Source organism: Cololabis saira, chromosome 17 (assembly GCF_033807715.1).
Source record: "Cololabis saira isolate AMF1-May2022 chromosome 17, fColSai1.1, whole genome shotgun sequence".
Taxonomy (NCBI): domain Eukaryota; kingdom Metazoa; phylum Chordata; class Actinopteri; order Beloniformes; family Belonidae; genus Cololabis; species Cololabis saira.
In genome coordinates this window covers 20,191,453-20,312,839 of record NC_084603.1, presented here as the reverse complement: position 1 = coordinate 20,312,839, position 121,387 = coordinate 20,191,453, and the positions used below count along the sequence as shown (strand labels likewise).

The 121,387-nt window shown below is 39.5% G+C and overlaps 4 protein-coding genes across 8 annotated transcripts; 2 read left to right on the top strand and 2 right to left on the bottom strand.

Annotated features, from left to right (window-relative positions):
• The first annotated feature begins 19,439 nt into the window (after positions 1 to 19,439).
• LOC133463269 (leucine zipper putative tumor suppressor 2 homolog) lies at positions 19,440 to 70,961 on the top strand. 2 transcript variants are annotated; one of them, XM_061744713.1, is made up of 9 exons: positions 19,440 to 19,722; positions 42,115 to 42,221; positions 59,876 to 60,526; positions 62,230 to 62,892; positions 64,119 to 64,241; positions 65,098 to 65,244; positions 65,580 to 66,095; positions 66,389 to 66,493; positions 67,076 to 70,961. In XM_061744713.1, the coding sequence occupies exons 3-9, from the start codon at positions 59,909 to 59,911 to the stop codon at positions 67,256 to 67,258; spliced, it is 2,355 nt and encodes a 784-aa protein (XP_061600697.1). In that variant the 5' UTR covers positions 19,440 to 19,722; positions 42,115 to 42,221; positions 59,876 to 59,908; the 3' UTR covers positions 67,259 to 70,961. The 2 variants fall into 2 exon arrangements, with proteins under 2 accessions (XP_061600697.1, XP_061600698.1); XM_061744714.1 differs by lacking the exons at positions 19,440 to 19,722; positions 42,115 to 42,221 and adding an exon at positions 45,950 to 46,241.
• A 612-nt stretch (positions 70,962 to 71,573) lies between these two features.
• pdzd7a (PDZ domain containing 7a) lies at positions 71,574 to 91,146 on the bottom strand. Of its 2 annotated transcripts, none has more exons than XM_061745023.1 (16): positions 90,812 to 91,146; positions 89,972 to 90,720; positions 89,170 to 89,307; positions 88,871 to 89,045; positions 87,990 to 88,166; positions 87,355 to 87,502; positions 85,302 to 85,362; positions 84,204 to 84,731; positions 82,641 to 82,802; positions 81,216 to 81,376; positions 79,955 to 80,046; positions 79,787 to 79,878; positions 79,483 to 79,551; positions 77,329 to 78,000; positions 75,674 to 75,774; positions 71,574 to 72,598 (listed from the first exon to the last, which is right to left on the bottom strand). In XM_061745023.1, the coding sequence occupies exons 2-16, from the start codon at positions 90,159 to 90,161 to the stop codon at positions 72,425 to 72,427; spliced, it is 2,940 nt and encodes a 979-aa protein (XP_061601007.1). In that variant the 5' UTR covers positions 90,162 to 90,720; positions 90,812 to 91,146; the 3' UTR covers positions 71,574 to 72,424. The 2 variants fall into 2 exon arrangements, with proteins under 2 accessions (XP_061601007.1, XP_061601008.1); XM_061745024.1 differs by having other exon boundaries at positions 89,972 to 90,717.
• Positions 91,147 to 92,834: 1,688 nt separating this feature from the next.
• On the top strand, positions 92,835 to 103,372 carry sfxn3 (sideroflexin 3). The gene is made up of 11 exons (XM_061745637.1): positions 92,835 to 92,913; positions 94,887 to 95,059; positions 95,346 to 95,516; positions 96,843 to 96,941; positions 97,532 to 97,607; positions 97,718 to 97,803; positions 97,933 to 98,060; positions 98,583 to 98,632; positions 98,833 to 98,882; positions 98,977 to 99,024; positions 99,114 to 103,372. The coding sequence occupies exons 2-11, from the start codon at positions 94,896 to 94,898 to the stop codon at positions 99,208 to 99,210; spliced, it is 969 nt and encodes a 322-aa protein (XP_061601621.1). The 5' UTR covers positions 92,835 to 92,913; positions 94,887 to 94,895; the 3' UTR covers positions 99,211 to 103,372.
• Positions 103,373 to 103,623: 251 nt separating this feature from the next.
• selenou1a (selenoprotein U 1a) lies at positions 103,624 to 110,455 on the bottom strand. Of its 3 annotated transcripts, XM_061745641.1 has the most exons (8): positions 110,413 to 110,455; positions 110,104 to 110,226; positions 107,283 to 107,532; positions 106,278 to 106,460; positions 105,880 to 105,971; positions 105,652 to 105,792; positions 104,502 to 104,666; positions 103,624 to 104,410 (listed from the first exon to the last, which is right to left on the bottom strand). In XM_061745641.1, exons 3-8 carry the CDS (start codon positions 107,476 to 107,478, stop codon positions 104,315 to 104,317), a joined length of 873 nt encoding a protein of 290 aa, XP_061601625.1. In that variant the 5' UTR covers positions 107,479 to 107,532; positions 110,104 to 110,226; positions 110,413 to 110,455; the 3' UTR covers positions 103,624 to 104,314. The 3 variants fall into 3 exon arrangements, with proteins under 3 accessions (XP_061601625.1, XP_061601623.1, XP_061601624.1); XM_061745639.1 differs by lacking the exons at positions 110,104 to 110,226; positions 110,413 to 110,455 and adding an exon at positions 107,983 to 108,002; XM_061745640.1 differs by lacking the exons at positions 107,283 to 107,532; positions 110,413 to 110,455 and having other exon boundaries at positions 110,104 to 110,195.
• Positions 110,456 to 121,387: the final 10,932 nt, after the last annotated feature.

Here is a 121,387-nt window from a genome sequence, read left to right as displayed (position 1 = left end):
ACCCCCACAAACAGTCGCATGTCCCGCGTCCTGTTACCACATCAAGTGGAAAATGTGACATTGGTTGTAGCAACTCTTTTGTGAAATAACAGCAGGTTTTTCAGTTAAATTGTCAGAGTTGATGAGTGCCACCCACAGAGTTTTGCATCATCCGTATGACTTTTTCCTCATGTTCCTGCCTGAAGAAAAGTAACTCTGGCTTTTAGGCAAAAAATCCTGGTCGTTGTATCACATTCACCATGAAAAAAATACCCGAATAAAAGGTCTGTGTCATTCGCGCAGGGTGATGTCTGCCAGCGCCAGCTACCTGCGAGCGTACAGCTTGGCATATGATTAACAAGCCGTCGCAGTTGGCCAGTTATTGATGTAATGCTTCCCTTTGTTTCAAACCAACAGGAAGGGCTTGTTCTCTGTTTCAGTTGCAGGCTGGTATATTTTGGTTTTCATTCCACACTCTGAAAATTTACAAATGGCAGGTAAAAATGTGACGATCTAGATTTAGACCAACTTTTGATGCTGACTGAATAAACAAGATGAATAGAAAATGTGAGTATCTATTTCAGGATTAGTTATATCAGGAGCCTCAACCAAAGGCTTAGTCTTTCCAGGCAGTGACGGGCTGTGGAAAAACCTTCTTTTTTTTTAATGCAATATTGCAAAATACTTGGGTCATTCAGCAGCGCATGACTGTTGACTGTGAAAATATTCCAAAAGTCTGATGAAATTTTGTTGCTGCAAACCACTTCTCAGTGCACCTTTGAACCCTCTGCAGAAGAAACTGTCATGCACGTTGGTTTTGACCTCTAACATTTGACAGGCCAAAAGAAAGACGTGAGCTGATGACTCTTCTATTCGTCTTTTTAACATTATGACACTTGAAGACATTAAATATATGAGCATTTAAAAATAACAAGTGGAGTTGAGCTGTCCTGTGCTCTCCAAAAGTAATCTTTTAGAAGGAAAAAGATTTTAAAAAAAGGCTGTCAGAAAACATATTCTGAGATTAAAACATCAATTCTGCTCCTGATCTAAAATTACTTCCCAAAGGAAAATGGTGCACCCAAACTTGATATTTGACAATCATCATGTTTGGAGAAAGACAGATAAAAGGGTTCTCAGTGGCAGATGAGGATAAAAAATAGATTTTAGCTCCATACATCAAGGTAACCCTCAGAGCAGACGATGCAGGGTATTGTTCAAATCATCTGGAGTGGTTGATCATCTCCATTTTGTTTTTCTTCCCTTTTGATCATGCTGGCTCTCTTATCTCTGCTCCTCTTTGCCTTCTTTATTAGTTGCTCTAAAATCCCACTTAGACACAAGCAGCAGTGCTTTTGTGTTTGAGGAGATTCCTGGTCAGGAAACATGGAGAAACAAGGCAAGTTTTTACATGAGTCCTCATCACTGCTCAATAAACTCACTGTTTAGTACTGAGGCTAGAATTATACAAATATAAAAAGATAATACCTGATACCTGAGTTCAATGTTGGATGTGTTCTCTTTGATTTCTACAGACAGTATCCTTTTCAGACTCTTATTTTGTGTTAAAGCCATCAACTGTACCCAGATATTCCCCAACTTTTGTTCATGTGATTCTGGAAATAATGAACAGATGGTGATACTGTCTATTGAACGAGTATTGATAGTCGGGAAGGATTACGAGGATTTGTAGCTCACGAAAAGCAAAGTACTGCTGATCCCGTTGCATACAAACAACACACACTGTCTTCTTTATAAGTCTTTCACTCTGGTCGCACATCCCCCAAAACAAGAGAAAAACAAAAACGGACTCTGATTTAATGAAAACACTGCTAGCACTCAGATTGCGCTGTTAAATCCTTGTCCAGCTAATGTACAACTAACAATAATCCACATAATTAGTCTCACAATGATGTTGGTTGTCACCATTGTAGAAAACCCGTCTAACTGAAGTGACAAAAGGAAATGTCACACTGCACTCTTTCCTTTTAAACACAATTGGATACTGTTTCTGGCTTAAAGTGTTGCCTCTGCCTCCTCCCAGACCAGTTTGACGCCAGAAAAGCCACGCGCCTCTGCTGTCACACTCAACATTGCATATCAATCACCTCTTTATCTGCTTCCTCCATTGGCCCTACTGGTTCTCTGTCTGTCTGTCTGTCTGTCTGTCTGTCTGTCTGTTAGTTTCTTCAGAGGGACTGAAGCAGACAGTAGTAAAATTATACTTTTGCTCTGAAACATGCACTACAACTAAATTCAGTGAAGTGCATAAGGTTGAAATGATCACTGAATGACCTAATTGCCTTTTAAACCAAGTTTTATTGCAGTTAAACAGCAACCAGTTTTCCGGCAAATGGAAAGTTGCCCTTCAGTTCACGGTTAACACACTTAACTTGGGAGTGGAGGGAGCAGCCGGATGCGGAAATTCAAGTTCTGTTCCAGCAAGTTGGAAACAAACGTACCTTTATGACACGTCAATTGGACGCTCAGCCTGACAGTCACACCTCATTCTCACCACACACACACACACACACACACACACACACACACACACACACACACACACACACACACACACACACACACACACACACACACACACACACACACCTGATTGTTAGTTTCCTCAAAGATTATGCTTTCACGACAGATAGATTGAGTTTCACCTTAAATCACGTGACATCAATAAAACCCACTCTTATTTGTGGCTGTGTTTGTCCCCCTCTTGCTGTATAAAATAATTAAAGAAAACATAGACTGATGTTTGGGTGTTGTGTATGCACATTTTGAAAAAACAACAAGAAAAAAAAAAAAAAAAAACCCCTGCAGCTGATGAGGCACTTGTTATGTTGAAGCTGTTGTCTAATCTGTGACCTCTGGACTTGTTGACGGTGTGTAAACCTGGTCACATGTCTAAGTCCTCTTGATTAGAACGAGACAAACATTGGAAAACATTGTGTTTGCTTTAAACTGGAGCTGCATGTCATTGTTCTGTGTTCATTGTGTGAGCTTCAGTCATCAGCGTGATCTTCTGTGAGTTTCTGAGGTTTGTGTGTCCTCTCCATAGCTATGAGCTGCCTCACCCTGCGGACAATGAGCTCATGCCCTCACAGCTCATGCTCATGCAGATAGCGCCCCCTAGTGCTTCACTTTTTCCAGTATTACCAAAAGCACCACGCACTTTCTGCCACATGAGGTCGTTGGTGATCTGCTTGTAGAAGTTTCTTACCCTATGTATCCCATATCAGCTACAAGTTGCCATTTATTTTTAATTCAGTGCATTTATCCACATACACACTTTGCTGGGAAGCTGCAAAACAACCACTGACTGAAGCAAAAATAAGTGGAATATGTTTAACCTGAATGCCACGCTATAAGTTGCTACACAGACTCTATGTGGCAGATATTTTCCATCTGAGCTGATTTCCTTTCGCTTGCTGACTTCACAGTTGTGTGAGGCAGCTCAGCGCCATCTGACAGGATCAAATGAAGCTGAAGGTTAGCAGCGTCAGTGGGAGAGCAACCTTGACCCTGGAAGCCTGGCATCAACTCTGTCTGTGAGCATCCACCCTGATAACCGCGTCACTGAGCAAGCGTGAGGCTGAACTCCTGCCAGCCCCAGAGGCGCTCTTCCATCACTGATGGTGACCTCGCCTCAAATCCCCCCAGGGCTCTCCCAAAACTGGTGGAAGGAGTGCCTTTCCTCATACCAATATGGTAATAATGCCGCAGAGTTACAGTCACACATCTCAAATGTATAAAGCTCCCTTTCCTGTCATAATACTGTATATTACCACATTAGGCTAATATTACTCAAATAAAGCAGGATCTTTCCGTTGTAGTTGTTGAAATTTGAGTTAGTTTTGTCTTCTTCTTTGCAGAAAGTAGAAGTTAATGATTATTTTCATTATGTTTACTGCATTTTTTTTTCTTTTTATCAGTGTTGGAGCTTAAAGGAACGTCCACAAAACAGACCTGAAAATGACTGATTAAATACCAGTTTATCTGAAAATGTTGACGAGCAAAGAGAACGTTGTTTCCAACTCACTGAACTTAGCGGAAGGATGAATTAAGCAAGCACGTCACCATATGTATTAGGAAAAAGTAAAGATGAACTAAATAAGCAAATACAATTCTTATAAGTTATTTATAAGTTTCATGGTAAGAACAAACAATGAAAGTTGCAATTTTCTGTTTCTCTTGGCTTTAAATGTCTGTATTAAGAATATTTGAGCAGATTTAAATACATATAAGCTAATGATGTCAGATATAAAGTATAGGTGTGTGTAGATAAGTTAAGTTCATCAACCCCAGTATGTCAGAGTTCAGACATCATAAAGATTTTTATCATTAAGAAAACATTTGAAGTCTTAAAAAGGAGAGTTGACTGAAATTATTATAAACATTAAATCTGACAACTGAAGGAAGCCTGAGTCAGTAACACATATTACAGAAATATCCGTGAAGACATAAGCCAACATCAGCTACAGGTGTCTAACTAAGCAAAAATGTGAAACCTTGCTTGTGAAATCACTTTGAACTTTTAAGAATAATATGTTATGTCTTCCCTTGAGGCCACAAAGGGTTCAGGCAGTACATAATGAGAAGAACAGAGATGGTGGCTGCAGAAAAAACAACATTGGGATAACACTTAATCATTGATTACTGTCACTGCAATGTTCCACTGTTGAACAGTAGGTACAGTCCTCCCGCAAACGTACAACAATCATACAAACAGAGTTTCAAATCTGCTTCAAACTGATGTAAGTGTAGCACAAATGACCGATAAACACACACACACACACACACACACACGCACACACAGCCTGTGATGACGTTCCAGCTCTTGCTTCACTGAGCTTGAAACACAATCAACAGCAGGAAGGAAAGGCAATTTCAGGCTCCAGCGACGAAAACACTTGTCTGTAGTTCAGTGTCATTCTCGTTTAGCGTGGATGGAGAACTCAGATGCAGTGTTTGTGTGTGTCGTGGAGCATGTGTGTCACATCTCTGCTGACTCACACCATTCACTGTACCTCTGTCCATCATTAAGAAAATCAACAAACTGTCAAAATTATTTACTGGCGAAATCTTTGATGCTGACAGTCACTACTGCTTTTGCAGGGCCTGTCGTCCTGATTGGGGTTTCATCATGATCACAACCACATTTTTAGATATTCCTTTACTCTCTGATATTGGGCATTAACAAGGAAAACACAAAGCAAATTAAAGATAAGAAAAAGCATTATTCTACCACAATGCTGCTTTGTACAGTTTATATATTGCCCTCTCCTGTCCTTGCACGACTGGTTCCAGTAGTCCATTTCTCATCAGCCTGCCCTGCTTCCCCAACAGCTGATGCAGACAATATTAAGTATTAGGTACACCTGGTATACCTAATAAAGTAGTGAGTGTAGGACAAAAATAAACTTTAATATCTCGCAAAAGGCTTCACTAGGCGTGTAGGATTAAGACGAACAGAAAACACAAAAGTAGATGGAAAACACGATTAGAAACAGATATGATGAATCTATGGAGTAGTATAAATAAAGAACTAAGTAAATGTCAGTAATGGTAAATTGAATACATAATAAAACAAGAAGAAATGGTAAGGAAGGCATGTAACACTTACCCAGACCTCATCCAGTGTCAAAAAAATAATATCAAATAATGTTTTATCCTACTCTCACCCCCCAACTAAGAGTTAAATCTGATGTTGTATTCTGCACTTTTTTTAATATGTGTTATTTTTTATTCCTCTCAAGAGGCTGTGGAAGGTCGTTGGTATGACTTTTCATTTTCACAAAGCTGCTGATCACTTTCCCTGACAGCTACAACTCTTAAGACAAGTATTAGGATTGACTCCTGCTGTTGTGGATAGCATGACGTTGCAAAACTAAGACTGATTGACAGGTTACCGGTCTGCTTGAGTGAATTAGTGGTCCTGAATTCCCATTAAATCATAATGTCATACAGTTCATCACCTGCCTGTGACAGAATAATATTGCAGGGTCATCATTTTGAGAAACTCTTTGATCTGAAGGGACTTTTGCTGATCACTTAACTTTTGGGTCACTGGCTAAACACAGACTGCCGTGGAAGAAAATTGTGCTCTGAATGAAAAAGAAGCAGAGGAAGTTAAAGAGGTCATACCGGGGTCTCTTTACCAAATAACAACATCACTGTTTTCATCTGGAGCCTGAAGCTAGTAGGGCTGAGCAGGAGGGGCGGGGGCGTCATTACAGAGCAGTAAGTCAACAGGAAACTGCCTGGCTGAAAAATGCAGGCTCATGTCTTCAGATTGTCAGAAAAAAAAAAGAAAAAAAAAGTGAATCTTACCACTTGTGTGCTTGCAGAGAAGTGTGACAGTTGACAAGTTTGCATCTAATCCAGTTCCTGCCAGGAGATTAAGGAAACTGTTGACCAAAGTCTCCAAATAGGTGACTGTAAATGTATATTAAACATCACAACAGGAGAACTGAGGCGCAGTTATAACCCAGCTAATCAGTCTGGTGAAGGTACTGACTTTTTATGACTTTCCAAGAACATGGATAACTCATAGTACAGTCACTACATCAGTATATATTTTAATACACTCTTACTTACTTTATTTATACATGCATACATATGCATACATGCCATGTTCCTTTTTTTCAACACACCTTCGTCTCATCAGCCTGCAGAATGACAACTAAACACTTTGTGGTTCAGTAAAGTTCATTTCGTGAGTTTTTCATGATTGATATCTGGTTCGTGGATGATTTTTGAAATGGCATTTTTAAGTAAATAAATAAACAGGTAGATACATTGATTAAAGTGGCTGTAATTCCCTGAATGATTAATGCTATATTTTCTTAACCTCTTAAATTAAAGCTGAAAGGCTACACTTTGATTTAATCTTGATTGTTTCAATATAAATCCATTGTGTTTGAGTCGTACAAAGGTAAAATAATAAATACTTATGGACCCCACTGTTCAGGGTATGTTACAACCTTCCTACAGTATAGGGCTGGGCGATTTTGGACAAAAATAAAATCCCGATTTTTTTCTCTGAAAACCCGATTTTCGATTTAGATTTAGATTTTTTTGGTAAAACTACAAAAGACAATGGAATAAATTGTTTCAAATATTTTATCTTTATTTTTAAAGAAAAATAGAAAACAAATTTCCCTATTGGGAATGAAGTGCAATTGAGTTTAGTAAAGTGACAACATTTACAATTTTTTTGACCAAACAAAGATGACTAAACGGGCTCTGTCTGTAATGCAGCCAGCTGCAAAAAAGGAAAATCGATTTTCCGATTTTCTTTTTTTTAACATCGATTGTGATTAATAAATCCGATTTAGATTTAAAATCGATTAATCGCACAGCCCTACTACAGTATCTTGCCATCTTTTGTGACTTTATAATGCATTTTTTTTAAAAAAGCTCTAATGCAGAACAAACATAGGCTACTGTTCAGATGAGTAGATTTGTTCTGATCCAAGTGGTTGGAGGAAATGAGAACGAATGGCATTATTGCGTGTGATGGGGCTGTCTAAATCTAAAAGTGAAAGCCGAACATGAGGTGGTGTGTGTGTGTGTGTATATGTGTGTAGATAGAAATGTTTAATTGAGTTACCGGATCCAGCTCCAATCCTGGATTAATGTCTCACTATCCGAGAGGCAGCACTGGGATTTGACCCAGTTTAATACTCACACAGATGCACGCATTCACGCAACACAACAACATAAGGACAAAAGCACGCGAAACTGCAGTCCGGGGGGGAAGAGGAATCTGTGTGGGAGTGACTGCACTGGTTGCTCTAGGACTGAAGTTGGACAGTCAGTAGGGAACAGGTAAATACCTGCAACCCCCATTATGGAGTTAGTGATGCTGCAGAATCCTGTGAGACCATCATCTCAGCAGCATACCCCCCCTCCTACACACACACACACACACACACACACACACACACACACACACACACACACACACACACACACACACACACACACACACACACACACACACACACACACACACATAACTCCACTATCATTATAAATACCTGGTTGAATCACAAATTATGCAATCAGTGAATTAGTGAGGTGGCTAATGGGAACACGGATCCGGCATAAAAATCCATCTATCTTTAGGAGGAAGCAGGCAGCCAACTTTAATCACTGAGATTCATGAAAGTCCTAGGTTACACTTTAAGCATGGAAAGGAAACGTTTAAACCAGCAGAGTGACTCTTCTTCCTTCTGACATGTGACTCTACAGGTCAGGGTACTCACCCTGTTTGTGTTCGCTCTAAAAGCGAGGGTCAGCCGGTCTCCAGGGTGGAAATTCGTGCAGCTCCTGATTCATGGCAACATCAATTTTCTTCTTCCCTTCCTCCTTGTTGTTGTGGCTGATGTAACTTTTAATGGAGCTGCAGTCTGAAGTTTTCATGAGCCCCTGGTCACCACGGGGACTCCAGTAGAAACATGAGCTCTTATTCCTTCACTCTTCCCGTGTTTCCAGTATAAAATATGAAACACTAACAAAGGTGTCACCCAGAGGAGCAGGGAGGCACCTTCTGCTGAAGAAAACAAATGAGGGATAATAGAGTTTAAGTGTTCGGTGAAGGATGTTGGAAGAGCAATACCAGCTGGTTTTCAGCATGTAGAGGAGGAAATATGCAGATTCAAGAGAGTGTAGTTCACATGACTGAAGTCAGGATGATTTTAAATAATCTCTAAATTACAGAGTAGACGTATGCCTGAGGAACCAGACCTACAATTATATCCCGAGAAGATGCTTATAAGAGACAAATTAAGTCATGAGAGTAACCCCCCTTTGTGCATCCACCCTGTGCTTCCTTTGCAAGTGCTATTCTCTTATTTAATATTGGTTGGCACATAAACACATGCTTTGAATTGTTTCTCAGGCCCTCGATGCAATAACAATACAATATCTTTATAGCCTTGAGTCATAAAAAGAGCTGCCCTGATTACCCAGATGTGTAAAAAAAATGACTGCAGCCTCGTTGGCTCCTCTCGTCTTCTTCAGGCTCCTCAGAACAGGAGCTGTTTATGGCACGCCATGGACACAATATAAAAGATGGGCTTAGAGAGCAATTGAGTTTTCTCTCTTTTATTTATTTTTTTCTTCCTCTTCAAAAAAAAAAGCAGACAGGGTGAAATAGAGGAGCAGGTCAGGAGAAGAAGAGTTTACAGACTAAAAACAGCTGCTCCCTTGACTGGGCCCGTCTCCCCAGATTAGTGCAATGTCCACTTTTCCACCTATTCCTCTACACTTTCTTTTTCACTTATCACATCTACATCTCTCTCTGATGTAAAGGGCATCTTTCAGTCCCCCTTCATTTATCTGATCCTGCTATTTTGCCATCCTGTAACCACTGTCACGCTTTGAACTTTTCTGAATATCATTTGTTCAACGTGTTAATCAGCTATTAAGACTGACTCAATCTTCAATTGATCACTCAATTTGAAATATATTGCAAAAGCACAGGAAGGACAGATATACTTTCATGTGTGCAGATGACGAGTAAGAGTCCAGGATGTAACTGAATCACATGAGTTTGTCTGTTAGAGTTATAATGAGTCTTTTGTTTGTTAGTTTTGTTTGTTTGTTTCTTTTTGCATATCCAGTTTTTTTCTTCCCTACACATCAAAAAGTTTTACTGTAGAGCTAAATAAAGTGAGTGGGAACTATGATGAAAGACACTGCATGAAAGATGTCTTTATAGGTCAGTCAAGTTGCAGAGACTCTTTGCCAATATCTGCACTTTTCAAACAACAGCTGTGGCTGAAAGTGTGGAGAGAAGGTGGAGCAAAAAAATACGCCAGAGTGTTCACAAGCAGTACAAAGTGTCCCCCGCCTCGCTCAATGGCAGCTGGAAGACTCAGACTGGCATAGAAAATGCACCGATGTGAAGAGGTTGAAACACAACTTCCATGATAACAAATGTTGGGTTTGAACTGGACTGTATAGATGAGAATCACTTTGACTGAGGGGTGACCCATGGAGTTGTGTCTTAAATATTTCAGTGTTGGTCACATCCAAAGGACTTCATTTTGAGAGCAGGGACTAGGTGGAAGAAAAACCCAGAGAAGAGGAATGAAGGTCAGTCACAGCAACACAGAATACATGTGTGATAATGAAATGAAAGCACACAGACTGGTGAAGATGCAAAGGAGTAGAGGTGAAGAAGGTTGAATGAAGAAGAAGGAAGACAAAGGCCTTTTAACAAAAGTCTCCACCCCTGGTGAACTCATGCAAGTGTGTTTACTCCAACATACAAAGGCTGTGTTGTTCAGAGTTCAAGTATCCTACATTATGAGTGTTTGTGGTTCCAGCCCTGATATACCGACGCTAAGCTGGGTCTGACAGTAAACATGGATGTGTCTGTGTGCACATGTACATATGTCTAACGTCTGGAGGCGTTCACGCTGTTTCTGTCACCACAGCCATCCAAAGATTTCCACAGATGCAGTTTTAAAGGTGGGCCTTCTGTTTTCCACAGAGCGACACACATGTGATCTTTGTTTATTTACAAGACAAAGATTTAGCATGCATGTGGCATCAATAATCTTCTTTTATTTATGCTGTTTGACTTTTACATATTTGTGTGGTGAAGCTAAGGCATTAAATTAAGTAGTTCTGCTATTCCGCCGCAAAGTCCCTGGCTCGCTTTGATATCTAGCTTATCCTTGTCACAACGACAGCAGGCAGTAAGTCAGCTGCCATCATTATGTCACTGCACAGCCTTCACAGTTTTCAATGTTGTGAGCACATGTATACACGTCATGTAACTGTAGCTTGTCACTTAACAGAAACAAAAATAAGAACATCAGACACAGGTGAACTAAGGCGTTAAAAGTGTTTTTGGTTCTTATTCAGTCGTTTTAAAGGTCAGTAAACTTTGAATCCACCAGGAAAACAATGAGGCACAACATTATTACTCATGAGGTGCTGATGGCAGTGAACAAGAAGTTATTACGAGGCTTGTAGAGTGTAAAATCACGACCGCTTGGCTGATTCTTACATGATTTAAAATTTTCCTTCCAGTGTTCTCGTTTATCATTTCTCAAAATCTCATCGTTAACTTGGTAGGATGGAGCAGATTTACGCAAAATGACAGCGAGCTGCCCCCAGCCTTTGCCTGACAAGAATAACCATCTGCATGGAGTTGTGTGGGTCACGTGCAGCCTGATTCACTGACTCTTACTACTAACACAGACACACACATGCATGCTCTAATTTAGCACTCTCGCTGTTATTTCATTGTAAGGAACTGACCACAGATATTGAAATTAGATGTGTGGGCTGGCTTTATCAGATAACAGAGTTTTATGTCACAGAGAGTGTGTGTGCACGCTCATGTGTGAGTAGTTGCGACACTGGTGACATTTATGAGCACTCCATAAGGAAAGGTTAGGCTGTTTATTTTCTACTTGGCCTCCAAGTATGTGATCTGTGAACAAACACGTCCTGAAGGCTACGGCTGCCCCAAACAGCACATGACACTATAGAGGACTGTGTAGTGGGTACGGAGCGACATTGCTTGTAGCCATGAGGACACAGTGCATGCAGAGGTGTGGCAGGAAAATAAATCTTGCATAAGCATCTGGGATTAGGATGCTGCTGTGTGCAGCAATGCAGCAACAGATAATTACGTTCTTAAAAGCTAAACTGTGTATGCAAGTGTGTGTGTGTGTGTGTGTTTTTTGTATGCATGAATGTGCACCTTCAGTATTAAAATTCCTGCCCAACCTGCAGTCTACCTACTCATAAGAAATGAAACCTCCAAATTTAAAGAGTAGTTCTTCTCACATTTTCTATCCCTAAATATGTCAGATTAAATTTACTCACAGGTTTTTTTTTCATATCAATGATGCAGGATTATAATTGCTCCCCCTTTGAAGTAGCTGTTTAAATAATCCAGGGAGGATTGCTCTTGGCATCCCATTTTCAGCTCAGCGAGAAAAATGAGCTTCTGGAGTTGAAAAAGAAAAAAATATCTAGAGGATGAAGCTGAGAAGATGAGTTAGCCACTGAAGGTGGTTAGCTTTAATCTTGCTGCCTGGATATCTGCTCTGCTGTGATTAAGGCTTACAGTGTGTCGACATCACACAGAGAGGCAGAAAGGGGAGGATTTTGACGGAGTGTTATCTGGAATAAAATGTTTGTTCATTGATCTCTGAGTTCCTGCACAATCCGGCGGGAGATCAGCAGTTACCCGTTGTTGCACTTTACTGCGGAAAGAGTTGTTCCCCTCAGCTACAGTGTTTCACAGACTGTCTTTCTTTGTCCAATATGATTCATATCTACACTGCATTGTTGTCAATCAACATCCTTCTTGACCGACTTTGATTATCTTCAAATGTAAAGAAAAAAACAACAGCACTGTTTTGATTCTGTCTGACAACACTGGCAACAAACCCATCTTGATGTTTTTTTTTCTCTTACAGAACCATTTGTACTTTAGATGCACTTGTACTCCAACACTAAGTCACATCATTTATGCTTAGCCAACCAGAAAAATGCACCAGCAGACAACAAAACAGACCTTCAAAAATCAAGGTGCATCAGTGCATCTTAGAGATGTATTTTAGTCTGCAAGACAGAAACTAATCCCTTGTTGGTCAGCTGGTTTAAAGTTACATTTTAAGCAATTTCATATCAATTATGGGTTCCCGTGAAGTTCTAAATGATTTAATTATCTCTCACTTGTAGCAAAAAACTATGATTTATATTTTCTTAAAGCATTTCTTTGTTAATAACTTGGTCGCAGATTATAGAGTTCCTGCACGGGACACGGTGGCAAACTAGATTTATGATTATAGTCTCATTCCACAAGCAACTAAAATGCTGTACAAGATACAGTATAAATAAACCCAGGATGTGAAAAGCCATACCATAAAATGAATCTAACATAAAACAGGACAAATATAGAACAAGTGCAAGTCATTGCCCTCTCATTTTGGAAATGAGGTTGTATATATGGCACTCAAAGCTGATTAACCAGCGTTTTCCTATTAGTCCAATAGGCTATAGTGTGTTGATGTAACAATAGCCTGCCTGTTTACAGAGGTTTTTGTGAGTTCAGGGTTCAGCTGCAGTGCCAGTTCAGCAGTAGATCTATGAGCATATAGAATGGCAATTAAAATGTATGAAGGCACATCAGGATGGGGAATCAAAGGAAGATCAAAGTGGGAGCTGGCGACTGCATAAATGTATCCACACAGAGTTTTTGGTGCATGGACATACTCAGAATGAGCATGTGTAGGATAGTTGTATTAAATAATCATCTTCAATGAGTGCTGAGTGAGTGTGCACTGCAAAGGACCTGACTGCAGCTGCAGCAGAGTTTTTGACAGAATTAGACAGAAACTGAACCATCAGAATCTGTTTACAACGGTGACTGCAAAGAGATGAGACTTTCTGGGCAGAGAATGAAAACAGAAATGTTGTCGTTTTCTGCCCCAATTATCTGCTTCTAAACAGCCATGCTGATTCTGCCCTGAGATTAAGAAAGAAAGAAAGAAATATTGGATGAGCTTGCAAGCTCAGACCAGTCAACTAGGGGGAATACATTTTTTTGTGCAACCATGTAGTCTCCTGATTTGACCATCTTAGCCTTCAGAATTACATGAATAAATCACTCTATAACACTGGTTGAGCAGTAAACCTCTAATTGCATGCACAACAGGCATGTGACAGTGCGTGAGGAATTTTTAAAGGGCTAAGACAAATATATTTGTATTAGTAGAAAGCCGTTCCCATATACCTTTTTTCTTTGGTCTGGCAGAAAAATCCTAGGTGCACTTTGAGATCATTGTTTATTGATCACATAAATTCATCAGCTTGACAAATGAAACATGAACAATTTATGAGCCTTTAAACCCACAACTGAAAGGGGCTTTACGTTTAAACTCTGAAACACTGTGATGCTTTGGAGGAATGCTGTCGGGTTCATTTGGGTAAATTTGAATGGGGCAGAATGAGGGTCAGGATTTGGTCAGGTGAGTAGCGGTGGATGAAGACCCTGAGGGGAAGAAGCATGTGTGAGTCATATGATACAGGCTTTTTGGTATTCACACGGACAACCGTAGACAGAGCAAAGCGGATTGGGAACAATGCCTAGCAGTGCAGCATTTCTGCTGAAGCATGACTGCGAGGAATCTGTCTCGTCTTGTTTTATGGAGCTTTAACACCAAAATGTGTAAGAGGATGTGCAAGAACCGTTGCTTGTCAGAGCCCCCCCTGTCAGAGCCCCATGTCTGTCCTCAGTGTACCAGGCTGCCTGTGTGTGTGTGTGTGTGTGTGTGTGTGTGTGTGTGTGTGTGTGTGTGTGTGTGTGTGTGTGTGTGTGTGTGTGTGTGTGTGTGTGTGTGTGTGTGTGTGTGTGTGTGTGTGTGTGTGTGTGTGTTGTACTAACACACCATGCGGCTTCTGTAGCATACAAGGAGAAGCAAACACAGTAGGAGGCAGGAAAACAATGTTTGACTCCAGCAAAGTGCTTTTATTGCATCATGGTGGTGTGCTGCCTGCACAGTTTAAACAATGTGAGATTTGTGTTTGATCATAAGACTGAAAGTATGTTTTCTGACATGGGAAAGTAAGTATGTATTTTCCGTTAACCACTTAGACTCAGTGGGCTCTGAGGAGCAAAACTTTAAACAAAGTTTGTCTTGGGATTCAGGTGAACAACTGAACCACTGAACTCTGGTGGTGGTGACGTCTTCTGCAGAGCAAAATAAGTAACAAATAAAACTTCATGGCATTCCCATGGTTGCTGAAATATTTCAGTTTTGACAGATGTGATCCCCTAACTTTGCTGAAAGTTTATAACAGAGAATAAAGATGTTTTATGTTTTATGGGTTCTGATTTTGCTACGTTTTTTTTTTATTGTTTAGACAAGGTTTTGTTCTGTCGTTGTATTTCACACTTTTTTTTAACCCTCAGTTCCATATTAAGTAATGTTAATCTCTTTTCTAGGTGACTTCATTTAAGTTTTATTTTTGCTTTGCATGTTCTTTTATTTTGAAGAACTTCTTCTTTTGTGCATTCAGTTCAGATTTGCGACTGTCTGTGTTTCACAACTGTGTCATCTGACCACCCCGCCTGCATCACATTATTCCTGACCTCTCTCAGCATTTACAGTCCGGGCTTTCTTTGATCAATCCCTATCCTTGTTGCTCTGGCCAGTTTGGTCAGCAGCCTGTGTGCTCCAGTTTTACTTTGCACTGTGTCCGTTCCCTGTTTGCATAATCCTCATTTCAACTGCTTTTCCATTCTGAGGATGAGCTCCACCTTTGGCTTTGTATTTAGTCTAGTCTAGTCTAGGAAACAATCTAGTCTAGTATAGTTTTATTTATTCCTTCTCCTCTTGCCCCCCATTTGTGAGTCTTTATCCGTGTCCTCCACTCAGCACCATGTCTAAAAGACGAGTAGGACTCGCCTCAGTGATTATGAAGTAAACAGCCTTGTCTCACACGACCCTCGCTGACTGCTGAGGATGAAGACTTGTTTTTTTGTTGTTTTTTTTTTTAAATAGAAAATACATCTGGATAAACAGAGAGCTGTACTCATTGAAACAGTAAACATTTTCTTTGAATATGGTGTAAGAAGACAAATATCCATATTTTTGTTACATGAAGCCAAATATATCTTCAACTTCAATTGAAATAGATAACAATATACAAAACTCTTCATCCATCCTTGTCAAATGAAATGGACATAAATGGAAACCCGACAGTGATAGGGAGAGGCTATAACACATTTTGCACATTTCATTTCAGCTGGAAATCATATTAGCGTTGCAGCCTGCTGAAGCCTAAATTTCCAATGAACCATGTAGATGACTTAAAGGAGAAAAGGGATTGAGACGAGACAGGCTGTGGCTGTGAATGGGTGGGGTAGAAGCTGAAATTGGCAGTGAAGGAAAGGATCACACTTAAATACAGGATGTTGGGAGAATGGGGGATAAGGAGGAAGAAAATGAGCACAGGGGGTCCGAAGGAAAAGATGAGTGGGAAGAAACCATGAGGAGGGCCGGGCAGCAGAAAGGTGAGGTTTATGGACTTGGCCTTGGTGCAAGAAATAAATTGGTTAGTTGTGTGTAGAGGAGAAAAGGTCAGCTGGAGTTCAGCGATGACAGGACTCCTGAACATACCTGTCCTGAGGCGGGAGAACCAAACAAAAGAGACAAGGTGATGCTCTGGAGGCAGCGCTGTAATCAGAAATTATGGAAATAAGATTCTACAACAGCCAACAGATGTTTTTTTGCTCACTTATTTAATTTTAGCAGGTTTACTTTCACCATAAAAGTGTAGATGGCTAGGATTCCTATTAAGATATAGTCCTGCATTGCAGACGTTTTCACATTAATAAGCTCTTTAATGTCTCACACAATCATAAAGTATTGCTTGAAAGGAGCAAAATAAATCCCCGGGAATCTGATAAAACCCTTTCCTTGAACCACGACTGCTTCAGGGCCCTTTTGTAATTGTATAATTGAAACAGCAGCAGATAGATTGCATTAAGTGAAGGTTCAAAATGAGCAACAGGTCATGGTTGGTAAAATTACCAAACAATGACATTGTGGTTCCAACAACACAAGGTGCCAATATGCTGTTGATTAAAGAAATGTAATCATTATCAACTAAACTATTCAACATGTGAAGTTTGTTTTAATTTAAAAATTGCAGGCTACTTCACCCTGTGTGAGTTCCCATTTAGTTGTAATGATTCAACAATCTAATATGTAACTAGTTATATACACTACCAACCTATTTAGATAAACAAAAACATAATGATAAAAAGAAAATACTAAAAAAAAGACACAAGATGAAGATCATCACAGGTCAGCCCGTCCCTGCTGCAGTCTGTCTGAGCTGCTCACCTTGACTGGCACAGATTAAGAAAATCAATCCATGCTCTCGTCTAGCAAATTTGATCTTTCAGGCGCTCCTGCAGATCCTCTTTCACAGATGAATCAGGCAGGTGGCGGGGTATTGTGGAGGGCAGATGGGACCCTGTATTGTGTTTCCAGGGTGTGTAGCAGGAAGGCAGTGCACAGGAGTTCAAAGAAGGAGCTGGCCAGCTGGCTGGCACGTTCACACGTTACACGGCTTGAAGTTTTGAATGCTACTCTTTGGTTAAGTTTAAAATCTGTCCTTACTTTTCAAAATGATGTACTTTGATTGAGTTCTGAGCCTTTGGACTGGGGTGCCGAAAGGGGGGGTAAAGGACACGGGTTCAAGCGGCCCATGATTTAGGGGGGCCACTAATAATGATGAAATGATAATACAGAAAAAACAATGACACCTATCATTAACTAACATATAGTCACAAATGTTTTATTTTCAATGTCATGGTAACAATAACTTTATTTGTTTTGGAAACATCAATGCCTGCATCTTTCATTTCTAGTTTAACTGTGGGTTCTGCTTAGTGTGGTCCAGTGATGGATTGGTGACCTGTCCACGTTGTACCCTGCCTTTAACCTGGAAACGGCTCATTTCTTTTCAGATTTGATGCTTTTACGTGACAATGATTACATTTTAATGTTTTTTTTTTTAAATGATGTCCAAATAGTCAAAGGTCAAGTCTAGAAAACAATAAACAATAAAACTGTTGTAAATCCAGCTGAAATCATTTAGAAAAATAAAGGTGTATCACTTGTAAATGGCATTGAGCCCTGTGATAGACTGGCGACCTGTCCAGGGTGTAACCCCTGCCTCTCACCTGTAATGAGCTGGGATAGGCTCCAGCAGACCCCCGTGACCCTGCAAAGGATAAAGCGGGTATAGATAATGGATGGATGGATGGATGGATGGACATATACCTACAATTAAGCTTACATGTTATGTCCAAATTAGGGTATTTTACAGCTCTGAAAGTCCTATGAAGCTCTAAAAGATAAAACAAAAAAAGAAAAGTCTTGTGATGTGTATTAATGTATTTCACGCTGTTGAGTTTACAGAGTTTACAGATGGATGTTCACAGTCCTGACCCATTTAAAGAGCAAAAATGACAATTATGAGGTGTTAGGGTCATTATACACTCCACTTTGTTAAACACTATAACAATGGTGATATTGCTTTAAAAACTGCCCTTATAATGTATAAAGCATGGAATAATCCAAGTGATGTTCTCAGAGAGGAAGGCTTAAGGAGGGAATTAAATTTGAAAACTCCAAGTGCCCGGACAACTTTAGAATCCTTCTGTATTTCAGTATGCGGAGTAAAACTATGGAACAGTATCAATGTGGAGATAAAACAATGCTCAAGTGTGACTACATTCAAGAAAATATATAAAGAATCCCTTTTTATGAGGTATAAGGATGATGAACTGTATTAACAATCTATATGGTCAGTATAGTATGTAGTAGTATGTATGTGTGTACTATATGGTCGGTATAGTATGTAGCAGTATGTATGTGTATGTGTGTACCGTTACGGAGGTATGCAGGTATGTGAGGATGTAAGTATATTGTATTTGTACAGTATATGTGTATGCGTAAATGTATGAATGCATGTGTATATGTGTGCATATTATGTACATGTGTACTGTATGTATGTGTGTACGTACTTAGGTATGTATATATATATATATATATATATATATATATATATATATATATATATATATATATATGTATATATATATATATATATATATATATATGTTATTGTTGTCAGGGTTTGACACTTCCCCCTAGTTTTTGAGTTTCAGTTCTGTCCCTCCTGTTTCCCATCTGCCCTGATTGTCTGCATTTGTGTCTCGTTACCCCCTTGTGTATATCTGGTCTTGCCTTTCCCTTGCTCCTTGTCGGTCCGCAGATGGGAAACAGGAGGGACAGAACTGAAACTCAAAAACTGGGGGAAGTGTCAAAACCTGACAATTGTGTATGCAATACATATATGCACAGAAGGATGAGTGATATTATAATGATAATATAGAATATATTTATTTACATAAGAATTAATACTGGAAGTACAGCAATAGCAAAATATTTACATTAATGTTAAAATACAATATTTTCCCTTTTTATTAAAGTTATTCCACATTGGGATAAGATTTTGTAAAAGTCAAGTGCTGACGATGATAATATAAATAAGGGTTAGAATTACATAAGTCTACGACTTCCTCCTAATCCTTTTGAACATGTTTTGGTTGCCTGTGAGGCTTGTTGATTTGCTTTTGTTTTTTTATTTATAAATATTTGTTTTTACTTGTATATATATATTTTTTTTTTTTTTTTTTTTTTTTAACCATGTTCAAATAAAGGATTCAAATTCAGATTCAGATTCAGATTCAAAACACTATGTCACAAACACGTGATTGTGGCATGGTCCGCAAAAGCGGCCGTCGCAGCCCCCCCTCGCAGAGCCCCTGCCCTTCCTTTCTCGGTGTTAGAGCTCTGTAGGACCAGGAGCCGCTCAGACCCCGCAGCAGCAGCAGCAGACCGGGCTGTGCCGGTGATGCTACCCAACGCCCCCGCGCTGAGCAGCAGATACACAGAGCAGAGGCTGAGCGAGGAGCGGACCGGGCTGGGGACCAGGAGCCCCACATAAGCTGCACAGAAGTGCAGAAAGAGGAGGAGGAGGAGCGGCTGTGACGTGTTGCTGCTCGAAGAAAAAAGTTGTATTTGTTCGGGAAAGACGGTCGGATACAAACATCACATTAAACGCTGGAGGAAATGCTGCTGTACGGCCGGGGCTGGGAGAACATCTTCACTTTAGGTGAGTAAGTCTTTCTCGCTCCCGTTTTCCTTCATTATCTGTCTTTTTGCAAAAAATTATAATAGTTTTTTTGTTTTTTGTTTTTCATGCCTGAGGAGCTGGATTGGTAGCCTGGGGGTTGTCAGATAAAGTTATGTCTCCGGCAGCTGACAAAGTGCGCACGCCTGCGGGACTGTTTATTGATAGTTTGATTTGGTTGAGTTGTCAAACTTGTCGACCGTAAACTGCTTGCTGATCCAGGGGGGACTGGGTTCCTTTTTAACAAGCACTTTCTTCACTTTTGGCCTGAATTTACTCGTTTTATCCCAGCAACTGTTTGAGCCGTGCATGTGCGTGCTTTTGAGAGGGAACGAGAAACCAGAGAACAAGTATTAAGGCTGATTTATGGTTCCGCGTTACACCAACGCAGAGCCTACGGCGTGGGGGACGCGGCGACACGCACCGTACTTTGCGAGTCGCCGCGTAACCTACGGCGTAGGCACTGCGTCGATTTAACGCAGAACCATAAATCAGGCTTTACCATCATCCAGTTGTTTCAGTCAATGTACACAGACACCCAGGGGCGAAAATCCCGTTTCATATAAACAGTAAAATTTTAGAGAATAAATCCAGGGGGGGATAAGGAATAAAAGTTTTAGCCTTCCTTTAATACAGCATTTTGACATTTTCAACTCTATCTCGCAAACAGGCAGAATACCTTTCTTAGAGCAATACAAAACAATGGTATTAGGTGGAAGGTGGCAATAATACAGCACATCTGACATAATACACTGCAAAAACCCAAAATCTTAACAAGAATGTCTTATTTCTAGTTAAAATGTCTCATTTTTAGTTAAAAAAAATCTCATTACACTTAAAACAAGACTCATCACTGGAAAAAACAACAATTTTCACCTGTTTCAAGTAGATTTTCACTTAAAATAAGTAGAAACATCTGCCAGTGGAACAAGATTGTTTTGCTTATAAGATAAATCTCTAAACAAGTTATTTTTCTGGTGATGACTCTTGTTTTAAGTGTAATAAGATTTTACTGTTTATTATTATTTTCGATTTCGGTTTCGGCCACAAATTTTCATTTTGGTGCATCACTACTAAATACTACTGCATTGTTCCAAAATTATTAATTCTGTCTCAAATTATTCTAGGGGGGGACAGCTTTACTAATGGGGGGGACTTGTCCCCCCTGTCCCCCCCGGGATTTTCGCCCCTGCACACACCCACACGCACTAACACACACATATACATATACACACGTACACATAAAGACGTATGCTTTTCTTGTCATGCCAGCTCGTTCTCTTGATAACTGCAGCTGTTTTTATTCTTTCTAAATGCAGAAGCAGATGCAGGGAATATGATGGAAAGGGAAGGTCGGACAATGAGAGAGAGAGAGGGGGAGAGAGAGAGAGAGAGACCTCAGAGTTATTTGTTTTATGCTTTCAAGGCCCACCGAAAATTTATGGATTGGTTTTGAGTTGAATTGGAAACAGCCAGGGTCTGATTGGACCATAAATAATTCCCACAGGAGAAGATATAAACGCTGAAGGAGCAGCATGCCGGAGATTCTCCCCATCCCTCTCTCTCATCGGTGGTGAACTCCCTCCCCGCGTCTGATTGATGGGCTGGATTTCACGCCGAAACAGCTGTGAGCTGGACGCCAAACATTAGCTCCACCACCTGCATGCACGTATGCTGCAGTCTTACATGATCACTACACTCGTGCGTCATCTTCTCCTATAATAATCTCAAGGCAGGACGTTACAAAACAATAGAACTTCTCAAGAATGCCTCGTAATTGTGTAACGAGCATGATGTCCTCACTCATTTTTATGGATTATGGAAATAGAGTCCCTGACCCAACTTACACAATTATTTCTACTTTTCTACTTTGCTATAGGGGGTAAAAAGCACGAAGGTAGAGTTAGGTAGGGTTATAGGGTGGATGTCAAGGTTAAGTGAGAGCAAGACTTCAGTTATGGTCAAAGAGCTTCAGACTGTGTTAAATCCTGAAACAGTTGTTACTTTACACATGTCGACAAATTACTTGGCACAATCATGAAGTTGATGGACATTTGACTAAACTTAGGTGCTGATATTTCCGAAGCACTTCCTGTTGAAATCTTTACAGCAGCGTTTTGGTTTAATTTGCCCATCAGATAACCTCAGTTGGTAATGAAATGCATTCGCACTCACGGGTGTATCTGTGCACTCAAATGCCCTCTTGCATAACCAGTAGAGGAAAATCCGTATGAAAGAGCTGACATTATAACCAACATTAAATTGAGGAGTCTGACACGCACCTGTGGTGCTCATATAACTGAAAAGTTTCTCCAGCCATTCAGGACTGAGACGAGAGCATGACAGCGCCCTTACGACCTTATACTGCTCTTATTAAACATTCCTGTAGTCTTGCTTTAGAAGCGTTTCCTTTCTCTTTCAAATGCTCCGTTTTCCTGTGCAAAGTGAGCAAAGGAAGTCGTGCGCTTTGTCTTCCCTGCGACCCGTTGGTGTTTTGGATCACGTGCCAGATCAAGCAGCTGTTTGATGTAACGCTAATGTTCGGACAGTCATGAGTTGTGGTTTGAAGATTCAGATTCCCCTCAGCTCTGGACGGCGGGTGTGTCATTGAAACTTGTGCCAGTTTCTCGCTGTCAGGACATTAAAACGGAACAAGAGCGAGAACACAGCAGGGAAAGAGACAAGCCGCCAGTCAGACTCACACATACGCAAACACAAAGACTGCCCTTGTGTGTGAGACTGTAATTAGTCACTGCCAGGGTTTGCAGTGACCTTCCTTCTTCTGCATTCAGAGGTGTACAGTACAGCCACATCTCTAACGGCTTTGCTTCTACATTGTGTTCACACAGTGCTCTGAGTCTCAGGTATTTTGCACCATATCCATATTTTGCACCCTTGCTGTTTTGGAAATAAAGCGTTGTGAAGCGCTGTGTTGCTCTTGGTCCTGAGCCATGCAGATCAGAGCGGGCCCATGAGAAGCGCCCGCAGAGTCAGCACTGAAATGAGTTCTCAGGTGTTGTTTTAAATCAGGCATTCAAATATGCTTAACTTGTAAATGCTTTTCATGCACTTGCATTCCAGAGATTTTACTGCAGCCAGACAGCAGACGAAGCAACGCGGACTGTTCCCGCCGTGGAAAGCAAAACGTTGTGTGCTGTTGATAATTTTCAATGATAAATCCTCTTTTTGTGTGTGTCATGCAGCTGGCTCTCAGAGTTTCAGTGCTGTACTCACGTTGTCCACGCTATGAGAAGATGGACAGACTGTTCTGTTGAAGCAGATCTGCAGAGATTAATTGCTTTTTTTTTATCAACATTATGTTACTGAAAACTAGACAGGGCTTCAGAAGTTTATGCTGTGTTCTAGGCTTAAGTCGCCTGAAGAACTTGTCACTTGTGAAGTGAGTCTTATTACTTTCAAAGTCTGGTTTTCAGTAATGAACTTTAGCCACAGAAAATCTAAGTCATCATTTCATCTCCTGGTAGATATTTAAGGGCATTTGGGTTTTTTCTATAGGTAGCACATTAAATTTGATTTCTTCAACTTTATGAAGTTATGAAATGTCATTACTGGTGTGTAAAACTCCCGTTAATATGAGGCACTGGAACTTAAAATCATGTAGTATTAACAAATGATGCTCCTCTGTGAACTTCATTCTTGCTTCTATGTTCCTCTGGAGCCAATGCAGAAATGAACTCAGCCTTTGAAGACTTAAATCAGAGTTCTTTTGCATTTTTTTAAAACCCTGTTGTTTGCAAAGAAGACCAGGTGAACTATTTCTTTGTGTCAGAATATTCATGATTTGACCAACATTTGTCAAGTCATGAATTTTTCCAGACAGCATATCCATCAAGCTACAGAAGGTCAGCTCAGATATGCAGGAGGGTTAAACAGATACTACAGTGATTTAAGTATTCTACTCCTTTGAAGCTGTGCCACCTCTTTAAAGCTACGTAATGTCCAAAGTCAAAGCAGCAGAGATTGACATATACTGTCTAGAGGCTTACCCGTGCTATCTGAGTCAGCATATCTTGCAATTTTCATCATCTGCCCCAATCTGAGATGATCCGTGCAGACACACCTGCACGATGTGCATGTGCAGCCCAAACATGTGTCATGTGTCATATATATATATACTGAGCCTGCACCAGAAAAAACAAGAGACATCCAGTTTTAGGAGAGACCGTGTGCTCCTTTGCTTTGTGTAGCTTTTGTCTTTCTATGTTCAGTACGATGGACACTGATGTTCAGAAGACAGACGCTCCCATCCTTACCTGTGGATGTGTCATCATATCTTTAATCCTTACCTGTGGATGTGTCATCATATCTTTAATACAATTCCTGGGTCAACTGTCAATTTTTTTTAGCTTAAGAAGACAAAATAATAAATAAGTATGAACATTTATGTTATTATTCCCTTTTGGACTCCCTCGAACTGTGGTGTCTCCAAACTTCTGAAGTGTTTAACTTTTCTGTTATTCTGGTTTGCCATCCAAAATTGTAATAAAATATCCATACACGTGCTACAATACTACTTGAACTGCACTGCTTCCCAGACAGATTAAGTTTAAATCCCAGCTAAGGCTTTGGTGTGTGGATTTTGCCATAACATCAATATAGATAAATATTTGTTGCTATTTGTTGTGAAGAGATTTCAGTCTTTATTACATTGTGTTGGTTTGTGGATACATAGATTATATTCTAGATCAAATTACAATCTTTTCCCAAACCTTACCAAACGGTTTCAGATAGCAAACCAAAAGGAACAGCAGCTGTCTGACACGGTCGTGAGTGGGATCATGACTTCCCAAGTGAAGCATAAGTGTATTTAGAGAGTCACACTAATATCTTCTGGTTAAATGTCTTGCAGCGTCTGTTTTTGTAACCTTTCCCAAATTCATACTTGTTTCCTTCCAGATAAGGCAAACACATGTTGCCAAAGTGTCTAGTTATCTGTGGTTTCCATCAACCTTAAATGGCAATATTTTACTGAACTGAATGGATTTATTTTCTCTTGCAGTCTGTTATTACCTCCTACAGACACCCAAAAGTAACAAGAAACTGCCTCTTGCACCAGCACGCTGCTCTTATCCATCTCTTATCATGGCCTTGCAGGACGTCTTTAAGCATGATATGAGGTTCAGAATGTGTTTGCTGTTTTCTGTTGTTGTTTTTGTGCAAGTAGATTGCAAGTCACATAAATTATGTTGTAATCGGATATTTTAGACGTCAGGTGGAGATGGGCTTTAAAAGCCCTCGCAGTCTGTAAGAAGAGACAGAATCAATTTCAGAGTGAAGTAAGTCTTGTTTTAATGGACATTAGAGGGCAGCGCTTTGGCACACGTCGCATAAAGATCAGGAGTGCCGAGGTCTGCCAAGCGCTCCAAACATCCATTAGTGGCCCAATCAAGTTATGTTTGCTCAACACTTGTGTATTTGATTAAAGCACCCGAGAGTGACTGTTGAGAAATTTTTCTTTAAAAAAAAAAAGGGGGGGGTGGAAATGTAGATGCCAACCTTAATTGCATTGGCTCTCCTGTTTGGAAAGTATGAGAGCCATCATAAGACTGAGTTTTCAGCTCTCCCTGAACCCAGAGAGAGCTGGAAACTCAGTGTTTCTCTTTTTCTCTGCCTCTTTCCGAAGAGCAGGAAAAATGGGCCTCGTATGTCACAAAGTGCCACTTCACTTCTGTCGGGAGGTTGATGTATGACAACCAAAGTGGCCGGTGCTGAAACAGCAGACCACACGCGGATACAATCAAGATTGATGGATGGCCCGAGCATCACGTCCAGAGCTGAGGCTCGTTGCCCGGTGGCAGACGAGCGTTTTGGGAAGCAATGACCTGCTGCAGCAGCTAAGTGTTTCTAATTAGCTGCAATTTGTCTCTGAGACAACTCATTCACGGGTCTTTGAATGGTTTTTATTTATTTATTTGTAACTTCACTTCAGAAACATAGAGTAGTATCTCAGTGAATAACAAACACCTGTTTCCTTAATAATGCGTGAGCGATTGATTAAGTTGTCGGCCGATTCGGCTCTATTGGAAACATGATTTGTGCCAGCGAGGGAAACAAAACATTAATTATTGATCACAGATAAAAGCCCATCAGCTGCAGATGGAGCTGCTAAGCTGTTGTTTCTTCATAAACCCTGCTCCAGTTGGACCGAATCAGAGGATTTTTTGCCCGTGACACTGTGAGCTTATAACGTGATTGGAGATCTGTTGACACCCAGTTGTTTGGACATGTGTTTTGTTCGTAAAGTAGATTTCCTGCACTCTGTGGGCCAGTTTCTTCCCCCCTGTGCGTGTTTTGCTCAGCAGAGTGAAGCCAGCTTGGAGGATGCATCTGCCAGATGACCTCGGCGCGGAGTGCGTACCACCCGGCGCCCCACCCCCTTCCTGCATCATCTGACCAGCTCGGTCTAACTGTGGTCGGTTGAAGATGAGGGCGTTGGGAAGTATTAACCATAAGAAAAGCATTTACATCCAAGCCTCAGACTGTATCTTTCGGGCGTTATCATGGGTCCAGTCCCCTCTTTAATTGGTGACAGATGTCTTTCCTGCATCGTCCATGGCTCCAGTCTCCGTTCTCATGCGCACATGCTGGGCTACGATGCTCCCAGGATTCTTCTGGGAGCATCTGGGATGCTGTCCCAGATCTTGGTAACCCAACTCCCACCACCCTCTCATCCAAGCCGGCCCTGATCCTTCAGCCAGCCTGCAGTCTGACTCCGTGCTTTTGAAAGTACTGGCAGATTTCAGACATACTTGTGGTGGAAGGAGTGATGCTGTTGGCCAGTGCCAGCTCAGACGGGCTCAGACTGACAGAAATGAATCCTGAAGGTGTTGTGTGACTGCATGTCACAACATCTTTGCCTGCTTTGCATTATCCTGCAGAGAATTGGTTCTGGGTGGGGTAGGGGGGGTAGGGGGGGGGGCGTTGTCCATCTGCTAAATGAGATTTCTTGGAAATGAGACATAGAATGAATAGAAGGAAAAAACAGGATTTGTCTTGCGGCTGATCAGCAGGAAAGTGAAATCAAGTCCTCAGCATGAGATGTACAGTGTGTGTGTGTGTGTGTGTGTGTGTGTGTGTGTGTGTGTGTGTGTGTGTGTGTGTGTGTGTGTGTGTGTGTGTGTGTGTGTGTGTGTGTGTGTGTGTGTGTGTGTGTGTGTGTGTGTGTGCAGCTGAATATAAAGTGCACTGTATGAAACAAAGAGTCCAGCCTTCCTTCTTAACACATGCATGCGTCCTCAAGCCTCCTTCAGCTTCCCTGTAAGATTTGACATTCAAAAGAAGTATTGTCCAAATAAACCTTTTGATATTCATATTATTATGAATGGGCTGGACAAGCGTGAAGCTTTCTAGTTTGGGGTCTGAATGACGCCCCCCCCTCAGCGTTCTCTGGGCCCAGACTGTGGGAGACAGAAGTAGGTCAAAGTTTAGTGAAGCGTCACGTCTGAACAGGGGAACCAGCGAGGTGGAGAGGGGGGTTAAAAGGCGTCGTTAGTACCAGGAACATCTTCCCAACAGATGGAATGGGTCTCATTTAGTTTTAATCATCTAATACTTTCATAAAGCGTTAATGAATAATTGACGGATAATCCACAGATAAGTAATAAACCGTTAATAACGCATATATATTGGTTTTACTTTCTGAAGACAGGGTAAAACAAACTCTCAGATGAATAGGGAAGAGGAATGTTTGTTTACTTTTAAAGGTTCAGTAAATACAGTTCTGCTCGCTGATATGACAGCAAACAACAGGCTGTTGGAGTAACAGAGATCCCAACCAGAGAGCAAATTGAGCAAACCCCCCCGTCGCTCCGTGTGGGTTGGACTCGCAGCGTCTCTGGTCTGTGTTGTGGCAGCTGGGCCCAAGTGTGTGCATGCTCGTGCATATGGATGCTTCCCCTGCAATCAGGAGCATTTTGCTGGAGGCAGATTTTCAAAAATTTCCTTGAGAGACAAAACAGTTGTTTTTTGACTATAAGCCTTCCCACAAACGGAGGGAGGACAGTATTTTCTGGCTCTATGACAGTTAAACTCCGTGAAATGTGCGCACGTGTTTTGCATTTCAACGATGAACCTGATGAAACAACCACAAATATGACATTACATAAATGTGTAAACTTGCTTAAGCAAAGCTGCTGCAGTTATTTCCACAGTGCAGACTCCTCCAAGTGCCAGTGATGTTTTTATTTTTTTATTTATCCTTTATTTATACAGATAAAACACTTGAGTCCGAAGACTCATTTTCAAGTGTGACCTGTTCACATCCACACAGTTGCATAAAACATAAAAATGAGTATGTATGTTAATATCTCCAAGCACAAATATATGTATAATATACATGTCCAGCTAAGGTGAGAATAGTTTTTGTTGTGAAAATACAGTAGATCTGCAGGTATTAACTTGAGACACAGCTTCGTTTTATGTTTCAAAATAATCCCACAGTCTGTGAGTTAAGTCATACTAATCATCACATCACAAGACAAGTCACCAACAAGATTCTTTGAAAGCTTTTCAATTACCTCATAAACATTCAGCCATTTTAAAAACAACATCAGAAGCAAGTAGGTTTTAACAAGTTATTGTTATCAATTACTAATACATTGACAAAACTCTCTTTATTAATAATAAATGATAATAAGATATAATAATATGTATAGATTATTGCACTTCACACTGGACCCCGGTCTGTTATTGTCTAAATATGATAAAAGGGTCTTAGGATTCTGTAGATTTACAACAGTATGATCTGAAACTAAAGCAGGAGGCGACGAGTTAACATTTGGAGGTTTTCAAATAGGGCTGTGCTTCAGTAGCGTTACTCGATAGGTTTTCGTCCTCATATGAGAATCATTACAGATAACCAGCTTGCTCGTGATATCAGTTATTAGTAAAACCCTACCAATACCAACCCTTTCCTGGAATGTTAAAGTTAGTTTACTTTTCATCTGATTTACAGTCCTGCTCTACAGTAGCGTCAACAATCTCCTTTATGAATATCTATGTTGATGTCAAAGAGTAAATAGACCAAACAAAGCAAACACATGCTGAAATGTGAGTCCAAAGCCCTAAAACATGAAGCTTCTTTTTAATCTATGCAGAGTGTTACTAATCGGTAAAGTCTTAATTACTTTTAACTTTTGCCCTTTTATTTTGCAAAGCCATCTTATGTTTTCCTGTTAGACGAATGATTTGTGGGTTACGTACTGGCACACTGATGGGTGGCCTGACATTTATAAGCACTTTCCCCAGTCACGTTGAACCTTGTGAATACTTGAGCAGATTAGGATGTCTGGGCTGACAAAAGGTCAGACCGCTGGGTTAAAGTTTAGCTCAGCAGAATTGACAGACAGGGCTTTTGTTTTACACATGATTAAAGTGTTCTATTGTATTGTTATTGTTATTAATAATTAATTTTTTGATGAGTCACGTTTTGAGCTCTTTAAAGAGACGGTATCACCTGTAATCACTGCTACTGGCTGGGCTCGGAGCTTCCTTTCCCCTCATAAGTCAAGTCGAGTGTCATCATCAATGATAAAGTTAAAAAAATGATAAAAAAAAAAAAAAAGTTAAAAAATGATAAAGTTTATTATGATGAGAAAACTATCCTGGTCATTGATCAGGATAGTTTTAATGTGGCCATGCAATGGCATGAAAGCCACTAAAAACAGAAATTCCAATACATATGCATTTTGATATAGCAGCAGATGTTCGTCTTCTTGTGTGCAGGTGTGTGTGAAAATGAAAGTGTCCTCCACCAGTCCTCCTTGGCAGTCCGATTAAATATCCATCCATCCATTTTCTATACCCGCTTTATCCTTTCCAGGGTCACAGGGGTCTGCTGGAGCCTATCCCAGCTAATTACAGGTGAGAGGCCGGGGTTCACCCTGGACAGGTCACCAGTCCATCGCAGGGCCACATATACAAACAACCAGACACACTCACACTCAAACCCACGGGCAATTTAGAATCACCAATTAACCTAATGCAGGTTTTTGGACTGGGAGAGAAAGCCGGAGTACAGACTCCAAACAGAAAGACCCCCACCAGGCTCGGGAGTCGAACAAGGAACCTTCTTGCTGTGAGGCAAGCCACCGTGCTGCCCGATTAAATATATAAATAATAAAAAACAAAAGCTAATTGAAAATGCCTAAGTACTGGTAATAATCTGCTTTTGCAGCATAATCCTAACCAAATAGGGATGGATACGGGAAACCAACAGCTTAACACAGGACAATATGTTGTTTCATACAACATAGTGGAGAAATCTTTCCATAGTTCTTACAACCGTTGGAGAAAATATCTTTTGTCCATCATCCACCCCTGGATTAACAGCTGCATTTGTAGTTCATGTAAATGTTTAGTTAGTTTCCCTGCATGAGAGGGCTGGCATCTATAACACAACTGGAAGACGACTGGTCAGCGTGACGCAGCTTCACAGCGCCGGGCCTAGACGATGCAAGTGAACATTGATTGATGGACTTGGTTGAAAATATCATCATTATGAGGAAAAAGTCATTTAAAAATGTTTTTTATTAACGTTGGCCTTTACACGTCTAAAGTAAACATTGAGGAATGGCGTGACAACGAAGCCCAGGATTTACTGAGATTATATGCAGTGGAGGAACGATAACATGATTGTCACTTGTCTGCCATCCACCAGCTGATGATTATTATCCTACCTGGGGTCAGGGAACAGTCAGGGAGCTGTTTGCTCTGAAAGTGCCATTGAGCTCAGATTTGTGGAGATGAAGTCTGTATTTCACTACCGTCCCAACTGTCTCAACAACATTACTACTGTTTATTTGCTTTCTGCTGGTCGGCCTGTGTTTGAAAATCAAATGATGATATGAGCTCAAAGTAAGAGAAAGAGGGTTGCAGTTTTTCCTGGGAGGTTCTTTGCAATAAAACCATGAATTATAAAATGGCTCATCTGCTGCGTCTCAGACTCGGGCTCATTGTCAGCGTGCAGGATTTTCTGGTGTGTGGAGTTAAACTATCACTGTAGTTTGCTGTCAAGGATCAAACAGACAGATTAAGGTGGAGACAGAGCGGTTTGCAGGGGTACTGTAGCCGCGGCAGATGCAGGGATGAACAGATGAAATGAGGCCAGTGTCGTCCTGTCTCATTTACTATGCAGGGTTGGGAGGGGATTAGCCTCACTTACATAACTCCATCTCCCCCCAGTGGAAGCCTAACCCCCTAACACATACACTCATGATTTCAGAAGATAAGTGGAAAGATGTGAAAGATTGGTGCTGGCATGTTTGTTGTTATCTTTTTTTTGTGTATAATTTAATATCTCTTCAAAACAAACTAAGTTGAAACAGAAGACAGAAGGAGGCTGAATATGGGGAGATCACAAAAAGATAGGGAGTTGATGACAAGAGAGACAAACGTCAGGAATTGAAAGACTCAGACAACAGAAGATGACTTTGATTCCCAGCTGTGGAAATAAAATGCAGATGAAGCAAAATGAAACAGAGGAAACAGGAGGAAAATGGGGGGAAGGGGTTGAGTGTTTGGGGAGGATGAGATATGCTATTTATAGTTTATCCCTGCTGTTGGGTTAGACCGCTTGGCCCAGTGCAGCACAGCTCAGCATCCATGTCAGTCCTCACGTCAGTGTTAATTAACAGTACGCATAGCCTATATACAAATACATGTTAAAACCGTGAGGGTGTCAACAGACTATGGGGCTGGAAAACATGCGATTTCATAGTTAAAAATTGTGATGGTGATATTACCAGAAATGTATTAACAAATATTTTTGTTTTTGGAGTCAGCTTCTTTATGCTTTTCATCTTAAGATCGACCCGACCGGTTTCTTTATCCAAGTTTTCTTTGCTCATCTCTTTCCCTTCTATCATCATATAGCTCATAACTCTTCATTTAAGGGTCTAAACTGGCATCTTGGGCAAACATATTATTGACATTTAGAGTGTGAATCCATGCTATTCAGAATAAAATAGCCCACCATTTACTTATTACAATGTTTTTGCGATACTGACATTGCACATGTTGATATTGCAGTAACCATGCATTTTTATATCTATTGTGCAGCCCTAAAATTAACTGCCCTATAAAAACTCAGGTATTATGAACTCTGCCACTGAAGTGTAAATAAAGGGAAATTGCACACCGTCACATCTGTGTGTGACAGAGAGATGCTGACAGGTACACTTACCAGTCCAACACCATGGAGGGAATCTGCATCACACTCAGTTTAGTGAGAAAAAACTTTTTTGTGCAGCAGTGCACTTTCAAGAGCAATGGATTGAACAGTGTCATCCACATTTTTTATTTCTACTAAATTAATTAGCACACCATCTCTGTGTCCTTCATTTTATGTATTTATTTTTTTCACTGATTAACTTTGCACGTCTGTGCTCTCCTGATGTTGGCGCTTGCTCATTTGTACAGCTGCAGGCGCATGTGCAGGTGAATGCATGTGTTTCAGGCAGAGACGGTTGTTGACTGATCTCAGTCTAACTGTGGGCATCCCCTCTGGCTGACTGATGACTCATTATTGCCCTTGTTTATTATTCTTGCTACAGGCAAATGCACACAAATGAACATGATTTAACAACATCGATGTTCCCAAATTAAGATGATAAACTTTTTAAAAAACATTTACACTTGAGGTTCACTTGAAAGTAGTTTAAAGACAACATATCAACTGTTGAAACAGAAATACTGTTGATTTGAGTCACAGGAGTGTAGGTGTGTGAAAGCATGCTGACTCTGATCTGACATTATCAATCCCAGATACAAACACATTTCTGATTGTAGAGTACAGCACATGCTCAGTTTTGAACTTGAACTTCCTGTGTACGGACACTGAGATTTTCACTGACTGATATTTATTCTCAAAGTAAGAACAACTGTTTGTTTTATGTGACCACTTCTGAGTATAATGTCTAATACATTACATTGTCCATGACATCAATTACCTTTAGACATATTCATTTGCTCCTAGATGCATTAACATCAACATTATGCTTTCAAAAGATCTGTGAATTTATCCGAGAAACTTAACTCACAGACGAGGGAAGTTTTTAAATAGTTTAGCTCTTTCCATTTATTTTCTCCTATATTCACATTAAAAAAGCTATACAAGACATTCTTTGAGCATCATTAATCCTAAACTGCTTGTTAACACGCACTTATATTTTTTCTATACATTTAAAAGGCTCGGTCTCTTCAGGATGTTTCTTTGTGTTTATAACTTAGTGCCTTTTTTTTGCATTCTACAACATTTGAAAACATTTTTCTTCAGTGTTTTCAAATCTGCTCCCGGTTTCTGACTTTTGATACATTTTAAATTTTCAACTAATTTTCAGATTTTTCTTTCTCGTTACATTTTTGGTTCATTGAATTTTTTACACACTTTTTTTAGGGGAATATGCAGAAGCAGGGGTGGTTTCTTGCTTGTTTGGAACTGTGCTCGACTGTCCACATCAAAGTTTGAAAACTGCCAAATTATATATCAATGTATTTTTGCAGGGACTATTAAATCTGAAGTTGATTTTATCATAGTAATAATAATGGATTTGATTTATATCGCCCTTTTCTGGACACTTTTCTGCTCACAATGGTTCCACTATTCATTCACTCCTCATTCATACTTGGTGGTGGTAAACTACACATGTAGCCACAGCTGCCCTGGGGAAGACTGATGGAAACGGCCTCTCCGACCACCACCAGAACATTCATACAACACTCACACACCAGCGATGCCCTCACTGGAGGCAAGGAGGGTGAGGTGTCTTGCCCAAGGACACAATGACAGATGACTGGGGGCATGGGGTTTCGAACCACCAATCCTTCGATTATTGGATAACCCATTCTACCACCTGAACCACTGTTGTATTAATGAGTCCACTATGGGAAACATTGCACAGGAAGATACTGTTGCAGTCTGGAGGCGAGGCAGTGAGTTCATGGAGCAGTCTCAGGGTTGCACAGGACTTTTTTTGTCTCTTCCGTTCCTGCCTTGGCTCACCCTCCTCCATCAACACACTTACTGTGAATGCACATTCATGAACACCCCAAAATGTGAGCATTCATTATATATACATGTGCAACCATCTGCAGTGAGACACATAGTCACTTTTAGAAGCAGAACCTGGAATAGAATGAATAACCATGAATAGAATTGAGGCAAATAACCCAATTCATTTATTCTTTAAGTTGTTATTTTTGGTCTATAGTAGTAGGTGGATGCTGTAAAACAGTAATGAGCTGTAAACTTCTCCGTTTACTGCAGCTGACGTCCTGAAAGCAGCAGCCCCTGTGTGTTGCATGTGTTCCTGGAACATAAATGCAGCTCTCTGGAGTAGTTGCCCCCTGCCTGTGCTGCAGCAGCAGCAGCAGCATGGTCCCTCTGCTTTCAGCTAAGACTGAGAAAATCTGTGCTCTGAAAAGGGTTTGAGATTGGAAAGGAAAGGCTAAAGACAGGGAGGCTAAGAGTAATAAAAGAAAAGACAAAGTGCTGGGATGAAAAGAAATGATCTACATCCTCCAGAGCAAAACAGACAAAGGCTGAGACAAAGCTTTCACCTCCAGGGTAAATCAAAATAAAATTCCTAAGTCTTTCTTTTCCATTTGTTCGTTTTCACTCCTGTGCCTCTGTATGTTCACCTTTTGCTCCTCCTGCTCATATCTCACCATTTCCCTGCAGAAGACCCTCATTATTCAACAGCTGTCAGAGAACATGCTGCCTCATCATTTGTAAGCCTTTCAGTGGTCTGCTGTGGCCAAGCTACAGCTGCTCCTCTTAAGATTAGTTTCAGAGCTGAACTTCACCCGCCGCTGCCTCGTTCCCTGATCTCATGACATCTTGTGTAATCTGGCCATGGGGAACAATTTAAGATCTTAGAGAAATGCAACAAGGTACACGGAAAGTATGTGACAAAGATGTGTCCTCAGATTATGCATTAGACGTTTAGATATTTTTAGAGATATTTAAAGCTAATTTGGTAATGTGGAAATGATCAATATAAAGTTAACACAATTAAGAATAAAACAACTTTAAATAGATAAACCTCCACCGTTGCCCTGATGCTGTCTTTCTCTGAGTTGATCTTATGGTCTCTCATTTTGCTTACAATCCTTTTAGTTTTACCTCTGCATGCTCCTTTACCCCAACCTTAAAGAGTTAATCAATACAGTTGTTTTTTCCACTTTTTTCTATTCAACGTATTGAACTATGTTCCAGGATGGAGAATAGTCAAATTGTGATGGCTCTTTGTTTCCCTGTGTGTGTGTGTGTGTGTGTGTGTGTGTGTGTGTGTGTGTGTGTGTGTGTGTGTGTGTGTGTGTGTGTGTGTGTGTGTGTGTGTGTGTGTGTGTGTGTGTGTGTGTGTGTGTGTGTGTGTGTGTGTGTGTGTGTGTGTGTGTGTGTGTGTGCGTGTGCGTGCGTGTGCATGCATAAAACTCAAAGTTGATTGTTATTTAGGGAGGATTCAAAAGTAGGCTTGAGAAAAAAGTTTTATTCTTCGTTTGTCATGTTTTCTGTTAGTTTGCTTGACTTCCTGTTTTATTTTGAAAGTGTATTAGTAGTAATCCATTCACTGTCCTGCTCATCTCATCAGCTGCTCTCCCGATACCTTATCCTAGTCTCTCTACCTGCCTTTCTGCACTTTGTTCATTTCTCCTTGTGTTAGCTGCTTTCTTTCTTTTTCTTTCTTTTAAGAATTTTGTTTATGTTTTGTTGTCATGCATCGGGGGTGTTCTCCGGTCAAAAATAAAGGATTGTATGATCGAGTACTTTCCTGAAACCTTGACAGTTGTGGAGATGAGCTAAATATTATCCTTATTATTAATATGGTTTAACTTTTCTTTTTTGGTCTTTTGTGTTGTTTTTTGCTTATACTTCCTTTAATTTCAGAGGTAATTGTAGTTGTGTGTGAGTTGTTTTACAGATTTGACATAAGCAAATGTATCATGAGGAAATAAAACGGAGCATAATGATGGTGCAAGAAAGCAGTGTGTAGTCAGGGTTCCTGGTCACTTTTCAGACGTGATCTCATTCTTTGTGTAGCAAAGGACTATGTGAAGTCACTGTACAGGGAACAGTCCTCCAAAACCCTCTGAAAGTGGAACAATGAAAGTGAAAAGCCAAGACAAAGGCTGTAAAGGAAAACCTTTTCTTACTTTCACATCTTCCTTTTATTACGTCCACTGTCTTTTCTGGACGTTACGCACAGACGTTTTTATTTTTGTGAGCAAGACTCAGAATAGCTTTATATAGTTTATATAGTTGTTATTGTTTTATTTGGCTTCATGGACTAGATCAGTTCTGGGATCTTCCTGCTGGAATGTCTGAAGCAGATAAAAGCAGATGAGAGCAACATCAGTGAGAGAGAAGACAGTGATGGAGGCTGAGGCTGCTGGAGAGGTGGTGCTGGGGGTGAGGTGGGCAGCAAAGCGGCTTTTGGAGGAGGCAGCAAAAGGTAGGTTGGCAAAAGCAGCTTAAATAGCACGCTCTATATGAATACGTGGACAGGATTCAATATGCTGATGTGGGCTGGTGTTGAGATCAGCTCACTGAAATGGAGACTTACTCGGCATCGTGGTCTAGTAGCGTTAAACCAAACACCAGGAAACAACTAGATAAGTTATTTTCCTGTAAACATGTTAGAATGAAATCTGCTCAAATGTTGATCAGTCACAATAGAACCATGGAGGAAGTCAATAAAATTGGTTATCTTGTCACAAAGAACATTTTTCTTGGAAACTAAGGCCCAGACATACACACAGAGACGTTACCTGGACATGGACCGTCCATCTATCCACCAAGCATACCTCCACTAGATCCAGAGCTTTTTCAGATGTACTGTATCCATCTTGAAGTATCCATCAAGTGGTTTTATTGTTCTGTCTGCTCAGTGTGCTTTAGATTTTTACACTTAAACAGGAACACATTTGTAAAATCTACTAACCTGTTTAGATACTAGTATTTGTCTGTCTAGTTTCTGTGCCCTGACAGTGTGGTTCGCCGTCTGGCAAGTTTGTTAGATGAGAATGAGAGCTGCAATAAGAAAAAATCAAAAGAACTATATAAAACCCTTGTTTTTACTTTAATATTCTTTATATGAAAAAACTAATAATAATTTTTCCCATCTTTTGAATGTTGAACAGTTGTTCAAATCAAGCAATTCTGTTTGATTTTTTTCATGCTAGGTCTTACCAAGTACGACTTAAGTAAAAGGACAGTGAGATATATGAGTCAGTTGTTCTTAGTGTTTCTTTCCTGTGGTACTTTTGGCTCCCTCTGCTTTTAATACCTTCAGATAATACTTTTATACTTTTGAACAGGAGTTCATATTCATGCCATTTAACATTAGTAAGGAAATAGTGAGCTATAGCAGTAAAAAAAGAATAGATTTATAGGTACTTTTTTACCAAAGTAAAAGATCATAAAATGCCTTGTGCTGAAGTTTTGTGGTCATAGTTTTTAGATATTTCTGGATAAGGTGAAACTGATTTTATTTCCTTTTTTTTCACTAAATGAAGTTTGCAGTTTGTGATGTTCTCCGTTGTTACATAAGGTCAGAGTATGAGAGGAGTCCAGTCCTCACAGCTGCCAGATTTAGACAGGCTGCCCTCTAGTGATCGATTTTGGATCAACACTGAGGTTTGCATGAGCTCCCTGATCAGAAGTGAGGAGCAAGCCAACAGCACTGGACTTGAAAATTTACAGCGGGCAGATCTGTCAGAGCAACAGGGGTGAGCACAGTTCACAATGTTCTTTTCTTAACCCATGAGATGAATATCCCTCTTAAATCAGGAGCATTTGTCTTCAGCTGTAAGTGTAGAGGTCAGTGATTAACGTTGTTCTCTGTAATATAGCCAACTCTCTCTCCTTTCCTCGCTTACTCAGAGGATCAGAGGGACAGTTGCTTTTCATCGCTGCTCTGCACTCTTTTTCATGGTTCTGATGTCTGCCACCAAATCCCAGCTGAATAAAAGTCAGAAACTGAAGCAGCAAATCATGTTTTATGTATATGTGCTTACACAATGAAAGCAGGGAGGAAAGTGGGCCAAGCATCACACAGGGCATATTATGGCAACAAAGCAGCTTTCCACTTTCTTGAAAAAAAAAAAAAAGTGACAGCGGCTGCCGACAAAGTGCCGGGCACAGACAGGAGTGTTCACTTAATGACGGTGGGGGTAGAAGGAGTAATACAAAGGTGTATTACTTTACTGTACTGTTCCTGGGATGTTTTTATTTATTCTAGCTGCTTCTGGTCTGCAATTCATCCAGATTTTTCATATATATATATATATATATATATATATATATATATACAGGACTGTGTCAGAAAATTAGAATATTGTGATACAGTTCTTTAAGATTAAGATCCCCAGAATATTCAAATTTTTTGAGATAGGATATTTGAGTTTTCTTAAGCTGTAAGCCATGATCAGCAATATTAAAATAATAAAAGGCTTGCAATATTTCAGTTGATTTGTAATGAATCCAGAATGTATGACATTTTTTAATTACAGAAAATAGGAAGGACTTTATCACAATTCTAATTTTCTGAGACAGTCCTGTATATATATAATGTATATGTATGTGTTTAAATAATATATCTTTTTTTTTCCTGCCTTGGCCATAAATTGTGAAGGATACCAAGCTTTTGCAAAACCCACGTTTTCAGAATGACTGCGTTACCTGCCCCAACAATATACATTTTCAGTGCTGAAAGAAGGAATGAAACATTTTATTTCACCCTTTGTGCTCAGTGATAAGTTGTTATACTCAATGATGCTGTGTCCTTCTGATGATGAACTTTTATTTGACCAAAGATCTTTTACATTACATTAACAGTTACAGTAAGTGTTTGCGTGTGTGATTATGTATTTAATATCATTACAAGCATGGATATCGTGTTGGATAAAGTTCAGAGCTGAGGAAATGAGCTCATTGACCATTTAGTTGGTCATTAAAAAAATAAATTGCATTGATGATCAATAAAGTTATTTTTAAAGCGTTTTTTACACGCTGTTTTATTTGGTAGGTTGACACACAAAAAACAATAAGCCTATATATAATATTGGTGTCAGTTTAGTCTTGCAGCAGTTGCAATAATAATGATAGTATTCTGGTAATAATGATAATCATACGTCAGTTATGCTTCCTTTATCCTGCAGAGGGTTTCTGTAGTCTCGCTGCCTCAAAAGTTCACAAGGCCCACGTGGACAGGCAGACAAACACACACACCTGTGGCCACTTAAGATTCAAATATAACCCAACATGCATGTGTTTGGACTGTAGGCAGGAGTCGGGGGAGCCAGCACACACAGCCCCCAGCAGACCAGCTGCCGGCTGAGAGGCAACAGCGCCGACAACATTTCATTAAAGTTTGACTCATCAAAATACTGCAAGCTCCAAAGAAATAGAAGAAAAATAAACAAACCCTGATCAGTTCCTGGAATCCAGCTTTAGGTAGGAACACTGTGTGGTAAGCACGCAATGATAGTTTTTATGTAATTGCTTTTATTGTTTAGGTTTAGCATTCCCAGGGATTGTTAGGATTGTTGTTTGCAACGTGGACTCTCTTCTTTCCTTCTTTCTTTGAGCCATTTTCAAGAGACCTGTTTTACAGAATAAAAACATCACAATCAATTAATGATAAAAATAGTATAAAAAAATATGCAATTAAGTTCCTCAAACTCAAGAATTACATAAACATTAACTATATGGTAGTAAAACAAGCAGTCATTCAATTAAAACAGGAGAAAGTCCTTATACTCTGTTTTAGAAAGAGATAGCCACATTGCATGTTTATATTCCACAAAATATTACATTTAATTGAAAGTGACATCAGAGCTTTATGTTGTATTTTCTTTGTTGTTTTCTAACATTTTATAAACTAAATAGCAAAAATCAATCTTGCAAATCATTGAAAATTTACCAAAGCAGGAAAATAGTATCAATAGTAATACTAATACTGGATGACATCATGATACTCTCATATTTCCGTCCCCACTGCCCACTGCCACATGCAGAAAATGTGTGTAATATGGAATGAACTGAACATTTATCTTGTTCTGAAAGTCACCTTGTCGCGGATTTAGCCACGCCTTTCATGTGACGCCACAACTCCCCTCCAGCCTCGGTCCTTCTTCCCACATCAGGAGAGCATATTGTGCCTCTCCAAAATGAGGAGACATCGCCGAGTCATTCAGTAAGTGTAACATAAGACGCTCACTGATGAATAAATTGAGCCTGGCCATGAACACAAGACGTATAACCTTAATGACACCCTCAATCAAACTTAATACTGCAGTAACCCCCCTGAGAGTGCAATCCTGAATCACAGCATCGTGGTCCTGACTTAAAGTGTCACCCCTGCAGTGAACACAAGCTGCTGTTGCAGTGTGATCTATCTACCGCCGATATAATGGATTATAATCTCTATCTAATCTGCTCCTATTAGTTTCTGTTGGTCCATCATAGAGAGTGAGAGCTCATATCCTGATTAGAGACGGGGCACAGAACAGAGGTTTGTGTGCATGTCTCTGCATACATGAATGTGTGCATGTGTTTTCCATCAGCAAATGTGGCAGAAATCCTTACTGCATTAAAGGTCAGGTTATGTGACCTTGCAGAAGGTTTCATTAAATAAAAACCGTATGTGTGTGTATCAACGAGGGTACACTTACTAAGTTTCTTCTTCTTCTTTCTTCTTTCATTAGAATGAAAAATAATCTGTTTAAAGATGGCAGGACATCTGTTGTGTCACTGATTCTACCCCCTAACATGACCTCTGAGTTCCTTTGGGAACACCTTGACCCCATTCCTCCCCTCTGTCAGGGTGGACTGACACCCCCACCCCATCTTTCCCCCTGCTGCTGCTTTACTTGATGTTTTCATGGTAACTACAGAAATAGACCATCAAATCAGGCTTAAAACAATCATCTAATAGCAAAATCACAGTTGCCACTTCAATCGGTTGAACCTTGGCCTGACCTGACCTGCAGTTTTATGGAAATCCCTTCATAGGATGTCGGATGTCGGATAGACAAGCACAATTTGATTTAATGCATGTTCTATGCTGAGGATTTTTTTAGTTTTGGATTTTGGTCAGTTGTGTGGTTATTTTCAGAAAAAAAGGGCTGATGAGATCAGATCAGAGGCCAAACAGTGGTGTGGTGGTTTGTGCTGTCGTCTCAAACAAAGAGGCTCCCTCCCTGAGTTATCAGGAGAAAACTGTGTCCAACCTGTATTGTGTTAGTCATCACTAACATCTAACTCCTTGTTTATTTTTTTGTCTTCTGTGCCGGATGCTCGTGGGACATCATGTCAAGATCAGCCAGATGTATTTTAAACAGTTCAGCTTTCAATTTTGCTTTTTGCTGCACATTCTTTGCAGAGTTTTGGACATGTTGTTTGGATCATCATTGGATTCTGGTTTGCTTTAGCTCAGTGGTTTTTCCCTACATGCCCCTTGCCTTTATAAGTTTAAGTCTTTGCCTTTTCGATTTTACCTGTCTGCATCTCTTACTTTATTTTTTTTATTCTGTATTATTCTTGGTTGTTAACGCTGATACTGTAATGTTAAATGTAAAATTTAACTGCTGTCCCCAGCACTGATGTGCAAATCTTATGTAACACTAACTGTATTTGCTCATGAAAACCTACTTCAACAGCAACTTTTCTCTGCCGCCAAAACAAATCAAACTGTCTTTATCCTTCCAATCTGTTTATTAAAGCTGTGAAAGAGTCCAGTCAGCATGTGTTTGTGGTGAGGTGACACAAATGACCCCGGCAACAGGAATGTGAAGGCAACGATCAATATTGTATCATTTATCAGACAGTAATAAGCTTGCTGATGACATCACTGGATAACAGAATACACAGGTAGTGGGGACGAGAGGAAAAGAAGGGCTAATACTGAAACGTTTTAATAAAAATTAATTTGTATTTTGGAAATTTTAAGAGACGGTGCTGCAGACGGGGACAGCATGATGGTTCCCAGTTTGATACCTGCAAAGAGATTGCTTATTCGATCTATTATCTTTTTTTAAATTTATTTGCCCCTTCATTTTGAATTTCCTCCTTCTTTTTTGCAGCACTGAGGTCATAGTTTTAAATAGTATGTAAACATGTGGAGCAGGGAGTACATGCGTAAAAGAGAGTGGATGTTTTGTACTTGACCTTTTTGGTTTTAATTTTCATCCAGCACCAAAGGCCAGACAGACTCGGTTTTCATCTTTCCAGTGTCGTGTTTGTGGAAAGACATCATAGCAGATACTGAAGAGATTGCAAACTTGGTGTCCTTAAAGTAAACAGATTATCATTAATACTTTTTTTTGTTTGTTTTTGTTTTATTTTTTTCTCAGGGTAAAGAAGACACCCAGAGGAGAGTGAGGTCCTGGGATGAGAGCTCTTTGCCATTCCACCATTTCTCCCAGACCTCCAGGAGGAGTACGCTGGGTGACACACTGAGGTAAAGAACCACACTAAAGAAATAAAACTCCTTCTGCAGACAAAGCCTTTCTTTGATGACGCTGACCTTCAGTATTTGCTGACTCAAGAATCCCCCACTCCTCCTACCGCTCTTATTCCTACTCCCTTTCTCACCCTCCCATTGTGAGTTTTGCTCTTTTTCCCTTGTGTCTTCTGGGGAATTGAGGACAGTGATCAATGCACTGACTTGGTGCTGGCTAACTTTAAAGTCACTCACTGTGATTATTTATCCTCACAGATGCACACTTATTTATGGACGGGGGGGCAATGGCTTGTTTGAAGAGTCTGGTTAGGGATTAAGTTTGGAGATGGATAGCAGTTGGTGGGTGACACAGGAGAGGAGGGAGTAGTGGAGGAGATGAGGGGTCAAGGGGTCAGAAATTTGCAACGGAGTCCAGGTTGCACCATATGACGGCTGTAGATACCTCACAGGAAGCAAGAAAGCCATTTGTGTGAATGTTTTGAACAAATATGCAAACAGTACCCTAAATTCCAGCTTTTTGCAAATAATAATACACAAAATACATTTTTTTTCAGCCTGATAAACTTCTTGTTTTTGCTGTTTCAGGCAAAGAGCAGTGATGCTACATTGTGTCCTGACATTAACTCCTTATCGCATCTGTCAACTCAAGGCCTGACGGCAAAGGGCAGTGTGTATAAGATTTGAGGGCGATAATAATGTGTGGTCGACACAACAGCAGCAGCTGTCTTCCTCTTGCGTTTCCACCATATCCATTACAGATCCTCTGCCTTACTCAGTGTTTTTTCCAGTCCAGCGCAGCCCGTGCCAGCCCAGCTGTCCCCTTCCTTCATTTTCTGTCCCAAAACACTTACCACCACGTGTGATGGAGGCTCACTTTCAAAATAATGTCTGTCTTTTAAGGCAAAGTTACATTGACATTGTTTTCGCATCATTGTGCTTGCAGATCTAATGTAAAAGTGCATATTGGTTATAAATAATCACCAAACTTTACAATCTATCCAAACTTTATGATGCCCACTGCATCAAAACGTGCCATTAACTCTTATGGGCTGTTTACAAATGTCTCAGTTGATTGCAGGGTTACTGACAGTGCAGCGATTAAAAATAAAAATTAAAGAGCATCTACCTTTAATCTCTCAATAATATCATTATTTCCCATAAATTGTTTCATGATTAAGTTCATAAATGCTTTAAATGTCACATTATTTCATCATAACTCATTTTCAACCAACTGGATAAGAGTGTCTTTAACATTTATGTCCTATTTCTAACATATATATCCTTTCCTATGTTTCTTTCCATTCCTCCAAGTATCCAATAATTATTGATTTAATTTTGTGCCTTCAAATCTTCCAGAAACCTGAGCAGAAATTGCAACAGTTTCTTTTCCAACTTAGTTTAAAGGTCACCTGGTGGCAGCTGAAATAGGCTCCAGTCCCAGAGACCCTGAACAGGATAAAGCAAGTATAGAAAGTGGATAGATGGAACTTCTTTTATTTATTTATATTATATTTATAGATAGACTGATGGATAGATATTGTGAAGGTTTAACGTGTCCTTCTGGGTTGATGCATGCAAAGGGAAGGTTATTATTAACTGTTCTGAGGATGAAAGAGAAGCTTTTGCCGACTCACCCAAATACACACACATAGAAACAACTCAAAACAAAAGCTTTCTGGTGTTTTTTTGTTTTGTTGTTGTTTTTCAGCCTGTTGACCTGGGTTGTGTTAATGGCAGTAAAGTGCCAAGTCAGAGTACAGACGTGGGTTCTCTTTTCTCTCCTTTTATACCACCGTGGGACTCGGCAGAGGGAGGTATCGGGAAGTTCCAGTAAACAGAAAGGGCACACACAGATGTAGAAACACACACAGCATTATTCACTCCTCCTACTGGTTTTCCATGGCCACGCTCAGCAGTACACCAAGATCGGTCAGTATTGTGAGACATAAAGGTGCAGTTATGTTGATGAATTAGTGCTGAAACTAAATGACTACCACGTGCACACCTCCACAGCTTTCATAGTGACAGTTTAAGGCACGTTTGCCATGGTGACCATCTTATTTTTATGTTGTAATTTGCATTGAAAACAAATTTAATGGAAACAGCAGACCGCATTGTGATATTAAAGGTTCGGCCATGTATTCATAGATCTATTATCAGTCCTGTCAAACCTATGGGGCTCCACTGGAACATGTTCACGCTGTCAGTGGGTGACATGCAGGGTGCACCCTGGACAGGCCTCCAGTTTATTACATGTTCTTCTGTTTCAGATGCATGGGCCAGTCATGGCCATCGAACAGGCACCGTGCAGTTCCTTGAGCACCTCCTCTTTCATCACATACAAAGTTTCATGGACACCTGGTTATTTTATTGCCAAAGTCACACTATAATGGGAGGTCACACAATTGGATTTTTCTCAAAGGAAAATTTTAAATCAACTCTGACTATTATTAGATGGTAATGAGTGTAAACTCTTGTTTGAAACCAAATGACATGAATTGAACACTGCACAAAAAAACTTTAGAATTAAGCATAATATTCCTGAATCTTGTCAAATTGTCTTATATTAAGCAAAAATCAATACTAGTGAAATAAAGGAAAGAAAAGAAAAAAAAAATTCTTGAACAGAATTCTTAAAACCAGCAAAATAATCAACCAGGAGACAAAAAGTGGGGCAAATTTGAAACAAGGCTTTTTAAAACTTTCTCAGAAGTTAGTTTTTCAGTCAAGCATTTTTTCAGTGAGAACCAAATATGCAGTCGCAGCACGGCCATAATGACCATAATTAGCCCCAAACCCCGACAGCAACCAGCTGACATACATAGATGACTATTTTAAGCCATTGACAAGATGCAAAAATGTCATTCCAGTTAAGTGATACTGTGGACAGGGTCCCTACAGACCAATTAATATAATGCTAACTTTGTGAGCATACAGAAAATATATTAAAAAAAGACTGTACTGTACTGACATATTGCTTCAGATGTAATTTTCTTTTGTCAGTATGTTCAAACAGAACTGTACTAATTGATCCTATGACTTCGACTAAAGAGTAAGTGCATCTGCTTTGTCACTTTTTTATGTATGTGGAAACCATATTGTATTTCTTAGTTAAGTTTTGAACATACGTAGCTCAGGGACATCTGTCTTACTTCATCCAGCACCAAAACTTCTAAACCCACACTCACCTTCATGTGCACAAGGAAGCACAACGAGTGTGCAACTGCAAAGACATGCAGAAACACGTTATGTAACTTACCCCATCTGAATTAATTGACACGCCCCCCTGCTCCATATGTAGTTGCTGCAGCTCTTAATCTAGTCGATTCTTATTCAGTAACTACAGAGCTGGGTGTTACGGCAACTGTTAATCATCCAAGGACTGAAAACCGGAGGAATGTGGTGTCACCTTGATGCCTGCGGGCCATTCTGCATGTATGTAAACAGAAACAAACGGTGATTTCTTTTTTTTTTTTAATCTAAATGTGGTTTGTGTTGATGGATGGAATATGTGTGAAAGAAAAAGGGATGGATGAATCTCAAAACTAAAAAAAAGAATAGGGATAGAGTAGTGTGTGTGCATGTGTATGTCTGTTAAATGAAAGCAAACTAGAGGCAGAGGGGCTGGCAGACAAAAGTGGGGGATGAGGAGGAGGAGGTGGGGCGGTGCTAAGGCAAACAGCAGGGAAGGAAAACTGAGAACAGGAACAGTGAAGTGAAGTGAGAAGAGCGAGGAGGAGGAGAGGACAGGACAGGGGAATAAGTGGGCTTCCATTGGAAAGTCCTCGTGCCAGGATTTGAAATCCTGGAGCTGTGCAGAGGCAACGGCAGGAAACTGAGATGTTGTTGTGAAGAGCTAGACTTGGGGGCATAGAGGAAGAGAAGACTTAGAGGAGGAGAATCTCAGCCAACAGAGACCGGAGTGATATTTTAAATTTTTTTTTCTTTTTTTTTTTCCTTTTTTTTTCCAAAAGCGACAAAGACGAGAGGAGACAGCAATGGAGGGCTCTCACTGGGGTGTGTATTGTTGCATGTGTCTGCGTAAGTGTGTGAAACGTGAGTGCATGTGTCTTAGAATCCACAAACTCGGGCTCTCCTTCCATTGTTTTTCTCATCCCGTTCAGCTCACACTTTTCCTGTAGGAAAAACTTTGTATTCATGAGCACCTTGAGCCAGTGTGAAACCATTTATGAGGGTGTCAACTGTGGAAATTACATTAATGGAAATTTTAATGGAAAGAAACAAAGGCTGCATGGCAAACTCATTCACACACACACACAGGACTGGAAACTAGTTTGCTAAGAAGTTGGTGATGACGCCAAAAATATGATATCTGAGTGGTCACAGAACCAGAAAGGGTCTCTTGAAGTTTTCAGGATGGAAGATTCAGAGTCACCTGACCAGCACTGGCTTCAAGTCAGTCTGACTGAAGAGTTTAGTGTAGAAACCTAGGACTTTGAATTTGTTTCAACATCATGATGAGTTTTTAGTGTTGAAATAAAAATCTGATTCTTGACCCTGAATAATCTGCTTTATAAAGATGTCTTGGCTACCAATTTTTAATTTCAGCCTTTTAAAGAAGCTGTTACACCATTTTGGACCGTTGGCCTTGCAGAAGGTTTGGGTTTGAGGGGGGGGGGGGGGGTTGTTATTCAATCCATCTGAACACACACTGGAGATAGGAAAGACCATGAGGCTGTGTGTGTGCACTTCCACCGAAGCATCTAGAAGTATGACCCGTACAGATTGTGTTTTTATCCAGTGGACTCGAAGGGAAGCTTTGTGTCTCTTCTGATGACAAATCGCTCTGTAAGACAGAGGCTGCTGCTTCTCTCATGGCTTCTCTACACGTGTAATTACAAGACTCCTTGCGTGCTCGGGCCCACATTATTGTAGTTTCTCATCAGGTTTGTTTTAGCCTTAGACTGACGTGTCAGCAGATATGTTTATAGACAGCGCTGGCAGGGCTGTCCATTCACTCAACTCTTTGTAGTATCTGCGTTTGTAGTGACTGTGTCATGCTAAGGTTTCATTTAAGGGCTCAGTGAGAGAAGGCTGTAATTACCCAGACGGGACTTTGGCAAAGCTCTCAGGAGTGACGTTTTACTATATAAATGCTCAAATGTTGACGCAAAGATTAACTTGAGCGAGCGAGGTGAAGGGGAGTGAGAGTAGGGATGTGGAAGATGGGTTACCTCATCTGCACTGAACAAAATAAATGAGGTAAATGTGTGTCACATGTTGCAGGTTACAATCTTTTCCAGGCATGTTGACTCATGCTTCCCTTGTGTGCATATTTACAGAATTTAAGGGCTCAGCAGCACCAGCTAGAAGGAAAATGAGGATGTCTTTTCTATGTTTCGCATTCTGTGTCCTCTTTTGTCCTCTTTCAGTTAGTGCAGATTATCAGCATTGTTGGCTGTTTTGAGTCACGACTGCTGAGTGAAAAACTTTGCCTCTGGCTCATCTGCATTCGAGGGGCTTGACTTACCAATAGGTCAATTCCAGTTTGGATGTTCTTCCACTTCACTTTTTTTAATTAAATCCATTTTCTTAAGCTCCGTTGCCAATAAACATCAATCTTTGGTACTGCTTTCTGACATTAAAGGCACATGTGAAGACAAAAGAAAAACGCTGATTTACATGCTAACACCTCAACGGTGTTTTTAACGAAACAAGGCAAGTTGGCTTAATGGAGATGTTTCAGAGTCGGAGGATAAACTGCTAAGTGTGATCTTTGTGGGTGGGCACTCACAACAAAAGGAGCATTTAAATTCCAGTTTGCAGGAAACATCAAGTGCTTGTAGAAGAATCAATGATTCACGTGCTTGAAATCTAATCAATGAGTGTGTAATTAATGTTATTTCCAATGTGCCGCTTTTACTCCTGCAGCTGCAGAGGCCCCGCTGGGGAGTAAATTATGTTCTTCTCTGCACCACAATAGTAGAGTTGTAGAGCCCCTATGGTGTAGGTATGATTCTGAGTGGGGAAAAAATGACCTAAAAGATTATAAAAGGGATATAATGATATAAACTCATTTCCCAGTTCTCTGTAGTCGCTGAGATTGAGACAGTAATACTAGAAGACGGAGAGACAGCTAGAGATTAGAAGTCAGCCTGGCTTGTGTTCAGTTTGCTGAATGAGTATTTTTCATGCCAGCATGTCTCCCCTCCATCTTTCTCACGCTCTCAGCAGTGTGGACAGTCTGTCTGAATACATCTGCACATGTGCCACTTTGCCATGTCAGATATTTTCTCTAAAGAGTAGATGTGAATTATACATAGAAGCTGCCATAGTTACAGCGAGGCGTTGCTGCTTATGTAATAACGGCTGTGGAGCTCATTTCCTAGCCCTTACTGTGTGTTTACGAGCAGCTCGGTGTGTGTGTGTGTGTTTTGCTCTACGTCTGCTAAAATCGGTGATTTGACGCAAAACCTGTGACAACTTTTGTGAAATGTTTAAAAAAAGCTCAGCCATTTCAGATGTTTGGTGGCCTACTTTTCCTCTGTGAAGGATGTGAGTGAGTAAACTGCTCGTCTTCCAGAACAAGTCGCTAGCCTGCCTTCGTCCTGCATCGCATTATGGGTTGTGTTGTCAGTCAGCGTGCGGTTGCTTTCAGAGCAAGATAACTGGTCCTTTCTCTCTGCTCTCTGCCTTCTCTTAAGCTGAAACAATAGCCCTCCACTATTCATGCAGCCCGAACAGCAGGGGGGAGGGGGGCAAGGAAAGTTTAGGAGGGAAAACTTTATTCTTCTCGCCGATGTTGGGACAATGAGAGGTCAGATTGGCCCTGGCGCTTGGATTTGCTCCAGCAAATTCCACGTCGAAGACAAAATGGCACACTCCTATGCTGACAATAAATCATCGCTGCCCCCAAGTGCTGTATTAAATCCAAGTAATCCTGACAAACAGTAGTCCACTGGCCAGAATAATCCCTGTGTCTCTGCCACCGGCATTCTTGATATTTCCAGTGTCTGTGGCTTTGACAACTGACCACTGCTGGATAACTTTCAATGGCTGGAAAATCTCCTGGAAAATTCAACATTTGAAGCGGAAAAGGAATGTCAGCTATAATTCCCCTTTTTCACATAACTGTAACCTCAGTTTTTGCAAGTACCAGCTGACTGCTATGCTTTGAAAGTCTGGTTATTGGGTCTCATCTGATCTTGGATACAAACTAGAATATCTTCATATGTCAGTCCAGAATTAAAAAATAAGACTCAAGACTATTAGACACAAATTATTTAGTCAGATAAATGTTGAAAGAACTGAAGGTTTTACTAGTTTAAGGTGATTTTGTAATAGGGAAGAAGTTGTGTACAGCTGGATAAAAATGCCATCACTGTGAGGATTTTAGCAAGCAGATAATGTGAGACATCACTGTGATCTGATTTGTAAAACAAACAAGATGTAACATGATGTGAGCTGTAAAGGTTCTGGTGAACTGATTAGACACAGCAAGGCTAGCTTTTCCTTATTTTAGCTTCAGAGATAATGTCTTTTATTTACCAAACAGACATGAACTCACCATTGGCCTCTTAACTCTTTGCAGCCCTTTTTGTAAAATCCATAATGTGACTTTATAGTTTGTGTTTCACAAAATACAGCAAAAGTCTGTTTTGATAACAGTATTTGGGCTCAGGTGAGATTGTTGTTGTGTGACCGTGACACCGAGTCCCAGCGCTTCAAAGGTGCAGACTGTAGGAAATCAGTGTTGTCAAAGGACTTCAAATTCAAAAATGGTTTATTAGTTCCCGAAGGGCAATTAATTATCGTTGTTACTCAGTGGAAAAACCTAGTGCAGAAATTTGCCATGCAGCTGGATACATTTACAAAGTCACAACCTTGTGAGAATCCATCAGCATTCAAAGTAGGGCAGCTATGAGCAGGTTTAAGGCACAGTAAGTCAATTATGTTGAAAGAATAGTTACTTTTCTTCAGATCACAGGAGTATTTCTTCATTCACTGTTGAGATAAGAGAAAATGACACTAATGGTTTGCTCCTGATAGCTCTTCTTGATAGCTGAAAGTCAGTTCTGCAAGCAGACAATGGAAGAAGGTTTCCGGAGGCAACATTCCAAACACATCCTCAAAAGCTTAAAGGAACTATCAAAGAATATCATGAACAACTAGGTTTCAGACTGTTGAGCAAGTTGTTCTTTACTGAGAAGGTTGGCAGTTTGATCCCAAGCCTCTCACTTTTAAAACACTAAACCCACGATGTTTCCAGAGGCATGTGAGCTCTCAACCACCGCTGGTCTGTAAGTGTTTAATTTGGTGAAAGCTTGTTTTTTTAAAGAGCCGTGTTGAATCGAGAGTGCGTTCAAAATGTGTTAGACAAAGTAGGCCATTTAAGATTCATGGCCATGGTTCAACAGGCAAACAGCCTTTTATTTTAATATTGTAATTATGCTCCTCCAGCGGTACATTTTCTGGTGGATTCGGGGGAAATAAATTGACGTATTCAAATAACAAGTTGTTGCTATTTACTTGCAATTAAGTAGAGAACTAAACTACAAAATTAAGGTAGTCTGTAATAATATTCTTCCTTTTTAACTCTTTATGTGACTCGATTAGATATCATTTGTTTTTTAAAATAAGATTTTTTTTTAAGTCAGTACAAAAGACATGGTGATTTTGAACTATTGTTTATTTTGATAACATTTTACTTTAAAGTAGAGCTAAAATTATTGCTCTAATTTCACATAATACACATAAATGGGTCCATTTGCTGCCATTTTTCTATCATTTTAGTTTCTTTACATCTATTTTCTTATGGACAAAAGCAAACACTTTGGTGGGTCTTCTAGGGTTTAGTTCTTGGGTAACTAATCATGCACCCTGACATAAATGTGCATCATTGCATGCTATGTTATGTTATAAATGTGTCATGTAAGAGTCACAGGGTACACGTCATCACAGAACATGTGAAGTATTGAGTATGTGAGTATTAGTACGGTATCGTTTTAGTGCTTTTTTTCAGTTAAGCCTCTGAATGCTTCAAAGTTGGCCCAAAAGGTCCCTTGATTGATCATGCTTCTTTTCTCTTTTTATTTGCTTTTTTTCCTTTCTTCTTTATATTTCCAATGTCTATACAGGAAGTGTATAAGTTTCTCTGGGGTTGTATATGTTTGTTGGTGACAGAAAGAGAGAGGCAGACTCAGCTTTGGTCAGTTCACTCTCACCTCCGAATTGAGGCCAGATGCTTTGAGATGTTAAAAAGCAAACCTGTCTGTTTTTAGACTGCAGAGACTCACAAAACACACTCCCTCTTTCCCTTATTCACTCTCTCCTTCCTTTCCTTCCTTTGCCCACTCTTCCTGTCTCGCTATCTCATTTCACCCCTTTGCATGAAAAAATTGTGGGCCTCTGCTGCCATGACAACCTCTCCAAACAGAGGGAGAGGCTTAAGCCTGCAAAAGCAACAATTGGTTATAAAAGAAGAGGAGGAAGAAAGAGAGAAAAAAACAGAGACCTGTTGCCAATTACCCCTGTGCAGACTTACTTTTTATGAAAGCTTATTAGTTTCACCTCAGAAAACTGCTTTGGTGAAGTCAGAGCTCCACATAAATACACAACATTGTTTTGTATATCGCTCTGGTTTGAGTGAAAAGAGATTGGATTCTAATATGAATGGTTAATCATGCACACAAATACATTGTGAGGCCTTAAAATCCAGCCATGTGGGGGCAGGTGACAATGAGCAACGACTCAGACAGACATTCATTGTGTTGGAATGGAGACATAATATAACCTCAGGTCCTTCAGTGAAACATGAAAAGACTTTTACAGTGGCTGACTTCATCACAAAACCATCCTCTTGCTTGTCTGAAGTTTTATGGTGGAGTTTCAGTTGGGAGATGGATGACAAATAAATGCGAGAGTGAGGTATGGACTAACTGCCTTCATGAGGTAATCTGTTGCTGCCTTGTCTGCACTTGCAGATTCTCTGTTGGTAGCAACTAACAATTGCTATTATGACTCATGTAGATTTTTACTCTGCCTCCGTCTCTCACCTTTATACACTGTGACCACTGGCCCCGTATTAAAGGCCACCCAGGCTCTGTGCACTTAAGTGCTGTGTTTCTCTTTCTTTGAACAGGTACTCAACTTTAAGCTTGCTTTATTTTTGAAAGGATTAACTGTCTGGCTGCTATTTTTTTTTTTTTTAAACCTTTTTTTTATTGATCACTTGTTGAAACTAAGGAAACATAACACAGAGTCCTTTTCTTTTTTCTTTTCCTGAGTGGTTCTCATTACCCTCGCCCATACAGTATCGACTCTGATGTGACAATTTTATTCTTTCCACCTGTTGCACTCAGCTCCACACTGGCTTTGCCTTTGTTAGTCACGCTGTGGTGTTGCTGTTAAATAATGGGCAGATCAAAATCTGGCAGCAGCGATGAGCCGAGGGGGGGGTTTGTATAAAAACGGCGATGAAAAAGAGAGTGATGGATAGAGGGAGAGGAATATTGCAGTAATTCAGCACAGGATACAAGGAGGAAGGATAGCAATGAAAATAATCAGGAACAGGAAAGAGGATGAAAGTGGAGGAAGAATGGGAAGACTCTTAAAACATGGAAGATGTTAAAAAGTTAAAAGGTTCATTGAGGCAGCTGAAGTTACTTTTCATCAGTCCTTGTGATGCACATCTTTGCAAATAAAACCAACTAAACAACAGATCTGGGCATACTATGGAAAAAGCTTCAAAATTAAAGAAGTTAGATGCAGCTAGCATAATAACTTTTTATACATGTATAATTTGTGTATACAAAAAAAAATCATAGCTAACAGGTTACTGTTAATTTATATGTGGACAATAGTTATCTAACTGAGCATACATAAGTGAAGATATGATTGTGACAGTTTTATTTCAAATTAAGTAACCTTGCCTTTAGGATATCATTTGTATAATTATTTAAATTTGTTTTCCTCACAAAGAATAATATTTTGATCTGCAAAAACTTGTCTTACCTATTCATTTTACTTTACATCTTATTCAGTAGTAATGAATACAGTAATCATTTAAAAAAGACAAACACTTCTATCTGTGTGTTGCAGTGTTGTTAGATTACTAATTTCTTGGTTATTTAAGCCAGTACAGTACAAATAAAAACATTAACTGCATGGACAGTAAGCACACTTTGTTTCTCGGTACATTATCAACATATAAACAGATCTCCACATAACTATTCACAACAAATATTCCTCATTTCCGCTGCTTTAGACCTCATGCTGTAGTAAGTGGAAACAACTTGTAGCCATGGCTGTTATGGTTTATTAAAAGTTCAGTTTTACTGTCTATTATCATTACAATGCTTGAGAAAGGAGCAAATGTGAAAAAAGAACGCGGCCCTCATAACTCCTTCATAGTACTGCATGTTCGGGAGTAGCAGTAGTGAAGATAAGAGATTGTGTTTATCCTCCCATTTAATTTTGGTAGAACTGTTAAGGTGCTCAGATCGCCGTACTTGCCAAATCAAACTGGATTATAGATGCTGGGTTTTCCCAAGCACTCTTTCCCCTTGGGAGCCTCTTCTTGGACTACCTGTTATTGGAAAACCCCCTTAAATCCCATCCATCACCCCCACCCGCAGCCTGCCTTTGTGTCCTCGCTTCTGAACCCTTTCTTTCCTGCTTCCTCCTCATTCTCACTTTTCCAACTCTCTCCTGGGCCCATCACAGTCTCCGGAACCGCTCAGAGGTTGTGTGTGATTGGAAGGGAAAAAAAATCTTCTGCTGCAGAATAATGGGCTTCCTCTCCTGGTATTATTAACAGACTTATCATAACAGGATTATTTCCCCGTTACAGATCCAAGTTCTGGATCTTGTTAGAGAGCTACCTGGGAACTTCTCTCCTCTGTCAGTCCTGCTCTTACTCTTCTTGGGTCAGCTTCCATGTGGAGGTTGAACTCCCACAAGTATTTGGTGTATTTCTTATCCATGTCAGAAAACAAGTGAGGCTGCCTTTGAAGTACTCAGCATCATTTGAAAGTTTTAGAGAGTGAGGATGTAGTGTAAAGTGCCCCTGGGTTGATCCCATATTAGATGCCTGCAGCATTATTGGAGTTTATTTTTAAATGCTGAATCAAATGCCTCGCTGAGAGAAACGCCTCATGAAAGAGTATCACAATGATTTCAGGTACTTGAGATGTTTTCTATATTTAGCGGCAATGACCTTTTTTTTTTTTTTCTTTTCCTTTTCTCTGGCAGCCTTGTGTTGCTGACAGCAGAGGAAGATGAGTGTTATGAGGAAGGTGGTAGGCAGGGCAGATGGAAGGATAGTGAAAGTATTTTCATAACTTCAGATGAGTGTTTTGAGAAGAAGAGCTTCAATAACTATGAGAACCAGCCAGTGGGTAACATCAGAGGGGGAAATTAGCCTTTGAGATTTGTTGCCTGAGTAGCCAGAACAAAAGCCCCCGGAGAGGTCACAGGGGTGGGGGTGTAGAATTAAACCAGCTCCCTGCCACTCATCAGGGGGTCACAGGGTAACAACTTCGGTGGGAGGGGGGTCAGAGTTGATTGTTGCAGAGGGTTGTTAATTCTCTTATCCTTGCCTGAGAAGTCTTGTTGGGGCCTGGAAGAAAGAGGGGGAGGAAGAGGCGGCAGCATAAAAGGTAAAGGGAGGTTGTGAGGCCTGACTATTTTCGCCTGGGAAATAATCACATACCACACATAGCTTGATATCCTTGACTCATGTGGATCCATGGAGTCAGTCTCCTCTCTTTCACCCCCTGTTTTTGCATACATCTTCAGAGTTTAGTCAGTATAAAGTGATCTAACTCACCCTGCTAAATAATTATTAGAAAAGGAATCACATTGACTGATTAAATACCACTGTGAGATTTTGGTCTGTACTGTAAGTCCATTTAGATCTGGACCCTCTGGTGACGAGGGAGCAGAGGTGGACAGAGTACTCGACCCCAGTACTTGAGTAAGAGTACAAATACTACTGGTCAAACTTTACTCCGTTACAAGTAAAAGTAGCTCAGTCAAAATATTACTCGAGTAAGAGTAGAAAAGTACTTGCTTTTAAAGGTACTTAAGTATCCAAAAGTAAATGCTTTTAAATTTACTTTAAGTAAGAGTAAGAGTAAGAGTAAATTTCTTATTTTCCACATCAGTAAATTACTATATTTTTTCTAAATTAATTGTTGCGGTATGTCTTGACTTGTTGCGGCTCTGTCTTGACAAACGCAGGCTACTTTGGCGGTATCGTTTTGAGGAGGCTTGACGTATTTCCGCTTTACGTACATCCCAGTGGAGAGCGTGCACTGTGATAGGTCTCCTCCTTTGACAAAAACAGCTTGTGTCCAATAGGATTTTAGGGAAGAAGAAAAAAGAGCAGACCTGAAAGTAACTAGTACTTTTCAGTCTTCCTAGAAATTTACTCGAGTAAAAGTAAAAATATTTGTCTTGGAAATGTATTCAAGTAAGAGTAATAAGTACCAAAGAAATCTAATACTCAAGTAAAGTACAAATCCTCTGGATATGTACTTAAGTACAGTACTCAAGTAAATTTACCCCGTTACTGTCCACCACTGCGAGGGAGAGACAAGGACACTGAACTATTGGATATTATGGACAATTCCAACCACCATCTGCACATTGCCATCAGCAACCAAAGGAGCCTCTTCAGTGAGAGAATGCTCCTTCTCAAGTGCAGGACTAACATACTTAGGAACTCCTTTGTCCTTCAGGCCATCAGGCTGCTCCTCACTTGGGGGTAAGAGCTAACAGGTAGCCACTATCCACCTCATCATAGTAAACAGTTGCTGTTTTTTCCTTTTCTTCAACAGCAATACTTATTTATCTCTAAAAATGGTCCTCATATGTGCATTAATCTGTCAACCACAGTGCAATAACTTAATTTTATTTAATCTTACTAAATAACTTGGTCAATTATCCGCTGTTCACTTTTATATTCTCTGAGAGCATATATTTTGTTATTTAATCTTATGTTTTTTGTATTTATTTTCTTATTTATTTACTTTGTGCGGACTCTTGTTGTATACACTGACCGGCCACTTTATTTGGTACACTTTGCTAGTTTGGTTGGACCCCCTTTTGCCTTCAGAATTGCCTTAATCCTTTGTGGCATAGATTCAACAAGGTACTGGAAACATTGGGTACTGGAGCAAACAGAGAGTTTGCTCCATATTGACATGATAGCATCACGCAGTTGCTGCAGATTTGTGGGCTGCACGTCCATGATGCAAATCTCCTGCTCCACTACATCCCCAAGGTGCTGTATTGGATTGAGATCTGGTGACTCTGGAGGCCATTTGAGTACAGAGAACTCATTGTCATGTTGAAGAAACCAGTCTGAGATGATTTATGCGCTTTATGACATGGGGCTTTATCCTGCTGGAAGTACCACCAGAAGATGGTACACTGTGGTCATAAAGGGATGGACATGATCAGTAACAATACTCAGGTAGGCTGTGGTGTTGACATGATTGGTACTAATGGGCCCAAAGTGTGCCAGGAAAATATCCCCCCCACCACTACACCACCACCACCAGCCTGAACCATTGATACAAGGCAGGATAGATCCATGCTTTTATGTTGTTGACGCCATATTCTGATCCTACCATCCAAATGTCGCAGCAGAAATTAAGACTCACCAGACTAGGCAACGTTTTCCAATCTTCTGTTGTCCAACTTTGGTGAGCCTGTGCAAATTGTAGCCTCAGTTTCCTGTTCATAGCTGACAGGAGTGGCACCCAGTGTGGTATTCTGCTGCCGTAGCCCATCCGTCTCAAGGTTTGGCGTGTTGTGCGTTCAGAAATGCTCTTCTGCATACCTTGGTTGTAATGAGTGGTTATTTTACTTACTGTTGACTTTCTATCAGCTCGAACCAGTCTGGCAATTCTCCTCTGACCTCTGGCATCAACAAGGCATTTGCGCCCACATAACTGCCGCTCACTGGATATTTTCTCTTTTTTGGACCGTTCTCTGTAAACCCTAGATATGGTTGTGGGTGAAAATCCGAGTAGATCCGCAGTTTCTGAAATACTCAGACCAGCCCGTCTGGCACCAACAACCATGCCACGTTCAAAGTCACTTAAATCACCTTTCTTCCCCATTCTGATGCTCAGTTTGAACTGCAGCAGATCGTCTTTACCATGTCTACATGCCTGAATGTAATGAGTTGCTGCCATGTGATTGGCTGATCAGAAAGTTGGGTTAAGGAGTAGTTGGTAATGTCTACCTAATAAAGTGGCCGGTGAGTGTAAGGTGCTGGAGACTAAATTTCCCAGGAGTCATCCCAAAGGGATCAATAAATATGTCTTTGTTTTTCTGCCCATGCACACGTCTATATGGTTCATTATGATAAAACAACATTTCCGAACCAAAAGTGTGCAGTTTCACTCGTCATCATCACTGCTGATGGTTTCTTTTGAGCATGTGGAGTTGCAAAAGCCTTTTCCTTAAAATCTTGATCTTTTCCTTAACCAAAATTAGTTGTGAAGGTGTGTAAACATCTTGAAAGAGTGTGTGAGAGCAAAGCTAAAAGGGAAAAGTCTCACAACAGTCAACAGTCTGCAAAACTTGCAGTAGAAACATTGATGTCCCACTGGTGTCATAATGAACAATCACAGTAGTAACTAGCGGTGTGTATTGGCAAGAACCTCATGATACGATACGTATCCCAATTCATGTGTCCCGATACAATACGTATTGTGACATTGTGATATATCAAAGTATTTTACTTTGTTAATTTAGTCAAAAACATGATTTGCTTTATATGTACAATGGAGGATGCTTATCAAGGACAAACTGAGTTAAAATGTTGTTTTTAAATAACTTCTCCACTTTATTTAACTGTGTTGCATAGGTGCTTTGTAGATTAAGTAAAAAAAAAAGCCTTTGCAAACAGTGCAAAATAAAGAACACAGACACTTAAATTTGCTAGCCAAATGTGTCAATGAACACAGAATATCTAAAATAAATTCTATTGTTACAGAAACATAAACGTAGAATATGATTTTCCTAATAAATCAATATTAGGATGATATTAAGGTGATGAAGTATCACGATATATCGCTGTATCAGTATTTTTTCACAAATTCTAGTACCAACTCTACACTGTCAAGGCATCATTGATGAAGCATATGTTGACTTTGCACGTTACACGAATTTCCTGAGAAATATCTATCATTTCGAGACACATAAAATGGTATTGCCTGAGGTTGAAGGTTGAATCCTTTTTTTTTTTATTTCAGACAACCTAATTTGACATTTTGACCCATTTAGACCTTATATTTAAATGCATCCTTGGAAAATCGATCACAGGAGACCAATGCTAATGCACGGTCAGAATACTTCTCAGAACAGATTGGATAAATCAGGTTGTATTTGAAGGTCTGGGACATTTGTATCCCCTTTTTATTTACGGTCTGAACATGAAAGCATCCTGAGATACTACAGATACTACATGCATGTTTACTTGCATGTAGATTCTGTCAGATCCCATCACTCAAGATGCATTTGGGTACAATTTTAATGCCGGGAGTGAACACGGGAGCTAAGCACTGGCAACTTTTGTCCAGATTTGTGTTGACATTTTTTAGACAAATCTAGGAAATCCAGTACAGAAAACAAAACTGTCAGCAAAACACTAGGGACATGTGAATCATGATAGGTCCACTTTGTGTGAATTGTCTAAAGCCCTGTTAGGTTTTTGTGTGACTGGCTTAGTCCTGGCAGCCTGTATGAAGCCACGTCAACAAAGGATTATTCCAATTGGCCAGGCGGCCCAGAGTTTGGCACAAAGGAGCGAAGGCATTGAACACTGATAATATTATCTGCAAATGTACTGTAGTGCTTAGTCTGCCACCACTTAATGTGTTAATAATATCTATTCATGATTTTCTTTCCAAAAATAGTGCGTCCAACTTATGCTGTTGTTGGTTTCTTCAAAGTTGTTTTGACAGCTGTGAGCACTGTGATAGTAAAACAGTGAAGGGACTGGATTTCAAAGCCTGCCAGAGGTAATACGCAGATGACAGCTCAGTTTCAGACGAGGTCATCCAGGAAAATTACCGCTGCAGATGTAATGAGTGTGTCTCGTTTCTGTCCTTCTGTCTGTGTGCCTCTCAGCTTCTAATCATTTCTCATACTTTTCTTTATCCCTTAAAGACCGTCAACTGTTCCTGTGCGAATGCAGGTTCATATATTTATAACCTGTGGTCAAATATCGCTCAAGAACTATGGCAATTATGTTTCATTCAGATTCAATTCAAATTAAAAAATGCTTTAATAATCCCTGATGAGAAACTGATTCATGTCATGTGTAAGTTAAAGCCTTATTGTAATATTTTCATTTCACTGTTGGCCTTCCAAGGCCAAAAAAGAAAAATGGCACCTGTATTGCTGGGAGGATTCTTAGCATATCTGTATGTACAATTTGCTATAGAAACCTGTTCAAATTCTATTTACATTGAGTTCAATGTGTCTTACCAGGTAGAGTCATAAACATCCTTAAAATTGGTCCCAGACAGAAGAATTGTTTTGAATATTTAATGAAATACCTTGCATGGATGAAGCCCTGTTACAGAACATGTAGAATAGGTTCCTCTTTTGCATTTAGAGTTTTTAATTGAAAAGGTGTTTTCTCTCTCTCTCTCTCTCTCTCTCATCAGAGTTCGTGGTGTGTCTGACACAGTCAGGCTGCCATGGCTCTGGTTCAGGCACTACCTGTGAGTGACCATCCCAGTCCAGGTCTTGACATCCAGCAGTGCCGGCCATTATCGTCCCACTCCCCTTCAGCTCCCTGCTCGGGCCCCTGCGGGCCGTGCAGCTCCGAGACAATCATGGGTTCAGTCAGCAGTCTCATATCAGGCCGGACATACCAGGAGAAGCACTGCAGGGCTGCCAGCGAGTTCACCACCAAGCCACGGCGCTCCACACCGGCGACCAGCTGCTTCAGGCTTCAGGATAATACCCTGCGCAGTGGCAGCTCTCTAGAACAACTGTTGGTTACCAGCAGCCACACCCAGCCTCAGGCCCAGCTTCTGCCGCCCCCACTCCCCACCAAGAAGCAGCCACGGCCTGGAAACTCTGCTGGGACTGGTGCAGGTGGAGCAGTCGCTGGAGCAGTAGGTGATTGCACTAATGGGAACTTTGGATATGTGAGTGATGAAGTGGTGGTTGGGGACTGGAACGACAACCTGGTGCTCACAGTTGCAAGCCCCTGCAGCGACTCTGAGGACCAAAGGGACAGCAGGACTTTGAACGGAAACATCAGTGGGCCTCCCCCAAAACTGGTCCCAGTGTCTGGACAGCTGGAGAAGGTGAGAAGAAGAATGTTTAAGTACAATAATGAATTAGCCAGACACACATATACATCCTACTATAGATATTCATAAATAACAAACTACAATATAGACATTATATAAGTGCTATGAAGTCCTTAAAGACAAGATAAGACAGTTAAAAGTATTATTTTTATTATACTATAATATATGGTATAATAAATATATTGTTTATTTTTGAAGCCAAAAAAAATAAATCAAACCCTTCTTTAAGATCGGGTGTGGTCTTTTTGTGCAACAATAACTACAACTAATTACTTTTAGTAATGAGGCCAAAACCATGATACTACCACCACTATTCACAGAGGCAATATGGTTCTTTTGGTGAATGTTGTTTTTTGACTTCACGACAAACTACAATTTAAAAAAATAAATAAATAAATAAATATATATATATATATATATATATATATATATATATATATATATATATATATATATATATATATATATATATATATATATATATATATATATATATATATATATATTATATTTATATATATCTTGCTGTTATCTGCCCATATGAACAGTTTTTCAGGGGGTCCCTGTGATCTTTATCAAATTGCAGATATATTGTTCATGTTGGAGAGCACTGTTTACTTACTGGTGACTTATGAAGAACAAAATCAAAGTTTATTTCTATAGCACATTTAAAACGACAAAACTACCGACCGTGTTCTTGGAGCTGGTCCACCGCTCTTGTGGTGGATGTTTTGAGTTGAGATGCAGACATAGAAAACAGGTTTACAAACTTTTCCTGAAGTCTGGAGGGGTACGGTGGAGTTTGAATATTCTTGACTTTTAAGGTAGTTGTTATCATGATCTTATTTCAAGGTTCATCTGCAAGCTTTTGGCAGAACTTTCACCGTCACATAACAGTCTTCCGAACAAAGTGTACTCACTGGTAAAGTCATTGATATGTCATCAAAAACTCATTAGAAAGACTAAAAGGTACTCTTGTGATACATAGGAAATATTTCCAAAAACTCTTAAATGTTATCTGCAAAACTTATTTGAAGGTTTATTTAATGATTTATGTTGTATTACTGTTTTCTGTGAAGCAATATAGAAAACAGATAAACTGCCTTACTGGAAATCTCTAAGTGACTGTCAGCATGACACTGAATCTTTTGCAGCTCTTTTAGGGCTATTTAGTCGTCTATGACCTCTATTATAGGACAACATTGTCTTCAGTTACAGCTCTAGATTTCATGAGGGGACATTAAATAGCACGTGAGGACATTTTTATCTACGTTCCATGGGAATTATTCTGCATCCATACAGTACGTCATTCTTCAGTTGACACGAGTATCTTTGCTGCTGCTGTGAACATTTTTCCAGGAGGTTACCTCAGCTGTCTAATTGGTTATTTATTTCTATTGATCCTGAGGGTGGCTTATTCACTTGGCTGACAGTCTCAGACAGATACTCACCTTGCAAAAACATCACGATCAGTGTCAGAGCTCCATTACATTCAGTGATGTATTTAGCGAACCCTGAGGAAGATCATTAAAAAAAAAATGCTTACTGAACAGAAGAAGAGTAATCTGACTAATAAGATGTGACCTCCCGGCTTGTAAATTGACCCTTTCTAATCAGCTTTTTTCAGCCATAGATAATTAGCACACATGAGGCTTTATAATTCCCTGGTGATAACTTTTCTAATGTTGTACTTTCAGAATATGGAGAAAGTGCTCATCCGTCCTACAGCATTCAAGCCTGTGGTTCCCAAGAATCGTCACTCTGTGCACTACCTGTCACCACGGCCAGGAGGCAGCACTCTGTCCGAAAGCCAGGCCAGCCTCAACCTCCTCCTGCCCCTCGGAGGATCTAACAGTACCAGCGGCACCAACGGGAACGGTGGAGGCTGCAATTCCGGCTCTGACGGGAAGCGTAACTCATACAGCAGTGGTCGCAATGCTCGTGGCAGCCAGTCCTGCTCCATGTCAGACTCGGGGAGAAACTCGCTCTCAAGTCTCCCAACTCACAGCAGCACGGGCTACAGTTTGGCCCCCAGTGAGGGCTCCAGCTCAGGTTCTGGATTGGGGGCCCAGTCTGAGCCTGGGCCGGGCCTCGGCCGCAACACTTCAGCTGGAAGCGGGAGTCACGGCCACAATAACTCAGACAGTGGACGTTCTTCATCGAGCAAGAGCACTGGCTCAGGGTCGTTGAGCGGGCGTGGGCAGCCCTTGTCTGACAGTGGGTCCTGTGGCCACTCGTCACCCCCTGTGGAGGGATACGAAACGGTGGTGAGAGAGCTGGAGGAAAAACTAAGGGAGCGAGACCTGGAGCTGCAGCAGCTCCGGGAAAATCTGGATGAAAATGAAGCTGCAATCTGCCAGGTGAGACACAAAGACCGTTCACGACGCAGGGAGCTTTCATTCAAGATGCCAAACAATAGGGATGGGTGATATTTTACCGTTCACGATAAACCGTCAATAAAATTCCCCACGGTAAGAATTTGCCATCTCACGGTAAAAACGATAAATTGAGGAAATGAGAAAGAAAGAAAGAAAGAAAGAAAGAAAGAAAGAAACGACTATCATTATTGGGATAAATGCCAGAAAGAAAGAAAGAAAGAAAGAAAGAAAGAAAGAAAGAAAGAAAGAAAGAAAGAAAGAAAGAAAGAAAGAAAGAAAGAAAGAAAGAAAGAAAGAAAGAAAGAAAGAAAGAAAGAAAGAAACGACTATCATTATTGGGATAAATGCCAGAAAGAAAGAAAGAAAGAAAGAAAGAAAGAAAGAAAGAAACGACTATCATTATTGGGATAAATGCCAAAAAGAAAGAAAGAAAGAAAGAAAGAAAGAAAGAAAGAAAGAAAGAAAGAAAGAAAGAAAGAAAGAAAGAAAGAAAGAAAGAAAGAAAGAAAGAAAGAAAGAAAGGACTATCGTTATTGGGATAAATGCCAAAAAGAAAGAAAGAAAGAAAGAAAGAAAGAAAGAAAGAAAGAAAGAAAGAAAGAAAGAAAGAAAGAAAGAAAGAAAGAAAGAAAGAAAGAAAGAAAGAAAGAAAGAAAGAAAGAAAGAAAGAAAGAAAGAAAGAAAGAAAGGACTATCGTTATTGGGATAAATGCCAGAAAGAAAGAAAGAAAGAAAGAAAGAAATAAAGAAAGAAAGAAAGAAAGGACTATCGTTATTGGGATAAATGCCAAAAAGAAAGAAAGAAAGAAAGAAAGAAAGAAAGAAAGAAAGAAAGAAAGAAAGAAAGAAAGAAAGAAAGAAAGAAAGAAAGGACTATCGTTATTGGGATAAATGCCAGAAAGAAAGAAAGAAAGAAAGAAAGAAAGAAAGAAAGAAAGAAAGAAAGAAAGAAAGAAAGAAAGAAAGAAAGAAAGAAAGAAAGAAAGAAAGAAAGAAAGAAAGAAAGAAAGAAAGAAAGAAAGATTCCCGTTGATGACACTTTTTGTATTGGTATTTATTTTATCGTTATTGGGATAAATGCCAGAAATTATCGTGATACATTTTTTTGTCCATACCGCCCATCCCTACCAAACAAACAAGTTGATGTGACATCAGTAGAGGTGAAGTACTAAACTCTGACCTCTCACTTTTTTCGTTTGCTGTGTAAGGTGTACGAAGAGAAGCAACGTCGCTGTGAAAGAGAAATGGAAGAGTTGAGACAGAATTGTTCAGCAAAGATGAAACAGACCTCTCAGAAGGCTCAGAGAGCACAGCAGGTGCTGCAGTTACAGGTAGGATCCGTGTTCACAGATGGTTTCATGCACTGAAAATAAAAGTAAAGTAATGGTGAAAAAGTTTTGCTAATCAGTGGGTGTACATTCCCAGAAAATATCAGTCATATTTTTCATCTAATGTTCTACCTTTGTACACGTCTAGCTTTGTAATGAACCTCTCCCAGTTGCAGATGTGTACGATGCACATTTCAGTCATTATTAAATGTAATTATTGAGTCATTAGTCTAGAGCAGGGGTCGGCAACCGCATGCGGCTCTTAAGCGCCGCCCTAGTGGCTCCTAGAGCTTTTTCAAAAATGTTTGACCTTTTTTTTTTTCCTTTTTTTCTTCTTTTTTTTCCTTTTTTTTCTTTATTCTTTTTTTTCCCTTTTTTTCTCTTTTTTTCTTCCTTTTTCCTTTTTTAATCTCGACATTTCGACTTTTTTCACGAAATTATGACTTTTTTCTCGACATTTCGACTTTTTTCTCAAGATTGTACTTCAACATTAATCTTGACATTTCGACTTTTTTCCTCGACACTGTACTTACATTGCATTACTTACAAGTACTTACATTATACTTACATTATGTACATGTACATTAATCTCGACATTTTGAATGTTTTTCTCGACATTTCGACTTTTTTCTTGACATTTCGCCTTTCGCCATTTGCCTTCATTCTAAGGCTTATACATACAAGACTTTTAATTTTTTGCGGCTCCAGACACATTTGTTTTTTGTGTTTTTGGTCCAATACGGCTCTTTCAACATTTTGGGTTGCCGACCCCTGCTCTAGAGAAATGTCTTTGGATTGGATATTTTGATTTGATCTGTTTTAGTACTGAAAGTAGTTTGAAAATATGCTTCTTTGTCAGGTATATCAACTACAGCAAGAAAAGAAGAAGCTGCAAGAGGACTTCTCCTCTCTGCTGCAGGACAGAGAAACCCTGGAGAGGAGGTGTGCCACCATTCAGAGGGAGCAGACTCAGCTGGGACCACGTCTGGAGGAAACCAAGTGGGAGGTGGGTTCCAGTCAGACACTGAGAGGATGCCATTGAATGTCAGGAGCAGTGTGATGACTAAGGACCCTAATGGGGAAAGCAATGTCTCTGTTTGAGACTAGCAGGCAACCTTTGATCTTTTCTGTCATACTGTATGTACCAAGTATAAAAGCTCCCCAGAAGAGAGATGACTCTCGGCATCTCAAATTATCCTCTTTAGTTTTAAGACGATTATATGTTTGCTTTTAGCGAAGAAGCAAATGCAAAATGTCAGGCTATAATCTGATATAACAGGTAATTTGTGTTTTCAGGGTTTTCTGCAGTTCTCTAACTCTCTAACTCTTATTGTACATCAGGTGTGTCAGAAGTCAGGAGAAATTTCCCTCCTTAAGCAGCAGCTGAAAGAGATCCAATCGGAGCTCAGCCAGAAAGCAGGAGACATTGTGGTCTTGAAGGCCCAGCTGAGAGAGGCGCGGTCTGAGCTGCAGGCAAGCCAGGCTCGATCCCAGGAGGCCCAGGCCGTCCTGCGGACAAGAACGCTGGAACTGGAAGTCTGCGAGAATGAACTCCAGAGGCGCAAGAGCGAAGCTGAGCTGCTCCGGGAAAAAGTGAGCCGTTTGGAGGAGGAGTCGGCTCGGCTACGTGACAATCTGTCCCATCACAGTGGAGCGCCTCTGCCTGGAAATGTAGCCATGAAGGGACACTGCATGAGCCTGTCCATCCCGCCAGGTAGAGGCGTGACAGGAAGGGGAGGTCCAAGCCCCTCCATGTATCGCGATGGAGAGGATACGCATGTGATGTGGGGAGGAGAGAGCGATGAGGCCAAGGCGCAGAGGCAGAATGCAGAAACACTGCTGGGACTCAGACAACAGGTACGTGTTTATATATTTAGTACTTGGTTTAAAATTATCCCTCTCTCTTTCATTTAATGTCATGCTTCATGAAATCGTCCAATGATGTTGGGTGGATGGATGAGACATTTGTTCCCATGTTTCTACACAGTCTTTTAAAAAGTAGTAACTTTTATTGAAATCTGATTGTTCAAATGTATGTATAATAAAAAAAATAATTCACAAATGGAATAAAGAGTGTTTAACAGTGGAAATAAAGGACCTAACACGAAATGCAGTTAACCATTGAAACAGTACAGTTTGTCTCTTTCCAGGTGGATAGACTGAAAGCTGAGCTTATGTACGAGAGGAGGACGAGTGAGGAGCATCTGTCTCGGTTTGAGGATGAGAGGAGGGTGTGGCATGAAGAGAAGGAAAAGGTTAAAAACAAACAAAAGAAAATTAATTTTCAATTTAGAGGAGCTGTATGTAAGAGCAATAATAAAACGAATCATAAAATGACCCCGATATGTCAACAGACATTTAAAAATCATGTTAATTTCAAATACTTATGTCACTGACAACAGCACTCAAGCCAGGATATTCCAGTTTAAAAAGAGGAGTTGCAGCCCTCAACTGATGTTTATGTTGTCATTTTTTGTTTTGGCCTGAAGCTCCACCCTCCACCTATCTCCCAATCACCAAGTCAGTATTGTTTCTGAAGCTCCACCCTCCACCTATCTCCCAATCACCAAGTCAGTATTGTTTCGGCATCCGGGTTGCCAGCTCGGCTCTAATTATCGCAGCCATGGCAGCCTACGTTCCTGCTGCATTCTGCAGCCTACCTGGCAACCTCTGGTCGGGGGGAGGAGGGGGAGGGTACACGCCGCTCAACAATATTTTGAAAGTGACTGCAGTACCAGTTTTGGACATTTCTTACAGACGGCTCCTTTAATTCTATGTTTCTATACATTAGATTTTAAATCTTAAGTGTAATACTAATGCTTTTCATCTCTTCGCAGGTAATCCGCTACCAAAAGCAACTGCAGCAGAACTACATTCATATGTACCGTCGCAACCGCGACCTTGAGCGGGTGATGCGGGAGCTGAGTCTGGAGCTGGAGAACAGGGACATGGAGGATTACGAGGTCCGCAGTGGCAGCAACGACATCCACTTTGAGGAAATCACTGCCACAGAGATCTGAACGCATACACGCACACCTACAGTAATATGTGCACAGACACATGGGAACACAACTCACTAAAGTCTCTAAAGGATGCAAACGCTGAACTCTGGGCCAAAATACTGCGCTGTCCTTGACGTGTCGTTGCCTGGAGCACATAATGAGATTTCACTAATAGTCACTTTTAAAAGGGATCTCCCAAAGGTGCATTCTTGACTTCCTGCTACCAGTGATGCACTCCAACAATCCTTACAAGGTGTCTCCTGGTGCACTTTTAATGTTTTATACCACTACAAAGCCAGCACAAAAAATGCTGCCCGTGCGGGGGGAGCAAAACCAGTGAAGAAGTCTTTCTTTATTGGACCATGTTCAAATCAGGGTATTCAAAATTGATGAAATTTCAAAAAAAAAAAATGATGCTTTACCTGCTCAACATGCTGTCACAAGCTTGTCTGGCTTGCATGCAAAGTGGAGTACACAGCCTCCAGCATGCATGTAGTCATTCATCAGTACAGCAGTCAAATCAATGATTATCCATCCAATCTATGATCACGCACAACACAAACAATCCCAAACTTGCTGTTAAGATATACTCGTACTAGTTCACACCACTGCTCATTTTACAAATCCTAAAAGTACCAGTTACTGTTTGCCTTTTTTTGGGTCATTTTCTCAACTGTTTGGGTTGAAAATCAAATGTGTTTCGGCCCATTTATTCAGAGAAATGTCAACGCTCATCACCGGTGATGTAAGAATCTGCTGACCGTGAGAAACATGATTTTATTTTGCACAACTTTCCTGCCCTCTTTTGTTTGGGATACAACTGTTGTTCTGTGACGCAAATAGTCAAACTTAAACAAACCAAGTTTAACAGCTCTTGCTTACATGTGGGCATCCTATTCTGTCATTTCCCAAGTCGTGGCGACACAGAAACCAGACGTTCAATGGAAGTGCTTCATTTGAACTCTGCTTGTGTTTTCTAGACCACCAACAGTCAACTGTGGTACTCGATCTTTGTGTCAGCTTGTACAGACAGTAAGCTCTTATTTATCCTTAGGAAGCAGAGTGTAGCATGACGGATTTCACCAGGATGCTGCAGATCCCGCTCTTTCGTTGTCTTCAAGTTTTCTCCCTCTTTCTGACTCTTTCTGAACTATTTTTATAACAACATCTCAGCAGTCAGTATCAGGAACTGAAATAGAGAATATTTATAGTATTATAGTCTGGTTGTGAAGTCACAGAGTTTTAAGGCATGTTTGTTCTGGGATTCAAATTAATTCCCTTTCACTTCCTCTAGTGCCCTTTGTGTTGCTCATGGCAACCCAAATCCAAATAACACTTTAAAGTCTTCCTAATCCCTTCTAGACTATATTATAATCTTCACTGACTCCTATACAGGTAGTGAGAGTGGCATGTCTGCATGTCTTTTTGTATGAGATCTAAATAAAAAATAAAAAACAAGAGCTGGCTCAGGTGAGGGGAGTAGTGGAGGGAGTAGCTCCAGCAGTGAATGGTTTCGTGGCAGGTTGGCTTTTGAGGTCCTAAACATAAACCAGTGAGGAACATGAAAACATTGGAAGCTGTGGGCTCCTGTTTTCTCACAGTAAATGCAGGGCTGTGTATAACACTGAGCAGAGCGGTAGAGAGCTGCTGAGAACTTTTATTTTGCAAAGAGTCTATATCGAGGAATAAAAGTTAAACGGAAATCTATATAATGGAGGAAATGCTGTATATTTTTATATATGTATATGTATAGCACCTGAAGATATTTTGTTGTAGTACTGGTATAAGTGTGGCTTTAATGCACAGTCATGTAAAAGAGGAAAAGTACAACTGTGTTCATTTCTCAGATTTTATTTAACAGAATATAATAAAAAAAATAAATCCTTCCTTAACTGGTATTAAAATTATGTACATGCAACCTCAGATGAAAAACCCATGACATATATATACAGTACAGAGCAAAAGTTTGGACACACTTCCCCATTTGTTTGAATGAGAAGGTGTGTCCAAACTTTTGATTTGTACTGTGTATATATAAGTGCACTAATTCAGTAGCTTGTAGAACAATTTTTAGCATCAGAAACTTGAAAAGATATTTTTATATACAAAGTAATACGTCTCTTACTTTCTTGTGGAGGATTTTTTTGCACGACCTTACAATGTTTCATTGAGGTCTTTTGGTGGTTTATTCAGATCTCTCTGAGGTTCCACCACAGCATTTCAACCAGGCTGAGGTCCAGACTTTGCAAATAAAAAAAACGTGTTTTACAGCTGAGGAGATGGGTTTGTGGTGATGCGCAGATGATTTTTGGCATTATGGTCATCTACCCCCAGTTAGTTTTTCTTAGGAAGACACACTTGTCTGACAAGTCTTGTTCAGATGCAAACTTAAGACACATTCTGTATGTAACTGAAGCCTATAGTGCAAATGTAGCTTTTGTCTTTTTCTAAAGTTTTCTGATGATGGCCTTATAACCTTTCCCAGATTGGTGGTCAGCAACTGTTACTTCTCTAAGATCCTTGCTAATGTCATTCTTTCTTTGCATTGTGTTAGCACTCATCCATCTGAACAGTTCAAACATACTGCTAAAATGCCAGAGCGTCTGCTCTTGCATAAATGATCAAACCTGCTGATAATCAGTTAATGAAGTGCGTTTGATTGACAGAAACTGGCTGTTATTACTGATACAGGCAATTTACTATATTTCTCTCACGCTGTTTCTGCATCTTGGTTTGACTTTTGTATTAATAATAACAGGTTGTAATATGTCACATGTTGTTGTTGTTCACCCGAGGTTGAATTTGATTCATTTTAAACACCGGATAATCATTTATTTTTTATTATGTTCTGTAACATCTTAGAATTGTAACAGGTTGTACTTCCTTTTTCACATGACTGTAAATCACATACCAATTTTTTTTTTTTTTTATACCATCTTATGGATCAATTACAAATGGAGGCATCAGCATACAAAGTGTGCACCTAATACTGTGATGCATGACAAGTTAATGTTTACATTAAATAATCTGTATGGAAAACTGTACGTTTTAATGACCAAATGTCCTAAAAAGCAGGTGATGAAACTAAGAGGCGCTTTTAGGGTTTGCTCATTTTTGGGCCTGTTGTCTCTCCATTTTGATTGATTTTCAGTTAAATATCAGACCAATTCACATCAATATTGTTGGATTAATGTCGTTTTGAAAGACATCTTCATTAAGGTGATTTGAACTGTCATAACTGAGGCAAGCCAAGAAAGTGTTTTTACATTCAGTTGCACTTGATCAGTACAACTAATTTGGTTCTATGTTACTTGATATTACTACATTCACTGTGGATTAAGACTTAATGAGTGTTACAAGCCGTGGGAAGTGTTAGTTTGTCCAACCACATTTACTTTAACCAGACGTAGACTGTTACTCACCACAAGATGCACATTAACAACAAGCACAGATGTTGCAAGAGAGACAGGCTCATGAAGCTTAAAAGTTCTGCTTCCTTGTCTTCCTTATATCTCAGTTCTTGTCAAGACTTGCATAAATGTTTCCAGTGTAAATATGTAAAACACGAAAGTAACATGGTATTTTATTTAGGCAAAGTATCTATTTCAAATGTAGCCACTGTGACTAGACCAAAGCAACGTAACACATTTCTTTTTGTGGCATTTTACATCTTGTTGTGTTTGCTTCTTTTTTTATATATAAATATATATAATTTTATTTACATTGTGTTTTCATTAATTCACAAAGTATTTAGGTGTCTATATATTTTTATGTGTACATTTGTACAAAATTACTGTGTTTTTAATTAAAAAGCAAGCTGTCACCTCGAAACGACTTTTTACGTAACCGTTTAATTTTTACTGGAGATCTAGCCAACAAAAGAAAAGTGGCGGCAGTATCATGGTTTGGACTGTTTCGTAGCATCAGGCCAGGGATGGTTTGCAGTCGCTGATGAAATCATTCATGCCACCAAACTGTAAAGGCAAATGTCATGAAGTGTATCTCAGCAGGCATTTTGTCATGCGGCACATTTTATACAAACATTTGCTACAGGAGTTCACATAAGATGATGAAAAGAAAAGTTCCTATGGTTTTGTCTCTCACTGGTAATCTAGATGGGTATTACAAAACAACTTTCCTCAATTAATACATTATTCAATAATGCTTCTTTGTGAATACAAGGTTGTTGTTTTTTTTAATTTGCAGTTAGGTTTTGATGACTCAGGGTATTTTTCTTTATAAATTGTTCCCAGAATATAAAATATGACTACTAGATATTTATTCAAAGCCATACACACACAGTTTCATTTAAAATTTTAATAGCATGCAGGGATTCAAACATTTCACCTTGAAACTACGTATGAGCAACACTTTATCTGTGTTTTCCATCCTCTGTTTTCCTGCAGCGGTAAGGCAACGTGTACACTGCATTCTCCAGCCCTTATCTCTTCTGGCGTACACAGATTTGAACTGTGCCATCAGCGTCCATGTCCTGCATTTCTCATTGACATGTTTTTCCAGCTCCTCCACATGTCTGCTTAATCTCTGTCCATAGCCTGGTGTAATTAAGCCTCAAAGTGGCGGATTGCTTCAGAGTACAAGTACTTCAGCCAGAAAAAAATGCAACACAAAAATACTGAGCAGCAATTTATAATAATCCCCTCAGACATCCTCTAAAACCAAACTATCAGTTTTGACATAATACAGGGCTTTAATCTGGGTATAAATCTATAAATCTCATAACACAGGATAGGGTAATCTCCTGTAGGGCTGCTGGGCCAAGAAGTGTAAAAAGCAGACCACTGGCTCCACTGTCTGACAGTGCACATCGGTCATGACAAGGCTGCCATGTGTTAAAACAGTGGCACACTTTCACTTGTTCATAATCTTGTCAAAGAACACCCTTTAGAAAACATCAATCACTGACTGGTGAGCTGACGTGGAACATGTGCAAATGGTAAAATGTTTGCTAAAAACACTAAGAATGTTATAAAAGTCATACAATAATAGCATAGGGTTTTATTTTATATTTTATTGTAGTAAAATTCATTGCACCCATCTCTTTTTGTGCCATTTTTACTCCTCTGCAGTGACGCCTGTACTTTATTCAGTCCTTGAGGAGCTGCAGGTTTCCTGGTCATTCATGGCTGAGCAGCTGTCTATTTTTGAGGCACACAAAATTAACTAAGTGGGTCTCTTGGGACTGGTGGGAATGGTAGGGGCCTTAGGGATCTTGACCACAAAAACCATCGGGTCTTTGGCCTTGTTGCTAAAGGCTTGGCGAATTAAGTCAACAGCATGCTGATGACTCACTCCCTGCAGGCTCTCACCGTCCACGGACAGCAGCTCATGCCCTGCCTGTACATGAAGAAAAGAGAAAGGTGGTGACTCAAATGTGATACAAAAAAGTTAATTGTACGTCATGATTATTTGCGTGTTTCTTCTCCCTTTGTAGCATCTTTTCACAGCAGAGCAACACTGGAGGCCGGAGGTGTCAGATTGTGTTTCCTCCCCGGCCACATTAGCATTATGGTTGGTGTCAAACAGCAACTGCAAGAGTACTTAAATGTATTTACTACTTTTTTTTTATTTTTCATCTTGTTACATAAATGCCTCTTCATTTCACTATTAATAACATATATGAATTAATTACTATTTTAAAGATGTGGCAGACAACTAAAAATATGCTCGCTCATCTCCATTAGGCAGAAACATATTTTTGCTTCCCTTCTATCCTTAAACTGCCGTCCATCTTCACAAGTTTTTCTTTTCTTGGACACTTTTGTTTCAAATCCATAACCACCAAGCAGTAGCAGGAATTTGATGGATTAATACTGTGGTCCATTGAATAAGAGCCATCATTATGTGGGTAACAAACTCAACATGTATTGTGTGACATGTGTAGTCCACGTATGACTCCCAGGAATAATAGAAGTGTTTTTAAGTACATAACTATCCTTGCATGTTCTGGTGGGCCAGAACTGTTCTGTATAGCCTATGTTATGATTGTGTCTCTTAGTTGTAACTTAATTTATAGTGGAGATAAGTGGTGGCCAGCTATTGTTTTAACACATTCACACAAAGGCTTGTTAGATATAAAGAACATCCACTAAGAAAACAGCATCTAAGCACACGGTCAGAGAGGATTTGCTCGCCACTTCCTGCAGGATGCAAGTGGGGAGCAGAAGATCTTTGGAGTCATGAAGAGAGGAACTTCCCCTTATGTCATCAGCGTTTGGTGAGGATACACCTGCCTAATGCGGCCATCCTCAGTGAAGGTTTGCAACAAAAAACACATTTGTGCACAAGGTCGATGGCCATTGTTGTATCTCTAGCAAAATATGTTTTTTTCAATCCCTACATCCGGTTCCTTTCCATTCCGTCATTAGACACAAATAGTGGCTGTCCTTTATCCTCGACAAGCCGAAAAGCCTTTGCTATATAATTTAGTCCAAATACCAATATTTGGTTTATATAAGAGGCTAAGTGTCCATCTTCACAGCTCTTCTTACAAAATCACCAGTCTGGTGTTCAACAGCACCAATTCAGCCTTCTGAACAGTATCAAAAGATTTGGATCAGTTTAACCAAAGAGCAGATTAAAGAGCGATTTTTCTATTTTTGAAAAGTAATCACAACCTAATCTGCCTCTTTAAGGCCATTTATGAGGTTCTACCATCTACTGCCAAAGGGCAACATTAACATGACCTGCAAAAAATGACTGCAGTTTTTGGCAAAATTAATTATAATAGAAGATTTAGGACGGAAGATTGGAAATATTTGCCCTTAGCATTAAATGTATCCCAAGTTTGTTTTCAATGGGTCATCTCATTGCTAAAAATTATTTAGATCCAAAAGTTATGCTTCTGTTCTTTGTTTGTTCCTTGTTTCCTAAACATGCACATGCTTTAAAAAACGTGGTTGTCACTCCAAATACGTGTTTCTTCTGTTTAACCCTAAATCCTGCATTCTTTTGGGGAAGAGGCGTTTGAATATGCTCTGTCCACATGTATGTGAACCTTTTGGCTCACCACAGAGTGCAGGTGAAAGGTGTCAATAGTTTTGCAGGAATTTACTCACCCTGTCAGACAACCACTTAAATAAAGACATGACTCACTGATGTCTCAATTTCCACTGGTGAAAACTATGGCAGATACTAATGGAAGGAATCTATACGTACATGTGAGTGTCATAGTAACACATATGAAACAACATTCCTGGCTGGTTATCATGTGAGTCTAAGAAGACAGGATGCATGTTAACACTGAGTGACCCCGGTCTCACTTCCTTCTGCAGAGTAGAAAAAGATAACATTGAGCCATGGAGCTGATACGGGACGGCTGACGTGCCAAGTTGTGACGTATGAGGTAACACAACAGATAACTAAAGGTTGAACGCAAGTACGCACACATGTGTCGCTGACTAGCTGACAATGTCCCCGATTTAAGCCATGAGTGTGGTATGGCTGAAAAAGACCAACTTTTGTCCTGGAAGAACAACTGATAGTTCCTCTTTTGCCACTATGAAGGTGACATTGCTGAATGTTGTGAATGCAGTTTTCTTTTTTGTCCTTCCTGGTGCTCTTTTTTTCCTACCTTCCTTTACAATAGAGGAGGTTTCTTAAATATGAGTGCAAGGAGCAATACAATACACACAAAAGCACTTGGTTTTGAATGTGAAATATTCAGCAGATGCTAGATTCCCTCTCTCTGACGTTTGCTACGCTAATCAGGCTTAAACCTGAGTAGTAGCTGTCAGCTTTCAGTTAGAAAACACGTTCAAATTGACCCACAAACACACATGCTGAGATTAGTGACCTACTCCAACCCACTTCCCACACACACACACACACACACACACACACACACACACACACACACACACACACACACACACACACACACACACACACACACATACAGAAACACGTTTTCCTTCAGGTTTCTTTAAGGCAGCAAACAGCACGTTTGGCACGTTTGGCAGCTGAATCATTGTCTCATGAAAACCTGTGTGCGCATCAACAACTGTTAGTTAAGCATCTGTGCAGGCAATATATTACCAGTACATTAGCCGAGCAGCATCTGCGTACCTCATTAATAATGGAAGTGATGCGCTACCTGAGATGGCTTTCAGCTCATCTTCTCTCCACCCCTCATTGCACACCTTCAGCCTCTCCATCATAGACAAGCACACTTAGAGCAACAATAACTCATAACCACAGTGCAGAAGACTGACAAGTACTTACAAGAAACTTGAATCAAAACCCAAGTCTGTATTGTTTTGAATATCTTTTTACCCTGAATATTTCAGGAAGAAAGTTTTGCCTTTCTTTACTTTTTTCTCCGACTTTGAGGCAGAGTCATGCATTTTCAGACGTTCGCTGATGGAGTGAAATGCATACATTCTTTGAAATATTGATGTTTTGAAAGCTCACCCTCAGAGTTTCATTTGTAGATGCTGCACCTCCAGGAAAGATTTTCTCAATCTTTATCACAGGCTGGACCTTAGACTCTATACCTCCAGAAATACTAATACCTGCAAAGAAAAATGGAAAAACATATATAGGGTGGGACTTTCTTCACAACGCCATTCCTTTGACAACTAAGTGAACGGTTCCCATATAGAGGGACAAAGTTATGGAGAAATTACATACAGTATTTTGACTGAAATACACAAAATGGTGCGTTTTATGTCTTTATGTAAAGATTTTGTTTTAAATCTTGTCTCCTGTCTTGTTGTTTTACCACTTTCCGCAGATCTGTGTTTTGTACCTTTGTCTCTTTGGGATAATATTTGTACTGTTTTGAAATAATTTTCTATTTCTATCCATCCAACCATCTTCGTTTGCTTATCTGAGGTCAGAACGCGTAGGCAGTAGCCTAAGCAGGGAAACCCAAACTTCCCTCTCTCCAGCCACTTTGTCCGGCTCATATGGAAGGATCCCAAGGTGTTCCCAGGCCAGCCGAGAGACATAGTCCCTCCAGTGTGGCCTGGGTCTTCCCTATGGTCCCCTGCCAGAGGGACATGCCTGGAAGACCTCACAGATGCCCGAGCCACCTCATCTGGCTTCTCTTAATGCGGAGGAGCCGTGGCGCTACTCCAAACTCCCCCTGGATGACCAAGCTTCTCTCTCTTATCTTTAAGGGACAGCCTGGACAGGCTGATCCAGAAACATGGCAGGATTTTTTTACTTCATGGCACCTGGATTATACACCTCTGACTGCAGATATGCATGCAACTAGTCATACACTGTGTGATGCCTTTCCTTCTCTCAGCTACTTTCCCATAATTTCTTTCTATGAATTGATTTTTCAGTTTAGGAGTAATGTTCTGACCTCTGCTGGAAACTGTTCAACACAACGTCCTCAGCAGTTTCAGTCTACTTGGAACCATATGGACCAAAATTTTGCCAGAATAAAAGCCATTTAAGAGGCTGGTAATTACGACGGAGTATTAGGGCCAAACTAAGACAAAAAAAATTGGAAATTACGAGAATAAAGTCATAATATAATGAGAATAAAGTCGTAAAATTACGAGAATAAAGTCGTAATGTTGCGAGAATAAAGTCGTAATAGAATAAAGTCGTAATATTATGCGAATAAAGTCGTAAAATTACGAGAATAAAGTCGTAACATTACGAGAATAAAGTCGTAATGTTGCGAGAATAAAGTCGTAATATTATGAGAATATAATTTATGAGAACTCTAACAGGAAGAGCTTCTTCTCCCTGTGTTAAAATGAGGAATATTGAGCATCTTGTGAAGTTATATTTATATATTTATAATATATTACTACTTTATTCTCGTAATATTATGACTTTATTCTCGTAATTTTACGACTTTTTTCTCGTAATATTATGACTTTATTCTCATAATTTTACGACTTTATTCTCGTGATGTTATGACTTTATTCTCGTGATGTTATGACTTTATTCTCGTAATTTTATGACTTTATTCTCATTACATTATGACTTTATTCTCGTAATTTCCTTTTTTTGTTTTTTTGTTTGGCCCTAATACTCCGTCGTAGGTAATAATGCATTAATGGAAGAAATTTAAATTCAGTCAAACACTCATTTTCCTTGTTTACCCAGTGACTGCTTGGCCTTGGAGATAGTCAAAGCGGTGATTTCATACTCTTCAGGAGGTAAAGTTTCTCTTCTTTTCACCCCTTGACCATTTTGAGGGTGTCCATATCTTTCCTGACTACTCGTCCTGCCTGCACTGGGACTCTTCTCTGTTTGGGGATCAAATACATCAGTCAGAGGGGATCTCGTCCTGCGCTGTGAGGGAACTCGTACACTGAGCTCAGTGTAACCCTCCTGTCTGCTCTGTCTGCCATATACACTGTCCGGACTGTCCTCCCTTCTTGCTCTTGCACCGCCATTCCTCACAGGCGACCGTCCTCGCTCAGGAATGGCATTCCCATGTTCAGAAACGGACAGTAGGGAGCCCTGCTCATACCGCAGGGCTTCGTTTTGTCTCCTGATTGGGGAGTAGTGAAGTTGGCGTCCACGTTGGGTACTGTGTGGTGATTCTGTGACAAGGAAACTGTGAGAGGGGGAAGGACTTGGGGAGCGGGACCGCATGACGGGTGATTTATAGTTGTCCACAGGTACATCTAGCAGGGGGGTGAAGGCACGGGATGGTGGAAAATGGCCTGAGTGTTGGCTAGACAAGCGAAGTCTTTCAAACTCTTCGATCAGTTGATGCTCCTGGGGCGTGTTGTGGACCGGCTGCAGGTGAAATCCACCCCTGCAGTCTGGACAAACACAATTACAGCAAGTTCAGCTTTGATCCTGCAGGTACATTGTACTGTATCTAAGCCTTAGACCAGTTTGGAAATGCATTTTTTTTAAATAATGTAGGGCTCATGATGGATGATTAAATAAATTAAATTACTACATCTGGAGCATGAGAACTTTATTCTGAATGTATTCACAATACATTCAGAATCAGGAGAATATTTTTCCATCATATGTATGCACATTGTCATTTTTGAAACTGATACGTGTGCATATTTTATCCACCTAACTGTTGGCTGCCTTATCATCATCTCTATGTACATGTAGCACCTCAAAGAAGTTGTTTTGCACATTTCATTTCACACCTGGTTCTTTATGTATTAATTATAATTGATTAATGTTGGATACCCCCAACCACTAGTTCTGATATTTAAACATCTATCACACTCACCAGAGGAGAGCAGCGTGACCTGTCTGCGGCTCATACACATAGAGATGAGTATTAAAACTATGCCTGATCCCGCTGTACTGACAGCTTTTATATTTTACCTGGTGTTGCTGAGTGATGTAATAAAAGATACATTTTTCCTCATCAAATGATGTCTGCTCTTATGTTGGGCTAGTGACAGACGCAGACTTTAGATCCAGTGTTTATCCTACACCTTCACTGGGTAAACCCAGAAAACTACTTTAACTGACATGCCAAATATGTCATATTTATTTTTATTCATCTTTAAACACACCAATGACCTGTGATGAATGACACTGGACGTCTGTTAGTAGCTACTCTATGTCACAATGCCACTCTAGACTAAATGAGAGCAGCGCATCATGAGAAAGCTCATGTGTCAACCCCTGGTGTAAAGCATGGTTTATGTTTCTACGTTGACCTGATGACGTTTGTCCACCGTAGCAGGGAACTCTACATCGTAATAACGGCCGTAGCTTGACGTGCACCTCCCTAGAAATGTAACAAGGAGTCGTTTCAACACAAATTACAACAAATGTGGTCGGCCCGCTTGATAGCATTGCATTTCCTTCTTAATTTTTCCCGCTGCTACTTCTTAATGGTCATTTTAAAGACTGGAAGAAAGCTAAATTGCTTCTTTGTCAGTAACAATTACTGTTAATAAACATCTATAAACATAAGGAAGCTCAACACTTCAGCCAACAATGGTTCATAGAACCTCCACCAACACCTTTGGTAATTTAATTACAGCGTGACACAAACTACAACCAACAAGTGTAAAAACCAACTACGATTTAGGTCCCGTATGTAAGCTATAGGAAGTTATTATGTAGAAATGTACTGTAAATTTTTGCGAATTTCCCCTCTGTGGGACTATTAAAGGATTATTTTATCTTATCTTAAATCATCAAGTGCACCTCTACTAAGACAGAGTATTATTACAAGGTGATGACCCAATGTACAACTTGTATTTCTCCAGATTAAAAGAAAAGCAACTGTTCAATCAAATGTGGGGGAAGGAGAAACATACCTGGGACTGGGGTGATGAGGTGACGTCGGGGAGTTTTACTTTGAGGGGAACGCAGAGCTGGAGAGGAAACTAAAAAAAGAGATATGTCAGTGATTTCCGTAATTTCTTCTTTTTTTTTGCTTTGTGTTTTCTAATAAAAAAATAAACTAATCTACCAAATTATGTTCATTTAACAGGATATAACTGAATTGAATTTGTTTTTCTTAGACTTTTGTATTTCTTTCAGTCATGCCAACAGTTCATTATTAAAATAAAAAAACCAACAAATACAGAAAAGTGATTTAAAATACATTCTTCAGCTTACTAGAGCGATTCTTGAGGGTGTCATATGCTTCAAGTTCAAAAGGCATCACCATGCTGTCAAAACGACCCAACTCACTAGTAGGCATCAGCATTCTGCAGAGAATACAATCAGTTCATCAATACAGTACAATATCAATGTAAATAACAAGTATTCCACTCTGGTTGTCACCTTATTTCTCTGAGAAGTAGCAATTTTTCTGGTCTGTCCAAGATTGCCAAAAGGGGACGCACCAGATCCTCAGTCACAGTGTCAGACAAAAACTACAGGGAAATTTTGATTAAGAACAAAGAAAAAAAAACAGCTTTAATTTATAAATGGCAAGGAGCCTTCAATGGTTTTCAAAAACATCTATGCCAACCCGGATGCATTGTGAAATGGTCCTTTTTTAATTTTTCCTTTTTGTGTTTTATGTGTGTTTAAGATAAAAAAAAGACTATCTTTTAGAGCAGTGTCTCCCAACCTGGGGTCCGGGCCCCCCCTGGGAGGGTGCCAGAGATCTCTGGGGGGGCGCGAAACTTTGTCTGCTTTGAAATTATGCAGTTGTAAAAATTATATTTGCGAATGAGTCATTCATAAAACATTGTTAGGAATAATTTATGAATGTCTTGAATATTTTTTGTGTTTTTTATACACTGGTGACAAACACAGGAAATTATTTCATTCCTTATTATTATATCATTACTCAACATTTAATCTACTCCGACAGGTTGTTAAAGGAAAAATGTTAAAAAATGTTGGTCTCATATTAAAAGAGACATTTTTCAGAAATATTTTTGTCCTTATGTCCTTTTGTGCGTATTCTATACATTGGAGAAAAACAAAGTAATATGTATACAGAGTAAACCAAAGAGAAATGTATCAAAAACATAATTAATGTTCATTTTTTCAATTAAAGACTATTTTGGTGCTAGTACGTACGGGTCGGGGGGCCTGGCTGGTCTTAGACACAAGTAGGGGGGGGAACAAGGAAAAAAGGTTGGGAACCACTGTTTTAGAGGACAGTACTTTTCCATACCTGGTAGATGGTTTAACCTAAAATAATCTGCATTTACTTTAAACAGTTACTTGTCCAGGAGCGCCTCTACACAGTTTTGTGTTCAGTTTGATTACTCCATAAACAGGTAGCTCAGTAGACTGCTTGTGGAGTGAGGCACAGCAGCGGTCAAGCAGCCCAAGTAACTTTAAGGTATGATGGCAAACGTTAAAGGATCAGACTGTGGTGGACATTTGATACTAATCCTAAATGACAGGCCAAATTCATCCTTTGAGACTGCGACGGCCAGACAGATCTGTGACCAAAGAACACTCCATGACGCAGCCGACAACGATACTTGTTCAAACATGCAAGGAATATGGCTGATGTTAACTATTTAAGAGGGAAAGCCAACAAAAGAGTGTATAAGACAGCAATTTCAGACTCCTAACCCACCCGGCGGCAGTGTCTCATCACAGCTGCCACCTCGTCCGGGCTCAGCAGCTTCTTTGCCATGTTCTCCACGTGCTGCAGGGTCTCAGGTCTAGGCAGCGGGCTGCCAGCACGGGACTCCCTTGGAGAGGTCAAGAGCTGGAACGGACGGCTTTGCTCTTTGTCTACGATTAAAATATCAACAGAAATAAGATGGGAAATGAAAATATACAGATGGCATGAAGGATGGGGCAGATGCAAGTTAGCAGATTGTGTGGTTGTCCCCCAACTACAAAGGTCCAGAGTTTGGATGCCAGAACCCATATGTGCCTGATGAATAATGTAAAGTGCTTTTAATGCATCTCAAGTCTCAATTTCCGAAGTAAAACATGTGCCCAGCAAAATGGAGCACAACAATGACAATCCAAAAAGTTATTACCCATCAACCAAAAGTAACTACATGATCCAACCCAAAAGTAAAGCGTAATGGTTGCATACACTGTAGTTCCATATCACAGCAAGCATCCAAATCCACAAGATCCAGTGAAGCAAGCATCCAAATGACCATTCACAAATGGATATCCACACCTCCAAATATGATTCCTGCGTTGATATGTTAGTAAGACACTTACTACACAAAACTATTGCCTTCATCCAGCTAACAGCCACGAAATATCCAACAAAAACGGGCCACTTCCCTACAGACGTAAATGTCTTTCTGCACTAAAGCACAATACACTCACTTATAGACCTATTAATGGTGACACGCCAACAAGTAAATGGCATGCTCACATGCAACAGTACCTGATCACACACAACAAGCTGAAGTATTTAACCTCCCTACAATGAATGCAAGACCAGCTCATTTTACACATAATGACTTTTCAAAGCCACACAACGGATCAGAGAAGTCCCGCCTCTCAACAAAACCTACAGTGTCACTGGTTTACTGTTCTGTTAAGTTATTATACCTCGTTAAAAAGGATCAAACTAATCCCACATATATTTAGTTATTTAAAAGTCTTGAAGTCCATTTAAAGATTAAACCTGTGAGCAGGAAGAAGGCAGTCTACTGCCAAACCCAGGACTAGCTTTCAGTCAAAACGAAATAACAAACAAGTACTCTGATGTAAGCTAGCGATGCATCTGCCTAAATCCCTTCAAGAGAATGTTGATCAATCACTGAAAGCTAGCAGAAAGAGAGACATCCCCATCATGCATGCCTGTTATTAAAATCCTCCCATATGCATCCCATTCTGACAAGATAATGACGCCTATATGTGACTCAAACACTGTATCCCACTGCAAGGCTAGTGGGATGAAGAAGAGTGTAAAACACATTTCAGTCATCAGTGGAAGTGAAGGTTTAGCGTTTGACACAGACACTCTTGATGCTCGTGGGCAAAAACTGCTGAATTGTACGCATGCTTTCTCACATTTTTTTCTCACCTTTGTCAGCATGGTGACTTGGTGATTTGGAGGGACTTTTCTCTTTGCGATCTTTCTTAAACAGCAGGCTGACAAAGGTTTTGGAGCGCTGCAGGCTGGTTTTACCCTCTGTTGTACTCTGTGTCTCCTTCTGTTGCCTCCTCTTCTTCTTTTTTCTGTCTTCTGAAGGTGGAAAAACATAGACACAATTGTTTCTCTTCTCTCTCTCTAAACATACAAATAATATGTGCTTAATACAGATGCATTTGACCCATAAAGCATTGTGAAATATGATGCTTGAAGGCTGCACAAACCTTCTCCTGCTAAATTTCCAAACCAGGGAAAGAATGCTGCAGTTGTATCTTGTTCACAGGAAAATTGCTGACCCTTTGCAGAACTAGGGCATTATGCATATCTGTGTTTGGTGTTTAAAACATAACTCATTAGACTGTGCAAGTCCATATTAACTGTTGGCCAATAATATTGGGTAATCCGCCTTTCTCGCTATGAGCACAGACTGTTCATTTCTCTTCCAGTCAGCTTCTCTGTTCCATGCAGTAAATCTGCCACTGTGGAGATTAACACAGTCGTACTGATAAATTGCAGCTACCCCAACCTGAACACATCCTCATTTATAAAGGGCACTACAGTAAAGTGTCCCAGCATACATAACAAATATCCAACCAGCCCTCAGGTTTACCCCAGGCACCCGTGAAGGTGAAGGCTTGATTGAGCTGGATAAATTGTTGTAACTCAACTGGCCCTGCAAGGCTCCGATAGATATTTCTCCATATGCTTGTTCTCATTCATTTCTCACGGAGGTACAACAAGTGAGCGTAGAGGACAATGATTAATCTGAGCCTGCATCAACTATGTGCTGCTGGGGACATTCTTCCTGGAGTTAAATCAGCCCTGAGGAGTGTGGATGCTCTTGTTTACACCCTGGAGTGAAAGAGGGGTGAAGAGAAAGCTCTCTGAATGGCTTGAAAGGGGATTTCACTTGATTATCACTTCACTATTAATTACAGCATTATTGTTGTAGTGTCTCAATGTGAAATAATATGCTTACGTTTTGGTGCTGGCTCATACAGACTGCAGAATAATTACATTTGGTTGTAACATCACAGACAGACCATAGTATTTCTGTTCTCTGGGTTTGTATCCATTATTTCAGCCCATCTATGAGTATATTCTCACAGAGCTGCTACTTTGGCTGCCTGTTATGTCTGAGGGAAACTAAAACACAACTTGCAGACCTTAAGAAGAAGGATCAGTTATCTTGATAATTTGAACCAATACAACTTAGCTCCTCTCTGCTCTGTTTCCGAAGCTGTAAAGGGAGTCATCATACGCACAGGGACAAGTACTTAATAGATATCGACTGACACCGTTAGAGACTCCTGATGGCTCAGATTTGTTGTTTTTACTCAAACACAGTGGATTCTTACATAATGTATGAAAAGCTATGGGAAGAACCAGGAAAAAAAATCTGATTGTCTCTTGTATTACTATCAGGACATAGTGATAGTTTTAGCTAATAACACCTCCCAGCCACCGATTCCCTGCCACGAACTGAGATCTCACCTGAAACAGTGATGTGGCTCTGGGAGCGTCTGATTGGCTTCCGTGGTTTGCTCAGAGCCATCAGTGCCTCCGTCTTAGGTGAGTGTTTCTCAACTTTCTGGTCCCCAGCTGACAGAGTCCTCACCCGGCCCTGTCCTCCTTCTTTTGCCCCCCTCACGTCCCTTGGACCTTCTCCTTTCCCATGTATGACCGTGTCCTTGAGCAGCACCGTTTCACCAACAGTCCTTCTGGTTTCTGTGGTGCCCGGACTGCCAGAGCACGACGGATTAGGTGACGGGTGGTCAGGGTAATTTGTAGCTTGGGGCTCAGTCTGTATGGCAGTGTCAGCGGTTCGTTCGGCGCTGCTCGGAGTTCGGGAGCGGTCATCTGTGGAGATGGCAACATCTACCATCTCAGAACCAAAGATTGGAGGGAAAAGGACCTGTGAGAGACCGCTGAGGGAGCTGAGTGGAGTGCTGGAGGACAGTGAGGACACAGAAGAGTTGGAGTCCGAACCTTGAGAGGATGGTGCAGGAGCGCCATTGGCTACTGTGGAAAACAATCCATTATTACAAGGGTTTTGAGATATTATTGTCAAAGTGAAATATCATAAAATTAAAGGAATAGAAGGAATGGAATACACAGTTAAATGCATGAAGAAAACGTCATTCATTTATTTTATACAGTCTATGTTTGGATGAAGGCCTATTTCCACTTATATCCTGATAATCCTGTAATGTTCCAAGACACCGAACATGGAACATGGAACATGGAACATGGAACATCTCATGTTCTTTTTTTATCTTATTTTTCAATAAAATCCAGACTAACTCCATGTCTTGACCCAAATGTCACATTGGTTCCAAACAACTGAGCTGCTTTTGAGTACATTGAATTAATCCCTTGCTGTCGTTAGAAGTACTTATGTCAAACTGAAAAAACATGGAATACGAGCCCAGTTCAGGAACTGATTGACAGGGTTTTAGTACAAGCTGGACATACATGACTCATATTCTGTTCCAGCACAATCATCCGTGTGACTTTCCAAACAAAAAGGAGACTGAATGAAAAAATCTCTTTTCTGTCTCTCTTCCCGTCATTGAGTCTTGAGATACATACATTTGTCAAGCCAGCCATATTCTGCCACCATCTCCTTGTAGGCAGGGTATCTCCCAGCTTCCTGTGAAAGTGCAAATAAAGCAAAGTACGTACACATAAGCATGTTCGGCTTTTTCTCTTTTGGCATTTTTTACTACCTCAGAGGCAAATGGACACCACACTATTTTCACAATCAGCTGCTGGGGAAGTTTTGATGTTAACCTGTTTGGATTTCTCCTCTGGATGCTATAGACCTACCAAATTAATATCTTAAATAGGTCAGTGACAGGTTAACTGTGGAAAAGTCAAGAGTCTATCACTTCATGTTACTGTGCTAGTTCTTGTTCTTTATGTCCGATCTATTTAATGAATACAACTTTGTAAGTTTGTTACAATTACCCCTTACACCAGATGTCAAGCGGGTTATTTCATCGTGACCAGGTAGATGTGCAATAAATCTATATTTTAAGTAGACATATTCTCTTTTAATTCAATCATTGACCCAGTTTACTGAGGTCTTTAGGAAATGCCTTTAACATTTTATGGTCAATATGCCACAGAAATACACTATAAAAGCTCCATTTTCAACCACTGTTCTTTCCACCTCTGTTCAAAGCAGCTGGTTTTCAAAGTTCCACTCCACCCCCCTCTCCTGTGGCATGTGGCTCTTTAGAAATTGATGTTACAGGTTTGCCACAACCTAGGTTGCCAAGTTGCCAAGTTTAATCAAGATCAGTGCATAACAGCCTCTTCTCATAAATACACAGTTTAAGTCAAAGTGAAAACACTAATCATTTCTCTTGATATAAGCCTTAAATGGCGAGATTTGAAACAGTTTAATATATGATACCAGTCCTTTCTCCACTTTGTCTTATCCATAAATGGGTCTAATACAGGAAAGGAAGAAGGGGCAAAATTAGGCTTTCTGTTGATTATAACCTGATCCCTGACTGCCTTTGAATAATGAACATCGTCCCTGGCTGTTTTCACACATGGAACCTGAGATCAGAGCAGTAAAATGAGCTAAGAGAGCCCACATACTGGAGCACACTGCACGACAAAACATAATCTACACAAACACGCATTTAAATACAATTACATTACCTAGAAATGACAACGGTTAAGTGGCATGGTATTGCACACAGACATGTGGATACTGACCCCTAGACAATACAGATTCAAGCACTGTATGCCAGCTGTCTGCTGCTTTGTAAGGGCTCATTGTTGTTTAACAAGGTGACTATTCTTGTGCCTGCTCTCAACGCTCTGATCAACAGTTAGATTTGAACAAGAGACATTCATACTGAAGCACAAGTGTTTAAAGGACTCAGGGAGCTCATTTCTGTGTCCGTTTGTTCTAGATATTGTACATATTCTAACACAAAATTGACACATGACCACTTTGTTATAACTTATGTGACCAATATCTGTTAATTTACATTCCAGCAGATAGACGCCAATATCATCCTTCATTTGGAGGTGGGTCTATCCATAGGTCTATGTGGGTCCACACAAGACAAATATGGGTGCATAAGTTATTCTGACTTTCATTCATTTGTTTGATTTTGAAATCATGTGAACCATAGTTGCAATTTTAGGGAGCACATTATCCCTACTACACCTTTCACAGGAAAATAGCTTTGCTTTTTCAAACAGTTCTGTTTGAGCTTCTTGAAACCTTTGTAAAATCTAGCAAATCATATTCTTTGTTATATTCAGAAGTGTTGTAATCAAAGATACATTTGTTAACAGAGGACATGTCACATTATCTCCTTCCATCTAGGAAAATATGGCCCATCCACTGTTGTGTTTTGCAAATGAGAATCTTGTGTGATTTGTTTACATGCTGCCTGTTGTTGAGCAGCTAACATACATGTTGTATGAGAGATTACATTTGTGGAAAGTAGAAGTAAAAACTGAGCATTGAGCAACATTTCAGGTTTGTCAAACTAAAATGAGGAGCTCTAAAGAAGTACAGTTGAGAGCAAACTTCAAGTTCACCTATAATGTTCCTTATTAATTAAAAAGCTTTTGATTATTGTAGCACTATATTTAGTTTCAAGAACACGCTCACCCTGATTGTCAACATGACGTGGGTATGGCTCTTCAGGACCTCGACTGCGTTGCTGTGGGTGATGTCATCAAAACTCACCCCATTGGCTGCAAGAATTTGATCACCCATTTTGATACCATGTTGCTCTGCAAGTCCACCTGGGTCCAGTCTGAACAGAATATGTATAAAGACACACAGACACATGTTAAAAACAAATAAAGAAAAGAATACAGGAGATACACATGTCTGTTTAACATCAGTGCCATCAACACCTCGGGGACATTTTCCATGTGTATATATTTAAAATGCTTAAAATGTATTTTATTCTTCTTCTCTCACTCATTATTGAATATGTACATATAAATGTTATTGACACTGAGAGTACAAACAACTTACACAGCTAAATAAAGAAAGTGAGGCTTTGTTTGTCTGATATAATGCAAAAGCAGACAGCAAAAAAGCTCTGTCTCTTTTTTAGTTCAAGGACACATCAGCAGGGTGGGTTGAGCCTGCATTTATGAACTGCAACACCCTGCTGCTTTAATGAGTCTGCATAAATTAAATCTTTTTTTTATCTTATGAAAATGTACTCTTTGAGAGCCAAACGAGCATCAGTTAATTATGATTCAGTAGTTTCTTTTTTTCTTTGTTCATACTTGGAAACATAAATGCCCAGTCCAAACTCTTTGCCTCCTCGGATGTTGAACCCTAGACAGTAGTCATCTGATGTGGTGAAGAGATGTACAATCCTGCGGAGAGCACTATTTGAACTGGCATCTGAAGGTGTACAACCAGTCTCCTCGACAACCATCCGCCGGTGAATTAGATCCACCCTACAAACATGTGCATAATAAATAAATATATATATACATACATAACATTTTTTATTAAATATTGACTGAACTAAGGCCTGTCAGTGTATTATTAATCAAATAGCTATAAAGATAGATGCCGTAATCCATCCACTGCTGCCCCATGAAACCAAGATACATTACAGGACTGTCTCAGAAAATTAGAATATTGTGATAAAGTCCTTTATTTTCTGTAATGCAAAAATGTCATACATTCTGGATTCATTACAAATCAACTGGAATATTGCAAGCCTTTTATTATTTTAATATTGCTGATCATGGCTTACAGCTTAAGAAAACTCAAATATCCTATCTCAAAAAATTAGAATATTCTGGGAATCTTAATCTTAAACTGTAAGCCATAATCAGCTATATTAAAATATAAAAGGCTTGCAATATTTCAGTTGATTTTTAATGAAGCCAGAATGTATGACATTTTTGTTTTTTTAATTGCATTACAGAAAATAAAGGACTTTATCACAATATTCTAATTTTCTGAGACAGTCCTGTATATCCCAAAAGAAAGACAACCAGTTTGAGCTATAGTTGGGTAATTACAAGCATTACAAAACCTTTCCCAGTAGCAAGGCTTTAGTATATTGTAATGAATAACATATCTACTGATATAATATGCAAACTTCTTCAAGTTACAAAATGTAGTTTAGAGACATTGATGATGATCTCACCATGTGGTCTTTTCCTTGGAGTAGCGGATCCCGGGGATCTTTCCCACCCGTCTCAGCACCATCCTCAGCCTGTTGTTTCCTGTCAAGACCTTCACAGCACTGCTCATGGTGATGCTCTCCAGGCTGACCCCGTTCACCTCCACCAGTTTGTCGCCTACTGTCAACCCAGCCTGCGCTGTAGTCACAGGTGGAACTCAGCATGATAAACAGGATCAAATGTCACGTACAAAACAAGCCCAAAATGCCTAGACGTAAACACATTTAAAGTGACAGTAAAAACACAAACAGTTCCCCCTTACCTGCAGAGCTGTCATCCTCCACCTTGCTAACAAATATGCCAAGTCCATGTTCAGAGCCCCCACGGACACTGAAACCCAGACGCCCATCTGGGCTCTTATCTACTGTCACTGTGTGAATGTCTTCGCAGTCATCACCTCCTGCAAACACATAAACCCGCTAAACACACAGACTTAAAAGTCGACACAACCTGACAGCTGTTCACAAGCATTATGGCGGTTACATGAAATTATGACTTGAAGAAAAACAAAATGTCCCGGTGGGGTTGGAGAGCATGGCCCTTAAAAATCTAAAGCTCATGGAGACAGACTTGAATTACAGGAACAGAAAGAGGACAGTGAGAGGAAAGAGCTCAAAGATGGCTGGAACTGCTTTATGCTGGGAACCATACTGGTTTTAAAACAAAAGATGGTAAGAATCTAAGAACAAAATGCACTGATAATATTATTTCCAAGCATTCTCATTTTCATTTTAATGCTATTGCATTCTTTTAATGCTGTGTATTTGTTATATTTAAGATTTATCTTATTTTAAAAAATGTCCATTATCAGCTTCCAGTGCCAGAGATGATACCATCTTATGAGCAGAATCTAAAAATGTTGAGTTCATTATCACACAACCTCATGAAATCAGCAAATTTAAACAATATTTCACTGAAAATGTATTTCAGCTTTAGTACTGGCTTATGATGACCCAAACTAGGATTCATTTCAGACTGACAGTCTATCCTGAAAGTGTTTAAGCTGCCAGTAGCATTGTGTATCACCATGAAATCAGAAAAACGCTATTGTGTTCAAACCTCACCATCAACAGGAGCGTTGATGAGGATGACCCTGCCCATTGGTGAGGATGACCTGTGTCTGTGGCGCTTCTTCTTCAGCATGTAGCGCATGGGTCTGTGGGAACCCCCATTCTGTCCTCCATTGTTGAAGTGAGGGTTCCCCCCTCCATTTGTCATCTCCCTCCATGCAGGAGGGTGAAAAGGCTCGGACATGGTATGTTACTGGTAGTCCCTCTGTAAGTCATCCAGGCAGGAAGGTCACTTGGCAAGTTGGAAGAGATGCAATACTATGATTTAGGAAAAAGCTGGTAAACTACAGTTGTGGTGGAGATCCGGGTTGTTTTGCAACTTGCTTGTCCAAGGTGTGGTGCAAAAAAGGATGTTGTTCCTCGTTGGAGCAGGTCATTTGGAAAACTGTTGGTAGCAACAGTCATCGCCAGTGAAATCGCTTTAAGAAATGTGAACAACGCTTAATAAAAACTTATTAAGGGACCTTAAACCACACAATTGAAAACCATATTTTGCAATTATTCAAAAAAGATAGCTAGAAATATTTCTCCAAAAAAGTAGACTGAGTGTCTACAGTGGAATCCCAACATTTGTAAGTTTAAAAATAAGCATTGATATATTTTGCTACTGTCTTCTGAAAGCATCTCTTTAGAGCCCACTGCTCTTCCTTTGCTGGTGATTCTTCTGAGATGCTGGACCCGTCAGCGAAGTCTGTGGTATATGGTGATTCCTCTGGCTTCATGTTTAATTCAATGGATTTCTGCTGTGGGAAGAAAGTGTTGTTAAGATGAAGTAGGCTGAATTGTTGCAAATACTATGTTTAAAGAAATGAATGGGCCAATCTGGTGGCTTACCTCTTTGAATTTTGAATAGAAGAAAATAGGATAGGGGAGACAATATCTCAAGTCTTGCTCGCTTAACTCCAAAGGGTTTCAGTTTACCCAGCACCATGGACAGCGACACGGTGATGGACAATAAAAACGTGGAAAAAAATCCTCATCTATTCTTGTACACTCAATGAAATACAATGTAATACTATAAATACCATCCTCCAACTGCGAGCTGTGTCGTTAAACTTCCACTTCATTTTAAAGTTATTCCTGCTGAGCGGAGAAATACTGCGGTGGAAAATAACAAAACAAAAAAACAAACTGTCATTTCATGACATTGTGTTCAAAATAAAGAGAATAACGCGTGACAGGATTACCTGCCGTGTCAGTGTTGCCCTGCAGGAGCTTGGACAGGTGCTGACTGGCCCGCTCACTGGCGCATTAATGGACACCTCCGGAGTATTAAGGCTGATTTATGGTTCCGCGTTACATCGACGCAGGGCATACGCCGTAGGCTACGCCGTACCCTACGGCGTAAGCTCTGCGTCGATTTACCTCATTTGCCACCTCATTTGTTCTTCAGGTGACCATTATTGTCTTAAGAGGCATAAGCCCTTTGCATAAGCCCCTGCATCTGTGCAGGGATGATTAAGTAGCCAAACATAATTGCCCAAACATTTAAATACATTTTTACTCATCTCTACTGCAGTTTGTTGTTCCTTATTATGTTTTAAGGTTTTATATTTCAAAACCTGAAGTAGCACTTTGTGCTCGTTTTGCTTATGCTATTATGGACAAACAACCCCACCCGGTGGCCGATGTCGTCATATCACAATGTCCATGAAGGCGGTTTTGAACAGTGGTTTTTGGAGGTTTATACTCTTTTTCTTTATGGTTTATAAATATCGTTTACAATAGTATGGAGGTAGATTTGTGTCTTAATTATTCAATCAAAAAAATTGCTTCAATCAAAAAATGTATTTTCAATCAAAAAATGTCACTTCAATCAAAACAAAAAATCACTACAAATCGAAAAAAATATTTTCAATCCAAAAAAAAGTGTTCAAATGCAAATTTTTGGGTCTCAAATATTTTTTGCATTCAAACACTTTTTTCTTTGATTGAAAAAGTTTTTTTTTTATTGAAGTGATTTTTTTTTCATTGAAAATATTTTTTTTCTTTTTGAAGCAACTTCTTTTTTGATTAAATGATAAAGACACAAATGCCCAACCCATAATATGGCCCAAACACAAAAAACACTACTTCAATCAAAAAAGTTGCTTCAAACAAAAAAAACGTCACTTCTATCAAAGAAAACATTTCCAATCAAAGAAAAGCAGTGTTCAAATGCATTGTTTTGAGTCTCAAATATTTTTTTGCATTAAATTCTTTTTCTTTGATTGAAAAAGGTTTTTTTTTATTGAAGTGATTTTTTTTCATTGAAAATATTTTTTTTCTTTTTGAAGCAATCGTTTTTTTGATTTAATAATTAAGAAACAAATCTACCTCCATACAATAGGAGCAGGTTGGCCCACAATTCAAACAAGCATAGCGCAAATAAATTACTCAGATTCCTTCTGTAACACAATAATTAAAATTGTCCTCTAAACCTAAGCGAAACTCTGGTTTATTTAGCCCAGAATGTATTTATGTATTTATCTATGAAACGACCTCGGCAGCTGTGCTCTGTTAACCAATCAGGTACCTGGCTTCCTGCCACGCCCACAGACTGGAGGCCACGCCCATAGAGTGGAGGCCACGCCCAGGAATTTCCAGCGACGCACGTCCTGCGTCACGGACACCACCCCCTGGTGTGGTGCGTTCAATGACTTTTGTAAATAATTATTTTCCATATTTCATAGTCGATTTGACTGTGTTTGGAAATGTATTAGCCTAGAAAGAAATTGTATTATGGACGATAAAATTATATGACGGTTTTTGTGTTTGTTTGATACAAAAACACAGCTTGTAGGAAATATCATTCACACCGGTTATTCCCCCGTTCAACTGCGCGAGCCTTTACTTTACGATATTTTACCTAGCCCTGAAGGCATCAGCGGTGTACCAGCTGTGGTGTGTGATATTGAGAGGTCATACATTCTCAAAAAACAGAGGAATATAAGCAGGTATGTCTCAGTGCTGACGGTAATCGCTTACTAAATTAATTAAAACCACTATTAAGCTTTAATGCAAATGCTTCTAGACGATTTGTGTCGTCCCAAAGTGAAGTGAAGTGCTAGCATAGTTATTTTAGCTTGCTCGCTGCCTGGATGGATAATAACAATTAGTTTGTCTGGTGGTATGAAGCGTTGCCTCTTATTTTGCACTTTCAGATATTTGATATTGGTGAAAGTGGATGTTGAAGTGTCCTGCCAGTGTATTCCTGCTCCCTGGTGGAGTTTAAGTGGCCCGGTGGGCTAGCTTTTTTTAGCTACATGGCTGAAATAAGGCTGATTTATGGTTCTGCGTTACAACAAGGCAGAACTTACGGCGTAGGGTACGCCGCGACGCGCACAGTACGGCGTAGGCTCTGCGTTGATCTAACGCGGAACCATAAATCAGGCTATAGCCGCCTGTCTGTCGTGACTCATTCAGTCCATCTGTCCATGTGTCTTGAATATCACATATTTAATGTACATTACGGGTTATTTTTGAAGCTTTGACTTTTTGATAGTCAGACAGTGGGGAAGTGTCTCTCAAAGTAACCAAATTATGTCTAATGTGCATGTTTTTAGCATTTTAGCCAATGTTCGTCCTTAAATCTATGACGTCAGCTCCACTGTTGTTCATGTTTATTATGGAGGTATTTTCTTTATTCATCTCCAGAGGTGTCAAAAGTATTCACATTCATTACTCGGGTAGAAGTATAGATACTAGAGTTTAAAAATACTCCTGTAGAAGTTGAAGTATCAACTCAAGTTTTTTACTCAAGTAAAAGTATAAAAGTACTTGTTTCAAAACTACTTAAAGTGTAAAAACCCTATATGTGTACTATTGAGCATAAACTTGTGTTTCAGAGAGCAGGAGATATGATGACTAATTACCTATAAGTATTGTAATGGTGCAAAAAGTCAAACTTCAGAGGCATGTTATCATTTATCCTAACCTTTATTGGAATGTACATCCAAGTTTAGTTGCAGGAATCTGAGGGAACGGATGTAAGAACAAAACTGGACAAGAACATCTGAAACAACCACAACCAAATTCACTCTATCCGGATGGAGCAATTTAACTGGATAGTTTTTTTTTTTAAAGGCCGAAATGAAATAGAGTAACGAGGCTGTTTTTAAAATGTAAGGAGTAAAAAGTACAGATAATTGCGTGAAAATGTAAGGAGTAGAAGTAAAAAGTCGTCTGAACAATAATTACTCCAGTGAAGTATAGATAACCAACATTTCTACTTAAGTAAGGTAACGAAGTATTTGTACTTCGTTACTTGACACCTCTGAAAATGACATAGATAGAAGCTGTTGTACACTTTAAAAAAATGATCAAAATATCAATCTGTCTTGTCACTAAACACTTTATCATAATTATTTTTCTCCAACAGTTTATTTCAGTATGGTTTTCTTTTATCTTGAGTTCACAGCCACAACTGGCACAAGCATCAAACTAAACCTTAAAAAAAGAAGAGAGACACAGACTCGAATACCAACAATATGATCCTCAGTGAGTTTGATGCAGCAAAAATATATAATCTGCTGTCCAGCATGGGAAAAAGGAAAAAACACAACTGCATAATCTGCACAGTACATTTGGAAAGGCAGATGCCTTCCCAAATAAACTGTATAGATTATGCACTTGTACGGTAAGTTGGAGCATGCAGTAAAACAGGTCAGATAGCCTTCTTGGGGATAAGATAACCCTGCATAGTTTAACTGGTGGTTTGCAGTTTACTGTTGGAGGAGGATTCGTCACCTCACATATAGCTGGGCTGCAGCAATGCTTTTAATGAGGGAGAGATGAGGGCTTAACTGTGCTGCTGGAGTTTTCAATGTATTAATTTTACCTGTATAATTTGAATTAGACACCCCCTCCCCCAAAAAAAGACATTTAAATGGCATGAGTAATTTATAATATTTATTTTATTGACTAAAAGGGAGCAAGGATGTCTGGAGAGTTGTCTCTAAACATAGACATTAAAGAGCCAAGATGGGACCAAGGCACATTCATGGGGCGCGCCAAGCACTTCTTCATGGTCACAGATCCCAGGAACGTTCTACTGTCCTCCGACACTCTGGAGGAAGCCAGGGTGATCGTGGAGAACTACAGGTGAGGTCTGGAGATAAGGGATGGAGTCAAGGTTAGTTTACTGTGTAAAAGACAGAGATATAAACTAGCATTTACCCGGCTAGAAGATAATGTGGCTACTTTTACAGTTTGGACCAAAATAAAAATAAAAGATAAGTTCTCTCTGCCATTTGGTTGCATCACTTCAATAATTAATTTATCACATTTTGAAACGTTAAGGGCTAGAAAGTTAGTACCACTCAAACATCTTGTATTAATAATCTTTGGGTTAAAATATCACATCTTCCTCTTGTACGGACTTTTTCAGAGCTGGGACTGCGAAGCCCGGCTTGACAGAGGATGAGCTTTGGAGAGCCAAGTATGTCTATGATTCTGCCTTCCACCCCGACACGGGGGAGAAGATGTTTGTGATTGGCAGGATGTCTGCTCAGGTGCCAGTGAACATGTCCATCACAGGCAGCATGCTCACCTTCTACAGGTAAAATAGAAGCTCTAATACATGATTGACTGCCTTCTGAACCACACACTGACACGTCATTTCTAAATGAAAAATAAAAATGTGATACCGTTAATGTTTGTAAAATCAATTGCAATATTTCAGTCCATAAAAATAGAAGCTTTAATCCCTCTGCTGTCAAAATCCTCTTAAAGAATAAAAAAAAATGCCACTCTCACTGCTGAATACCGATAATTCAGTGTGCAGTCAGCCTTATGCAGATACAACAGATTGATCAGGAAAAAAAACAGTCCGACGTCTCATATTTTATATAAATAAAACAATAAGGTGGTCACACATTTTAGAAATGATAATTAAGAAATCATTCAGGAATATTAGACTGATGAAAGAACCAGTCTGACTGATTTAAAAACTGAAAATCAACAAGAAAATAATAATAATTTCAAATTTTGCATTTGCATTGTGCCTTTTACATCAAAATCAGGTATGAGTATATAACATATACATTATAACATGTATTATAAATTTTCCCTGTTTGATTAGAATAGATAATTGTTTTTTTTTCATTGTGTAGTTTCAGCTTGTTACCAGTTAAGGGCAACAACATTTCACATCTTCACAAAGAGTTAGAGGTGAAAATACTCTAAGACAGTAATGAAACAGTTTTTGCTATTTTTTATTTTCATGATACCTTATTCATAAAGAGTTAACATGCAGATGCCCAGATTTTATTAGAAGAGATTAAGAGTTTCAGGTCTTTTCAAAGTAGAACTCTCTTCATCTATGTGTTTAATTGTAATTGTGTTAATCAATAGAATCACACACTAAACAAAAAGTCTCCATACTTTGTAAATAAAACTTTGCAGACAGTTGCCACCTGAAGTCAGGAATTTACGGGTAAAACTTCAGAATTCAGTAGATCTCTGTTCTACTGGGTCTTCATTGCAGCCTTCTCTCATCATTCAATTGGTTTTTTGTCTCCAGCAAGTAAATACACCACAACCTGATGTTTGATTTGTTTGTTTCTGAATATTACACACTTTGAATACTGTTAACCTTTATAAGACAATTGTTTAATTTTGAGTAAACAATTTACTCAAGTTGAATTGTTTGTTACATCCCAACAGTACTGGGTTGAGAGTTTTTTTTATGTCAATAATTGGTTATTATGGGAAACACAGAAATTGTAAATGTTTAATCTGTAGAGAGTAAGGACTTAAGACATCTGTGATCATTTTATATTCTTTGTATGCTCCTCCACAACAAGACTTTCTTGCTGAAGCGTAAAAGGGTGTTAAAACACATTTTATGATACAACTTCCTCTAACAGTGTTGTTCCCTTCACAGGACCACTCCAGCAGTTGTGTTTTGGCAGTGGGTTAACCAATCTTTCAACGCTGTCGTCAATTACACCAACCGCAGTGGAGATGCTCCCATGACCGTGAAGTAGGACGACTTCTTACTTCACTTCCACTCTAGCTCATTCCTGTCCTCCCTCTAAACTAGTGTCTGTAAGGAGGCTGTGGGAGCTGCTGCACTCTCCCTCACAGCGGTATTATGTTCCACTGTTAAGCATGTTCAGCCTCATGTTACCACAACCTCATGCTGACATCGATGATACACTCCCATCTGATGTCAGGCCAACCTACATTTGCATACTGACTTAATTTAAAGAATGCAAACAGTGCATGGGTTTGTTGAAGAAATGCTGGTAATAAATGTATATGCATCTATAAAGAGCAGGGAATTATTATTACCTACATACATTAAGAACTGTGAGTTGAGCATGAAATCAAAGATAAGTGTTATGTTCTCTTCCTCTGATTTATACTTCTTCTTATTTACAATATGATTTTTATTTAACTTTGTGCTTTATTTCATAATATGACGTTAGTCAGTTTTGAAATTGAATTTGAAATGTATCTGTTTTTAACCTGTCACAATGACCAGCTAATTTTGATGTGTTACATTGCTTGGAAAGGAAGTAGGTTGTTAATGTGTGATACATGAACTAGTCTTCTTCTCTCTTCTTGCAGCCAACTAGGTGTAGCTTACGTTAGTGCCACTACTGGAGCCGTAGTCACAGCCCTGGGACTCAAGTCTCTAGCCACGGTAATAATTCTGGTTCATATGATATGATAAAGAGGTAACATGGAGACATAAACACTGAACTGGGATTTGAAGCTAGATGTCTGAAAGTCTCTCTTCCTGTTTTCTTGCAGCGCCTCCCTCCAATCGTAAGCCGTTTCGTCCCTTTTGCTGCCGTTGCTGCAGCAAACTGTATCAACATTCCCTTCATGAGACAGAGGTGATCATTTAGATCTGTAGTAGTCATTGATTTAGATCAGTCACTAGTACCTTATTCACTCAGCAGCTTTTATGAATTGTCACTGCGAATGCCATCGATTTACATGATATCTGTGTATCGTTCTGCCAGGGAGTTGAAGTTTGGTATCCCGGTGACGGATGAGAATGGAAACAGGTTAGGGGAATCTGTTAATGCTGCCAAACAAGCCATCGTGCAGGTGGTGGTGTCGAGGATCGGCATGGCAGTGCCTGCAATGGGTAATGTCTCTTGTATCCATTAATTCTGAGCCATAGTAAAGATGAATAAAATGAGAACGAGGCATTTCATAATGTTTATGACTGACAAAGAAGGTTGGTTTTGCTCTTGTTTGCACATCAGTTCTCCTCAGAAATAAAAGAATCATCTGCCCTTTAGCAAACCAACACGAGTTTTAGTCTTCTGATTCTTTTTTTTATCTACATCTAGATCTTTGTGAATGATAATGAAACTGGTTCTCTCTTGGCTGAAAAGTGTTTACAGCGACAAACTAAGATTGTGGGCAAATATCTGGCAGAATTGTCAGCTTGTAACACTTTGTGTTCAACTTCAGTCGATATGTCCTTCAGTCGGAAAACTATTTCCTGCACAAAAGTCCAGCAATGCCATTATACCTGTTTTGTTAGAATTTTAGTAAAAGAGTAAAAAAGAAAAAGGAGGTTATACAGGAAATGTTCTTGACTTTTGTTGCTCATGAAGCAGAAACTATTCTAATTTTTATTTTATTGTTATTTTTTAAACAGCAATCCCCCCAGTTATAATGAATGCACTGGAGAAGAGAGCTTTCATGAAGGTAAGTGGACTTACTGGGTGTGCTGGTGTTTTGTTCAGGTTAAGAGTCCTGCTGCATTCCAAACGATACTCAAACAGTCATTTGAAGGTTGATACATGCAGGAAATCCATTGTGACAAACAGAAAAAAAAAAAAAATTTTTAGATCAATCTGCTTGATTTCACTACATTTCTTCCTCCTCTGATTTCTATTTCCTTGTAGCGGTTCCCAATTCTAAATGCTCCGGTCCAGGTGGGGCTCGTTGGTCTGTGGTACGTGAATTGAACTTGCTATCTTTGTTTCATGTAGTTATGTTTATGTTTGCTTTAAGAAGTCTGAAATATGTCCCTCTACTGTCATTTTCAGCCTGGTGTTTGCAACTCCTCTGTGCTGTGCCCTGTTCCCTCAGAAAAGGTGCCCACTTTCACTTCATTTATACGTTGTACATGCTTTGTTAACTAACATGTGGAACATTTTATTAATGGTCAATAATCTCTGTATAGCTCTATGAATGTGAGCAGCCTGGAAGCAGATCTGCAGGAGAGGATACGAAAGACAAGTTCTCACATCACCACCGTCTACTTCAACAAGGGCCTGTAGACACAGTCAACACACCTCAGTGCAAACACACACACTCACACACACACAGACACACACAGACACACACGTCTGTTGTTAAGGGCACAAGAGGGAGGGCAAAACTACATATTTATGCTTTTTTGTTTTGTTATACTGCTGCATTTGTTTTTGGGATTTGATTGTGTAAAGCTGCTCCCACTCTAAAACTATTGGGTCTTGATTATTTGGAAAAAAAGGACTCATTGGTGGGATGGATGAAACACTTAAAGAGGAAGTATCATCTACATAGAGAGTGCTACCTTAGGTGAAAAAAAACAAACAAACAACCTATTATTTTATTTTATTTTGTGGCATTTTTTGTCTTCCATTGGTCAAAATTACAAATTGTGCAGCATTTGATGGTTACTAATTTGTGTTTTGCTTACTCGTGTTATAGGCTACATTCAGGTTCTAGTCCGTATACATATTTCTAGTGTAAAGTTAAGGCGTCATGCTTGTTGAAGTTATGTATGTATCCACTTCTGAATGTAACTCAGTCTTCTTAGCAATTTTTCTCCACTTTTTAAACCATTGCTCAGTGAGAATATTCTTTTTTGGATAGAAACATTATTTAATGTTTTATAGTAACTATGTCATGGTCCAAAATCACTCATCATATACTGTGTAGTGAGTTCACCGTTTTGTAGTGCTGTCTGGATATATAGTGAGATTTTATGTACATTTGAAGTGGACTCAGAGTATCTTACAATGATCCGTGAGAAGTATTGACCAGAACGCATCGCACCAAAAACAAGATGGCTTACAATCAGCTCGACCTCCAACAAAACCAAAAAATGTCAAGACAAATACGTGCATGTCAGTCACTGAGAAAATGAACCATTATGTCTAAAGATGCTCTTTCATCATGATGATCAGCTCACTTTTTAGTCTGTTACACGCCGTGAATGCGTGAGTGATTTTGGACATATGAATAAGGTTTAAATAGTTACCTCAATTTTTTTTTAAACTGTTGTGTAGTTGCACAAAAAAGAGAAAAAAGTTTAGTAGCTCTAAATAATATACTGTCATTAACTAGTGCAGCTTCTCACTCTTTCCAACTTTCCTTTAAGTGTACTTACACTCCTTTATATTCTCACACAAGATAATGGGATGCTCGATACGTTGCAGCTAAAAGTGTATTTAGAGTATGGTAGATATAAAAAAATTTAAAAGCCGGGTTAAACCAAAATAAATGATTTAAAAACTTTTCCCACGTTTAATGTGACCTAAAACCTGTACAATTCTGTTAAAAAAAACAAGCAAAATCCTTTAGTAGAAAAAAATAATAAAAAAAAACATAAGCTGTTTGCATAAGTGTGCACACCCTGAAACTAATACTATGTTAAAGGCCCTTTTTATCTAATCACAGCATCCATTCTTCTTTGGGTACACACCTGCCATCAATCAAAGAGGCTCTTTCACCGCAAATAACGTTCAGCTGTGCTAGGAGGATTTTCTTGACATTTACTTAGTTACCCGCTGCAGCAAAGCCGTGCATTTCAAAGCATCAAAGAGATCTCGCTGTTGCAACATATCAGTCAGGATAGGAAGGATACAGTTTCACAGCAATGCAATTCCAAAAGGTGCATTTGGTGCAAAAATAACCTCTTTGCAACACTGTACCCATGCATGGGGGGGGTGGTATCATGCTTTGGGGTTTGTTTTCTTCAGCTGGAACTGGGGTTTAGTGAAGGAGGAGGGAATCACAAACAGTTCCAAAAACCAGTCACTCTTCACCCAAAACCTTCAGACATTTCCTAGAAAGCTGAAGCTGAAGCTGAAGATGAAGAAGGATTTTCACACTGACAAGAGTTATACGTCACATAAAAGGAGGGAAAAGTTTTGAAATGATTTATTGTGGTCTCAATCTTTAATATCACAAAACCTGGGATTTTGACAGGGGGGTGTACACTTTTTATATCTATTGTATTTGGACATGATTTTGCAAAAACTCAAAAAGCACTGCTGTTGAAGGTCATTTTTCATGGGTGTCTTTGCTGAAGAATTTATCCCAGTGTTGTACGTCTTGTGCAAAAGTGTGTGTATGTGTATATATAAGAATAAAATAATGTGTTGTCTGCACACTTTACTGAGCGCAAGGAGGTGAAAGAACTGCAGTTATCTGATAGGAAATTCACCTTGAACCTAATCACGCGTTTAAAAGCAATGTAGATGGCAGTAACAGTAATGTTATATTGCGCTCATATGATGACAGATTTTTTTGTTTTTCATTTTTTCAACCATTGTGGTCGCAGGGTTTTATTTACAAAATTGAGCTCGACATCTGTTAAAACCATTTGAGCCATCAATGTACTGTTGTACCAAATAAAACTAGTATATGTCATGGAAAAGAGTCCAAATACTTATGCAATTGATGCTGGTGTGGTAGGCAGGCAGTTGTGTGCAGAGTAGTTACTTTATTTAAGTGAGCAGATTGATTGAGTTTGAGCGCCTTTGATCAAAATCATTCATGTGGTTGTACAAGCTCACTGAGCTCTTGACTATCCAAGTTAATTAGATCGTGTTGAAAGACCAGAATTTATCCCAGCATTGAATGTCTTGCAAAAGTATATCCACAGAACATATATATATATATAAATTTGATGTATTTTTTTCTATACACAGTGCAAATGATGTATGATATATATATATATATATATAGCACATATGCATGAGGGGTTTAGTAAGCCAGATGGCCCCCTATACAGTATGCAAATGAAGGATGTTAAGGCCAGCTGATTGTGCTGCAGGAGAGATGAGTTGCTGCAGATTGAGTGTTCCTCTTGCTGTGGGGTTAATACGTCCTCACAGTAAAGAAGTGAGCTTCTGTTTGAACTCATCTTGCTGCAGAAGATGCAGTCACAAATTAAAGACAGTGATTCAGTGTTGTGCAATGTGATGGGTTTTTTTGGGGGGGTACCTCAGAACCTGTAACCGGTAACCTGCAAAGCAGATTTACATTTGCTAGCGGTCCCTAGATGGCCCTTCTACGTTAGGTATCTCTGTTAAAACACAAAAAAGGTCTCACACTAAGATTATATAGGTCATGGTTGTAGTGAAATTAAACTGCTTGAAACAGTTTTTTTCAATTTGTAGGTGTGCATTTACAGCGAACAGATTGTTGAAGTTATCGCAACACTTTTGTACAGACAGAAATGTATTAACTTGTATTTTGCCATCCAAAAACCACAAGTATGTGGACTTTCACAAATGGATCTCTTTGTTTGGAAACTTCACCTTCCTGCTGCCTTTTTACTCTCCATTAATCTTCATATCAATACATTAACATTTAATCCTTTCACGTCTCAACCATGCGAAGAGGCAGCATTGATCCCATTTGCTTTCAACACAAACTCATAAAATCACCAGCACTGCAGGACAGTGTTTGATGGAGCATAGATGCATTTTAAAAGCATAAATTCAAGATGATCTTTATAGTGTTGGATGGTGCCGGATTAACTGGTTGTGAAACTGCTGAATTGTAATTCTTTCATAGTTTAACAACTTTCAATACTTAAAACCAACAAGCCCAATTTCTGCTTTTTTCCCTTTTGTTTCCTCATGTGTAATCGTCTATATCAAACTTACAGGTTTGAAACAGCATGCAACATTTGTAAACATCTTCTCAGCATATTACTGTACTGTACCAGCGTGACCTGCCGCGCCCAGGCATCTAGCCAAAGATGAGACGGGTATGAATTGTACAGAAGTGAGTAGAGGAAGTGCATAGCTGTTAATGTTTTTTGTTCCTGCTTTAGTCTTTGCTATAATTTTCTCATGCAAAACTTTTCTTTTACAAGCAGTACTCGGCACACCACATTTCAAAGAACATCCTAAAGCACAATCAAGAATACAAAAAAATATTTAATCGAACATATAAAATGTCTCAAAATGCATTTTACTGAAACATTTTTCCATTTACAATGATTAACAAACTCACAAATGTAAGGACAATCTTTGTTCTTGTTTTGTTTTTTGTTTATTTTGGTTGTGCTTCTTCAACTCGCAGACCTGTATACATGTCAGTATTGTCTTTTTGTTTGTTTTTTCTCCCACTGTTTTGTATCGTTTGAAATATGCTTTCTTGATGTGAAATGTATTTTACTCAGAGCAATAGAATAAAATGTGTAACTTGAATGCCCAAGGCTGTCTTCTTGCTGTCTTCTTACTTAAACTAAAACAGAAGGAAATGGCTGCATAAATGAAATGTTATTTCTATTTGGACTAATTTAAACTACCATCTCTTAAAAATTAATAATAATTTTAAAAAGTAAAGATATTACCTTATGTTGGAACACAATTTTGAAAAATCTGATGTTTTACTTGCTGCCACCTGACTAAAACAAACATAATTATGATCCTTTGCTCCAGTATATGAAATAAAGGACAAAAGAGTTATAATGATGATATATCTTTATATTTATTCACTGCACATGTGTGAATAGATGTATGTTACACCATTTTACACAAACTCGAGCAACAAAACCTGCCCCAAGCACCATAAACATTCTTCAGCATGAGGACAGTAGCTGAACCTGAGTGTGTTTCGGCATCAAACCTGCTCCTCTCAGGGGTGAGTTTAGAGTCAAGTTGTCATTATCACACACACAGGACACACACTCCTGTCTTTCATGTCAGAGGCCATTCAGATGCCGGATCACGACAAGCAAATGAAGCTGCTAAAAATGTGCCACTATAACCAAATTATATGAATAATCAAGTGTGAATTCTACTCTATAGATCATAGCAAGTGGTTCTTTAAAGGACGGACTTAAAGTGACCCTAAGTTAAAAGATTCTTGTACCTGAATGAAAATGATGCAATTAAATCTCTCATATCTTAATGCCCCCCCACAAAAAAAAGATCAAGCATGGGGTTGTTTGCAGAGGTATAGAGGTATGTCTGTCCTAGATTTCACAGCTTGGTTTACATACCCAATGGGAAGATTATTGCGCAAAACACAGTCCGATCATATTGGACACTGCAAATACTATGACTACAATCTGACATGTAAACTGAAAGTGTTCATTATTTGTTACTTTTCTTTTGATTTATTCCAGTGTGTACCTGTCTGTTTCGACAAGAATTACTTCAGTGGCACAATTTTCTTTACAGCCTCTAGAACGTCTCCCATTTCCACCTTGTCACCAAACTGCTTCTCCCGGTGTTCCAGGAGGATTCCCTGCAAAACACAACGTGCAGTTCCAATTCAGGCCTGTCTTATCAGTTGCTACCGATCCATATCTGTGCAGTTCAAGAGTTTGATGGGCTACCTGGTCTCCTGCGCCGATGACATACACTCCGCCCAGGATGAAGCCCTCTCCGTTCATGTTACCCTGGTAACCAGACCTCCAGGCTCGAATGAAGTTCTGCCACACTCCGAGTCGAATAAACCCCAGACCTCCCATCTTTCTCTGCAGTGGGCCGTAAAAACATTTCTGCAAACGCAGTTTAAGTTTAGTCAGCGGAATGAAAAGCAGGAAAGAACTCTTTCACTTGATCTTTGTCATTCTTCCCATAATTTTATAGCTCTTATGAAACATTTATGTGTGTTTGTAATGAGATTATGGTAACTAAGTAACCTATTAGAACGCTAAGATCTGATATGATGTTGATTGTTATTTTATACCTTTCTCTTTATTTAAACTGCACTTGCTGTTTGCCTTATTATTGATGTAAAGCACTTTGAGCTACAATTCTTGTATGAAATGTGCTATACAAATAAAGTTTTATTATTATTATTATTATTATTATTATTATTATTATTTAACAGTTTTTTTTTAAGATTTTGTGACTTTAGTGGCCTTTAGTCTGTGGCTAGATAAGAAACGGGTAGAGAGAAGGGGGGAGACACGCAGTGAAGAGCGACAGGCCAGGACTCAAACCTGCGCCGCCTGCATGAGGGTGATAGCTGATAGCCTCTGCATGTGGTACGCCCGTTCAACCCAGTGAGCTATCTGGACCAAACATTTATCAGTTTTATTAAACGATGAGTTGCTATAGAAAACTTTTAAGCAAAGATGAAATTTTTTTTTTACATTTTAAGATTCCTCAAACTGATTAATACTTGGCTATTTGAATTCTGCTAACTTATAAAGAAATATTTATGCAAATTCTGCTTTTGGAATTAATTTTCAGATAACGCAGAGAAACCTTTGTACCTTTGTAACTTCCGTTTTATTATTGCTACATCGTTATTTTATATATATATATATATACATATATATATATATATATATATATATATATATATATATATATCAGTGTGTGGTGCTGATGTGTCTGTTTTAAAACATGAAGCACCCCGTAAACATGGCGACAGGTAAACGTTGCATTAGCTCTTAGCGGGTTCATGAAAAAAAGAAAAAGTTAAGTTAAATGATTTAAAGTGCAGCTCTGATAAATCAATCCTCAGCTACTAACCTGATCATCTATATAGATGTCCCCAGCAAAGTGCGGCCTGAAGTCCTGGATCTCTGTGCCAATGTTCTCTTTCACCACTGCCACTAGAGGGACCCCGAGCTCTTCCAGCTGGGGCTTCAGAGAGGACAGCTCAGAGGCCTCCTACAGGGAGAGAAAATTAGACCATATGAGGACATTTCACCCACACACACTCAAAGTAAGCACTCCACACTCTTTGTATAAGGTCACCTCTCTGCACAAAAATCATCCAGGGCGCCGTACAGCCATGACCACAGCCCCGTTCCTCTCCCACAGGCTCTTTGCTTTGATTACTTTTTCATCTGCAGGTGAAATAAACTAAATTAAACTCAAACCAAATGTTTTACTGATAAGTTTGACTGTTCAACAAAGCGAGAGGATAAGAGATGCAGCCTTACAGTAAGGGAGTAAGGGACAACATGTTCATGATCATAAACGGTTCTAGTACATGATGATTATGCTCTTATGCTTCTCTGGGATAACAAAGGAACTCTGTCTTTGGGACCTCATTTACAGTATTTAAAAAGAAGCCTAATTGTTTTTCCTAATGGGTTGAACTGGTTAATTGGTGGGTGACAGTGTTAAACTATATTAAAGTAGCCACCTACCCTCTATGGAACGCAGGTCAGCATCTTCAAGGTATTCCATTGATGCACTGGCAGCTTTAGGAAGACACAGATCAGTGTTGGCCAAGAAAATCCCAGCTAAAGCTGCTCCCACAGCTCCCAGACCTAGCGACCACATCCCCATCTCTAACAGGTCCCCGTCCAGCCCAGACCCGACGGACGACACTGCAGCAAAATCAAGCAGAAGCAGAATGAGAGAGATGTGGAGCACAGTTTCTGCTTTAAACATGAAGCGAAGCAAACACTGAGCAGTTTGGAAATGTGCTCTTTCACAGTTTGGATTATGGCTGAGTCGCTAAATGGATAAACGTTTTGATACAGTATATGCATGATTCACTGCAAGTCACACGAGCTTATCTTTTCTACATGAAACATTCAAACTCCCCTGTCGCTTAGAGACCAACAAGACTCGGCAAGACTCTGTGCGAGTTCTTATCTATATGATTTTTGAACGTGCAGTTTCCTGCCAACACATTCACGTTCATGAGATTAAATTCCACTTATATCACTTTTACTTCCTTCCCTTCTAAAATCTTCCATGTAAAGTTAAACTGCAACTAGACTGTTTTAATTTTCAATTCATCTTATTTTCTTGATAAATAATTTGGCCAAAGAAATTATCAAACGATCATTTTACAAACCCAAATATAAATCTTTCTGTTGCGCAGTTACTCTACAAAATAAGTTTAAAAGAGCTAATTTAATCTTCTTGCACTGACGGGGTCATTATTTGTGTCCAATAAAAATTTCAAGATAACATTTCAAATAAATAATGTTATCAAAAACTCTTATCAAAACAAATTCCATTGCCTGAGAGAAAAATAAATCATAGTCAAATTAAATTACTCATTCATTATGACTTTTGTTAAACTTTTCAATGTCTTTGTGTAATTCAGCAACAAAAATAAATAAAAAGCACTACATTCACGCCACACATTTCAAAATCACATCTGTTTCAGCTAGCGTGGACGTGGAATATTTCCTTGCCTGAAGAGATCTTGTTTGGATCAGGACTTGCATTGGTTTTACTTTGGTGAAAGAGAGCGGTCTGCGCTGCTAGAAAGTGGGGTCTGGCTGTGGTGGAGGGCTGGCTGCTCGGGGCAGAGCTCCCCACAGGGAGGGCAGAGCAGCGCAGGGGAAGCCTCCACCTCAAAGCCGTCGGACATCTGGACAGAGCCAGCATCAAGGACTGCGATAAAAGTCTGTGCCTCTCCCTACAAACACCCTCAAGATTTCGCTGGAAGAAACAAAACACAGGACTTTGCTAAGAAGGTTACACCATCCCATTCTGCAAAACAACAAGCCGTACCATGTTGGAAAAAAAAGAACCTTGAACAAATAATTTAAATGGAATATTGCATTTTACTTTCAATGCCAAATGAACACTGTCTGTTAAACCAGTCTGACAGGTTTCACTTATAAATCAAGTGACATTTATTTCTCACACAGATTGAAGGGTATTAAAAAATCGAAACGCTACAACATCACAAAGTGCACACATAAAATGAATGCTCTAAAATAATAAACGTCTTATTCTTGCACTCTAAGGTATCTCATCCATGACAAATTGCAATTCATTACCAGCACAATTGCTCTGAAACACATGCAAGTCCTTGAACAGCTACTATACAGACGGAGGAAAAAATCTCCCTTCTGTAAACAACTTCAAAGAAATTATATCACCTACTAATTTATTTCTGCGGCAAAGGAACAAATAAGCGTTTTCTCTGTTGTGCTTCCTCTCATCAGCTGTCAGCGACTCACCCAGATGATTTTGAGTCTTTGCACTTTATAGGTCAGGCAACAAAGGAATGAAGAAAAAAACTCGAGAAGCAACCAATAGGCACGCCTGATATGCAAGGAGGGCTCTGAACTTGAATGGAATTGCAGAAGAGGCAACGAAAAGAGCCGTCTACACCTACCGTGTTGCAAGACATTTAAACTGTAGTACAAAAACTACAAACTTAAACCGAGTACAAAAACAATGTATAAAAAGGACTTTTTGTACTGAAATCTCCGACTGGACACTGCCATCTAAGTCTGTACAAGTGGACTACTAATGTTCAAACTGCTTCTGTGAAACACAAAAGGAAAATAAGCGCCAATCCAAATCTTTAGAATCAGATGCCATGAACTGTTCTTTGTGTCTATTGACACTAGTGTGTGACTGTAGATGTGAGAGGCTTGTGCAGTCTTAGTCATCCACTTTCGAATAACTTTTTTACATGCTTCACATGCTTTTGGTCCACTCCTTACCATCGAATAACAGACGTGGGATTGTTTCAACTCCCGTCTGCTCCTTAAATTGTGTAATTTATTGTTGACTTCTGAGGAAAGGCGATTAATAGGAAAGTGCTTACCTGACCTACGGTTTATCTGGATTGGATTGTAAAGGATTTCCTAAGGACTTTGTTAATAACAAGTTAGGATAAAATACTCATGTTACATTTGAAAAGCCATGTCTTCAGATTATTACTTAGATATGTGGTTCAAAGTGAAACACTGGCATCCTGTTACAGTTGTTAGTTCCAACATGATTCTGCAAGGGGCATTTCTAAATGGTCAATTTTCTACTTTCTATATAGACATACACTTCTTCTGCTAAATAATTGTTTTATAAGTTTTTTTTGTTTTTTGTGATGTAATATATGAGTTTTTATAGATAATTGATTTATTATTCCTTTTATTTACACAAAAAATGGAAGATGACATCTTTCTTGGCGGCGTTCCTTTAACAATTCAAGAGATAAATTCTTCATTAATGGCTAAAAAAAGGAGGAGAAAAAATGTTCTGTATCTTGTTTACGTTGCAGCTTTAGTTTGTTTTGAAGGTGTATTTGCAAAAATGGATTTGACTAACCGGAAATGACCAGCATGCAAAACACCTCTTATTTGCATTGGCTGCATCAAATTCCAGAGTAAAGTTCAATATTTTCCGAGTTTAATCCTAAAATTTAATCCTAAAGACTACAATTTTTGTAATCCTAGGAATCCTATGAATGTAATATGCATTCAGTAACTAAGAAACACATTGAACTCCATGTGTACTTGTCATTAATGTTGTGTTAGTTTCGTTTTAGCAACTGTATGTACTTTGTGCCATAAAAATGTAGTGTGCCATTAAAAACAGTTTCTAACTCGGTGTTTTACCTGATAAGATTTACCAGTAAAAAAAACAATAACAACACATAATTTTACTCAATAATATCAATAAGGAATTCACTTTTGAAAAGAAATTATAAAGAAAAAAAGGGAGCAGTGATAGCCAGCTCAGATCATATCAGGAAATACTCAACAGTTAATTAAACACGCTGTGACCTTGATAAACAAATCGTATAACTAATCAAATGGAAAAGGCTGAAAGCTTCTACGGGCTACACTACAGTGTGTTTCTGCAGTGTACTGTGCTTTAATATCTTATTTAATATAACTGTTTAGGTCACGGTTTCTCTGATTACAGGTACTCTCATTCGTAAAGGCTGATTTATGGTTCCGCGTTACACCAACGCAGAGCCTACGGCGTAGGTTACGCGGCGACGCGCACATACGTTGCGCGTCGCCGCGTAACCTGCGCCGTAGGTTCTGCGTCGATTTAATGCAGAAGCATAATTCAGGCTTTAGTGATGTTACGTGACGACAGATCGTTCAAAACTGTGGATCAATTAACACTTATTCGCATTGCAATGAGTGGAAGTCTTTGGTGTGCAGTGTCGAGGTTAGAGATATGAAAGCTAAACGAATCGTATATGTGGCCATAATCTCTTTGAGCTGAAGTTTGACCCTAAGGTTTTAATAAAGCAGCACTCACCAGAACCGATGAAGCGTCGCGGAGCAGCAGCTTCACTGATGTCAACAGGACTGACGCAGGCGCACTAAACGATCCCGAGCAGGGAAAATAATCGAACCAGATGGCTGGACGTGCAGGTAGGATCTTGGCACAGCAGAAGATAATAAAAAATAAATAATAAATAAATAATAATAATAAATATAATAATAATAATATATATAGAATATAATAATAATAAAATATAATATAATATAATAATAATAATACAATAATAATAATAAAACAGGTAATGATGAGTGACTATCATTCGTTCTGAGATTAAACGAATACCTGACAGTCTCGTCGACGAGGAGAAATATCCCCGTCCAGCAGAAAAGGAGACGCAAAATGTATTGATTTATTGATTTATCAGATACAATATTTACATGACTGTATATAATTTTGTTTTTATTTTGCATCTCATTTGAATTGCTTTGTGTCCTCCTATTCACCCTCTCTCTACACACACACTGCACCTTTTATTTGTATGGGAAAGTGTGTCCAAAGTTTTGACTGGTAGTGAATGTAAGTGTGTGTGTGTGTGTGTGTGTGTGAGTGTCTAAATGACCAAGGATAAGACTTGAGAAATGATTCAGATTTCAGTAGATTTAATTAAACAATTGCATGACAATGAAACAAAGGAAGCATACTGATGTGAAGGCGTAAAGGATGATTCATTCTTACGATTCGAGTAGACAAAAACATCTAGTAACATCAAGGTCAGTGTTAATCTTTTTTTGAAGAGACAGTTTGTACATGTAGATGGCCCAAGGCTATACAATGTCTATTTAACAAATAGGAGCCTCAGTACCATGTGGAAGAACCATACACAGCCACAGGAGCCTGGCACCTCCTCCTCATGCTGGTCACCAGCCTGCTCAGACGCTGCTGTGGGATGGCATCCCCTCCTTCAACCAGCATGTTGTCCCAAGTCACCCGACGTGGTTGTGTTGGACACTCTGGCACGAACAATACGCCCAAGCGGATCCCACAAGTATTCAGTGGAGTTGAGGTCATGACTGCTGGCAGGCCTTTCCATCATCTCCACTCACAAATTTTGAAAAATAAATCCCACTCTGTGGGGGGCCTTTGTCATCTTGCAGGGTAGGGTTTGGTCCCAGACTGGGGAGATATGGGATTGCCACTTGTTACAGATTCTCATCTCAATATCTCTCTGCATTTAGATTGCCTCCAATGGTGAAAAGCCTAGTTTTTCCAGTGAGGAAGATGCCGCCCCAAACCATCACACTGCCTCCAGCAAAATATGTTACTCAGTGTAGTTATCAGCGTAACTTAGCATAACTGCCATAGGCAAAATCTGGACTCATCGCTAAACATAATGTTGCTCCACAGGTTCAGGTGCCACAAATGCTTCTTCCCTACAAATGTCATGTAAAAAGACACGTGTAATTAGTTTTATTTTCAGGTATTTTTAGTTGCACACAGCCCAGTGACAAAGACTCGGCCCAAGACGAATCCTTCACCTTTCAGGCTTTCTCTAAATTTCCTCCAGCGGATTCTCTAGAGGTTTTTTCACACACCAATCCACGGAAGTATGGAAAGAAACCTCTAAGCTTTCTTGAGGACGGTATCATTTTATCTGAGGGGAATAACTTACTGAAAAATGTTCCAATATCAAACCTACGGATCTGCATAGACCTTCCCACAGAAGTGCTTCTGAAGGACATCCAGCTCGCTGCCAAGATTGGATCAAAAGAAAATCAAAGAAAAGAGACCATGATTGAAACTCCAGGACTTTTCGCTACACATAGTCATGTCACTTCTGCATAGAGATTGTCACCTTTTCACCCTTCTCTCCTTAAAAATGAGAAGAAGAGCAGGATATTTGAATATAAATGTAACTGACTTTTAAATAAAAGGATGACTCATATTAAGAGGTATTTACCCGTTAAACTCTCAGCCAGTTTGGCAGTATTTTCCATCAAGACAGACTGGTTTTCAAGTGCCCTAAGTTCTAAGATATTCTACAGCAATAAACTGCTACTAGAGACCAGAGAGATATTTTCTGATCGATGAATCTACAAAGCCTGTAGTCGTTGCCCTGAATAAAAGCATAGTATATATTATCAGTTATATAGAAATAACGTTTCTGCAAGGTTTTAACAAACTTTCCTCTTTTTCTCCCATAGATGGCTCTATTAAAGTCTTTTTCAGCCTTTGAACCTACAGTAGGTTGCAAGATAACTAGCTCACCACCACTGGTTGTCCTCGGCTCGGTGTTCTCCAGCTCTTGTGGGTTGGCCTGTACTGGTTTGCTCTGGAACCCGTCTGTTATGGAGCTGACAAGGTCTGACAGAGACACTGCGGCCAGGACTTGGCTACAGTCGCCGTTGTCCTAAAGTAGCTCCTCAGGTCAACCACAGACAAAACAGGAACACATAATAATTTACATATCAGCTTAAAGTAGGCGATTAAAAAGAAATATGAACGTTTCAAATGGCAAAACATTTCATTCAACAAAAACTTTAAAAAAGAAGATAGTTTGGCATCTTCAAACAGCCCCTTAAATTCTCTAAACTCAGATCCAGCAAAAGCCTTTCATATGTGGAAAAAAAGAGAGAGAATATAATCCCTCAAAGACTGTGGTGAATCAAGATTATCTGTAGCTGGTACCAGGCTCTCCACAGGTCAGAGAGAATTGGTAATGGAAATATCACAGCTTCAGCAATTTAGCACTAGTTTTTAATGTTTACGTCAACAGTTATGTTGCCGAAGTCAGATTCAATTCATTAAAATAGGTGTGACAGCAAACCTTTATAAATTTGTCACAAGTATAGTTACATTTGTATTTCCTATTTTAACAACAAATATATGGCGAAAAGGTAATTTTATTTAGATGCTCTATATGCTTTTGTCAATCAAATTTTTTTTAATGTTTGCCAGCAGAACAACCCTGAAGGCAGACAAGCTTTAAAACATAATTTAGAGCAAGTCTGACCCCTGCAGGGGGTTAGCAACATTACATACAAAACACACTTCAGGTCTGCAGATAAGCAGCAATGTTGTTTTTTTCTGATTTTTACAGTTGTGTTTTTATTTATTGGTGTATTGATTTTTTATGTTTCATAACAATAGTAAAAGTATCAGTCAGTTTCTGTACAATTTGGCGATAACCATCTAAAAACCACACCAAATCTTCACATTTTGCAGACAGCAATGTCAGTATTTCTTAATTTTTTATTAAACATGACTAAATTGATGAATCCTTAGTCAAAATAGCCACTCACAAATGTTTTGCTAAGCCATCTCTTCACACCTTTAGTAACCCCTGCTCTTTAAACCGTCTCTGTGGTATAGTGGGTAGAGTCGATTCCGCTTCAGCTGGATGTCGGTGGATGGATTCCCAGCCCCGTCCCGTTCTAAAGTGGGCGGGATATTTACCTCTTATTCTCCCTGTTGCTGCAGCCAGTCAGAGCGCTGGTTGGGAAGGGTTGTGTCAGGAAGTGTCAGCAACTGTATATATAGTGGACATAATTCAAGTACAAAAGCATTTCATGAGTCACACACAAAGTCTTACAATTTCAGGGAAAACAAAGTGCACCTAAATAGTTTCCTCCCCTGCTCATGCACCACCTCAACTCTTTTATGAATTCCAGCTAGTTTTTGCGTCACCTTCCTGACAAACAGTCAAACAAACCAACGCATGAGACTGAAAATGTCCCTTTGCCAAACCAGAGCCACAAAATGCCATTTTTCGATATCAATATGGCAGTGTGGCCATTTACAGTATAGCTGTAAGTTACAATGCGCTTTACATAACTTACTGCTTTACTTTTTTACTTGGTGGTAAAGCTTAATACACTAACTGGAGTTCATTGTTCATTGGAGTCAACTTTTGTGACCTTCTGGTCTGGGGTTTTGGTTGAGATTGTTTTGGAAAAACAGTTAGTCAGCTCTGTGGTATTTAGGTCTTAGGTAGGGAGTGGATTTTTCTTTTCTTTAAAAAAGAGTAATGTATGTAATGTTTGTGTTTTTTTTTTCAAAGAGGATAAGAATGTATTGAAGTCTGCAATCTATTTTTTTGTCTTTATTGAAACCTTTTACTCGGTTCGCTTAGATACAGCACTCCACGAATTACTGCATCCAAGAAAACCGGCTGTTTTTGTTACAATTTTTTATAGAAATCTGTTATTTGTGATCATTTTTATAACCTAGAGCAGTGAATATAGCAGCTTTATTAGAGGAGTCATTGATTAAAAACAAAGTTTTACAATGAAAAGGATGATTTTTTATGTTCTCTGTGACTTTGTTGATGGAAATCTGTTGTTGTTTTATTATTTTAGTTACTTTATTGTTGTAGAAAGCATGATTTTGCTCCTGCATGATGCCTCTGAGCGAAGCAGTGGTAATACTTCACTCACTGGTGGTCGTTTCATACAGGATTGAGCTGACGGCCCACGCTGGGCTGGATCAGAGATGAGCGACGATGACACTCCTGAGACTCAGTTGCTGATCTCCTTCTGTCTGCTCTGGTCAACCGCTATCTGTGTTTTTCATTTACGTGCTTGTTTTCATTGATAAAAGCTATTTCTGGGTGTCTATTAAGAAACATAATGAATGACTAGTGAATTGTGTAAAAAAGCTGTGCTGATGATTCACCAGACACTCATGTTGTAAAAAGAAATTAACAGTGCAAAATCCCTTTTCTCTTTGAGATGCACGAGTTCTTGGGTTATTTTCCTACTGGTATTGTCGTCACAAATGCAAACATACACAAATGTGTAACAGCCACCTCTTGGTCCAGTGCTGCTCTGGCAGGATTTGTGTGGGACCATCAGCCAATCACAGCAGGTGGTTTGCACCCCACCTCCCGAGGGGAGTTCATGCTTGCAGGCATTGGTTGACATGCTAAATTGTTATTGTGCAAGTGAGGGCAGTCAGAGAGCAAAGTGGATAGTTATGAAAGAAGGGCAAGGAGTAGGATAGTAATTAGTGTTGCAGTGCATTTGAGATGAATGGTCAACTTTTGGGTTTGTTTTAAAGCATGCACAACTTGTTGATGGCAGTTAAAGCCCTCTTCCTTCTTCTAAGTAAAAATTAAAGAGGCCAAAGTAACGGCTAAAGAAAGGAATCGCCTTAAATAAAGAAATCCGGTGAAGGCCATAAAAGGACGACACTGATAAGATGAAGCACAGTTGACCTGACCTAACTGTGGTTAACTCTGTTTGTCATATTTTTACTGAAAACTAACTTCATACATAAGTTATACACACTCATAAGCCCAAAGTCTTTAAAGTATACACTAAAATAATTGAAAACTCTGTAAAATCTAACTTATACTGCCAGCTCCAGATGAAACTAGTTTGGGTCCAGCCAAGCTCAAAGCTTTGGAGAGAGCTATGGATGAGAACTGCATGTCCTTGGACCCGAGGAAAGATAAACAGGTGTTAACAGCCACCCGGGCCACAGGGATGACTTTATCTCATCCTGTTCTGTCAAGTTTGAGTCTGCTTGACTCTGCTGTGCCCCCTGACCCAGCCTTAACTTGAAACAAACTAGGATTCAGTGTAACACGTCACGTGCCATATAGTCAGTAGGACTGAAGAAAGGTACTGTGTCAAGCGTTCAGATTTAGGATTGGTCTCATTTCAGTCATGGTGGGCGGATGCATGTCCATATGGATGACAGGTTAAAGGTATAGGGACCTCAACGCGCTGTAAAATATTCACTTAGTACTTTTTAAACAAACAGAAACATTAGAACACCCTTGAAGCCCAAGTTTGTCAGGACTTTATGATTCAGCTCTTTATCCTCCAATGTCCAAGTAGCTTCCTCAAGAAGATGTGAGCTTTATCCTCATAATTCCACTCTGTCTTACTGACATTTTGATCTTATACAAATACAAGCAGCTGCACTGAGCTTCATTTCAGAACAAATGTTACCTTTTTGTCCTATTGGCTTATGTAAATACATACAGCCTTGAATGATAAACAAATAGATCTCAGACACAAGTTTGACTTGGACAGTTTTTAGTAAAATGCTCCTCTCTGTTATATAGTTTATTGTTGCATCTTTAAAGGAATAAAGAGTTGTTTATGTAGAAATTAATGTAATATCACTGGAATGGATGAGGATATGAGAAATCAATCAACAATGACAAAATGTGGTGTAGTGGGTAACATCGGTAACTCTCATGGAAGGTTGCCGAAAATAATTTGCTATGATTAACAAAAGGAAAAAAAAAAGGTTGGGAGAATGCACACTACCACTGGTACTGCAAATAAAAGAAAATGGACTGGATAACCTACTGTACTTAGCAAAGGTAACAGTGCATGCACAGACTAGTCCACGGCAAATAGGTGTGGTGTTTTATAAATACAATATGGAGCCAGTGTTGGAGTTTTGTAGCTATGCAGTTCACCTTTTTGAGTTTGTGCCTTGAGCAATGCTCTCAGATTGTGCCCTTTGTATATTTGTATAGACTTTTTTCTTTACAGACAGAATGAATACAACATATTTCTTGTTTTCTCTCGTCAAGATAAAGTCATCTGTTAAAGCAGCACAATGTAACTTTTCCACCATAATATAATATTTCCAGAGTCATTGTGATGGTACATCAACTTCCAACAGGTTTAATGACACCTCTGTCATTGTCTGAGGGGGTCGGTATCGCCTTCACTGGAACTATGTAACTTGGAGGTGGATGGTAGGAACCCTGCCGCACTACTGGTAAAGCACTACCGCTTTTGTCCAAAGGAGCCGCCAAACTCAACAAAAGCTGAAAGTTACATTGTGCTGCTTTAATATACATTGATTTTGGCATGGGGACAATTTAGTGGTAGAAATTAGGTAAATGAAAAGCATGCATCCATCCATCCATCCATCCATCCATCCATCCATCCATCCATCCATCCATCCATCCATCATACCTGCCAACACTCCCGATTTAAGCGGGAGTCTCCCGATTTTCAACCATTTCTCCCGCCCTGCTCCCGATTTGTAATTTCTCCCGCTTATCTCCCGATTTTAAAGTGGAATGAGTCAATGGTGTTTCACGTGTCGGGGTTCCTGCATGGATGTATTATATTAACGGCTTCCTGACAAACCTGGCAACCCAACCCAAAAGCACTGCCTACGTCCAAGCTCCGCCCCATGGAGCTGCTGTGATACGTCAACGTCGCCGCCATATTGGATGTGGCAAGACTGCGCTGTAAACTAATACAAGTGAATTGACTTATTTTCATAAAGCGCCTTTCTACAAAGAAATTTACGTTTTACGTCTCATTTATTCATTCACACACGCACTAATATAATTGGGAAACAGTTAGGCACCAAATATAATATGTTTAATTTTCTCAGATGGCAAAAATAAGAACTTTATCGATCCCACAGTAATTCATGTTATATCAGCTATAGAGAACAAGGTAGTGCCGAAAAACAATATATCCCCCCTCACAAAAACAAGAAAAATAGAGAAACATATTCTCTCATCAGCAAAGCATTACATAAACATATTTTAAAATTTTCAAGTTACAAAATAACATATTTTAACCATTTTTCAGATTTTTTCAGTTATTTTATTGTTTGGAAAATGGTTAAAATATGTTATTTTGTTATTTGAAAATTTGAAAATTTGTTTTGTTTGAGAAAATGCTTTGAAAAAAAGCTGAGGGAAGAGTTGGTGGAGAATCAAGTCATAGCAAGCAAGGATCTCCCACAGGAAGAGAGAGTTGAAGGTTCTAGGGAAAGAGGAGAGCTTTACAAATCTGACATCACTGGTGAAGGCAAAGCTCTGCATCTCTCACAGCAATGAAGCTCAGAGAGGTCATTCAGCATGGTGAAAAAGATCCTCACAGAAAACACAATGAGTATGGATAATTCTACTCTTTGCGCATTCCTTTCTTGCGAGATTAACCATACCAGCCCTGGTCACAAGTATGTACCCTCCAAGAAAGTGATTGAAGCTGCAAAGTCTGACACCTACAATTACAACAGGTCCTTGGGTGACAAAGGGAACCTGGAAAATTCTACAAATATTGTATTTTATTGTTATTAATACTAAACTTATTTGGCTCCAAGAAGGCTGTAGAATCATTTTGGGAGGTACATTTTAGCACATTTCATTGTAGCTATGGATTTAAAGCTCATTAAAAGTCGCCTTGAATATCAGGGCGGGGATGTTGTGAGTGGAGCATTCCAACCACTACCCCAGAAAATCTCCCTCTTTTTCACAGCCCAATGTTGGCAGGTATGCCATCCATCCATCCATCCATCCATCCATCCATCCATCCATCCATCCATCCATCCATCCATCCATCCATCCATCCATCCATCCATCCATCCATCCATCCATCCATCCATCCATCCATCCATCCATTTGTTATACCCGAGGACCAAAGACGGACACAAGATCTTCACTTTGTCAGAAGATGCATGAGAGAAAAATGTTCCTCAAAGTAAGCTTGGAAGGGAATTACATATCTCTCTTTCTACACTGTACAAGGAAGCAAGAGAAATGTCAGTATGAACCCTTATTCATCAATAACTGAAATACTCATCCATAGATGGATGAGGGATTACTTGGGGAAACCTTTGTCAAGTTCTACGATACAGGGCTATATTTATAAATTCAACTTAAAACCACTTTGATTAAAAAAAATAAGTCAGAGAGGAATCTGTGATGGACAATGACACAATGGAAATAAAACAGTCTGATTAGACTGATTCAGGTTTGGGATGAAGTGTTGCCTCAAGTGAAGGAGTTGACGTTTCTTGGAGTCTTGAGTGAAGAATGGAGCGGGAGATCGACATGTGCATGCTGATGTGGTGAAGAGAGCATTTATCCAAAAACCAAGGCTTTCTTTTTAGTAAAAAAGCAGCTGGTGAAAAGGCCTCGTGGACACCTCTCTAGGCAGGCGTTTTAGTCCAGGTGAGTCCTGGGTCTACCCTATGGTAGATCCAGGTCACGCTGGGGGGGATGATCTAAATATGGATCAGTGGAAGTTATTGAATGGTCAGGTTGATTCATATTCCAAATCTTTAGTGGAAGATCTGAAAACATGTGATCTGGATCAAAGATTTTAAAAAGGGACCATACAAACTGTTATCAGCAACAAGCCCAAAAGACTGGATCTTCCAAAGTATGATGTTGTATCAGTACCCGAGGCTTTGATAAACCCGAGGCTTCCTTCAAGACCACATCTTTAAAATGGATATCCATGCGTTTTTCAACAAGACAAAGAAAAAAGCACATTCTATACTTATTTCAGAGGTACACCTGAGGTCTGGACCTGGTCCCAAGGGAGCAGGTCTTGCATGAGTTTTTATCTGTATGTTTTTTCCATATTAATTGCTTTATTCTAAAAGCACAGACACATTTTTATCAAGGTAAATAACTGCAAAAGTCTGGGTACTATGGGGTTTCAGAGATGCAGAAGTTGAATGAAGTACTTTTTTAACTGAATGTATGGTACATGTAAAGTTTCTGATAAATGTACTGAATCCAAAAGTCTATTAAAGTTAAAAAGCATCCACAAAGTTCACAACACTTTATTTAATTTTAATTTTGACATTCCAGAAAAAGTAAAGAGTGAAACTAGGGTTGGAAAATTATAAAGTGGATTTTCTCTATGGAGGACACACATTTTAATTAATTATCTCTTTTGTATGAGTCATTAGCTTTTCATTTTTTGAGAATTCTTTAACGAACCCAAGAAAGTTCCCTGCTCTGAACGCATCGAGCCTCTGGCTGTCAGGTCTCAGATAACAGCTATCTAACAACATAACCAGAATAATCTTGCTGGAGTTGGAAATAGAATCCTTTTCCTCGTCAGTCATTAACAAGTGTTTTGAATTCAAAGAGCAGTCGTTCTGTCTCTGTTTCAGAGGGCATTCATATGTGTGGTAATATCAGTTTTTTTTTCTTCACCTTAACAGATTCTAGTCAGGCAAAAACAGACAGTTTAGGGCTTATTATCCAAAGGTTGTCCACTCTGTGTGCTCCACTCGGAGTACTGCCCATGTCCCAAATGAACTAGAATGAATGGGAAAGTGTGTCCACGTCCAAACTTTTGACTGGTAGTGTCTCTGTGACAAAATCAATTATTACACAATATGTTTTTATACTTCATTATCTTTCAACATACGTATATGCTGTTATTGTCCCAGGTTTCAATAACCATTTTCTTTCTTTTTTTTTAAATTTTACCTTGAACTTTGCAAAATAAGTCTAAAATAATCTCAGAATGACGATATAGATATGGAGATGAATATTAAAGGGCCTCATTAAATAAACTACTACTTCTACGTGATCTACTTTCAGTAAACAAATATTATTTCCATTATTTATTCGTTTAAGTTTTTTATTTTAATGATATTTAATATTTCCATTAATGTTGTTTAATTATTTCAGCTGTTTTTAAATGTGGCTGCTTTTAACCGTCTCTCTGACACCTAAATATTACTTTTATCGGTCATAAAACACTATACATTACTCATAGTTGGTTCTTTTCTTCTGTTTATTTCAGATTTCAGATTACTCGTCTTTTCTTGAAATCTAGTTTTTAGTTCTTTATCATGGTGCTTCTGTTTGCTTTCCCTCAGATAGCCTGGGGTAAGATTAAGCCAACAGGTTACCAGGTTGAGTGCTTTTTACTTGAATGTTAATGCATCTGTTTGTAATTTTTAATCATTATGCTTCCCATCACAAATTCTTGAATTACTTCCACGGTGTCTTGGTTGCTCCGTGATAATAAGTTAATAAGCTCCACGTCAAAGTCTCACAAAAGTCCTTTCAGTTTCATAAAAACAATGCTAACAAAAACAGTCAAATTAATTCACCCCCCCACCCCCCCTGTCAAATCTGTGTTAAAAGAGCCTTAAAGCAGTTGGGAGGACTGGCATTTTATTCACTGCAGAGACCCACTTAAAATTCTTGTCTCATTCCACAAGGCCAACTCAACACCAACTGAAATTAGAGCCAGATGAGGGAAAGTTGGAGGGAAAGTGTGTGTCCGCTGCACTGCACTATGCTGCAGTGAAGTCTGTTTTCATCTCAGCGTGCACCCAGAGCTTGTCAAACATATGAAAAGCTCTGTTTCTGTGTTGCTGACGGTCCCTTTGTTTCCCCACGTCTCTGTTTGAATGGGCACTTATTGTATAAATCTCGTTAGCCTCATTTGAGCAAGCATGCCAGACAGCTGCTGATTTTCTGCAACAAAAAAAAAGAAAAAAAAAAACAAGCTACAGTGAGTCACCTGAAAAGCCATGCAATATCAGGGAAACACATCTTTGTTATTTGATCTTC

Excerpts from the sequence above, each read along its gene's own strand:
- pdzd7a (XM_061745023.1), bottom strand. The coding sequence starts at position 90,161 with ATGTCCGAGCCTTTTCACCCTCCTGCATGGAGGGAGATGACAAATGGA. Across the intron at positions 79,552-79,786 it reads CACCCTCAAGAATCGCTCTA|TTTCCTCTCCAGCTCTGCGT; the intron begins GTAAGCTGAAGA and ends CTCTTTTTTTAG. Across the intron at positions 78,001-79,482 it reads CCTCATCACCCCAGTCCCAG|ACTGCAGGGGTGGATTTCAC; the intron begins GTATGTTTCTCC and ends GTGTTTGTCCAG.
- LOC133463269 (XM_061744713.1), top strand. The coding sequence starts at position 59,909 with ATGGCTCTGGTTCAGGCACTACCTGTGAGTGACCATCCCAGTCCAGGT. Across the intron at positions 62,893-64,118 it reads ATGAAGCTGCAATCTGCCAG|GTGTACGAAGAGAAGCAACG; the intron begins GTGAGACACAAA and ends TTGCTGTGTAAG. Across the intron at positions 66,096-66,388 it reads TGCTGGGACTCAGACAACAG|GTGGATAGACTGAAAGCTGA; the intron begins GTACGTGTTTAT and ends GTCTCTTTCCAG.
- sfxn3 (XM_061745637.1), top strand. The coding sequence starts at position 94,896 with ATGTCTGGAGAGTTGTCTCTAAACATAGACATTAAAGAGCCAAGATGG. Across the intron at positions 98,061-98,582 it reads CATGGCAGTGCCTGCAATGG|CAATCCCCCCAGTTATAATG; the intron begins GTAATGTCTCTT and ends TTTTTTAAACAG. Across the intron at positions 99,025-99,113 it reads GCCCTGTTCCCTCAGAAAAG|CTCTATGAATGTGAGCAGCC; the intron begins GTGCCCACTTTC and ends ATCTCTGTATAG.